The following is a 144,179-nucleotide window of genomic DNA, read 5'->3' on the forward strand; positions in this document are numbered from 1 at the left end:
TGGGTTTGGTTGTAGCAGTTACTTTGGGAAGTAGGAAAAAGGTGATAATGGAAACAAGCAGGGTGGGGAGAGAGAGAGGGAAGGATTGGCTGTGACCTGTGAATGCAGGCGTTTATAGGAAAGGAAATTGGAGAGAAAGCCCTGTGGACTTTCTGCTGTTGCCGGTGTTAACTGTCTCAACAGAGCATTCTGTTCTGTGATTCTGAAATCACAGTCATTGAGCATTGCCGGGGTCTTTGTCCTCATCGGCTCCAGTTAGAGGGGAGACACCGAGTCGGTGAGGAGGGGAAGACTCTGAAATCTGTGACATTCCCTTGTAAAGCCAATGCTGAGTGTCATTGAATTCCTGTCTTGGTGGCTTTTATTCAGAATTATGTTTCATATTCTGGAAGAGAATTGTTTCTTTATTGGAAGATGAGAAATTGTATTTTCGATATGGCATAGGGTATTTAAAACTTACAATAAAATCCTTGTAGTCTCCGAAGATGCGGGCATCAGGAAGTTTTGCCTCTGACGCGAATCTCCCCAGCTTTTGCCATGCTCTCCGACTGCATCTCAGAGAGAGTAGGACTCTCAGACGAGAGCTCTCGAGCTGATGTTTATAACTCTTGGATGGTTTTTGGTTTAATTTTCTCAAACATATTCATGGCTAAATACAGTTATGCTTAGCTTTGTGTATTATACATTGTAAAATTATATGACACTTAATGTGCAATAAAAAATTTCCATTTTGGTTGCATTCAATTAACTACCCATTCCAACCTCCAATAAACCTTGGGAACATATCCGAAGGGAGCGGGAATCAACTCCCCATCGAAATGTGGTCTAGGATGAGTTAACTGTGTTTGGTTTTCTTAACGCAGAACGTGCTGAAAGTGCAGCTTTTGTACAAGTGATTCAGTTAGAGAGCTCAATAATACCAGGCATTGATGTTTCCGTTAAAACTCTCTTTTCAACTCTTTAAGGCTCCAGTAGAATTAATTTTAAGAAGAAGTGTATTTGTTTACTAGCTCCTCATAGGTTAGCTATGGCGAGCTGAAGGACAAGGGTAAAGCTTTGTTAGTTCTTCCAGCTAAGGGGGTAGCTAAAAGGCACCTTGGTGCCATTGAGTAAAAGGGAAGAATTGCGTTAGAAAACAACAGACTAAATTCGTGAGAGGAGATGCAGAAGAAATAAGGTGAGGTGAGACCTTTACTAAGGAACATCAGCAGTGGCAGCTGGCTGGTGCCCAGGTGCGCTGCACCCTCTACACTGGACTCTGGTTTGTACTGCCTGCCAGAGGGTGTTCGCCATTCCTAGACACTGGCACTACAGCAACAGCAAGCTGGACAGGGACTGAGCGGGCTATGGAGACAACCTGTGGCCTGTCTGAGCCATGGACCAAGAGACATCAAGACAGTACAGACAAACACAGAAGTGAGGTAAGGAAATCTGAAGCTGATCCCTCCGTGGTGGCAGTGGAAATGTCACCATTGCGTCATTGCTTGGGTGAACAACAGGCCAGGTGGAGAAAAGCAAGGCTGAAATGGGGACTGTCTCACTAAGGGGAGGGGTGCCCTGCTGAGCTTGCAACTGTCTCACTGATAAAAGGATGCACCCCTAAACCTGACACTGTCTTATGGGGAGGAATGCTGAGCTGCCTGGACGAGGCTCAGCTCAGCTAAGCTGTATAAAGACTCCCTCCAGCCTACTTGTGGGCTCCAGGTTTCCGACTTTGCTGAGATGTCACCCATGGTGAGGAGGGCTTTGGCGATGCAGCTGTCTTTGAGCCACTTCTTCTCCTTTAATAAACCCCAATAAAGCTCACTGGTTCGCCAAGTTGGGCTCCAGCGACACGCTCACCTATTGTCAGGTTCCTGCTGGGGTATGTAGACGTTTCTTCATGCCTCTCCACGAACAGTGCCCACACACCATGATGAGCACACACAAATATTCTTGATAAAAGATTGCAAACTAAATCCAAGAAAACATTGAAATGATTCTACTTCATGCCTGAGTTTGTTTCACTTGGGGATGCAAAGAAAGTTGTACACTCACAAATCAACAAATGTAACACAGTTTATGAATAAGCCAAAGGACACGATTATCTCAAAAGATGCAGAAAAGGCCTAACAAAGTCCAACATCTCGTCATAATAAAGCCCAGAGAAAACTAAAATAAAGGTAATTTGCTTCAATATAATAAAGCGTATTTATGACAAGCCAATATCAACTATTATGTAAAATGAGAGAAAACAGAGCATCCTTTCTAAAATCAGGAATGGAACAAGATGCACAGTCTCTCTACTTGAAGTGCTTACAGTCCTAGCTAGAGCTATAAGCAAGAGAAAGAAAGAAAGTGGATACAGATGGGAAAGGAAGAAGTCCTATCTGTAGACAACACAGGCCTCTATTTAAAAGACCCAAAAGACCACACCACACAACTCTTGCATTTAATAAGCACTTTAGCAAAGTAGCACACAACAAAATCATAAAAAACCCAGTACCTTTTCTATATACCATGACAAAATTGTTGAGTAAGAAATTGTGAAAAAAGAATCCTCTTCACAATAGCTTGAAAAATTAACTATGAATACTCTTTATAGAAATGAATGCCCTCTATGATAAAAACTGAAGACGATGGAAAGACCTTTCATAAACATAAACTGATAGAATTAATATCCCCAAAATGGGTTACATTACTGGAAATTGTCTACTAATTCAATGCAATCATCACTAAAAGTCCAATGATTTTTTTATAGAAGTAATAAAAACCATCAGAAAATTCATATGGAAACACAAAACACTGCAAATAGACAGCACAAAGCCTAAGCAGAAACAGCAATGCTTCTGAAAATATCTGCTGTCAAATTATACCACATCTCATAGCAGCATTAACTTCAGGGCACTGGCACAAACCCAGAACAATGGACTAGAATAGAAGACCCAGAGCAAACTCAAGCCGCTACAGACCCCTGCTTGGTAAAAGTCCCAAATGCATGTTTTGGGTTAAGTTCAGCCTTTTTAGCAAATGGTGCTGGGAAAAGTAGATGCCCGTATGTAGAAGAATAAAGCTATACCTGTGTCTCCCCCTTTTCACAAAAATCAGTTCAAACTTGGCCAAAGAATTTAAAACCAGAATCTCTATAATTGACAGAGGAAACTATTTTAGCAAACAGCTGTAAGAAAGGACTTTTTAAAAAATAATGTCAGAAATCCAGGTAATTATCCTGAGAATTGATGTATAAAATTTCATGAAACTAAAATGCTTGTGCACAGCAAAAGAAATCATCAGTAGAGTGAAGTGACAGCCTGCAAGACAGGAGAAAAATCTTTGTGAATTACACGTTTAATAGGGCATGATATTGTAAAGAACTCCAAGGGTTGCCCACCTCCAATAAACAACTCAGTGAAGTCATGGACTAATGAGTATACCCGACAATTATCAAAGAAATAAATACAACCAGCCAGTGAGTATTTGAGAAATAGCTTCAAAATCCTTAGCCATCAAGGGAAATAAATGCAAATTAGAACGGCTGTGACATGGAATGGTATCCCAGCACTCGGGGGGCAGAGGCAGACAGTTCTCTGAGTTCGAGGCCAGCCTGCTCTAGAGCTAGTTCCACGACAGTCAAGGTTACACAGAGAAACTCTGTCTAGAAAAACAATAAAAAAAAGAAAAGAAACAAACAAACAAACCAACCTGCCCTTCGATTTCATCTCAACCCAGTCAGAGCGGTCGTCAAGCAGATAGACGAGATGGAAGGGTGGCATCTGTAAGACAGTTTGGAGGGAAATACCTGGGCTCGCTGTTGAGCTGTTGTGTTCCTGTTTGCACTTCATTGCTGCCTTTCTGTCCAACATTGGCCAGTTCATGGATTTATCAGGAAAACCTCCTGCCTTGCAGCTCCCCTATGCGAGCTACCCTAGCAGCCTGCTCTACACGCTCTGTGAAGGGTAGCCCAAAGCATGCTCTCAGGCCTGTGGTGAAGGAGTGCATGCACCCATAGGGCGTGGTCACAAACATGAGGGCTTTTACAGTGGCTCTGATCCTGTGGAACATAGGTGGCTATAGAATCCCTGTTTGGAAACCCTACTTGCTCCAGCTGCAATCAAAGTGCCTCATCCTCAAAGGGCTGCCTGTGAGGTACAAAACAGAGCGAAGCATTATGGGACAGAACTTCACCACTGCATCTCCACTGAAGTGGCTGGCCAGCTGCTGTTTTACCTTAGGGAGTGACCTCATTTAGCAAGAGTCAATGGCCACCAAAGCATTCATTTTGGCTTTAAGACTTAGAATCCAACCAGACAGGGAAGCTTTACTACCAAGGAAAGTGCTTTGGGGGAGAGTGGATTTATGATCTGTGACTGGTGGCTTGATTACTCTCTGTATTGAAACCAAGGCAGCGAAATGCATTGCCAAAATGACGACAAACCCAAATTATGAACACAGAGGATACACAACCCTAAAAAGAGCCAGCATTCGGACAGCATACAGCTGCCCTGAAAGAGACACGTAACAGAACTGCTAAAGATTAGGGAAGTGTGTCTGTCACAAGGTTTGTACATTCTGACGACCAGGATAGGATGAGTCTTCTGTCACCTACCTGTGGGGGTCTCATTAAAAGGGGAGTGAAATGCAGATTGTGATGTTGATGTTCATAAGCCGTGATCCAAGGTGATTCCAAACAGCTGTCACTGAAGCATGAGATGTCGAATTTGGCCCGAGGATGCTCATGAAATCACACACAGTCACGTGGCCAGCTGGGGTTGACAGGAAGATCATATCTAGGGTGATAATTCTGACAGACTGTATTTCAATTAGTGACCTAACAGAAGATATCAAAATGACTTTTTACAGAGAAAATAATGGTGAGAAAATAAATTTCTGTTCATGCCTGAATACAATGCATTGTAATCAATGCAACGGCCACCTTGAACATATATGGCATCAGAGACAGGTGGCGGGTCTGGTCATCAGCAACAAAGACACTTTATTTGAAAATTTTAATTTGACAGGACCAGAAATATTTTACAGATGGAAGAATATTTTACAGTTATAAGGCTAAGTTAGCTGAATTTTTTCTTGGCTAGAGGTTTGGGGAAATAGCCAGATGTAAGAGAAGGACTTGTCTGTCATCTCTGTAGCACAGCTCAGCTGTCCCCGTGAAACAACGAGCACACAGTTTCCAGCAGTCCTGTGTCTGTCCTGTAGCTTAGGCTGTTACATCATCACCCCTACCTGGTGAGGTAACCTCACACCTCTGTCTGCACTGCCCTCTTGGTCACAGTTGATCTCTGGCTGTCACCCAGTCTTTCCCAGTGTGAACTGTGGTGGTGTTGTGTTTGTTGTCCGTGCCATTGGCTTCTGATACTTGCACAAACACGTGCACAGGAATGGACAGATAACACCATCGGACCAGGTCGTATGCTACCTTTTCAAGTGTTTATTTCTGCTTCCTCTTAGTTTTTATCTAATACAGGGGATTGGACCATCTTTCCAGAAACAAACAAACAAACAAACAAATCTGCTTTTATATTTCTTACCTCAACAAGTTACCCTACCAATAACAATGGATAACACAGGGCATTTGTGAAGGTATTGGCTTCTCATTATAATTGTGTATTTTTATCTGGTAGGCATTTGTGAATTTATTACATTTGGTGTTTAGAAATACAAAAATTAAAAAGAAGACAAAAACCAAACTAAAGAACTACTCGTGAAGATGTGAGGTAAGTGGAACACTTGATTCTCCAGTGAGAATGTCAGTCTGATACAATGGAAACAATTACCCAGGTCACCCAAGAAACTCAAAATAATCACATAGCAATTCAACCGCACCACTTCTGGTGTGTACCCGAAGGACCCTGAGACGGCGTTCTGCTGAGATCTGCACATCCATGCTTATTCCTACACTGCTCATACAGTCAAGCTACAGAACAGACCTAGAAGTCCACTAGAAGGTAAGACAAGACAGCACGGTACACAAACACTTGCGATGTTCCTCTGCTGTAAAGAATAATGCAATTATGGCACGTGCAGGAAAATGGTCGGAGAGCATGGTGTTAAGTGAAATAAGCCAGACTCCGAAAGACATGTCATGTTTTCTCTAACATACAAAGCACAGGTGTGTGTGTGTGTGTGTGTGTGTGTGTGTGTGTGTGCGTGTTAGCATGACTATAGATAGAGGGTATGAAGGGGAAGGAAGGTCTGAAAGTAGAAGCAATAGAATGGGATAAATATGCTATGAGAGCAGAAGGAGGGGCTGTTGGGAAGAAGGAGGAAAGAAGAGGAGCAGGAGAGGGCAATGATGATAAAAATAAAAGCAAATATGATGACATGTACACAAAAGACAGCAGGAAAATGAGTGTCCTGGGAGACGCAACACTCAGATCTATTCAGGCCAGAAAGGGAACCCAGAGCACATCAAAGTCACCAAAGTCCAACTTGGTGGTTTAGTGAAGTTTTTTTATTTTTTTTATTTTTTCTGGGGTTACTAAATGGAGTCTGGGCTGGGATATACTAACAGGAGTATGGTTAGAAGGTAACTTCTAGGAGCAGGGATGGCTTACAAGCAGCTGCTCCCTCCAAAAGCCCTCCCCAGTACCCACGGTAGCTCACAAAAGCTGCAGCCCTGGAGCTGTACACCCTGCAAGCAGATGGAGAGTTCCGGGCAAGCTCCTCTGGGCAGCCTGGCTGGCAGTCTCCCTCCCGGCAGTTGTCTGCTCTGTTTATAAATCTGCTGAGAGGGTTACAAGAAGGGTTCCTCTTCCCAGACAGGCATGTTTGTTTTCAGCTTCCCTGTCCTCTTGAAGGGAATGTTTCTATTTGTAGGAAAGCGTTCTACAAGGGAAGGATGAGAGTCAGACGGCATCAACAGAAAACCAAAAATAAAACAGAAAACACAAATCCAACCCTCAGGACTACCATGAGTGTGGACATGATAACTCTGTTAGTGGAAAAACAAGGGAAGGTGCTGGGGTGATGGCCCAAGGTAAAGGCACCAAGCTTGACAACCTGAACTGTCAAGTTCAAGTGCAGACACATGTAAGTGTGTGCACCTGAGTACATTAGTGCACGCACACACACAAACACATGCTTGCACATGCGCACACATACATAATTTCTGTACAAGTCAAGGGAAGAGTACTAATTGGCAATAGGAGACCCAGTGTAGCGGTCTTGCTTCTGATTATAAAGACTGTTGAGCTCTAAATTATTCGTTTATGGAATTCTATAGGTTCTCAGGTTTCTGAATGGTTTGAATTAATGTATCTTTGTCATGAATTCCAAACATCTCTGCAAAAATATTCTTAAATTTAAATCTGGGAATGCATGATTAAGGTCTCAGAGTTGCATTTATTAAAAGGGTCCTGGGGTTTTTATGCAAAGAGATATTTTGTCAGTGTCCAGCTTTGCAATGATTTGATTAGCACACACATACACACATATACCTCAAAGGGTCACTCCTGTGTTCTTTTAGAAAATAAATAAGTCAGGTTCTTGATCGATAGAAGACCCTTGGGAAGTCCTTCTGTATACGTATTGTTTTTATTGGTTAATAAAGAAGCTGCTTTCAGCCAATAGCTTAACAGAATATAGCCAGGCTGGAAGATATCTATCTATCTATCTATCTATCTATCTATCTATCTATCTATCTATCTATCTATCTATCTAGAGTCAGGGAGAAGCCACATAGCTGCCACAGGAGACAGACGCCTCCACTGGAACCCGCCAAAACTTAGCCAGTAGGCCACGACCTTGTGGTGATGCACAGATTAATGGAGATGGGTTAGTTTAGGATATAAGAGCTAGCTAGAAATACGCTTAAGCTATTGGCCAAACAGTATAGAAAATAATTAGTTTCTGTGTGATTATTTTGGTTCTGGGCAGCTGGGAAACAGACCCTCTACCCCATCACAGTTTATCTTGATATCATTCCCTTGACAACAGCCGTTCTCTCAGGAAGACTCCAAGCTCTGACACTCCCTTTGTTTCTCAGGAAAGTAACCCAGTGCCTGACATATGGCAGATACTTGGTAGCCACTTACTCCAAAGAGCTTCCTAGCCTGGGCTGTAATTTATAACTACCTGTAGGATACATTTACCAAGATATTCTCTCTCTGCATCCTGGCATTTCTGTGTGAAGAGGCTAGGTGAGGGTATCAGCTGCTCTGTCCTCTTGTTCTTCCTTTATCATCTTGAGACAGGATCTGATACTGAACTTGGAGCTTGCTGGGGTTTTTATTATTATTTATTTATTTATTTGGCTAGGCTGGCTAGCCAAGCAAGCCGAGGTGATTAGAGACTCATACAGCCACACTTGGCTTTTGTATAGGTGCTGGGCAGCCAAATTCAGGTCCACAAGCTTGTGTATGGAGCAAGTGCTCGTACATACTGAGCCATCTTTCCAGTCTCTTATTTGTTAATTAAAAAATTAAACACACCCACATATAAATTTTGTATAGTTAAATGTTACTATTTTAAGTAGATTGTTTGAGTTTAATAAATGATCACATGTAACTACCAAGCAAATAAATAGTTCCATCACTTCCCAAATTTTATCAAGCCCTTTGCCATTTCTGTCCTTTTCCATTTCCATTTTAATCTGTTGATTAATATTTAGTTGTTTTAATATTTTGACTAATATTAACAAAACTGCCAATGATATTGACAAATAACTTATACCAGCTGGTTTTGTGTGTATTCCACGAAATGTAATGGTTAGATCATTAGGGCAGACATACAGGGAAGCTTCAAATTATTTTGTATAGTGGTTTCAACCTTTTACTTTCTTGTCTGCAATGCCTGAGTTCCTGTTACTCTGTATCTTCAGTAACACAGGATTACCAGTTGTTTTTTTCTCCAATGGCTAGATGGTGGTATTTCACTCTCATTTTAAAATGAACATGTCTGGATTTCTGGATCTCAGTCATCTCTATCTTACTAGCTGCCACTGTAGGAATTTGTGGTTAAAAAATGTAATGATTACACCATACTACAAAAAGTGAGGAATTAAAATAACAAACTATTAATCGAGCCGCTTTCATCCTCTCAGTGGTAAGGGCTATCTTGCTCTTTGCGGTGATTCTGGTATCTAGCATGTGTCTGGTGAATAATGTGCACATTTACTATTATCTGTTGTTATGCAGTAAACTATCCTGAATTATCCATCCACAGTGGGCAGGTGGTCCTGAATTATACAAGGAAGCACAGTCAGTAAGCTGTGGAAACCAAGCCAAGAAGCAACATTTCTCCACCCGACCTTTGTCGAGCTCAGTTCCTGTCCTCTCTTACCCCAATGATAAGATGGTGATCTTGACGCATAAGCCAAATCAACCCTCAAATCTTAGGCTGGTTAGTTGTCAACTTGTCACAAGGTAGAGTCATCTAGGAGGAAGGAACCTCAACTGAGAAAATGTCTCCATCAGATTGGCCTGCGGGCAAGTCCGTAAGGCGTTTTTCTTGATGAAAGATTAACGTGGGAAGGCTCAGCCTACTGTGATTGGTGCCATCCCTGATAGGTGGTCCTGGGTTGTATGAAAGAGTCAGCTGACCAAGCCAGTAAGCAGCATTCCTCCACAGCTTCAGCTTCAGCTGCTGTCTCCAGGTTCCTATCCTGCTTTGGCTTCCCTCAAAGATGGACTGTGATCCGGAAATGTGAGCCAAACCAGCGGTTTCCTCCCTAAGTGACTAAGTCAAGGTGTTTCTAGCAGCAACAGAAAACTAACTGGAACACAGAGCTAAATGAACACAAATCTGGCAGTTAAGCCATGTGAACCCTGGTAGTTCTCAGAATCTGCAAAGCTGGTGAGAGTGTCTGCTGTTCAAAGGCTGCAGTGTCTTTGGAAATAAGAAGATACATAGATCGCAACACAGAGAAGCATAGGAATGCTTTTTCAGGGTGGAATTCTTAGAAGTCCAGCCATATTTTAGAAATACATATATCATAAATAATCTAGTGCGAATATCTCTGAAAAAGCAACATTAAACCGAGTAGGTCAGCTTTCTATAATTTTTCAAAAAGCAGTTGGAAAACCCGCAAAGTTGATGAGGTATTTTCTTGGATGTCTCAATCAGAAACCAATTTTTTCCACGGGAGGTGGCAGAAAAATGGGTTTCATACATGCTTCTGGAATGCAAGAATGAAGGAGGAGTGGAGGCTCAAAGTCCTCCTCAAGAATGCAGGAATCAAGTCAGCACAAACAGAGAGCGGCAAGAATTAGGCACGGGCTGTAACTAGCAGGCCTTGCTGGTAATCCTGAGGTAGAAACAAAAGTGGATTTTTCTCCCTCTTCAATTAAGAGGCCCTCCTGATAGAGATGAGATGGTTATGCGTCCCTTCCTCTCTCCACTTGGGCAAAGTGCCCTGTGTAGTTAGAAGGACTGAAGGGACAATTAAAAAGGGGTCAGGGCAAATTCTGCCTTGGTCACTATGCATGCTCACCTTCCAGTCTTCTTCAGATTTGAGCTGTGGGAGCATAGGGCTTCCATTGCTGGGTGGGGAATCGGAGGAGACTCTTAAAACAGTCCATTGTTACTGTGTTTGGTCTAGACCGGATCAACAACAGTTCAGGAAGGAGTGTCTGGTCTATTCTGAGATCGTGACTGGTGATCAACAGGAGGGAATGGATGGTTCAAGTATCTGGCTATGCTAATGGAAAGGTGTCAGGGGCAAAGGAAGAGTCATGCTCCTCATTCCGAAAGCTATTACTTGCGTTGCAGTCTCCCCTCTGTATGGAGTAGGGGGCCGTGGAGGAAACACAGAAGCCAGGTGCAGGAGGGCTCATTTGGCCTCCAGGACCAGTCCCTTCTGTACTTCTTCAGCCCAGGTTAGGCCCCAAGGCACATTTGGCTGAAGTAGAACTTGCCCAAAATTGCATCTTAGCCAGCTCCTTTCTTCCCGGAGCATCTTTTAGAAGATATTGAAGATTCTGACACCCATGCTTTTGGTAGCACCAAGAAGGGGGTGATGCTTTCATCTCAGATAAACCCGGGTAACTGAAGATGCTTTCAGGACGTGGAGTCCGCCGACGTGTGAGCAGATGCAGGACACAAGGGGGTGGGGGTGTCGGAAAGCCAGACTCCGGCTCCAGCGCTAGCCCAGGCTCAAGGTACGCTGCGGGGCGGTACTTCCTGACCCCGGAAGGGAAAGTTGTTTTGGGGAAGGGGAGCAAAAAGAAGAGGTACAGTGAGTAAAACTAAAACTCGGAAGTTGTTGGCTCTCTTTCTGGCCTTCGGTCCCTGTCCTCCTCTGGTCCTTTTTAGAGCACGGTTCCCTCCAGAGTCCCACGCTGTTCAAACTGCCGCTAGGAAGGGACCGCAGGAACCCCGGTTCCCCCCGACCCTCCCGGGAACCGGGTCTCCAGGAAAACCCGGAGCGGAGCATCCCTGGCCGGGACACGCCCTCCGCGTGCGGCTGTGTGCGCATGCCCAGTGCGCGGCAGCCGCGAGTAGGAAGCGGAGCGCCGCGGAGGGGGAGGTGGGAGGGGACGGTCCTCCGTAGCGAAGGCGCGGGACGCGGCACGGGTTCCCGTGGCTTCCTCCGGGCGTTCGGGACCGTGGAGCCCTTGCGAGGCGCGAGCGAGCCTGGGGCCAGCAACGAGCGCGGAGCAGCCGGGCGGCCGGGCGGAGCGGGCTCCGAGCCCCGGGCTCCGCGGCTCGGGACCGGGCTCCGGCGGCGGCAGCGGCGGGGGCGGCGATGTTCCACTGCATTCCCCTGTGGCGGTGCAACCGTCATGTGGAGGCCATCGACAAGCGCCACTGCTCGCTGGTCTACGTCCCCGAGGAGATTTACCGCTATGCCCGCAGCCTGGAGGAGCTGCTGTTGGACGCCAACCAGCTCCGGGAGCTCCCCGAGGTGAGTGCCCGCCTCACCTGGCGCGGCGGCCCGGTCTGCCGCCGACTGCTTGGCTCCAGCAGAGCCTGGCCAGCGGGGAACCACGACTGCCGTCAGCCGCCCCCATCCCTCCTTGCTTCCCGAACCCCATCCGCCAATAAAAGTTCTTTTTCATTTATACCGAAAGACTTGGTATTTAACAAGTAGTTACTTGGCGAGTGGAGAGAGGTTCTGGTCCATTAAAGTAGCTTTGGGAACTAACGCCTGTTAGGTGGAAGCCAGGTAGCTCACACTGTTCCCACCTGGGGGCGACCATGCGCCCCATCACGCCCCAGGGCCGGTCGGCTGGCCGCCAGTTCCCTGGCCAGTGGCCCGGAGCGCCTCTCTTTGGGCTAAAACAGGTCCCAGAGGACATTTGGGACCTGGCAGCGCGCAAGTAAGCCTCCGTATCTTGGCATCTGTAAGGAATGTGCTCCTGGCCTTATCTTTGTGGGCTGTGCCCTGGAGAGACGGCGCTTCGTCGGCTCCCCTGGCCCCATGGCGGCATTGGGGTGCTGGGCAGGAGAGCTGGTGCTGGTGGCCAGGTGCCCGCCGCTGGGGCACTGCGTGCGTGGACCTGTTGCGTGGTTGGAACTGCCTTGAATGTGGCAGTGGCTCCCGCTGCGAGTCAGCCCTGGTGCCGCCTCTCTGTCCCTGAGCCTCCGAGGAGCTTGTTTGGGTCTGTCCTAACACTCACTGATGCCGTACCTATTCAGAGTTGTTTACGAAAAATTAATCATTTGCCGGACCAAACTTGTCCTGTGACAGATGCTGATTGTGCTTTTAGGAGGGTCGGGGCAGGGGTAGACGCTGAACTTTCAACCCTTGAATTTGCCTCAGGACTTTAGCTTTAACCGTTAAAGGGGAAGGCATCCCAAATCCAGGTGTATGTAGGAAGTAAGCCTGTGGCAATCCAAAGGTTCAGGAAATGGGAGACTGCTGGGGGGCGGGGAGAGAGCCTAAAGGCCGGAGCCTCGTAAAGCAAATACCTTGTTTGTCCTTTGGTAACGCTGAAGCCCTGTCATTTTCAAAGACGTTCTGGTCAGATGTTCTTGTTTGTTGGAACACGGGCTGATAACGATCTCCAGCCCTGACAGAGTTTAGAAAATCTGAACTATGTTTTTCTCAACATCTCAAGTGATGCTCCTCTTGAATTAAGTTTCCTTGGTTCCCGCGGCCGCCTGTGTGTAATCCCAAAGATTCCCCTCACCAGGAACAGGGCACCCACCCACCCCCAGTTTAATTCAGTAGGAAAACCATCCAGTTCCCTCAGGCATGTCTGATTTTGCAGGCATTTTCAAACACATGATCTAGTTTTTAGCCTCACTATGTTCTACTTAAGTGGTAAGCTCAGTGCTTTAAGTTGTATAATTTTCGAAACATAGCAAAAGTGACTTTAAAGCTTTTCAAGGGATTTGAAATGCAGTTATTAGAAGACTTAGTAGAAAGCTCTTGACGATCAACGTCGCTGTAGAATTTGTGTTTTATTGTGGAATTGGAAGCTGTCTTTGCATTGGCCCTTCATTGCCTTCCGCAGTTTGTGAGATTTCCTGTAGTGCTGCAGAATTTTGCTTGGCGTAGGAGACTGAGAGTTTTGGACGGCTCAGGTATTGGTCAACGACAACGCAAGTCTGATGGCATTCTGTAAATAGAGTGAACAAACATTTCAAAACTGAAGGATGGCCTTCCTTATTGGGAAGTATTGCTCTCACAGCCTGTAAAGATCGTGGTCCTGTAAAGTGGATTTCTCTCTGTCTTATTTCACTGTGACAGTGGGATTGTACGTGACTGTTTGTTTCATTCAGCTTTTCCTTGGGCTGGCCGCTGTTGGTGTTTGAGATCGTATAACTCATTACTGTTGCTCACTGCTCCCCCCAAATTCCTGTCTCCCCACCACCGTATCACCACTCTTGATGGACAGCTTCAAAGGTCCTTAGTGTGGTGGCCATGCCAGCTGTATGTTTTATTGCCTGTAATCTGGGAGCACAGCCAAACGGGGGGCCTGCCCCTCTACCTGGGCAGTAGGCTTTGGGATAATGATAGACACCTAGTCTCCACGGAAAAGCCTGCAACCTCTCATTTGCCCCCACATTTTCATTTACAAATTGAGACGGGGATTGCAGTGATTTTTCTCAGGGTTCTGCACTGGATTAGACACAGTCTCTGGCTCCCCTCACTTACCGAACTGCCAGACAACTGCAGTCACCCTGAACAGGCAGCCTGAGTCTGGCTCATTCTGTTTCTCAAGTCCATCAAACCTTGAGCTATTCAGTCCCGCCTTTTTGAGTCATGTGATTTAAACTTGGCCTTGTTAAACATTTATTGAAGCGCCATTACTTACTAGTTATTAAGAATGTAGAGATTAAAGAAGCTATGATCCTTCCGAGCTGATCACAGCCCTGTGGAGAGGCTGATGACTCAAATACAGAGGTGACGGGGCCGGAGAGCGCAGCGCACTCGTCAGCCCACTCACCAGCCACAGACATGTTGTCACTCACCTACTCGACCTCAGAAGTGGGTCAGCTTCGCGGTGGCTTCTCGACAGTGCAGGCCAAGGGTCAGCACCCTCATCTTGAGCTTGGCTTTGGTTGGGTGACAGTGGTTCCGTCTGTCTGCGGCTTCTGCGTCACCTGTCCCTGCAAGCTAGATTCTTTTGGTGTCTGCACTAAGACAGTCTCTCTCTTGCCCTCTTGAAGTGCCTGCATGCTTTCGTTCTCTCCTGTAAGCACGGAACCTTACCCTTGTGCCCAGTAGGTCTTGCTCAATAAACAGTTACTTTTCTAGAATTTTCTGTTGTCTCCTCTTTGCCTTTTGCTAGTCTTTGGTTGATTGCCCGATGAAAGTGTTTCCAACACCCATCCTCCTCCCATCATCCCTTCACATCCTCACTTGTCTTCTAGAGCAGTTAACACGACCTAAGCATAAACCTTACATGCCTTATGTGTTCCTTGTGTGTCTACCCAGCTGAATCGTTACCTCCATGAGGGCAGGGTTGTTCACTGCTGAGCCTAGGACACATGTGGTACGCTGTGGGCCCTCAAGTGCTTGTTCCATAGAAGACTCCTCATGTGTTGACTTCAGAAGTCTGCCATCATAATTCCCCTTCCTGTGGCTGCCTTGCTACTCTGTTGAGACGTCAGTCCGCACCTTTCTTTCAGAACCCCTTGTCCTTCCTTGGAAGGCTTTGTCTTCCATCTCTCTTGTGCCGTCTTTGACGTCTTTGAAACAATCCTTACACACTATGGACACTTGCCATGATTATGAGATCATTTTCAGCACTTGTTGCTTGCTCAGGCAAGGGGCTGTCTCCCCACTTAGAGCAAGTTAGCCATGTTTCAGTTAAGTCTTCTCTTTGGAAGTGCTGTTTCTCCTTGCAGTTCCATTTCTGAGGGATGGGGTAGCCATTCTTCCTGTTTCCAAGGTCTATATATTTAATGGATTGATTCCCCGCTCTGTCTTGTCATCATGGTTTGTTGTTTTCTCTTAAAATGCCATCTTTTCTCTCAGTTTCTTGTACCCACCTCCTTGGTTTCACCTGGATCCATATAGCTTTTTGGTTATCTTTTACCAACACTCTTTGGGTTGTGTCATGAAGGGGCAGTGGGGCCCACATGCTGGATTTAGAGCATTCAAGACAGAGCGCTGTGTCTTGGATACTTTTCTTTAGCCTGATTTTCTTCATGTGTTAGAGCACTGTTTGCTTTACAGTGTAGTCTGAGGATATAGAAGATCCATGCAAATGCAAGCTATTTCTGAATACTGTGGCAAGAACTTACTGTGTTTCTAACTGAAGTTTTAAGAACCATTCCCCCTCCCTGGAGTTTGTTAAACCCAAATTAAAGTTTTGATATTATTTTCAGCAATTAAAAAATCACACATCCTGTAATGTTTAGATGACTTTATAAATGAGTGATTATTGCCTATCCTTCTAAGCGCTCCTTTCATTGTTTATAGCTAATGGGCGGAGAGTAGATGTGGCCTTGGGAGAGGCAGGTGTTGCCGCAGTTGGACAGGCAGAGCGTCTGCTGTGCTTCCTCAGAGAGAAATGACAGGAGCTGAAAGGGTAACAGCCTCCGTGGGGTAATTGCTCAGAATTAAAACCCAAGTCCTTGCACCTGGTTAATATTATTTATTACATTGTCAGTAGCCGGGTAGCATCTACAACATTATGCAATTGCTCTATGATGCCAAGTTACCGTTGAGGTCTCCTTTCTTGTCTTTATTGGATTTTTAGATTGTTTTACTTAGTAGTTTATGTAAGAGCTAAGGATAGGGATGACACACCTATATGCTTAATTGGGTGTATAATAAAAATAACTCAATTATTCCATAAAAGACCAATTTCACGTTTAAGGAATGTGAATGTTTACAGGAAAGAGGCTGGAAAGGGATTGTTCCTGCTGATGCACACATTTATCAAGTAGAGAAACAGTTCATTTCTCAGACATCCTGCTATTACTTTACAGTTTAGCACTTAATTGCTTTCTGATTGTTTTCTGTGTTGGTTCACACCTTCCCCATAGATTTCCTCATTCCCTACACTTAGAAGTTGTAATTTTCTCAGGTTGGATAGTATCTGTGACATAATTATTATAGCTACTCCTTACTAAGTTCCAAATTTTGTAGTAGGGTCTTTCCAGAAATCATTTTTCTTACGCCGTATAACAAACCATTGTAGTCATTATAACTTCAGTTTTCCAAATGCAGAAAAAGGCTTAAGAAAATGAAGAGGCATGGGAACATTTGGATCTCCCCCACCCTACATCACCTACCTGGCGGGCCGGGGCCTGGGGCGAGTCAAAGCCTCTGTAGGAGGCTTTTTCAGCTTTGAGGAGTTTCATATTTTGGGGGACAGGGAGGAATTGAGAGAGGCTTTAGAGGAGGCCATTCAGAATAGGCTAAACGGAGGGAAGAAATGCATTGTGCACCGTTCCAGGTGTGGCAACTGAGGGGGCCGCCTGAGTGGTGGAATCACACCACAGTCGAGTTGAGCTCTGCCCTGGGCATCTTAGGTACTGTGAGTTGAGCTATTGTCTTAGGAAGGTGATTTCTGGGGGTAGAGGATTTCTGGGAGATGAGTCAGTAACCCTTGCATGGTGCAGCTGGAGGACTTTTGGCATCCTTGCAGGAAGACTGGGGACAAGGCCCTGAGACCGTTCCTCCTGGGAGTTGTTAGTCTGCTGTACCACCTTTGTGTCAAGCTCACCCACCTGGAGTTTGGCTTTCTTTTGTTGATGTGGGATGCCTGCATTCACTAAAACACTGTGAGTTTTGTATGTAGGCTCTGCCTTGGGAGGAAAATGGCCAGCCAGATGTGTTGTGGGTAGGAAGAATTTGTTACCTTTTTCTATTTTCAGGTAAATGTGGCCACCGTGTTTATAAAAGTGTACCCATAGTGACCCTGGTAACCCCATGGGCTTTATTTTTCTGGGAAACACGAATACATCTCTCTCTGTATAGATCTGAGTACATCTATATAAGTGCCCTGAACTTTTAACAGACTTGAAATTCAGGGGTTAAAACGCTGCTGTCTTTATAGAATGCCAGCAGTATCAGTAGTGACAGTCGCAAGCACGGGAGGGAGGGCTGCAGTGTCTGATGGGCAGCTGGGGAGTGTTCAGGAGGTCAAGGGCAAGTTTGACAGCTGTAAGTTTCCATTCCAAGTGCAGGGCTAGAAGTCACGCTTGTCTTCTGCCCCGAGAGCTGCGTGAAGGGTGAAAATCATGGGTCAGGCCTTGGTAAGTGCACAGGAGGATCTTCTGGATGGCCATTAACTTTCTCTTAGGTGTAATTAGTGGACAGGAACGGTAATTTATGTTGCATGTTCTAGTATGCGCGGGCGCGCGCGCGCGTGTGTGTGTGTGTGTGTGTGTGTGTGTGTGTGTGTGTGTGAGAGAGAGAGAGAGAGAGAGAGAGAGAGAGAGAGAGAGAGAGAAGTTTCAAATACCTTGGAGTCCTTGGAGGGTGTTTGCCCTGATCATTATTGTTGGAGAGTTTACTTATGAAAGGTAAAACTTCTAGAATCCAGAGACTTGACTCACTCAGGGGTGGGGTGGTATTTTTTGTTTCTAGGAACCTCAAGGAATGAATCTGCCTCATTTGGGTGGGAGGAGGTGTTATTTCTAATTATGGAGTTGTCTAGCTGATTTCTTGATGATTTGACTAGATGGGACCTCTGTGGCCCCTTCTTGCCGCAGTTCGTGCCTGCTTCTTTGGAAAACATCATTAAGAGGAGTAGTCAACTTGGGCTGGAGGGTAAGGGCTCTAGCTTAGATGGGGAGTTGTGAGGGCCAGATGTGGCTTCCAGACCATTCAGGATGTGACGTGAGTTCAAGCTGATCGGCTTGTTTCGAAAATGCTGGCTCCACATCTCTGTCTTCATGTTGTTGCTATGGCTGAGTGTGGGCTGTGATGTCAACTTGTTTTGTTTTTCTGATGAGATTGATTTGAGTTCGATGCTTGAATTTAAAAAAAAAAAAGAACCCATTTTTCTTGTCGTGATATCATCCATTAGCAGGTTTATCTTTCTTTAAACTATTTTTGAAGAATGATTGAAGAATGAATAACGATTGCTAAGTTTTAGAGTCCAGGGTGGTGTTGCAGTGCGCACAGGAATCACAGACCGATGGATGCAGACTCGGCACCATGCCTGTTGACTCACTGCTTCGTCATTTCCTCATGGTGCAAACCCTCCCTTTTCTTGTATGTGTACGGGAGTTTGCTTGTGTGTGTATCTGTGTACCTGTGTATGCCAGAGTTATAGATGGTTGTGAACCAGCATTTGGGCACTGGAAATCAAACCCAGGTCCCTTGGAAGAGCAACAAGTGCTTTTAACCACTGAGCCACCCCTCTAGCTCCAAACATTCACTCTTAAAAGAACATATTCTTAACCTTGCCACAGCAGTAATGCCAGTACTTGGGAAGCTGGGCTAGGAGGTTTGGGAGTTTAAGGCTAGCCTGGGCTAGGTAGGAAGGCAGTGTATTAAAAACAAAAGCAGCAAAAAGAAAAAAAAGAGAAAGAAGAAAGGAAATAAAGGATTCTTAGGAGGGATTCTTTCTTCTTCTTCATACATGGCCACGTGTTATCATTTAAACAAAAAGAGGACTCCTCCATCACGAATGATTGCTGGGTCCTTGTTCTGGTTTCCCGCTGTATCTTGGACATTTTCCATATCAATGTGTGTTATAGGTTAACATCGATGTAGCTTTCAATTGGGCTTTACATAATCATTTTAAAAAATTGTTCTCCTACTGTTAGGTATTTGAGTTGCTTCTAATTACTTTCATTGATGAACTATGCTGGTTTAAATGGCTGGTACAGATTATATTGTATGCTTGGGCAGATATGTCTTGAGAAGGAATTTGAAGAATAATCGTTGGATGAAGCAGAGTGTACTTGCAGTTTCTCTCCCAGGCTGGAGATTCTCTTCCAGAGGAGCCCTTGGGTAGGCTCCAGTCAGGTTGGTCAGAGGTTTATGCCAGGTCTCTGGGAGAAAGCTTTTAATGCTAGCCTTCAAGGAGCCAACCGTCTGTTCTCAGGCAAAGAAGTTTAGCATTCTGGAGCTCCTTATGGAGTTCAGTGTCCCATGGTGCTGAAGGCCAAGCATTGCTGTGAGCCTCTGGAAGAGCTCATTGCTCTGGCTTTCTCCGCATCTGAGCTCAGAGGGCCTGACAGTGGACCCGGCACTGCAGACAGCTATCTTTTGCAAGATGACACAATACTGTGTTAGGAGAAAAGATGGCCTGAGTTGACATGGTTCTGTTCCCAGAGCGAGGTGACAGTTGTGTGGAGGATGTCTAGCAGCACAAATCTTGGGCATCCCCTTGGTGCAATGACCGCGAGTCAGTACCCCAGCATCCTCTCTCCACTGTGGCCCCGTGCAGGCCTGAACCCGTGGCTTGAAGAGAAAGTATGCATGGCAGCTGGGGAACTGTTGGAGCTGTGAGACTTGACTCAAACAGCTAAATCTGTACTGAGCCTGTGCCTCGGTTTGATCATCTTTGGAAAGAAAGGAGTGGAGTCCCCACCCCGTAGAGTCGTTTGAAGATTAACTGTGCTAACACCTATACACTATGGGTAAAGGTAGCTGGCAGATAGGAAAAGACAATGCGATTTTACCCTTATCGATGTTGATTGTTTAGTGTTAGAAGCCCAGGCCTTCATTGTTCCCATCTCTGAATCCTTTCTCAGTACTTGGTCAGAGTGATCTGAGACACAGATATAGAGTGGCGTCTCCAGCGTGGCCTCCCTGCACCTGCAGGGTAAGTTTGGCAACATTCTTGTCATCTGCTTTCTCCTGCCCTTTTTGCAACTTGCACCTGTGCTGCACAATAGCCAACTGCCCTGAGTCACTAACACTGTCTCATGCTGTGAGGCTTCCTGTCAGCCACTGAATCTTAGCTGCTCTGCCTGGATCCCCTGTCTCTCCGATCCTGCGGGACAGAGATCAGGAGGAACCTTTTCCTTCTCCTCTGTGGTCTGCGGAGTCCACCCATACTGCTCTTGACTGTCAACAGCCCTGTTTTCCTTTAAAGCAAATGATGGAAGCCCCTCCCCCCCGTGTTTGCTTCTACTTTTCATTAAAGCGGCTAGCATAGAGAAGACATCAGCTAGATACTTGAAAATGTTCTTGAGGAAATTTGTGGCCCTTTTGGGGGGAGTGAATGAAGTTAATGGGTTTGGAGGTCGGAGAGATCGCTCAGCGGATGTGGTGCTTAGCACCCAAGCCTGGCAGTTTGTCTCCTAGTGAGCCTCTACTAGGAGGGTTTTGATGATACCTGTAAATGTGAGACTGAAGATTATACTAAGAATCTTGACTGTCAGCGGTTCCTGCCGTATGTGTGGACCATGATGATGGAGGAAAGACAGCACTGACCTAGGAGAGAACTCTTGGTCCTTGTCCTCGCCCAGTTCTCTACGTGAATGGTGGAGGATGTTGACGATGTGCGGTTTCCTTTTGTGTTCTGACTTTCTCAGTTGCCAATTCAGAAGTTGCTATTCCAGGAAGACCTTTCAGAGAGCAGTGCCATAGGTGTGCACTTGCTTCAGGGGGCACTTGGTGAGGTGAGTGGAACCCCAAATCTAGGCTTAATTATTGTAGCCAAGCATTTGATAATCAGGCAAAACTTTTCCAGATGAGCATCTTTCTGTGGTCATTGTTGATTCCCAGAGTCAATTAAGAAAGAAAGACCAGCAGATTTCCTCTGGTTAGCGTGCATACCTTCACACACATAGGCGCCTGCGTATCTCTCCCCAGCCCACACACACTGACTGCTTTGTGTCTGTCGCTTTTTTTTTTTTCTCAGCCTTTAAAGCTACAAGGAGCTGGGGGATTTGGCTAAGACTTCTTGTGTCTTTAGTAAGTTAGCTCAAGTCAGAGGTGGTGGTCCTCCCTGAGGTTGGCTTGATACCAAGAGAATAGATTTGGGGACTCCGGTTCAGGAAGAGATCATTAGGAATGTCAGTGGATCAGGGTCTGCCCAAGGTGGTTTTTCAGGCCGTAGTTCTGTGCTCTTCAGGAATAAGTACCAGCTCTGACAGGATGTTGGTGCCGGGCGTCAGAGGCATCCTGGCTCAGGAGCGGGGGGGCTGGGTTAGGGCTTCCCTGCTTCCTCACAGGGCTCTGGACCTTTCCTTATTCCCTCTGGGTATTCACTGAGTGCTGGCCCTGCTCAGGCTTTGTTCTTTCCAGCAGGGTAGATAGAATCTGTGTCTCTGGAACCGCAGGTAAGCCAGATAAGCAAGTACAGATCTTTGATTTTTTAAAAGCTATCATTTTATTTTATTTTATGGGGGGGGATGGGAAATGAATGGGATAGAGATGTATGATGTGAAAGACACAAAGAATAAATAAAAAGAAAGTTAAAAAACCCAAAAAGCTGCAAAGCAGAAATGCCGCAGAGAGTACGTCTGTGGAGGTTCCTGTTTCTCACAAGGCCCCTTCAGGAAAGTGACTCTTGTCCTAACGCATGGCAGGCAGCCACTACTCCAGCACAGCAGACGATGAGCTTGGTGCTCTAAAGTCTTGGCATGGGACGGGTAGCAGTGGGAAATTAAGGTGACAGTGTTTGCTTGTCATCGCTTGGTGTCTGGCATGTGGTAGGCGTGAGATCTCACTGATCTCACAGAGGATACGTGAACTCAGCTGTGTAGGAAGTGCTGAGTATCTTGAGTCCTGGTGGGGGTTTTAAAGAGACCTAGCGGTGGGGGAAGGCCGGTGATGAGAATCACACAAACACTGATGTGTTCTGGGGACGGTGCCTCAGTCTGTTCTGAATTCTCCCTGTGTGTGACACAGTCCATGCTTGCAAAGCCCACGTCCTCATTTCACATCAAGTAGCTTTTTCCTACAGACAGGACACGGGGACACAGAGATCCCAAACAACTTGCCACCCAACTGTTAGGTAGCAGAGCTGGCACTTGAAGACATAGGCTCTTCACCACTGGATCTTCCTGCCTCGAGGTCAAACCCATTGAAAGCCCCTGCTGAGCCTGGAGTCCCCATCTGTCCTGTAAAGGGCAGCAAAGAGACTCACAATGTTTGGCCGCTGTTGCGTCATTAAGAGAAAGAGCGCCGAGCTGAGAGATCGCCTTCAGAATCAGGTCACCAAGCATTAACGAGCTCATTCATGCATAATCTCTTGAAGGTTAGTGGCATCCATTCTTTGGTCTGGAAGTCTCACCTCAGGAGATAGCTAGCAATCGAATCCTCACCGTTTTTTTCAGAGAAAGCCCATTTGTTAGGGAATCGTACGCTGCTTTGTCAGCCGGCTCCCTGTTTGCAAAGCGTGGCATCAAGACATTGGCTTGAGACAGTCTTCGTTCTTGACCATGCCTGCCAGTACTGTAAAGTGGGTCCTACTGTACCTTCTGGGAATGCACACACCCCCATACTGCTGCCGCTGGGTGCTATTAATGAATAAAAACGAGCGTTTGGTAGTAGCTTTCATGGCCCTTGCTGTGACAGAAATCCCTGGGAGACAGGGATTTGCTTGAGGAGCAAAGGTTTGGTGGGCTCATGGCTTCAGGGTTTCACCCTCCTGGAGCAGGGATGGCAGGGTAGAGTTGATTCTTGAGAGACTGAGCCTTGTGAAGACTAGGAAGCCGAGAAAACTGGAACCATGGACAAGGGTAGTGGCCCGTTGTTCCCAACCAGCCTCCATCTGTAAAAGATCTCCTTCTTTCAAAAACTTAACATTGGAGATGCAGCTAGTGTTCCAAACACAGCCCATAGGGATGTTCCAGATTCAAATAAAGCCACCCAGCCTAGCTAATAGCATGTTACATTCACATGTCTGTTTTCCATAACTTTGCTCTAACATGGCAAGGTTGGGGACTGTGGCGAGTTATGTGTGCCCAGTGTTTTCGATAACTGTTGTGATTCACTAAAAGCTTATTAGACCCTGGGCTTCCAACTTGACTTTCCTTTCACCCTTCTTTAGTAGCTTGTGCTTAAAAAAAAAGGAAGAAAAGAAAATAGAAAAGAAAATCCATGGAAAGATTTTTTTTGAATGTAAATATGGCAGAGGATATGGCTTGTGATCTGCATTTCATCGAGTCGGCTAAGAACGTTAGGCATCCTGACGTGTCATTTCACTGTTCAGGCTTATGTCTAAGGTTGAGGGCAGGCAGCACGTAACCCGTGGTTTCAGTTCTCTGGCCCTTTCACACACTAGCGTGCAGTCCTGCAGACAGGAGTTCATTCGGAGTCCTCTAAACCACAAGTAGCAGAAATTCTCCTGCTGAAGCGCCTCTGGTTAAAGAGGCGTTTGGTGACCTCACACATCCAGGAACCTGAAGGTAATGGTGCTAGGTTAGTAGGTCACTTGCCTCCTACGCAGAAAGGGAAGGCATGGGTAGTCAGTGGCCTGTGGTAGCCATCAGAGAGGCTGGGGTTAACAGTGCCTGGCTCCCCTTTTGGTGAGAAGTAGATAGTGGGGAGTAGGCATCAGGAGGGTAGAAGTGCCGTGTCCGCAGTGGGTGAGGTGTGTGGAAGGCAGGTAGCACAGCCTGCTGAGCCTGCTGGCTCCTTGCATATACCTGCCTTTCCCACCATGGGGTAGCAGGTAGCTGTTGTGTCTCCTTAACCCTCTGTCTTTTGCCAAAACACAGAGACCATATGTGTTTTCGTTTTCTAAGAAGCATCTTTAGCACTAATGATTTCTTTTTTCAGATGGTGCAAACCAAAAAAGAATGACTGTCTACATAGATATTTCCCCTAGGTTTTATTGCCATATGCCTGGGGAATTCTGCAAGAGAACAAAAATTAAATAAGTAGGGTATTACAAAAGTTGAAGTCCCATACACTCAGCTTATGACTTGTGGACTTTCCCTGATTGCCTGTGCTGTCGCTTCTGCTTGGGATGCCCTCCTGTGCCCGTGGCACCTCCTCTGCAGAGCCCCTCAGGCCACACCCCAGGCACGTCTCTGTGCTTCCCCAGCCACTCAAGGTTCACGTCTCTGGTTATGTGGGAGGGTGGGACTCATCTGTGCCTCTGTTTGTTTTCTACCTGTCTGTCATCAGGTCTGGATTTATGTGAGCCTGTCCCAGGCATTGGGAAATTCAGTGCCTGAATCACAGGACACAAAAGAAAACAAATAAACCTATTGTACTGAAAAATGCGTTTTATTTTTTTGTGGAGTAGTTCAGACATGTAAACTCCTTGACCACCCATAATGGGATTCCTGCCTTCTTAAGTCTCCTGTGTCTCCTACAGAGTTTAATGATTGCCTGGGTTTGGTTTCCCTTCTATTGCTGTGATAAAGGCCGTGACTCTAAAAGCAACACGAAGAGGATAGGGTCTCTGTGACCTCAAATGTTACCTAGAGCAGGAAGGAACTCACGAATCTGGAGGTAGGAATTGAAGCAGAAGCCATGAGGGAAGTGCTGCTTACTGGCTTGTTTCCCATGACCACCTCAGTGTGCTTTCTTAAATAACCCAGGATCATCTGTCCAGGGGATGGTACCACCCACAGTGGGCTGGGCCCTCCCACGTCATTCATTTAGTGAAGAAAATGTCCTGCAGATTTGCCTACAGGTCAATCTGATGGAGGTATTTTCCCAGTTGAGGTCTTCTTTTCAGAAAACTCTAGGTGCCAAGTTGACAAATAAATAAATAAATATAGATCAATTAACAAGTACAGGGGCCAGTGTGTCCTTGTTTCTCCAGCCTGTGTCTGCGTACTGTAGGCTTTATGCAGCGCTGGCCCAAGGTAGCCGCAGCAAGAGTTAGCTGTGTTAGCTGTGACGGAGAGCAGGGCCACTGCTGAGTCCGCAGATCCTGCTGGTCAGCAGCAGCACCTAAGATAACACGTCAAGATAATGTCATTCTGTTGACAGAAGGACATTTCCGCCCCTCCTTGCCTCTTAGCAGGGGTGTTAATGAGGAGTAAAATGGCCAAAAGGCAGGAAGTGTTTCTGAAGCCGCGCGGGGCCTTTGCTGTCCACATCCCAGATAACCCTCCCCCTCTGGAAACAGTTATAGTTTTTGAAATACCAATAACAGCCATGTGTTAACTGCTGTCTCTGGCCGCACCTACTCAGGATTTGGTCCTTAGGTGGGGAAGTCCTTTTGTTAAAGCCGACACTGAGGGCTTTGCAGAGGGCATAGTCGAGAAAAGACTTCACCAAGGTTAAGACCCAGTCTGCCAGCCACCAGAGATGAGGCCTGTTCATGTGAAGATGTGGGAGCAGTTGTTTCCCAGTGTCTCTGGCTTAGCATTGGAATCTGGCAGCTAGGTAGATCGGTCTCAGCAGACACTCTGGGAGTCCTGGGCAGCTCGAGCACAGGCAGGGGACACCACAGAACCAAGAGTGAAGTTAAGGAGATGCTGGCCTAGATGCACTTGAAGCCGTGGGTGAATGAGTGTCTAGAAAAATATAAACTTAGAAACCACATCCTAATGGCAACTTGTGGACAGATTGGAGGGGAACAAGGATAGAGATGGATAATGTATGGAAGTCAAGCAGGGCCAGAGTCTGGTGATTTGGAACATGGAGCCAGGGAGACCCTGTGATAGCTGGCTGCTTCCCAGGCTCAGCACGTGAGAAAAGGGGCAGGATGAGTGTGGCAGGTAAAGATGAAGCCACTTGGCTCCCGGTGCAGGTGCAGCAGCCTGCCACAGGCCACAGGTGAATGAGGTGGGGATTGAACATGGGAGGGGCTTCTGGGAGCCGAAGGTCAGGGTAGGGTATTGTTGGATATCTGGGTTGTTTTCCTGCTGCCGGCCTCTGCTGCTTGTTTTCTTGAAGCGCTCAGCAATCCAAGCTTGATAGAGAAAGGTAGATGTGGATCCCAGGTCCACCTATGTAAAGAGCGATGGCGGGGTGGGAGGGGATGAGACCTTGTAGGAGTCTGATAGGAAGGTGCATGGGGTGCTGTAGGCTGGGCGGGGAAGAAAGGAGTCCCCGGGAGAAGGAAATCAGTCAGAGCGAAAGTGGAACATGTCACAGGGTGAGCCAGACCTGAACTGTCGAAGACTTGGGAAAGGGTGGGAAGCTCTGGGTGAGGCCAGCTTGTGACTCATGGCTGGATGGCAAGGAGCAGACAGAGGGGCGTGGTGGCCATTGCCCTTCAGAAAGCCCAGGAGTGGTTGTGCTTGCTCTGTGGGTGGGTCAGCTCCACCAGGAGCCGCAAAATCAATGACTTATGGAAGGGCCAGGTGGGCAAATTATAGTTTTCAAAAAGCTAACTGTAGACAGACCTGTGGCGAACCCAGAAGCCTCACCCACAAGGGACAGCTCCACCTGCCCCACCCAGCACGGCCAGGTGCACTGTGAAGCTGTCACTGCTTCGCTCCACACTCCCCCACCCTGCCCCTCCTCCTTGGAAATAATTTTTTATGCTCAAGTGCCCTGACTTTTAAGCACTCAGCAACCGCCAGTTTCTCAAGAATTTGGAAAAGCCCCCGGGGGCTGTAGAGTCCAGGGTCGAGCTGGGTTTTAGGAGAAGGAGGTGAAGTGGGTGGTGCCCGTGAGTCAGGTGCAGGAGTCTTGGAACATCTTGCCATTTTTGGTCATCTCATCCGACTTTGAAGATAAGGTAGTTAAAAGCTAATTAGTTTTCAGTAGGAACTAATAGGCCTCGATTGTAATCTGAGGCCTGCGGCTCAAGGGAGCTGTAGACTGGATGTGGAGCCATTTTGCTCCTGATGTCTCCTAAGCTTTCTTTTTCCCCCCTTCATGTTGAGTGCCTCTTTTTGGCTCTCTAGTTTATTTTTAAAGATTGATGTGATTTTTACATTATGTCTATGTGTGTAAGCTTATGTTTGTGTGTGCAGTTGCCCACGGAGGCCAGAGGTGTCAGTTCCCATGAGCTGGAGTTACAGGTGGCTGTGAGCGGCAGACTGGTGTGTCTCCCCAGCCCTGCAGTTTCTTGGTTCATACTTCCTCCCCTTGCTTGTCCCCAGCCTTTTCTTCCTTTATCATAGTTTCTTCTTCATTTGTGATCTGTCTGATTTCTCTGTAGAGTTCAGTTCAAGATAGTTGGCTAAACTGTAGTCAGTTTTTCCCCTATAATGATTCAGTACAGTTTTGTGTTCTATTTCCTTAACGTGTTTGAACTCAGTGAATTAACAGAGGTGTGTCTACATAGTGGGAAACTCTGAATCGTTAGCTGGAAGGTCCTTACACATCCAGGTAGATGCTTTGCCCCTCAATTTAACCACTTTGTGAACTTACTCATGTTTCTAAACAGTGTTGGAACTCTTCAGGAATCATTCTCAGGCTGTGTCTGCACGCCATTGGCCATTTTCCTTTGCTGGTCCTGGCCTTTGCAAATAAATACGTTTGATGGTTGGCTCAGAAAACCGAGTCTAGAGACTCAGACTGTGGAGCAGCTGGGAAATTTAGTTCTGTGCTCACATGAGATGCGACCATGAAGTCATGACAGGCTGACTCACTGGTGAGCCCAAATTCAGGGCAGACAGGGAGGGACACGGATGCTTGACTATCATGGCCCGCTTGGTGGCGTGGCTGCTGGTTTCCTCCGTTTTCAACATGACTTGACTTTTCGCAAACTTGCTTTCCAGTGTGGTGTGTTTATTAAGTGACGAAGAGTTAAAATTTCCCATTACCAAAGACAGTTTAGTAAGGTGTTTTTGTTGTTGTTGGAGATAAATATGCAATTCTTGCTTGGGAATTCTGAAATGATTGTGCAGTTGCGTTGCTGTCCTCCAGAGGAGAAATCTTGGGGAAATGGGTTCCCCTAAGGGGTTTTAACCAGCGATGTGTGTGGGTCCGTGGCATGGTGTGTTGAACACTTAAACTGGGCCCACCGCCAGACCTCTTGTATTCTTAACAGCTGAGTTGCTGGTCTCTGCTGGTCAGGATAGGACCAACACAACCTCTTAGACCGAGTGCTTTCTCAGGAGCGCTGGAGAGTTCTTAAAGAAATGGATTCTTAGGTCCCAGGTCCCATGAATCTGATCCATTTCTTCTTGGACCATGGTGGTTCTTGGTGGTACCAGGAACTTGTAGCTCTGGTAAGAGCCCCAGAGGCTATTGGGGATGGTCTGGGGCCACACTATGTGAAGCACTGCTGTATTACCTTTGGTATTATATGCATGTAGATTCGTGTTCTTTTTCTCCTCTCTAAAGGCCATGTGGTCTTGCGGAGTTACTTAGCACTGTTGAACCTCCAGTTTTTAAATGCTTTAAGTGAGAGTGATAGATTCATCACAGACGTTGTGAGGAATGCAGCGGATATAAACAAAGCCCCCAGTTCCGTTTCACACAATATATGACGCTAATTATGATCAGAAGGAAAGGATTCCCATTGGAATCGCTGGTGCATGTGTCGGAGGGAGTGTAGAACCCTGGGTAAGAACCCCTCCTGCACTGCTGCAGTTCTGCTGTGGGAGGCGCATGGTTCTCTTTAACGCAGGTGGTCAAAAGGGTCACGTCTGCAGGTCATCAATCTGTCAGGCTCCCTTTCTTAGTTTCCTGTGTGAGACTTAGTGTTCTTTCTTCTTTCACATACTGTGTTCCTCTACCTACGTGTGTGCGCGCGCGCACACACACACACACACACACACACACACACACACACACACGCTGAGCATGTTCTAAGGAACTATAGTAGTAGCAGAGGAATTGAAATCTGGTGGCTCTTGTTTATAGTCCTGGTTTACAAGGCCCGGGAACGCTTTCTGGACAGTGAGCCTGACCTCTCCTTGTGCCAGCTTTAGGGAGATGAAGGCGGCAGTCAGTGAACAAATATTCCTCTGAAACTTCTTGCTTTGGGCAGTATGATCTTGATCTTACTAGAAGACAGTCAGGGTGCATTTTAGAAGTATTTTATTTGTATTTGCTTTCAATGCTAGCAGTGAAAGCTAATACTTGGCTTTTGCCCACAGTGTTGTGAAAACAGAATGGATGCTTCCTGTGCCTGAGATTTATGCAGGGTTCGCTGGTCCAAGCATGGCTTAGCTGGGCTCAGGCACGCTGCTGCTTTTAGTTTTCATCTTCCCTTTGCAATATTTGATGTGGAATACTACTTTCTCTTCCTGCTGATCATTTGAAGTTTGCTTTTTGTAATGGGATTTCTTTTGGTGTGTCTGAGGTAATTCCAGCATCAGAAGCATTGATGAGAAGAGCTTTACTTTTCAGTGCCCTTGACAGTGGGCACTTACTAGTCTCCACATGTGAATGACGGTGAACACGGTATCAGAGGGTACATCGTTCCTTATTTCATAGTTCTTGACTTGGTTATACTATTCAGGGGAAGTTAGTCTTAAAACGCATAACAGATAGTGAGTGCGTTCTGGACTTATTGTAGGTCTGAACTTAATTTGTTCATTGTTGTGTGAGAGGGCCTGCTTTTGGTCCCGTCCACCCGGCTAGCTTAGCTCTGAAATAACCATACAGAAACTGCATTTATTCAAATACTGCCTGGCCTATTATCTTCAGCCCCTTATTGGCTAACTCTCACATATTAGTGGTTTACCGGCATGAGTCTAACCAGCGTCCGTCTTGGGCAGGAGAACCATGGCATCTGCCACACTGTCCTTCTTCCCAGCATTCTGTTCTGTCTACTCCACCTATCTAAGTTTTGCTCTGTCAAAAGGCCAAGGCAGTTTCTTTATTCAACCAATGAAAGCAACACAAATACAGAAGGACCTCCTACTCCAGTTCAATACCTGGCACAATCTCTAGTATGTTTTCCCTGGATTTTATGCAGAAGAAACACCTGAAGAAGAAAAATGACTTAGCCTGGTAATGCTAGGTGCCCAGTAACTTCAGAAACCAGCAGGCACCTTTTCGGGGAGCCAGAACCCAAGCAACTGTTGGAGGTCACAGCTTTATCACAGTATGGATGTGTGAGTGACATGCTGAGATTTTATACGTTTCCTAGGAAAGTTTGTGCGTTAGTGTTCTGCTGCTGTAACTGATACTTCAGATAAGAGAAAAGGTTCATTTCAGTTCACAGTTTCAGAGGTGCAGTCTGTAGCTAGTTGATCCTGTAGTCTTTGGGCCTGTAGGAAGCAAGGAGTGTGACAGAACTCATGTCTCTCCTCATGATGAGGAGAAAAAGAGGAAGAGCAGGAGCTAGACTCTTCTGTTTTCCACAAGGACGCGTCCCCAGTGAGCATAAGACCCCCCCCCCCCCCCCACGGTATTGCCATGTTGAAGCCTTTGCAAAGTATAGTACTAGGTAAACTGAAGTGCCTTTTGAAGGCTCAGCAAGAGAGCTGGGGGTGGGGCGGGGTGGGGGAAGGGCAAGGACAAAGTGGAAAGCTGTTCTCTGCTGTTCTGTGGCATTCTTCCCTTACTTCTTGTGGCTGCTTTTATATATGCCAAACCGTCTGAATTCCTCTAAAAATCTCACTCCATCTCCTTGAAAAGACCTCTGAACATTCATTAAAGACTGAGAAAATAGCCAGAGTTTTAATTAGGGCGTTAGCTGCTAAGCAACACTCAAGGGGGTTGGTGTTTTCAAAGGAGGGCGTTTGCTTTTGTTTGTTTGCTCCAATTATGGAAATTATTTCAATGTTAATTTTAGAAACCTTGAAAAATTCAGAAATACTTTTAAAAAGGAAGGAAAAAAAAGAGTCACCTTTAACCTCTTCTTCCAAGAGTCCAGCCCCTAAGAGACTGGCTGGAGCCTGGCCTGCTTACCCAGTCACCAGCCGCAGGAGCCTGGAGGTGTCACTCCCCCAGCACCACACCTGCCACCTGGCACTCACCCCGTGCCACACCTGCCTGCCTGGCACACTGCAAGTCTTTTCCTTCATTGGACTCTGTGCGCCTGGCAGAGCCTGAGCGTGTGTTTCCACAGAGGTGTTCGTGATGTTGGTATGCAAAACAGATTTAGGAGTTTAAGCTAGATTCTGTACGCTTTTGACTTGACGAAAGACAATCCGTGCAGTCAGCACTTTCATTTTCTCCCTATAGGTGCTAGAAGGAGAATTTGATGTTTTTGCTGAGTGACGTGTGACGTGCGGACAGAGACAGGTGTGTGTGTCCAGTGGCAGACACCCCTTCCACTTCTTTAGAGCCTGGGACGGACCCTCGTTCGTTGTTGTGTATCTTCTCATGGATGATCTGTATACACTCACGTGGGCATCCATTTGATCTTTTTTAAAACCCGCCTTGGCACGGTAGGGCTGCGGTGGCCGTGTGAATAGGCGCAGCCCTCCTGAAGGCATCCCAGCACCCAGTCCCAGCCCTGGCATCCTGCTTTAAAGACCGCGAATGCACTAAGATACACAGTGGAAGGTTTTTGCCAGCTCATTTTCTGGCAACAAACACCCAGAGAAAAGGAAATACAGCGAGTGCCTGCCTGTGAAATTGTTGGATAAATTGTGGTGTGGCTGTGGTGCAATCTTTCCAAAGAGGAGGTAGCGATCTCAAGATTGCAGAATCCCGTCTCCACAAACCATGAAGAGTATGTGTGGCTGTGTATGTGTGCCTTAACGGACAATGATAAGCACGAAGGAAGCTATGGAAGGGAGGGGCTAGGTGAAAACGCTTTCACAACTAAACTTTTTCATCTTTTTTAATGTGCTCTTGACATCTTTCCCAGAATAGATAGATGTCAAGGTCATTGAAGTGATTGCCAAATCTATTTCCTTTCGCTTTTCGGAAATGGCAGCGGGTAGTTAAATCCCCACTTGATACATCTCATACACACTTTATCCTTTGGCGCGTGAGTCACAGGAGGCAGAGAAGACAGGCAGCAAAGGCTCTGGGGCAAGGAGTTTATCTTGACTTGAAGCTTCCAGGAGGGCGGTGAGCCCATCAGAAGCCCGGAGTGACACCGTTGGGAATGGCACACAGCAAAGACTGCTCTGATGGGGGCCGAGCCACATGGGGAGCCATCAGAGCAGAGCTTGGGGCACAGCTCTGTGGGGTCAGAGACAAGAAAGCTTTGCCAGAGAAGGCAGTGAGGGCCAGGTAACTGGAGTGTCTCACTGGGAAGCAGTGAGCGGTGCAAGGGGGAAGGCATTTTGGGGAGAGGCTTTCTATGTCTTTTCCATTTTGCGTCTGAACATCCCCTTTGTTACACATCTCACCGTATCATATTCCATATCCGTGCTCCTAGCAAGTAGGACTGTGAAGGAGAAAAGGACTGTGGTCGTTCAGGACGCCAGGGGAAGCGCTTGAGAAGCACAGTGTTTCATTGCCTCTTTCCATCCTGAGTGCCTGCTGTAAACCTCTGGGAGTTAAACTGCTGTCAGCAGAACCCTCACTTATTTATTTGCTTCTAGATTGTGGAGGAACTTTGGACATACGTAAAGGAATGGGACACTTCTGTTCTGCAGACCCAAGAGGTGAAAATCCAGGTGGAGAGGAAAGGGGTTGAAGCAGGGCCGGCATGTGTTTGAAGCCATGAGTACGCCACCATCCCCAGCTCCCGAACCTTCCATCCTTTCCACTAGAGATTTTCCTAGTTCTCTTCTTTTGTTAGGCTGTGCTCCTGGAGAGGTGTCCTATCTTGCCAAGTCCTATCTTTGGCGCCATCTGACAAACAAAGTGAGATCTATCAGCCAGGGGCACTATCCCCCGTTAAACAGTGCTTTGATGAATGCAGCCTTAGAAGGTACGCGTTGTGGAAGTGCCATCAGGGCATGGGATGCCCATTGTCATCCGGAAATCCGCTGCTGCGATTACCTTAGGAAACCCTCATAATGGTCCAGCTCTTTAACTTTCTTGTCTTTTCCTAGTTCAGAGCCTTGGCGAGAGGAACGTAGCAATGGAGGGGATTTGCAGAGGCCCCGAGGGGAGGTAGAGAGACAGCAAAGACTCACATGCCCGGGAGAGCAAGGAACATGCTTTTTACACTTGACTCTGCTCCTCAGACAAGTGGGCAGCTTGAAGCCAGAGAAAGGCTTCCACACCGGGAGTGGAGGAACGCGGGAGAAGTACGGTGCACTTTATCCTGCCAGAGTTGATGGACTCATCCCAGGATGATCGCTTTAGTGTTCTGAAAGCCAGGAAAGCTGTTGGCATCCCCACTGTCTTCACAAGCCAGGACTGGGAACAGTGAAAGCATGTGTTGCTAATGGTTGCTGGGGAGCGCAAGCTTCCAGGGCTCAGATTGTTGCTGGGCAGGAGGCCAGTTCCTGGTAGGCTCATGGGCTGTAAAGTGGTTGGTTCACATTTTAGCTCTGGTTCACTCAGGGTTACCAGACAAATGGCTATCTCATCTGTCATTGGCAAAGTATTGAAATCTCATTGACTAAAACCAAATTCTCGTCTGTTTTTCCCTACCTTGTCCCCATAGAACATGATCCTTCAGAGCGTGAGGAAGAACAGCTGTACATTGAACCCGCTCTCCCTGCTCCCTGATTTCTGGCAGACTTTTAACCAGCATTCTTATGTTTTTGGAGATGTTGGTCTATTCCATGCTTGAGGAAGACTGGGTTCAGTTAGGTGCAAGTCTTTCCATGTGCCAGGAAAGGCCAGAAGAACAAAGACCGCCATGAGACTGCCCTGATTCTTTGAGAGCAGCCGTCATCAATACCCATGTTTCTGTTACAACCTGACACAGTCTAGAGTCACCAATACCCATACTACCATTGTCAACTTGCCACAGCCTGGAATTACATAGGTCAGAGTGGCCTGTGGGAATCTGTGGGGGAATTGTTTTGATAACTAATTAATGCAAGGGGGCGGCAGCACCATCCCTAGGCAGGTAGTCCTGGGCTCTAAAAAGCCAGCTAAACTTGAGCCGGGTAGTAGGGTTTCTCCATGGTTTCTGCTGTATGTCTTTGATTATGGCTGAAATTCTTGTCTTGATTCTCTCAGTGATGGATTGTTACTGAGAGTTAACAGAGTAAATGGAACAGATCCATCCCTCACTAGGTTGCTTTTGGTTGGGGTATTTCCATAGCAACAGGAAAGAGACAGGACAGTTCTATTCTACTTGGTTGCTGTGACAGAACACTGACTGTATGTCTGTTACATTTATTATGTTTATTTTATGCTATGTCTATCACGGAAGGAAGATGGCAGGATGTCAAGACTGTGTCACGTTGACAGTCAAGGCTAACCAGGACAATACACAAGTGGCCAGCGCTTGGCTGTATTTCCAAAGCATAAACCTTTTGCAAAATGGATTGCTTAAGTGTGTCCAAAATGTCGGTGAGCTCAGCCAGTGCGTTTGTAGATGACAGTGTCAAAAGGTTGGACACCCATCTTTTCAGTACTCCCCATCCTTCTTGTGACTCCAGGGTAGTACTGAGTCTGGTCTGCTTGTGTTTGAGGTATCTGAGGTGTCTATTGTAGTCCTTCACCCTGGTCTTTATGTCATTCCCACTGTCTTCCTCTGCGAGGCTTTTTTTTTTTAAGTTTAAAAGTAAGTTTCTATCATCTTGGGAAAATTAGATGGAAATCAGTTATATTTCTACATTTAAGAAGTCTCTGTATCACTCAGTGGTGATATATACCCGTAATTTTAGCATTCTGGAGCCGAAGCAGGAGGATTGGAAGTGTTATATTTCTTCTCTTTTCCACTAGTCCTCAAGCAAGCGTCCATGACTTTTGCTTTCTGACTTGATGATTGTGCCTTTCACGTTCTTTTTACACACCAGCGGCTGTGCCTTACACTGTGTTGTGCTTGACTTTTGTCATATGATACCGGATAATCTAGAGATTTCCTGGTTGCTTCTTGTAAATGCCATATTTATACACGAGTCAATTATAGGTCAAAGTGCATATCACCTAGTGTTCCTGTAAATTACATTGGCAAATTTTGAATGTGAGGCAGAAAATATGCCTAGACATTGAACTTGGAGAGCCCTAAGGTCTTTCTGGGTCCGTTGTGTATCTGAGTCTCCGGGTCTTTCAGAGAAAACTCTACCAAGTTGTCATCAGGCCTACTTCCTGCATAGCCCCCACGGTGTTCCCTAAGGACCCTGCCGGGTTTTAATTCAGCGTGTGGGGGAGTATATGTCTTCTCTTTCTAGTGCTGTACCACAGCAGGTCTAATGCTGACTGTGGCAGGTCTTCAACTACGCCGAGCCGTGGCTGGGCTGCACTTACTGCGTCATGGGCCATGACCGAGCTCATCACTAGGCTTGTAGTTCAATCACTCTGTACCCTGTGTCCATCTGTTCCTCATTGTTGCCTTTAGCCACATGTGGGGAATTGCATGGCACTGTCCTTTAAGGGTTCCCAAAATTTGCTACCTCATAAGAGTTAATGGAGTGTGTAAGAGATCAGTTCCCAACGTCCTAATAGGTGGGCTCAAGCAACCGTATGCCTAACGTAATTGTCCCACGATGTCAAGACTTGTGGATTTGACTCTCATTCTTCTGGCACAAAGCTGCTCCTTTTGCCATTTTTCTGACCAGGGAATGGGAATACATGTGAGCCAACTGTCCGGAACTGAAACTTCAAATGCAGTTAAGACATTGATCAGATAGCATCATTCTCCTTCCTTGGACAGCAGGGTGCGGGGTACCCATTGCCATGTGGAAGTATGGTAGGTGTTCTCAGGTACACTGCGGCCTGTTTAGTTCATTCTTTATGTCAGCTGGGGGTTTGTCTACCTGTTGAAGAAGCAGAGAGCTAAAGAAATTTCCTTTGTTTTGCCCAGATAATTGGGTAAGGCTTCAGAAAAATGGTATTTGGAATGATTAAGATGTTGGTTGCTGGAGAAAGGTATTGGGAACAATAAAGTCATAACTGATGACAGTTGGTTCATTAGCATAGGAACATAGGGTGCTGGGTCTTGTGGGCGTGGGAACTGAAGTTAGAAAAAGCCACCAGGGCAGAGTCAGAGAGAACATTGGACTTACAGCAGAAGCTGGGTGAGGTGTGGCTCTGGCACTTGCATCTGCCAATTGGTGTGTAGTAACTGGATGCTTACAGCGTGCTATATTGGTGGTATAAGAGCCAGCCCTCTATAAGCTCTTACAGCCCACCAACGTTAATGATGTTTACTAGCACATGCCTGGGTTCTGTGAGTTCCCACCTTGTCCTGTGATGATGGGCAAGCTTGGGGAAGACATGTTTCTGTTGTGTTAGGGGCAGGAGGACTTACTTCAGCAGGCCTACCTGAAGGTGTAATCACACTTCATTGGATTCCTGAGCATATCGAAATGCATTCTGGACCAGGAGCAGGGCCTAGTGGGGAGGTAGAGGCCTTTAACTCAAAAACTAAGGAAAAAAATCCAGTGCATAATTTACTTTACCAGTGTTTTTCCTTTTTATAACTAGAATCACAGTCTGTTGGTGACGTATGGGTGTGTGTGTAGATCCAGCTGCGCCTCTTTGCCATCTCAGGTGCCCAGGGTTGCTGGCAGGTCTTCAGACAGAAGAGTCCTGTCTCGGGGAGCACCCCTCTGGGCCAGCCTAGCCAGAATGGTGAAGATCTCTGAAGGCATGTGGCTTTTCTCTAGTGCATGCTCCTAGCTCCCGTACTGTCTCTGCTCCTTTTGTGTCTCCCTTAGGGTCGCCATTCACTTAGTCTCGCGGGCCTTGTTCTGAGCTTTGCTGATACCTCTCCAGCTTTTTCGTCTATATTTTAGCTCACCTATGGTTTGTTTTTGTTGGTTTGATTAATATAAAGTATACTTTGGATTTACTTGCTGTGTTTGACTAGAAGCCTGAGTACCCGATGGATGATGGATCCACAGGATTTATATTTGAAGTCTACCCTTTGAGACCATGTAACATTTGATTCTAGCAGTCTGTTGATTTCCCTGTAGAGCATCTTTTTGTGTGTGATTCTTTTCTACTTTTGCAAATGAAAGGAACCCTTAAAAATGTGTCAAGATGATTGCTGTTTAGAACTTAGTTGCATCTTGAGAGTATATTCCAGGGCTAGCTAGATGGATGGATCAGAGTGTCTGACATTTGAGAAGATGTTGTAACTTGGCTACAAAGAAGCATCTGGTTTCATAATACCCACAAGCAGTTATTATTGCTAACATATTATACATTTCTCATATGCAGCTACCAGTATTCACTCATATATAATGACTACCACAGAAGAGAGACACCGTCATTGTTCGTTTTCACCGATGAAGAAACTGGGTGTTAAGGAGACTAAGCTGTTTGCCTGAGCTGCTCGCACAGCCAGCCAGTTAATTAGGGGATCCTAGCGACTTTGGACTCCCTAGTGCACTTTACCCTGCCATTGATAGTGGATGGGTGTGGCATTTGAATGTGGTTCTGCATCTCCCAGCCATTCTTCTGTGTAACTTGGCCTTGGCAGGTACCTTCTCTGTACTGCAGTTACTTCTTTTGTAAGTCAAGGTCGTGGCCTGGATCAGGCAGTTCTTAGGTTAAATGCAGTTGTGTGTGTAGAAACCTTCCCTGGTATCTGGCACATGAGGACTATTTCTCGTGGTAGCGCAAACTTTTAATGCCAGCACTCGGGAAGCAGAGGCAAGTGGATTTCTGTGAGTTCGAGGGACAGCCTGGTCTACTGAGCAAGTTCCAGGACAGCCAGGGCAACACAAAGAAAAGTATTATTTCTCATTATTTTAGAACTGCTTTTTGTGAAAAACAAACAAACAAACAAATAAATAAAGCAGTGTTGTAAGGTTTTGAAATTAGGGTTTCAGAAGCACCCTGTCAATGATGCTCTAACTCCTGCACATGATAAAGTCTTGCTTAAAAGAAGTCTGGGCATGCTCGGCTCACACTCTCTGGCTCTGGAAGGTATTTCCCACAGATTTCAAGAGACAAAGGAGTGAGGAAGTGAGGACCATGTCTCCCTTTTACTCCAAATGGTCCTGATGATGGATCTAGCGAGCCAGGACATAGTAGCCTTTTTCCCTTATTTTGTACAAATTTGGGTAAAGAAATTTGACTGTCAGCTGGGAGTAAGGCACTGGGAAATTGGAGCAGAGATGTCATGGACACCACTGAACAGCTCAGAAAATTGCCCAGAGCCCTTTGGAGGGCTACTCACATCCGGCTGGACACCCGGGAGCTCTTTCATGATTCCTGGAGGCTCGAATGCCAAAGATAATCTCCCACACTTCACACTGGAATGAAGTTTGGGAGTATCTTATGGTACCATTCCTTTTACACATACGTGTGTTCATATGTGTGTAGGTGCACAATGTGAGTGTGAGTGCACTCGTGTGCAGAGGCCAGAGGCTGATGTCTTTCTCTACTGACCGCCTTACACATTCAGGTGAGTCTCTCACTTGAAGCTACAGCTTGCCGGTTTTGCTAGTCTGGATAGCTAGCTTTCCCCGAGGATCCCGCATGTCTTGTCTCTGAGTGCTGGGATGGAGATACACACACACACACACACACACACACACACACACACACACACACACACAAATATATATATGGACTGTTGGAGATGCAGACTTAATTTTTCCACTTGCACGGCAGGTGGTAGGTACCACTCCCCAAAGTCTCTGTTCTCTTTCTCAGGAATTCTCTCTCTCTCTCTCCCTCTCTCTCTCTCTCTCTCTCTCTCTCTCTCTCTCTCTCTCTCTCTCTCTCTCTCTCTCCTTCCCTCCCCCCCTTTTTTTGAGACAAGGTTTCATGAATTCTCTTTTTGATTTCATGTCACAGAGATTTCTGACTCTGAGAACTTTTGAGGTGATGTGCTGAATTTGGCCCTTACTAACTAATGTTTTGAGCAGCTAGCTGGCCAGCAAACGCAAGGACACAGCCAGAAGCCAGCTTCAAGAGCTTAGTGACAGAGAAGCACTGTAGCCCTCATTTAGGGAAGTAGAGTAGCTCCCTGTGTGGCCTCAGGCCGCCATCCGTCATATTTGTATGGTTTTGTATTGGACAATGGCAAGAGTGTTTTGCCTCTTACCCAGGTTGCTAGTAAATAGTAAAAACTACAGCTCACAGATTGTTAAAAAGAGCATCTTTTAACTGGACGGTTCCAGAGGCTGTCTCTGCTCTTTATGCCGAGAGCAGACTTAGGGTTTGAGATTTAATCAGACGAAAGTGCAGATGGAGGAGCTGAGCAGACGCTTGCATTCCAGGGGTTGCTCTTGTGCCTCAGACAGTGGGGCCATTTAAACGGTTCTCACTTAGGCCTGTGTCTGGCTCTTCATCTGGATTAATGTTAGAATCTGATATTTAGTTCAGTTTGTGACGCTAAACTGTAGTGGTCAGTATGAGATCTGTTTGGGTTTTGCATTGTTGAGTTGCTAGGGGATACCCCAAGCTTTTCCATGCGGCTGTTTACTTAATGTTTCCATCGACCAGTGGGAGTGGCATGGATTTAGGCAGTGTGAGAAATTTAAATATACAAGCATTTGTTTTGAAAGATATAAGGCTGCCCCTTCAGGAGCTACAGGAACTTCGGAATATAAGCCCGTGTGGATAGAGAGGAACCCTTATATTAAAATGACAGAATTTAAATCTCAAATTATAATTATAAAAACATATTATAGCTTGTGTGCGTTCCGACTAATGTTAGGAAATGTTCAAGAAGTTCATCCTACTTCCATTATAAAATTTTATAGTGATTATTATTTCATAATTATACTTCTAAGTGTCTAGAATCTAGTTAGAGTCTAGGAGTCCGAATGCGTGGCATGGCATGGTTAATCCAATTCATATGGTTTGTTAGGGAATCCCCTGAGGTCCTGTGGGACTCTGGGGGTGTGTCTCTCTGTTGACTAGCTTAGTTTTCAGTGTTTGCTGCCTTGTGTTGCATGAAGACACCCCTTCTCTGCTTTGGAAAAGTACTGTGGCAAGGTCTTGGAGCAGGCTCTCTAAAATAAGTGCAGTGACATCCTGGCCACCAGTGCGAAGCTTGAGGGCCTTCCTGGTTTAGGAGTTGAATCCGTGGTTTCAATGTGTTGTATTAAGTGGTGAATCATGCTGCTTATTCCTTTCCCCTTCAGGATTTTTTGATAATGGTTTAAAATTTGTTTTTTTTTCTACATTATTATTGCGAATATAAATACTTTTCCATGTAATTATTCATTAAAAGTGTGAATTAAATTTTGCCTTGAAACTAACTAGCTTTTAACCTGTGAGCTGAGCTTAAGTTCAGGGCACTGTGTTATTTACAGAGTCTTCCGGTTCTTACTTGTTTTCTAGAAAAGTCAAACCTAGTTTGGGATGGTATCAATTTGTTGGTTCAAAAGATGAAAAAGCCCTTAGCAGTTAAGTGGTGGAGCGAGGGAAACCCTGTATATACAGGGTGAGAAGTCACTGTGTTGTCTTTGTGAGTTCTCTCTTTGCTGGGCCCTTATGCCATAGCCACAGTGTCTCAAGGCTGATGTTTTACTGAGAAAGTTGGCAAGAACCTTCCTCATGCAGCATCTCTGCATTCATTGCTACTGCATGCCTTGTGGGAACCTGTCCTCATATGGTTAATGTCATGGTTGACTATAAAATAGTATGCTTTTGTCCCCCATGTTGAAGTATAACAGATGTACTTTATTATAATTGGAGAAACTTAATATCTTTTCTTTAAAAACGCTTTTTTTTCCCAAAAAAAGCTTTTATTAAATTTGTGTGTGTTCATGCGTATGTGTGAGCCACAATGTGTGTTTGTTAAGAACAGTTTGTGGGAGTTGGTTCCCTCTTTTCATCTGTGGTTCCTGGGGATCAAACACAAATAACCATCTTTTGTGCCTAGTGCCTTTACCCACTGAACCATCATGCTAACCCTTGTTCTTTCTTCACAGGATGTTCCTCATTTATTCTGATATTTCTCACTTCCTCCCCTATTATTCAGCTGCTCCCCCACCTGCTTTGTCATCCTCTAGATTTCCTTAGGAGCCAGGCTTTCTTAGTTTGCACATCTCTTCAAGCTGTTTTACTTTCTTCATTGCTGTGCTCCGATATGGAACAAAAGCAGCTTCATGTAGAACCTGTTTATTACTGCTCAGACCCCCTCACTGGAGGGAAAGTGCTGATGGCGGGAACTGGAGGCAGCTGGTCCCATGGTATCCCTAGCTGGGAAACAGAAAGTGATGACTCCCTGTGCTTAACACACTCTCTCATTTTCATTTGGTCTGAGACCCCAGACACAGAATACCACCCAATATTTAGAGCAGGTCTGCTTCTCCACCTCTCCTTACCAAACTTCACAGATCCTCGCCTTTCCCCTTTCTTTTTCCCTTCCTCTTACCGTGGACCTGCATCAGGCAAGTGAGCACACCCGTGCCACAGCTTGATTACTGCCTTAAATTTTATTTTGCCAAACAAATTAGTTCATTACTTTTAAATTCAGCCTCAAAATGAAACCTCAACAGTTCAGCCCCAAAATGAGACTGTACCTAAACATCTGTGTATGAGTGTCAGTCAGTTTAGTAAGCTTGGTTAAATATATCTGACTTTTGTATTTTCCCTCCCTTATCTTATGCTGGCCTTGAACTGATATGCAGCTGAGTATGACCTTGAACTTATGATCTTCTGATCTGCCTACTGCCCTCCAAGTGTTGGGGAAGATGGGCTTGTGCCATCACACCCAATTTTATGGGGTTTTAAATATTTAACCCAGAGCTTCCTGCATTATAGGTAAACACTCTGGGAAGCCACATCTCTAGCTCCTTAGATTCCATTTTTCCATAATATACTATATTCCAAGTTTTTCTAGATAGTCCCGTTGTTTAAAATGTGAAGAAAAAAGTAGGCTATTGATATACTTCTGTAATCCCATTTCAGAGCTACAAAGTAAGACTCCGTTTCAAAAAAGCTAAACAGACAAAAAAAGCAAAGCAAAACAAAAGAGAGAAACTGAAGGAAAAAGCAGCATTCTGTAGCATCACCTCTTTGTTTTTCTATGATACAAAGCATCAGCACAGAGGTTGAATGGCCCACAGTCATTTGACTTAACTTTTCTCTCAACAGGTTTATCTTTTTGTTCTCCTCTTGTATTTCTACTATATCTTTCAGCAAAACAAGGTTTATAATATGTATATATGTACACACACATACATAATTTTACTTGGCTTCCTGATTTTGTAATGATTATATTATATTATATTATATTATATTATATTATATTATATTATATTATATGTATTTTCCAGATGTGTGGGTTTCATCACTTTTATCTGGGTTTACTCCTTCCCCTGATGCTAATGCTTTGGTTGATAGAAGTATTTGCTTAGGTGGAAGTGTTACTCCAGCTCCTGGCATCCATATACTTGAAGAGTCTGGAATGTTTGGGTGAAGGCTTTACCCCAGCCCCTGACATTCATATATCCAGAGTCTGAAATGTTTGGGTGAAGGCTTTACCCCAGCTCCTGACATTCATATATCCAGTGTCTGAAATGTTTGGGTGGAAGTTCCATCCCAAGCCTCCTCCCCTCAGAGTTGCCTCAGTCCAGACTCTGCCAAACGATGACCCCTCCCCAGAGATGCTCAAGACCACTCCCACAGGGTATTTAAACTGTCCCCGGAGACAAACTTCCAGTCTTCCTTTCCCATCTCCTCTCTGGGTTGCTGGAAAGCTACCTGGCAGCGTTAATGTATCCATTAAACTGGGCTTTTTCTAATTCGGTTCGATTTGCTCTGATAGGGATTATTGTCAGCGGCGTAGCTTATTGGGGTGCAGAAACTTTTTAGATTTTAGTTGCTCTTTTCTGGACCGTCATGCTCTGCTTAGCCCCTGTCACTCCTGTCACCTCTGGGCATCAGCAGTCTTGATCTCTCCATGTCAATAGCTATTTCAGGTTCCCAGTAAAGCAATCCTGTTCCTGATGTCTTAAGAGTTTCTCCTGTCCAAGTGACTGTAAATGCTGCTACCGCTGTCCTCCTCTCCGATGAGGCACAGAGAAGAGAGCATTCCTGGCTTCATGATTTTCAGCGTGGTTTATCCCTGAGCTTTTCAACAAAGGTGGGGGAACCTTTGGCATTTTTGTCTTTATTAAACACATTAATGGTGAAACAGTGATGGGGCATGGAAGTGCCATGTGAATATTTCAATATGCCAGCAAATATCAAAAAATTGGAGAGCTATTTTGAACAAAATAAATGCAGCCCTTTTGTTACAAATGCCCGAGTGCACACCTGCTAGCACTTGGCAGGGAACAGACTTGTTGGGTTAAAATTGGCTCATCTGAGATTTTTAGGGCCATGGGAAGAAATGAGCGAGCGGTTGTTTCTTTGTTGCACAAAGGCTTCCTGTGCAGCTAAAACACAAGCCTATTAAATATTATATTTTAGAGCAGTAATCTGTCCTCTGAACAAATAAATTGGCAAGTAAAATATTTTCCCAATTATAGAGGAAATAGTTTTTGTAATGGATGGAGCTTTTTGTCTCATTTCATATTTATTAACTATATTAACTCTTTCCTTTTCTAGAGCATTTGGATATGAGAGCATTTGGATATGAGTTTTATGTTTTGTGAGTCGGTATTCCAAATTCTTTTTTGTTATAAAAAAGTTGATAGTTATAAGTCTGTGGAATACAAAATAATGCTATGATTTTTAATGTGGTATAGCACAATTAAACAATATAGTTGTATCCATCTCAAATGTGGTGATTTTGTTTGTGCTTTAACAAATAAAGCTTGCATGAAGATCAGAGTACAGAGTTATCCATAGAGGCCAGGCAGTGGTGGCATGCACCTTTAATCTCAGCACTTGGGAGACAGAGGCATATGGATATTTCTGCGAGTTCAATGCCACCCTGGACTACACAAGATTGAATCAATCTAGAAGATAAACAGGGCCAAATGGTGGTGACTCACACCTTTAATCCCAGCGCTAGGGAAGCGGAGACGTGAAGTGGCTGGACAGAGAGAGGAATATAAGGTGGGAAGAGACAGGAGCTCAGGATTCAGTCTGAAGTTTCAAAAAAAGGTCATTCAGTCTGAGGATCTGTAGGAATTAATTAACCCCTCTATCTGACCCTGGGTTTTTATTAAGACCAGTTAGAATTTGTGCTATACTCAAACATTTAACATTTAGAATGTGCTGAGAACATTGGAAAGTTACTCTTAGTTATTTCAAAATATATGATACACAATTGTATTTACCATGCTGTGCAGTAAGAGAGGGTGGGGGATACTGTGTGAGAGTTTGTGTGTCTGTGCGTGCGTACAGATGCTGAGGGTACTCACTGACCAGCTCTGTCACTCTCTGCATGTTCTTTTGCACCCGAGCCTGGAATTTTCTTGGCTAGACTGGAAGGCAGCAACCACACCAATCCTCCTGTCTCTGCCCTCCTCAGAACTGCGGCTGTATTTGTGCACAGGATGTTTGGCTTAGTGTGTGGTTGCACGAATCCAGAATCTAGAGCAAGCACTGTTACCTGCTAGGCCATCTTTCCAGTCCCCAGTAGTTCTTGGTCTTCAGCATTTACTAAATCCCCCTTCAAACTCAGATCCTGGGTGTGAGATGCAGTTATTTAATTCTCTGCTTAGCTCCCCTGGGTCTTTTGCTGTTTTATAAATATTTTTCCCTCTTGTCTATTATAAACTTTTTTGTTATTATGAAACCTTTTATTCAGCTACTTTCTCTTCTAATTTCTGTTAGAAAAGTTAACACTCTATGATTAACTGCAGAATTTTGTAACAAGCATTATCCAGTTTTAATACATGTTCTCTTGTAGTGGGTCTGAACTTTGCACCAGTTATTTTGTGGATGACTACTAGGTTAGCAATATTTCCGATGACTCCTTTTAACACATTTCCTGTTACCTTTCCATTTATTAGCAGAGACTATTTTCTGGCCTCCTGGATTGGGTCCTTATTTTCATCACACACATGCACACACAGACACAGAGAGTCCCCCGCCCCCAGGAGTGTTTGGGAATGAAAATGACCAAGATAGAAGAGGCTTCATCCTCCTTCCCCAGGGCCTCTCCCACCATTTAGCCTGCCAGCCTCTCTTCTGTCGGTTAGTGCCGTCTCTTCTGAAGCTCCTCTGCTCTTCCCAAGGCCTTTATCCTCTTCCTTCAAGACACAGTGGGACTCTTGGGGCTAGACCTTAGAATCCCTCATCTTTTATTGGTCAAGTTAAATCAGAATCTCCTTCTCATGGTCCCCTTTCTATTTTCATAGCCCATGTGCTTATGACGTGCACACATTTGTATATATGCACACGTACTAAGTATGAGTCAACCTGTGAGGGAAAGCTTGCGTTTGTCCTTCTGAGTCCAGCTTACTTCACTTAGCATGCTGACCTCCACTTTCATCAGCTTGCCTGCAGACGTTTTTCTTTGTAGTGGAATAAAGTTTCGTGTGTGTGTGTGTGTGTATCACATTTTCATTATCCGCTGATCTATTGAAGGATATCTAGATTGGTTTCATTTTTCCTCACTAGCATGAATACTGCAGCAGTAAACAAAGGTGTGCGCCTGTCTCCAGGACACGTTGACTTATAGTAAAACCAAGAATAGTATAGCTGGGTCACGGAATAGTTCTAATTTTCAGTTTTTGAGGACCCTCCAACAGTGATTTTCATATTTGCTATGACATTTGCATTCCTGCCATCGGTTACTAAGTGGCTTTATTTCCCCACATTCTCACCAGCGTTTCTTGTCGTTTGATTTCCTGATGATAGCTGTTCTTCCTGGGGTAATCATCCCAGTTTTTCCCTTTTGTTTTGATATAGGGTCTCTTGTAGCATAGACTGTCTTGACTCTCTATGTAGCCAAGGATGACCTTGAACTTCCGATTTTCCAGCATTCACCACCCAATTGCTGGGAGTACAGGTCTGTGGCTGGTTTATGTGGATTGTAGATTGTAGCCCAGGAGAACCCGGAGGGATTCGAGCCTGCTAGAGAAGCACCAACTCTACAGACTGAGTCATATCCTCATCCCTGCAGCTCTAGTTTTCTTATCCCTGATGGCTAGGCGTGGTGGGAGGTTTATGAACATTTGTTGGCCTTATGGATGTCTTATCTTAGAAGTATTTCTTTCTTTGAGAATTTCACAGTATATTTTGGACATATTTACACTATCTCCCCTCCACCTGACCCTGAGCTTTTTATTTGGCAACCTATGGCTTCTAGGAGGAGCATAATCCTCTGTGTTGGGTAACTCCAATTAAGCACTTTTATATGAATATATATAATATACATAAGCGTATAAAATAAAATAACTAGGTTTCCCTGTGACTTTTGCAAACAATCCTTGCAGTTATCCCTTCTCCAGCCGCCTCTCTACTAAGTATGTCTTAGTTGAGATCTCCATTCTTGTTAGTCTATTTATTGAGTGGTTGACCTTTTGATGTTTATATTTGTGCTTCGTTATGTATCCTGTAGGTTAATTCTCTGTCTGCTGTGTAGTTACAAGGCCCTACAAGAAGGCTGTGTCTTCCACTTTGGTGGTGTTTCCCTTTGTTTGTACGGAAGCCTTTTAGTTTGATGGATTCTGTTTGTCAGCTCTTGGGATCATTTGCTGTTCTGTTTGGATCCTTCCAGAAAAACTTTGTCTATGACTTTTGAGTGTAGTGTTTTACCTAGGTTTCCCTCTGCCAGTTTTAAAGTTCCTGGTCTTATATTAAGGTCTTTGATCCATTTCTTGATATATGTGTGTGTGTATATGTGTGCGTGTGCAGGATGGGAGAGATGGACTTAGTATCATTTTTCAATATGAAAATCCAGCTTTCCCACCATCCCTGTTGAAGATGCTAGCTTTCCCTAATACGTGTTTGGCACCGCTGTCAAACTTTAGATGTCTGGCTGTAGCTGTATGGGCTTATTTCTCCATTCTCTATTCTGTTCCATGTCTTAGTGCCAAAACATATGGCTTTTATTCTGATAACTCTTTTGTTCTGATAACTCTAGTATAATTTGTTATCAGGTGTGTGATACCTACAGCATTACCCTTTCTTTCTTGGGGTAATGTATGCTTTCATATAAATTTTAGGACCTTTTTGCCTTAATTCTGGAAGAATATCTTTGGAATTTTGTTCAGGATTATGTTGAATCTGCAGATCACTTTTTTGGGAGTTCTCTGTTTTCTGTTTTGTTTTCTTCAGTGTCTGAAAGTTTTCATTGTATAGTATGGACTTCTGCCTGTCCTCATTGTAGAGTATAGGACCTCTACCTGTCCCCATTGTAGAGTATGGGACTTCTGCTTGTCCTCATTGTAGAATATACGATTTCTGTCTGTCCCCATTGTAGAGTATGGGACTTCTGCTTGTCCTCATTGTAGAATATACGATTTCTGCCTGTCCCCATTGTAGAGTATGGGACTTCTGCTTGTCCTCATTGTAGAATATACGATTTCTGCCTGTCCCCATTGTAGAGTATGGGACTTCTGCTTGTCCTCATTGTAGAATATATGATTTCTGCCTGTCCCCATTATAGAATATGGAACTTATGCTTGTCCTCATTGTAGAATATACGATTTCTGCCTGTCCCCATTGTAGAGTATGGGACTTCTGCTTGCCCTCATTGTAGAATATATGATTTCTGCCTGTCCCCATTGTAGAGTATGGGACTTCTGCTTGTCCTCATTGTAGAATATATGATTTCTGCCTGTCCCCATTGTAGAGTATGGGATTTCTGCTTGTCCTCATTGTAGAATATACGATTTCTGCCTGTCCCCATTGTAGAGTATAGGTCTTTTACCTTCTTTGATAGACTTAGTTTTGTTTTCTTTCAAAGCTAAGATTTTTTCCTCCCAATTTCTTCCTCTTCAAATTCATTATCAGTATATAGAAAGGTGACTGGTTTTGTGTGTGGTTTGAATCCTGGCACTTTCCTGAAGGTGTCCAAGAGTTTTCTGGTGGAGGTATTTAGGTTTTTCCATGTCATCTACGAGTCGCGATGCTTTCACCCTGACCCATCCCTTTTGTTTCTTCTCTCTTTGATCCTAGTCTTCCAACACTGTGTTGAATAGAGTGGTGAGAGAGGACACCTTTGTCTTGTTTCTGATTTTGTAGGAAATGCTTTTGGTTTGCAGTATCTGTAGAGGTAGTTGATCAAAAGGTAGGCCACACTGATGAGGACAGGGGTAGGGATTTGATTTAAGTAATATAAAATACAAAAAGATGAAAGATTCAGTCAAGGTTAGAATGCCTCCAGAATAGAAATGGGTGTCATTGTAGCCCAGCCACGTTTTTTTCCCCCAAGGTTCGTGGCATTCTCGACACTGTTGTTCCATATGGGAATCCATAATAGTGGTTCTTCTCTACTTTATGGAGGAGTTTTAACAACTTGGGTACAACTAATAGATGGCTGGCCATATAGTAACATGAAAGGATGCAGCCCCTTTGGAAGTGAGGTTTCCTTGCCCTTTCTCAAATGCAGGGAAGAAGGATTAGTAATACCAAAAGGGCAAAGACCTTGTCGGGTGGAGAACGGGGCGAAGTTGGACGTTCTGTTTTGTTGAAGGAAAGGCTCCGTGTCTGCTAAGAACAATAGTGGCTGTGAGAAGCCTGGTGCCACGCGACAGCCCGGGCAGTTGGGGTTTCTCTGAGTATAACTGCACAGAATGTGCTCTAAGTGGGTCAGTGAGCTCTAATCAAACATGTAGATTTGAAGAATAGTGTCGCTGTGTGTTCTGTCACATGACTGCTCAGTGCTCAGGCACCCTGCCAGAAGAGCTACACAAATTGTTCTCCGTGTGCCCTGGCTGATCTCAAAAACAAGGCTTATGAATTCTTTTCTCTGACTATGTAAGGAAGCTGAAAATTTATGATGTAATATGATTTGAGTGATATCTCCTCAATTGTATAAGAAAAGTAGGTCATTTAGAACATTTGAACACCTGCTTAGATCCATCAGGCTAATGTGGGAAAGGACTGAGGAGTTACTGGGATTATGTTGAGATCATAGCACACTATTTTTCCAGCTAGTGTGTACCTTCCCGTGTTAACTAAAGCAGTATTTGGGACAGGCCGTATATGAGGATATGGTCAACCTATGGCCTCCATTAGACGTGGAGATCTGTAGGCTCTCATTTTTGCTGTTACTGCAGACCTGAGTACCCAATTTACTTGATTTCTTGTATGTTACATTCGGGCGGGCCCTGGATGCGTGGAATTGGTGATAGCTTTTATACTTCTGCTATTACGCCTTCCTTAGAAAACAAAGTAAGCTTTTCATGCTTGAGTAAACACATTGATGTATTATGAAACTGTCAGACTCTTTGAACAATTGGCATCGGCTCAGTTATTCAAATATGTGACTCTTTTCAATGGCTTTTGTGCTTGCTGATGCTTTGGTACAACTAGTAAAAGAGATTTGCCATCCCTTAAAATAAATCTCCACTGATTGTTAAAGAAATCTCAAGGATTAGCGCCCATTGAGCATCTTGTTCATTATCAAATACGTCCAATTAGTAGAATCATTTGTCTAGATTCATAGTGCATTTACATTATTTTTTTTTTAATCTTAAAAACAATTCAGGCAATACTCGTGTCACCTGACCTGTGATCTGTCTCCATCCCTTGATGTTTTCACTGTCCTCTCTTGCCTGTGTTAGTATGGCTTTTTACAGAGAACTTGGTGGGATTTTTTTTTTAAGAATTTTGTTTGCATGGTAACCCTTTTAAACTTCAGTTGTGTTTTTAATAATCATTTTTGTTATTTGCATAATACTGAATTATATAACACCTGTCTGGCCTGTTTACTTATTCACAACATGCTTTCTAGTTTTTATTTTAACATCATAATGTGGAGATGTATTTGTGCACTATGCTTGTTTTGGCTCTTTTTAGTAATAGTCTGAGGAGTGGTGCCCAGAGTATATATTGAAAAGTTTTGTCTTTTGTGTGTTGCTTACTCGCTTTTCAAAAGGCACTGCATCTTTGGATCATTATATAAATACCATTTTTATATAATGTTAATTTATTAAACAAATAAAAGGAGAAGACAATTACTAAGTATCAGCATCCTATAATCAATGTTCGGAGCTTCCTGTCACCCTGGTACAGATGCTCTCAGTCATTTCACCATTCGGATCAGCTGGGAACAGGAGCCTCTTGCCTTCCCTGGGCTTGTGAGAACCCCAACTCCAATGTTTCTATAGGTAATGTGCTTCCATGTCACCAGCAGCATGTTTGATTTTCAGCTGGACTATGTTCCACGTCGTAGTTCTCTAGAGATGTCTACTAGTGGAAGTTGAAGACTTAACACTTTTAGTTTCTTGCCTTTCTAATATTGCCATGCTGATTTTATCCATGTAGATGGTATAGTATTCATTTATATTATGATTTTCTCTTCTTCACTCCATCCCCGTTTGCTTGTTTTGTCGTCTCCACGTGGAGAGTTGCAGATGTCTTCTTTGTGCCACATCAGACAATCCCTGAGATGAGTTTTTTTTTTGTTTTGTTTTGTTTTGTTTTTTGTTTTTCAAAATTCCATCTGGGAGCCTATGTATTTGGTTTCTATGTAGTTTGATTATTCTCAGGGATTGTGGTTCAGGAGCATATGGGACTCTCCCTGGGAATTTGTTTGTTTTTCTGAAATTTGTTGATTTGCTATCCTGAGTGTTATATTGTTCTTTTAAATTTACATCCACATTTTGATAGTTTTCTGGGGAAAGTGTGGGAAAAGCAAATTTTTCATATTTGGGTGGGAAATGATTTCTTGTCTTTCAGGCAGCATGCCATTGACTCTTCATTCAGGTTTGTGTCAGGTCCAGTGCCATTCTGAATTCAAACTCCTTGTTGTTGCCCCTGTATGTCACTCCTCTTTGGAAATTTAAAAATTCCAACTGGTTCTGTATTTACTATAGAACCATTCGTTCATTTAGTTCAGTGTTCCTTACTTAGAGTTTTTATTTTCATTCTTAGTTATTTTTGCATTGTTATGATCAGAATAACTGACAGAAACAAGGGAGGAAAGATTGATTTTGGCTTATGGCTTTAGTCCATCATCGTGGGGTAGAGAGATGCATTTCTGGCATGTGAGCCCAAGGAGGGACCTATTCACATCATGATGGGCCAGTATTCAGAGGGAGTGAGGTGAAGCCTGGTTCTGGGCTGTAACCACCAAGTGATGGTGATACACCTTTGCCAGCTACTAAGGGATGGTGATACACCTTTGCCAGCTACTAAGGGATGGTGATACACCTTTGCCAGCTACCAAGTGATGGTGATACACCTTTGCCAGCTACTAAGGGATGGTGATACACCTTTGCCAGTAAGGCTGCAACTGCCACCAACTGTAGCTTCCTTAAGTCCCTGCCTCACAGCACCACCAGCTGGGAAATGAGTGTTTCAAACATGAGGCTGTGGGATACAGTTCTGATCTAACTGTAACGTGTTTGTGTTGTTCTGACGCTGTGGGATACAGTTCTGATCTAACTGTAATGTGTTTGTGTTGTTCTGACGCTGTGCCCTTGGGAACCAGAAAGCCATGTTCTGTAGTTTTCTGTTTTTTTTTTTTTGGCATGGATTATTAATTACTTGTGGAGTTGTTTAGTTTCTGTCTCTGTCTCTGTCTCTGTCTCTCTCTGGTTTTGTTTTCCCATGTCTGAGTTATTCCAAGCTTCTTCTGAGGAAATTTACTAATTTTATTTACCTCTCTTAGAATCTTTTGTGGAGGCTACATTATTTTTACATTTCCAAGTGTTTTTTAAATTCAAATTTTCTTGATTTGATAACATAAAGCTTCAGCTACCCCCCCCCCCCCGAGTCCTATACTTTTTAACTGATGAAGTTTTCTTTGGTTCCCTGTATTGTTTCTTTGTGGTGTGTTTATGCAAGTGTGTGTGTGTGTGTGTGTGTGTGTGTACACCCACCTGGATTCTTACATATTGTAGGCTTTTTTTCTTAGGTATCTAGAGAATCTAGACTCCGTTTAAATTAGAGATCCAGGTCCTGGCAGTGTGGGTGAGCTGAGCCTGTGCAGACACTGTGTGTTGGGGGTGGGGCGTCATGCCAGCTGTTCTCTAGGATGATTGGTGTCACTTGGTCTGTGCCCATGCCTAGAGTCCTGGTTGCCCCCAGACAGGAGGGTGAGCTCTTTCCGGTAAAGCCCCCATGCTGCCAGTTAACCTATTGCCTGCTGTGAAGGGCAGGAAAGAGAAGACACGGATTTATCTGTTTCTTAAAAATGAATTTTCAATCAGTTTTCCTTACATTAGAGGCACTTGACCTAATTTCTTTATGGCTACTTAACAGCACAGCTCTTGTTTTCACTCCCTCTCTCTCTCTCTCCCTCCCTCTCTCCTTCTCTCCCTCCCTCCCTCCCTCCCTCCCTCCCTCCCTCCCTCCCTCCCTCCCTCCCTCTCTCCTCTCCCTCCCTCTCTCCTTCTCTCCTTCCCTCTCTCCTTCCCTCCCTCCCTCCCTCTTTCCTTCTCTCCCTCCCTCCCTCCCTCCTCTCCCTCCTTCCCTCCCTCCCTCCCTCCCTCCCTCCCTCTCTCTTCTCCCTCCCTCCCTCTCTCCTTCCCTCCCTCCCTCCCTCTTTCCTTCTCTCCCTCCCTCCCTCCCTCCTCTCCCTCCCTCCCTCCCTCCCTCTCTCCTTCCCTCCCTCCGTCCGTCCCTCCCTCCCTCTCTCTCTCCTCCCTTCCTCTTTCCCTCTCCCCTCTTACTTTATGATTATTTGTCCTGCTTTTTGGCTTTAAGAGTTTTGTTGTATAACTGTCTAGTTTACCTCTTGCTTTGTATGTTCTGAATCTTCATAGGCTTATTGCATATTTTTATATTTGTGTTGATCTCTGTATATATTTTAGTATGTTGTTAAAGGGTATAGAAGATTTACATATTCATTGTGTTGCAGCCGTGGGGAACCAGTATGGACTTTTGATTCCTAGTCAAAATATTTTCCTACTTGCTGCACACAATGTGAGATATTACATCTATGATCAATGGAATTATTTTGTTATGCTTTATATAAACAGTAGTTTTAATTAAAATTATTCTAAAATATATTATTCTTAGATTTATACACGTCTATATAATATCATAATTTTAATATTTTGATAAATATAAGATGTGACAGTCTATTCTCATGAAGTTGCTCATTCATTTTTTAAACATTTTTATTTTTAAATACTTGTAGATGGACAGAAATTTGCAAGAATTAGATGTCTCTAGAGGTACTTTGTACACAGTATGCCAATGGTGTCTTCATAGGATCAGTTTACTGCTCAAATTAAGTTAACATTGGTACAGTCTTCATTAGTTCTAAAAGACAAACCGAAATGTTCTATTAGCTCAAAGAGCCATGCAAATGTATATGAAACTTATGTTACACCATTTTCTCTTTCAGCAATTTTTCCAGCTAGTCAAATTACGGAAGCTTGGACTCAGTGATAATGAAATTCAGCGGCTTCCTCCAGAAATAGCAAACTTCATGCAGCTGGTGGAACTCGATGTGTCTCGAAATGGTAAGAAGACATCCGACTTGGAATGTCCTCTTGTCTTTTTTGATGCTGGGGACATGATTGATAAAAGTGAGTGTATAAAGGTTATTGGAGATGCTTTTTCTGGTTATGGAAGAGCTGTGTGCATTTTTTGTGTGGAAAATAATGAGATTTAAAGTTTATGTTTTTGAGACATCTCATGATGAGGGGAGGTGTGGCTGCGTTCCTGCCACCCAGCTCCCAGCCACTGACTAGCTTTACCCGAAATAACAACACACAAACTATTCTTTTAAACACTGCCTGGCCCATTTGCTCTAGCTTTTTACTGGCTAATTCTTAGATCTTGATTTCCCATTTCTATTTATGTGTGTAGCACCCCGAGGTGCGCTTACCGGAAAGATTCTAGCCTATGTCCATCCTGGGTTGGAGCTTCATTGCCTCTGTCTGAGGCGTCTTACCTCACCTCCTCTTCCTCCCAGCATTCTGTTCTGTTTATTCCACCCACCTATGTTCTAACCTATCAGGGCCAAGCAGTTTCTTTATTAATTAACCAATGACCTTCCTCCATCAATCTCACTTTGTAGTTCAGGCTGCTCTTGAATTTGCAAACCTCCAGCTTCACCGTCTCCAGATACTAGGATCCCGGGCCCATCTCACTATACTTGGCTTTAAATAGTTTGGTTAACTTCAAATATTTGCCGACACTATTTTTGTAGCTTCTAAAAAGTGGCTTCAGTCTTCACCTCTCTTGGCTGGAGACCGCCGTGACTTAACTTGCTCAGTTTGGTTGGGTTTGGTTTGGTCACTTTGTAACTCTGTCTGGCCGGGTACGCACCGTGTGGCCCTGCTGGCCTTGTCGATGTAGCAGTACTCTTGCCTCTGCTTCCCAAGTTCTAGGACTGGGGGTGACCATGACCAGCACTCACCCATGTTCCTGAGCCTGACGTGGAGAGCTGGTGGTGAATGCTTGTTTGGACACTGGTGTAGAGAAGCCATGCCCCAGGGAAAGGTTAATTCTCCTGACTGCAGCTGAGTGCACTCCCCGCCAGCCTGCTGACTACAGTGAGCTGCCTTCTGTCATCTTAATTAGGCTTCTGATGCTTCTGTCCTCTTGCTTTTAGGTGACTTATTTGTGAGTTTATCTTGAATTTCTGCCCTTACTAGTCTATCTTTTCCCTTATTAAACACTGAACGAGGGAGATGCAACACAAATAGAGCCCTGTCGGAGCCGCCGAGCACCACCGCAGCTTTTATTGAAAGTGCTGAAGTGGCAGCTCCTGGAGACAGGATTCAGTCTTCCAAGGACCCTTATAGTTCCCCAGGCTAGGCCCCGACGCGGTCGGAATTATTTATATAGAGGGTAACTGCTCCATTTCTCTTTTATTACACACCTCTTTTGGTTTTTTTTTTTTTTTTTGAAAAATGTAAAATGTTGTTCAGTTTCCTGTCTCCCACAGACACTGCAGGCCCGGGCACCATGTCTGTAAGTGGATCTTTGTCACAGTGGTGAAGCAAATGATCCCACCCTCCTTTCTCGCACCCCCTCGATCCCATTGTTGGGAGTTGTCTTTTGGAGGAGCCGGGCTTCATTGATGCAGTGTCTTTTGTTATTCATGAAAGTCAGTTCTTACTTTGAAGGGACTGGGTGGGTGGGTGTTGTAGACAGAACAAAAGGTGGCTCAGGTAAAATGGATTTCACAGAGGCTGGGAGCAGAGCTGACATTCCAATAGCTGCAGTAGATTTGGGGTTCATTGCCTCTGGCTCACTGCTGCTTTAGTCCTCACCCCGGAGGAGGGTTTCTCCTAGCTTACCTTTTTATGTCACCCGTCACATAGAAGCTACAAAATGGCTGCCCTGGGAGAGGCAGGGCAAAGGTTCGTTCTCTCTCTCTCTCTCTCTCTCTCTCTCTCTCTCTCTCTCTCTCTCTCTCTCTCTCAAAACACATTGGAGTTAGGACTGGACCTGGCCTGGCTGGAAGTGCTCCTAGGAAGCTGCCTGTAAGACCGTGCTGTGACATACATGATGGAAATGACATGTCATAGCAGTAACTTGAGTTATTAAAAAAACCAAAAAAGTTATAAAGCTGCCTACTAATTCTGCAGAGAAGCAGAGACCATGTGAAATGAAACCTCAATCACAAAGTCTGAGGAAATAAAAAGCAATTTTGAAATTGGAATTAGAAAGGAGAAATTAAATAGGGGCCCAGAAGTACTTGATGAAAGAGGAGCAGTGGTTAGTTTTGTGTCCCCTGTGATGGGGATCCCTGGGGTTTGGTAGTGACTGTTGCTTCCTGGCTCACCAGTTCTCAGGACAGCAGAGAGCTTCATGCCTCTTCCATGCGTTCATTTTTAACCTTCAGCATGTTAACAAACGAAGCTAAGCATGTCTGAAGTCTGTGTCAGGGTGTAGCGTTTCCTGTCCCGAGGATGCTCACTTTGAACTTTTGTAATATCTCATTGCCAGCTTTGCCCTCTGTCAGTGTTGGGACCTTGTGAAGGACCCAGCAGTTTTTTCATGTTTTCTGAGACTGTTTGAGAAGTGCCAAGGGCTTTAAACTGTCCTGGAAGAGCCCTGCCTTCATAAGTAACCTGCTAGAGAAGGTGGTATATTGGAGGGAGTGAGGGGAGACAGGCACATGGGATGGGGGTACGAACCACCATACAAGCATGGAGAATGCAGTATGGAGCACGGGTGGGTTCAGGGATTTAAGGTTATACAAGCCTGCCAGAGTGACACATCAAAACAAGGTCCCTGCTTTTATAACCCACAGGAACAGGGTCTCAGGTCACTTCCAGATGGGCAGATCTCCGTGTGCTTCCTTTTCCTTCTATTTACTATTAATTTTTGGCAGATAGAACCACATCAATACAAATTTCCATGGCAACTGAGTATATAAATAAAAGTCACAAAACCTCCCGCCCAAGAGGCAGTGTGAGAGCCTGCTCTGTACACTTGAAGCATTGTGAGGTCTGGGGCCGTTGTCTGAGGCCTGTCTAGTCTCTGCTTCTCTGTTGCACTAATTGGAGCTGCCTGCTGCAGACAGAAGCTGATTGTGTGAGTTCCCTGCCCAGCCTTTGGCTTGTACAAGAGCCCAAACCAGGGCTGGCTGCTTCTTGATCAGGCTTTCAATGGCTTCTTCAGTTCCTGTGTTTCTAAAAATCAGTGCTTTGACCATGGAGTAGGAAGGCGAGGTATTGATACAGCCACTGGATTACTCCGTGTTGAACCTGAGCATGCAGTGGTTACCTGAAAGGTTTATTAAATTGAACATTCTGAGGTGGTGGGTCTGGAGTTGACCTTGAGGTTGGGCCTTGGTTTCCAGGGGCTGCGAATCCTGCCAGTCCATGAGACAGTAGCAGATCTTCTCTACTCGGACTTGCTACAGACATCCTTCAGAAGTTCCATGTGATTATGAGCCTAACTTCTCTCTGCCACAGACAACCCTGCATCTCTGAGTGTAACATGGGAATATCCAGAATGTTCCCTACTCAGGACAGTATGCTAGAGCTGACTTAAGCTCACATTTATTTGGATTCTCTTTCCTTGCTTACATGAAAGATAAGAGAGTTTTGTGTTTCTCTCCAAGGAAGTCTAAAGATTTTTCACAGGACTGTTTCCTGGGCCAGGGAGAACTGTCTGTGCCTCCAAACCTTTTGTGCCTTTGTTTTCTGATATTTCAGGCACAAAGTCAAGGGAGATATGGGCTTGTAGTGAAGAGTGAGCTCACGAGGCAAGGGCAGTGCTTGTGGGTATTCTAGGGGCGAGGGCTTGCTTGTTTGTTTGGGTGGGGGTGTGGAATCGAGGCTGCTCCAGAATTACTTGCTAGGGACCTTGGGCCAGAGTCCTATGTTTGTCATCAGTATCGGATCAGCTTTGGATTGGCTGTTAGCTCTGCTGGGCTGTGTTCTGCGAAGGGGTGGAATGAGGCCCTACTTCTTGTGTGATACAAGTGAGCACCAAGTTTCATGTTAAACATGCAGGGACCAAAATATATCGAGAGAAAAAGATACTCCATGTCTTCCTTGAATGTAGATTAAAGGATGGCTGGAATAGAGTACATGGGGTTGATATCTGGATGTGGCGTTAAAATCATATATAAAGGGCTGGAGAGATGGCTCAGCGGTTAAGAGCTTTGCCTGCTCTTCCAAAGATCCTGAGTTCAATTCCCAGCAACCACATGGTGGCTCACAACCATCTGTAATGAGGTGCCCTCTTCTGGCCTTCTGGCATACACACAGACAGAATATTGTATACATAATAAATAAACAAATATTAAAAAAATCATATATAAAACTGGACAGACGTCCAGTTCAAGTATGACACATTTTCTGCAGTGCAGTGCCTTTAGCTCGATGCTGGAACTCTGTCTGTTTCTCGTGTCCACCTTTTCGTAGCTGTCCTAGGGAAATGGCCTCTCATATAAGAAAAGATATTGACCCATAACATGAACTGCTACCCAAGGACCCATGGCAGACTTTCCTAATGCATCATGTTTTCAGCCCCAGTGTTAGTAGACTGAGTTTTATAGTTGATAGTGTAATTTAGTTAAATCCTTGAACCATGTCATTCCCCTTTTAGTTTAGTTTTCCCTGAAGTATAAGGCCTAGACCACTGGCACTAGTAGAGGTCATTGTTGGTGTGTAACACTTAATATTGAATCATGGTGAGAACACGATCCATTTTCCAATTTTATCCATGTGTTGCTGTGTATGAGACCTTCTAACACTACATACAGTATGCATTTCTGATGTTGAAAGTAGCTTTGTATTAGTGTTTACAAATCAGTAACACTTTGCTGTTTTGGAAAATAAATATTGAGATTAAAAGGGCAATTTAAAAGAGTAATAAAGAATATAGGAGTATTACAGTTATGAAGATGGGGTGGGGATGGCTGGGTGGAGGGGTGCTGGTTAGTGTTAGCACACTGAGCCAAAGTAGCCTGAGGCTTATTTTGCTCATAAGAGAAATCCTGACTTGTGACTGACTGCCTAGCAAACAGGAGCCACCAGGAACTTAGGTATAGGGTCTTTCCAGTGTATGTGCCATGGATGTCCCGCTGGCACTGAGCTTTGACTTAGTTTAATGCATAGAGTGGTTCTTCTGTCCAAGCCGGGGACGCTGAACAATGTCCGTGGTCCGCAGCGTTGGCTTCTTTAGTATAGGCTTGAAACCTGCTGAAGTGGCTGTGTTTGCTTCTGAGTCTGCCTTGAGGAGAGGCCTTTCTGGCAGCACAAATCTAGAGTATCTGTATGTCCTCCTCCTCAGCTGCACGGTTCTTGCACTTGGTTTCTTTGTGATTAACTACATTCATCCTCATCAGAAAAGCTGCATGAGTCTGCTTTTACCCATGGATTCTTCAGACACGCCGTAATGAAGTTCTCGTTTCTCTGGCTGCCTGCCTTGGGCCCTGGATGAATACTCTGCTTAGCACATTGCACAGTGGCTGGACCTGGAGAGTTTCCTCGTCCCTGTCATCATTAACCACGAAAGACATCAGAAAAGGAAGCACAGCGCTGGACTCACTTGGCTGGTGCAGGGCAGCTAAATGGCTCTCAGCATAGAGCTTGTCCCTTGCTTTTCAAGTATTTCAGCTTCTTCACTTGACCCCTTTCTGCCTAGCTTGTACCTTCTCAGGAGTTAATACAGAAAAAATAGGGTTGCCTTGGACTCGCTAAACGCAAAGTACCATATACTTCGTTATATTCTGTTACTGTGAAGAGACACCAGAACCAAGGCAACTTATAAAAGAAAGCATTTAACTGGGGGCTTGCTTAGTTTCAGAGGGTGAGTCTGTGACATCTTGGTGGGGGGCAGGAAGGCATGGTGCTGGAGTAGTAGCTGAGAGCTTGCATCTCGATCCACAGGCAGCAGGTTGGGCCTGCTATGGGTTTTGAAGCCTCAAAGCCCATTCTCAGTGGCACACCTCCTCCAGCAAGGCGACACCTCCATCCTTCTTAAATAGTCCACCAACTGAGAACCAAACATTCAAGTATCAGTCTGTGGGGGCCATTCTTATTCAAACCACCATAGTACTTAATTTCAGTTTATAGTGATCATTTTTAAGTGAAGGCAGAAAGGAATTGGGCTTCTGTGATTAGAAAATGATATTCCAGGGTTAGAGAGATGGCTTAGAGGTTAAACCACAAGTCCCTTTTGATGAACATATTTATATTCTTTTCTTATGTTTCTTGCCATTCCTCAGTCTTTTTTGCCCTATCTAGAAGGATCTCCCTCGGGTCCCTAACTTGCCCATGCTATACCTGAACATAGGGATAGAACACCTCTCCTAAGGTGGTTCCTGTCCCATTATCAGCAAAATTGTACTGAAAATAGTATATTTACATAGCATTCTCTTTTTCTTTTTTAAATTAGCAAGTCTATAATAACTGAAAACAACACCTCTGAGTATATATATATTAGGACAAATTCTTTATTTAATTACAGGTTCTTTAAAGACTTTTTCCATTTTTCAGTGGCATTTTATTTCCCCATGAGTGTTCCTCAGCCTTTACATACTAAGTTGTTGCTCTTACTCATTGACTCCCCTCCCCCCAAAATAAGGGTAGGTTCATATCCAGCAGGCTGTTGCAGAAAGCAAAACTAACCACAATGCCTTCTCTTGGAATTAAACCACATTGGGTGGAGGGATTCTGATACCATTCAGGGGATTGTTGTGAGTGTCGGCACGACTGCTCACAGCCCTGAGAGTAGCTGGGGCCGGTGCCCACACTGCTTGCTTCACTTTGATTTTGAGGTCATCCAGTTTGTCATGTCCGTCTGGCTTGAGGCAAGCGGCACTGAGCCGTGGGGCAGTTGAATGCTGGATGGTCTAAGCCACATTCCCTCACAATTGCACAGCATATCACCTAGAAAAGACAGCTCTGGGAAAGGGACAAAGGACTGAGAAGCATTCCTAAGAACTGACTTGGTGGGTATGTGTAGCGATGGTTTGATTTTTAGTTACTGGTGTGAGTCCTCGATAAGCTTTTGGTCCAGTTAACATATTGCTCAAAGCCAGTAATGAAAGTGATGACAGATTCCTTCTGAAAAACAAAGCAGCCATACACCATGGTGCATCAAAAACTCCTTTTAGTTAGCTGTAGTTCTTGTTTTTGTGTGTGTGTGCAGGTTGTGTGTGTGTGTGTGTGTGTGTGTGTGTGTGTGAGAGAGAGAGAGAGAGAGAGAGAGAGGTTGATGGCGGCTCTCTCTCAGTTGTGCTCCACCTTGTTCCTGAGGTAGGTCTCTCTCTGATCTCTGTGTGTGTGTGTGTGTGTGTGTGTGTGTGTGTGTGTGTGCAGGTTGTGTGTGTGCATCCACCTTGTTCCTGAGGTAGGTCTCTCACTGATCTGGTGCTCACTAATTCAGCTATACTAAGTGGATAGTGAACCCCAGAGATTTTCTTGGCTCTGCTTCCCCGGCACTAGGACTGTAGAAGGGTGCATTTCCGCACCTGGCTTTCCTTTTGTAGCCTATGTGCTGGGATTGGAATGCACAGCTTCATGCTTGTGTGACAAGGACTTTTCTGATGGGTTCATCACTTCACCTCTTTAATTATTTTTTTCCCTGTTGAAGATTTACTAAGTGTAAGGTTTTACGTTAAGGTCATCTGTCACTTAAAGAGGAAAATCCACAGGTACTACAGATAAAAAACTACATCTAAATGACTGCTGTACTACCCACTGACAATTTTAATATAAATATAGGCATGGGAATAGTATGAAATAAGAGATAGACACAGATAATTGATTTCTGTGTGACGAGGAACCGTGCTATGCTAAGTAACAAGCTCTCAATAGTCAGTGTAGACTATTACTTAAAAAGGCTTGGTGTTTCAACAAAACAGGGCCATTTTATTACCGGTGAATTTACAGTGTAGTGTGAGAAGGATAGTAAGGGTGAGGGCTTCTGCTGCTCCTGTCTCCTTAGTCTTCAAGATCCTTATGTTTGGCTGAAAGGAGCTGGGCAAAGGCTGATGGCTAGAACAGAGAGAGGACAGCATGGCCACTGGTTAAGCACAAGATCATCCGCAAGCCTGGTATTTAACAGATGTGGACGAACCCCAGTAAGAGCAGGGGAGAGGGCAGTGGGTGTGGATCAACTCCTGCAGTCATGGAACACTGAGAAGTCCGTCATCTGCTCCCTCAGGAAACTGAATTTCAGGAAAAGCAGTGACGAAATTCTTGTCTGATTGTGAGTTGGGGAGTGTAGTTGGCTTCATCAAGTGTTTTTCCTGTTTTCAGTGTTTATGTCACCTGGAAACATCCTCATGCACACACCTAGAAATGTTTGATTTGGCACACTGTGCTGCAGTCAGGCTAATTCGTAAACTTAATCACACCCAGTCCCATATCCATGATCCTGTGGTAATGTTACTGCCTTCCAGCAGTGAGCCCCGTGCCTGTAGGAAATGCCTCCCCAAACAGAACATGGATGTGTTCTTTCCCATACGTGCAGAAAGTACATACACCCAGGAACAGGTCAAGATCATTGGTGGCCACAGAATAGTCAGTAGACAGCATAAGACCTATGCTAATGTGTGTGATTTCAAACTTGAAATTTGAAACTTACTTTAAAATAGAGTTTAAAACTTGGAGTTTTACTTTGGGGACATCCTCAAAGCACTTGCTTAAGGGCCACCCAAGGCTGTTAAAGGATTTTGAGCCACATTGCTACTTGACAGATTGTTTTGACCTCGCCAAGTCCTAGTTAGCTTCATCTGTAGAGTGGAGACTTTAGCTGTTTAGATTAGTGGCATCACCGGGTGTGCAGGACTGAGCGGTCGAGCTGCAGTTAATCCTGCGCTCTTTCCTTTTGAACCTGAAAATCAGACTTAGGACCCAGGGTCAGAATGCAGGAGTAGGGTGAGGACCCAGCAGAGATGTGGCTGAAGGAGGTGTGGCCAATGAGCTGCACTGTCCCACGTCAGTCCTGTGATTTGTGGGAACCGTTGTCTCAGGATGGGTAAGGAAACAGGTTTGAAGATGTTGTGAGGTGCCTCAAATCAGTCGTTACTGGTGGAACTGAAATAAGGCGCCATGGGAGGGTGGCACTCATCACTGTATTTTGAGAATATTGAAGATAATAAAGCCAAGATTAATAGTTTGTTCCTTCTTTTTTTTTTAAAGAGAAGCAAGCTTGTCAGTATATTGATCAACTCCGAAAGCAGGAAGAGGTTATCCGGAGGTAGTCTAGTTTGTTCACATGTCTGTAACAGATTGCCTTAGACCGAGTAATTTACAAACAGCCGAAGTTTAATGTTAGTAATTCAAAAGCTGGGAAGTTCAGGACAAAAGTAGGTATGGTATCTGGTGGGGATGTGCTGCTGTCTGATTTGAGGATGGCATCTTGATGCTGTGTCCTTTGTTGGCAAGAGACCAGGGAACTGGCTGCAGCCTCTTTTATAAGGGAATGAACTCTGTTCTCAGCTTGTTTGCTTTCCTAAGGCTCTGCTATGTTCAGTCACATTGGCTATTGGGATGCTTCTGGGGACACCAATGGTAGATGACAGCTTGTTGTTTGTGACCATCTTCTGGCCAGTAATCGGCTGTCATCCAGTGAGGGAAGATGACATAATACTTCTGAGTTGATGTCGTGTCCTCTTGGCAAGACATGGCTGTATTTTTACGGGTAGAGATCCAAGAAGAGAAGTCAGAAGCGACACAGTTTGTGCCTTTAAAGGAAAAAACAGAGTGGTTAGACAGCAGTGATTGTCCCTTGGAAGCAGGTGTGGCTTTCCCCTTTGACTTGGTGCAGCTCTGGTTGCTGCTGACTGGCTCATCCCATGCTCTTTCTCAAGGGTGTGTCTGCTCACTGAGCACTTTTAGGGAAGTTGACATTTCCCATGTAGATACTGAGGAGGGTGGTCCCAGGTGGTCAGGATGATTTTGGTACTCAGAGTGGTCAGTTGGTTGCATGAAGTTTTTTGGGGTCTCTGAACTTGTTGACACAGTTCATCTCATCGGTGGCTTCTGTGCCAAGCTCTGCTCCGAGCAGACTGACTTTTCCTTGCTGAAGCTTTCTTTGTGACTCAGAGAAACAGTCCCACAGGATCCTTTCTTCTTGCCCTGAAAGGAACAAGAGAAGCCCAAGAAGGTCATGGCAGTGAAGTGTGAGGATTACCATTGATTTAGTTTCAGACTTTCGGGCTAGTAAGGAGAATAGCAATAGATGTAAAGAGCCAGTTCTGTGAACAGAAAGAGAACTGTGTCCATCGTCCTTGTTGACAGATGTCCTGGCATTGGCTGTGGACCAGTATAAGGTGGAGTCCCTGATAAGCGTTTTCTCCTTAGTCCCTTAAGTCATCTCCCTGGCGTCAGCTGGCATCTTCCCTCTGGAGATGCTGAAGTCAGGTGCTGCAGCTAAGCTCAGGTTAAAAGCCATCTTGAGTTGTGTGTGACTTAGGAGTAGAACTAGGTTCTAGCTCTAAATTTACAATTCTGTTTCCTCAGTATAAAAACTTACATCCTCTTACCCAGAAGTAATTATCACTGCTATTTTTGGTATTTTCCTTTTATTACTTGTTTCACAAAAATAGGCATCCTTCATCAGTAGATACTCCTATATTGTTTTTATGTACTTACTGTAGATGGGGAGCATTTCTGATGCTGTCATTGGTACTTAACAGAGATTAATCAGGGTTACGTCGACCATTTTTATCTTTCTGGAGGAAATGGGAACAGACCTGTAGCTTCAATGCGAGCAGGAAAGCTCTAGATGTCAAAGGTAAGGCTGGTATGGTGTGGCTGATACACAAGAGAGGGCACTTTCCAGAAGAGCATAAAATCAAAGCCAACCAGACCAGTGGGGAAAGGTGAGGGAGCAGCTTAGTCTACTGGTCTCAGGTCCCACCCTTGCTGAAACCCGTCAGGGAGCCACATTCACTCCACAAGCCTGAAGTCACAGAGGCACATGGGGCCCTGTGGCAGGAACAGACCTTCTAAAGGTCCTCTATTTGCATACCATGTATTGTTTGTAGAGTGCCTGTTTAAAGGGTGTGCACACTAGTCGTTGGTGTCTTGAAGTATTTGACTTTGTTTTCAACCTCCTTGTAATGTGTTAAGGACCACAGCTTCCAGTAGTCAAGCTGAGGAGTGCTGGGTGAAGAAGAACAGTCAAATCTGAGTTAATTAGTCAAACAGGCAAGTCAGCTTCCCAGGAGTGATGGCAGCTAGGCTCTGGGGAATAGGTAGTTGATGGCAACGAAGGAGTATTCCTATCTGTGCACATGAAACAGTGATTAGATCTGGGTTGGAAGGTTAGAGATAGTATAAATATTTGGGGAAAATGAACTCTATTATTGGAGTCAATGAAAGATTATACCAGAGAAGAAGATGGCAACAGGGTCTGAAAGGCTGAAGCCAGCGGGCATCTTCCTGAGAGCTGTTGGTAGCTATGAAGGCGGTGCAGCAGAGGAGGGTTGTGCATGTCTCCCTGGACCTAGCAGGAGACTCTAAATTGTTTAAGGGCAGCTTGGACGCAAGAGGGTAAGCATCTGTGGGGAATCCAAGTGGAGCAGCCCCAAGGGAAGTTAGTGGCCAATGACAGCTTATACCTGAGATAGCCTCCTACTTATCACCCTGAGAGATGGGGGACAGTGAAGGGTGAATCTTATTTGTTGGCATGTGAGGGTGAGCTGTCTTTGCCAGTGGAGATGTTCCACGGTCGCTAAATGTGAGGATCTGAGATTTAAACGACATTGTTGGGAAGAGATGAAGACTGAGAATCATCCATCTTTATTGAGGTCTTAAGCTTCAGTATGGATGAAACCACTCTGGGGAGGAACTGCAGGTGTCGGGAGAGCAGAAGAGTTCAAAGAACATTCCTGTCAAAGAGACAGAACAGGGAGGGAGGCCCTTGTGAGCTCTGTAGGATCTCAGTGGAGGACTGGTTAGCATTGCTGACTGGTACTATAGGAAGGGTCACACAGGAATGACAGAGCAGTTGTTCCCAGCAGGATGCAGTGGGGACATACAGCCAACACCTGCAGGTTAGGCTGTTGTCACGGACGACTCTGTCCTGTACAGCTTGTGGAAGGACAGAACCCTAGGTTGCTCCATCTTTAAAGGTCTGCTGAAAAGCAGCCCAGAAAGCAAACCAGGCAGGAAGAAGTAAAGAAATGGAAGCTCCGGGAGCAACCTGGCACCCCAGGCAGGGCTGAGGATAATGCGGGAAGGAATGATCAGAAAGTGCGCCCTGAGTTTTCTATTGTGTTTGGCACTTGGGAGGTCACCTGCGACAGCCAAAGGAAGCAGTTCCGACACAGAATGCTAGAGTAGTTTTTCACCGTTTTGAGAGATCAGAGGAAAACTTGCGGTACATTAGCAGTCTCCATTTCTTAGAGGAAACAGCAGTGATTACTGTTTGCTGTGCTGAGGGATGGGGGTGCTGATGGTGGGGTGTGTCTTAGACAGCTGCTGCTGATTTAGTTGAGGGAGGAATTTCCTAATATCCTGCCTGTATTCTGCATGTGTGAGTTGTGAATGCATGGCTGTTTCTGCAGCTCGGTGGGTCCAGGGGGAAAAGTGTGTGTAACCAGCCAGCCAGTGTTGTCTAAACCTTGGCTGTGGATGGGGCCCAGCTGAGCTATAGTCATTTTAGGCCTGCCATTCTGTGGTAGGGCTTGAGGGTCCCAGGCAGGTGTCCCTTTCCGAGCCTTTTCATTGCATTCATCATAGAATGCTTGCAGGTTTATTTCATCCAGGGAAGCAGTGTGGTTATTATAAAATGCCAATGGAGGAAGCTTCCTCCATTGTGGCCGAGGTTGTCTGTTGGGTATCCCACTCTGTTGGTTAATTTTATGTAGTATTTTTTCTGGAGACAGTAATTCTTCTGGTATTGCTCAAGCCGGGCTTGACTCTTCAAAAGGTTCCCTTCTCCAAGTCTTCCAAATAGCTGTGGCTACAGGTGCATGCGTGCACCACGCCTGGCTTTATTGGACTCATTTGCAACTCTCTTGACTGCTGAGATCCCGGTGGGCAAATCTGGCGCCTTCTCACCCTGCTGCCACATGGCCCAGCATAAACGGCAGCTCCCAGTCTGGACAGTGGAACTAACAGGCAAAGGGGATGTGGGTAATCTTCCGGCTTTGCCCTTTGTGCCATTGTCTTCATCCCTTCCACTGTATTACTAGGGAGAATTAGAGCATCGTGGGTGTTGGTTTTTCTTTTTTTAACTGTAGGCCTGCTTATTACATAGATGACATGGTGCCAGGAAATAAGGGGAGACCTATGGACTTTTGATACAGCCTATGCTAATGCATCATAGAAAGGGTTCATCTGCTCAGAAACTGGTAGGCAGGTGGTAGAGAACAGGTTTAAGCTGGATGATCACACATCTCTGATATTTAAAGTATATTCTAAGTCATTGTAAAGGGCGCTGTGATGTCTACAGTAAGCGCAGACTGGAGCTCCGCATGTCAGGCACTATGTAGTCCCAGTGTGGCAGAGGAAGAGTCCCGAGTGGACACCATGTTGTGTGTTCCCAGAGATGTGCAAACCGCCTTGGCAGCGTCGTGCTTGTAGGTTTGAAAGGGTAGACTGAGAAAAGCACCCCCAAGGGCAGTGACTCAGAAGTCCCCAGTATCCTCAGACCAGAGAGAACCCTGTTTCCAAGGGTGGTGATGGCAGCTAGAATTCTTTCTAGAAATTTAACTTTGGGTTGTGGTCTGTCTTCCTTCACTCGGAGCAGTTGTTTCTGCAGATGTGCCCTGAGACCACCTACGTAGAATCCTTGTTAAAATTCCATATTTCCATCTCAGCCAAGTCAGAATTTCTGACGCCAGATACCAAAGTTTGTATTTAAAATTTGTGAATGTTAAATTTAAACTGGGAGTCAGTCACCAGAACCTGGACAGTTCTTGATCGAGTCCAGATGCTAAGTAGGCCAAAAGGATGCTAAAGCTGACCTTTCTGGTTTTCATCTAAATATGCAGTAATTTACATATTTACATGGATAGATTAAGCATTCCTAATTTGAAAATCTGAAATTTGAAATACTCCAAAATCTGAAACATTGACTGCCCAAATGAATTTTGCCTATCAGGGTTTTCAACTGCTGTGCTGGCTAATTTTATGTTAACTCGCCATGTGCTGGAGTCCTTTGAGGACAGGGAACCTTGGCTGAGCAACTGCTTCCATCAGACTAGCCTGTGGGCAAACCCCTAGTACACCTTCGTGATTGGTAATTGAAGTGGGAGGGCCCAGTTCACTGTGGGCAGTACCACCCATGGGCAGGTAGTCCTGAGGACTGTAAAAAAAAAAAAAAAGCATGCTGTGCAAGCCCTGAGGATTAAGTCAGGAAAGCAGCACTCCGGCTTCTGCTTTATTTACTACCTCCATGTTCCTACCTTCCCTTCCCTTCAAGACTGAGATGACTTTCTTCATAAACTAAGACGACACGAGCCCTTCCTTTCCCCAGCTGCTTTTGGTCATAGTGTCTCATCACAGCAGCAGCAACCAACTCCCCTGGCAGTTTGTATATGCAAGTGTCCCCAAATGAAAAAATAAATTTCAAAATCTGAAATACTATTGGTTTCAGGCATTTCAGTTAAGTGATGGCCAGTTTATGCAGAATACTATTTTTTTTCCCAGTTCAGAAATCAAATGTCTATTACAGTGATTTGAATACCATTCAGCAAAAGCAAGCACCCCCCCCTCCCCCGCAGAAATTTGCATGGTGGTACCTTTGAGGATTGTCTTCTGGCCTGGAAGCTGACCCAGCCTGCAATAGTACAGCATCTCCAGGGTGTGATTTAGCTGACATTCACTACATAGTTTGTTCTGATTCTTAGTCTTGAATTTTTTTGTAAATTACAGAGAAAACATTAGTTTTACAAAGTTTATTTCATAATGTTCATCCAGTGCCGAGGGAGGGAGGAAGAGAGAGAGAGAGAGAGAGAGAGAGAGAGAGAGAGAGAGGTATGATGGATGCTTGAAGAGACAGTGCCAGTTTCAGTGGGTGCGTTCTGTTGTGTCTTTTGAGGAAGTTAAACACCCTTATGAATATCTTTTCATCTGTCAGTTGACAGCTTGCAATTTGAGAGATTTTTACAGTATTCCTTTGAGTAATGTAAACATGTTTTGAATTTCTTTTGAGTGCTTTTTTTGTACTCCATTTTCTTCCTTATCTTTTAAGGGTGACTTTAGGGGAAAAAAAGTCAGTTTTTATTGGAGGTAGAGAGCTTTTTAAAAAATAAGCCTTAGGGTTGGAAAGATAGCTCCATGGTGAAGAATGGGCTGCTCTTGTAGAGGACCTGAGCTCCATTCTCAGCGCCCGCGTTGGGCAGCTCACAATCACCTGCATGCAACTGCAGCTCCAAGGCATCTGATGCCTCTGAGGAAGAAGAGGTTGCATGAGATGCACACAGACACCCCCCCTGCTGACCCCTCCACTATCTTCTGTCTCTATCCACCATTCCTGGTCTCACCTCACCTCACCCCCTCCAGGACAGCTTTCTTGGCCACTTTGGTCTTACTTCCATCCCAGGCAGTCCAACAAAGCCTTCAGCAGAGATTTTTGGAGCGGAATCTGTCAGGGTAGGAGGAAATCCCTTTGCTGTGCAGTAAAACTGCATGGGAGTGAGCCACTGCGAGGTACTGTGCGAAAGTGCCCCGCTCCTCAGACAGTGTGATCTGAGTCTGGCTGTGTTCAAGTGAGGTAGGTTTGTTTTGTTTGCTTGCTTGTTTGAGGCTGTGCCCAGGCCTACAGTAGGCTGCCTTTTTGAATTCTTGGGTGACAGTGGCGCCAGAGATTCTGATATGCCAGGCCTGAGAACCACTAAAGGTAAATGCCCCAATATTTTTAAGAGGTGTCTATAAGACTCCCATTTATTTCCATATGCCCCAGTATTTTTAAGAGGTATCCGTAAGACCTACGCTCTCTCCCATTTCATCTCCTTTCTCCTTCCCTCCCTCTGTAGCGTCTTACTCTGTAGTTCGAGCTGTTCACCGGGTGTTTAGTCTGTGTCTGAAGACTGAAAACCCCTTGCTGCGATTATAGTACTCAGTGATTATAGTACTGCATCAGGGGCGTGCTTCGGAAAAGCCCAGTGAACTAGTTGAGAGTCAGTGTCCTGGCTGGCCTGGCTGGCCCCATGGCTGCTCTGCGCACGTATACAGAACTGTGTTCACGGTTGGCCCCACACTCTTACCTGCTCTGTATGTCTTATCCTAAGACTGACTCCTTGGGCTGTGATTGAGTCTCAGCTGACTGCACATAGTGGGGTGGCAGGTGAACACGGCTTTGGAGGCCGTGACCTACCTGGAAGGGCAAGAGAGCATGAAAACTGGCCACATGAGACTAGTCAGAGGAGTAGGCATTGCAGGGGTGTGCGTAGTGGGCACTGCAGGGGTATGGTCAGAGGAGGGAATGTTTTTGTGGTCTAAAGATGAAGCTGGGGTAGGGGTGTGCAGTTAGACTTTCTGGATCAAAATATATATTCATTAGAATTTTTAGAGAATTTGATATATAAGTATCAGTGACTATATTTAGCCATATTAAATCAGAATATTTTTCAAAAAGCTTTAACTTTGGATGATAAAAAGTAAAGATTCTGATGAATAAAACTTTCATTTTTGATATTCAGTGATACTTTCTTGAAGTATAAGTAACTCTTAATTAAAATTATATATGAATGCATATTTAAACATAACTGGTTTTGGAGAGAAGTAGAATGAATGCCAAGTGGCTGTATTTCTTTCCTTTCTGTTATTTTGTGTGAAACCTACTATTTAATATTGTCTTTATGAAACAAAACCTTGTACCTCCAGACATTTTTGAGCCTACTCTGTGGGAAAGAAAAAGCTCAGCTGTAACAATTATTTTGATAGTTGTTACTGGAATTCTTAGTTGGAACTCTTAGAGGCAGGATACTATGTATCCTAACTGGCTTTGAATTCACCATGTAGCCAGTGCTGATCTTGGGCTCTGAGTTCTGAGTTTCCTGCCCTAGTCTCTCCACTGCTGAGACTACAGAGGTGTGCCTCCACACCTAGCAAGGACTCTTAACACGACTTGTACAAGACGTAGGCAAAATAACATTTATGAAGGGTGCTTGTCTGTCTTGTCTTCCTTCCTGAGCCATGTGAGGCCCCAGCCTGTCCGTCAGCCTTCTTTACACTGAAATGGATGCCCGGGACTGGGGCTGGATGGACAAGGCTGGCTGCCTCCTGGGTGTCTGGAGTGCTTGGGATAATATGGGAAATGGAAACATTTGAAGCAATTCTGCTTTTAGTTTTCCTCTCTCCTTACCAGAAGAACAGCTGCAGCAGCAAAAGGGAGACTGGGAGACACACTCATATTTAGTCTTGTTTGACAATCCCGGATATTTTTAAACAGGATTGAGTCAGGCAGCCTGCAGCACAGCATTCAAACTGTCTTAATCAGCTAGCCTGTTTGGCACACAAGGACCTTGTTTTATTCTAGTAGTAAATAATACTAAATGAATCAATATGATGTACTGACTGTCCCCAGAGTCACAGCGCTCAGTGTGTCACCGCAGCCTGTCAGCGTCTCCTACACACGCTTGTTCTCTTCACTGCTGGCTGTTGGAGTCGTGCTTCAATTCTGTCTTTGGCCGAGGCTTAATTTATGGTTTCTGCACAATAAGGACCCATATTCGGTGCCAGCATGGCACCTTCCTCCTTCCTCTTGCATCGCCAAGTAGACACATTGGCCACTTTCTGCTCAGAAGTGGCTCATATCGTGGCAGCTCGCTTCCTTCAGATTGTGGGATATTACCATTCCCCTTGCCAGTGGCTGGGGGTTCTCATCCCAGGAGGCTGCTCCCCAGCCTACTCCCATGTTCCTCTTCTGTCTCTCTCACATAGGTAGGCTCTGAAGTCTGTATGTTCATGCTCTCTGCCCACACTGTGTGGCTGCATTCTTGTTGCCTTCTGAGAAAGGGCTTCCATCTGCTGCTCAGAGTTTTCAATTAAAAAAATCCAAACACTCTGGAGTGACTTTTCCCTGGACCTTGGTACCTTCTTCAAACAAAAGCCCCTTTCTCTCTTTCTAGTTGCCAGGCTTGTTGAAGGCATGGTCTGTTCCAGGTTCTTAGACTTGGAGATGCAGTCTGTGTAATGTTTTTGAACACAGATTTTATTTCTGTAGGCCACAAAGATATGTCTGTATCTCTGAACAAGAAAGGATTGGAGAACCAAGCTTAGGTCTAGAATTCCCTTCAAAAGTTCCTCTTCCCTAGGCTCTGTCTGTGCTGCACTGGAGATGGGTGCCAGTGCACCAGGATGGGAGGTGACCGAGGGGACTTGGAGTGAGGGGCTTGGTGGAGTGTGATAATGGGAGCCCGCCATGGCGGAGCCAAGCAGACAGTATGCTATTTCTTCTTCATGTCACCCATTGCTTTCCTTTTTGTGGCTTTTTGATGTGGACCAAGGAGCAATAGGAAGCAGAGGTGAGCAGGAAGGAGGTCCACAGGGAAAAGCAGAACGGAGCAGCAGCAGCAGCCAGGGACTCCCTCCTGCTGAAGACAACTTGACGCATAGTCTTGGGGACCGGATGACGCTGCAGGTAAAGCTCAGCAAAGCTTTGGAACCTGAGGTTTAGAGCATTGGAGACCAGTGAACTGGTGTGAAAGGCAAGACAGTCAGGGGTGCTCAGAGTCCGGAAAATGTAGCAGCACTCAGGGTCTGTGAGGAGAGGTGGCAGAAGTACAGTTTGCACTGAAGCGTGTGGCCTTAGGGAACTCCCTGCCCAAAGCTCGGCTCCACGAGATGCTCAAAGCCCTGGAGCAGGTGAGCTTGCCTTCACCATCGTCTGTCCAGCAAGTTGCTCTGTGTGAGTTGCTATCCCTCTTTGGGAAATCTGATACTAGAAACTCTTCGTGCCAATATGACTCCATATGTGGAAAATTCTACCCCTTACTCCATGGAACCAGCTTTAGGCAAAACATAGACTGGCTGAAAATACTGCCCAAAGTTACATTCAGATTATGTGCTCATGGGATTTATGCTAGCCTCATGAGCAGTGTAGCTGTGGTGTCTGTCTGTCTGTCTGTCTGTCTATCCATTTTGTTGGCATTCAGCATAGGGTGTCCATTTTGGTAAGAGACAGATTGAAGCCTGCCAGTGAGGATATTGTTTGAAATTAAACAGCAGTCCTTTCTTATTAACTCATTCAGCATTATGGTGCAAAAGCCTTACCATATTCTCCCCGTTTTTCTTGTTTGGCCCACCAGGGAATACTGGGTTGGAGACTAGAGTGTGGCCTCTGCTGTTTTACACTTTCCTCCTTTGTCCTCAATGTTTGCCTCCTCGGCCTTTGTGGTTTGGCTTCTCCTCACATTGCTTTTACAGATAACAGCTTATTCCTCGGAAGCAGATTATAGCTACGCCCTTCTTTCCTGTTAATGTTGCTGTGTGAACCATGCTCTGAGTGGTGCTGTTTGCTCTTGACTTCTGGCTATTCCTCAGTTCTTTTCTCATTTACCTGACGGACCCCCAGTTTTAAGGATTCTGCATTCTTAAAACGGGGCTCACTCATGCTTCCTCTGTCTCCCACACTCCTCCCCCGCCCCCATTTCTGCAGACAGTATTTGTGTTTCTCTGTGTCCGTTCCTCTGCTGTCTGTAATCCTTCAGTGTGTCTGGAGTGTCTCAAATGTGGCTCTGCAGGTCTCAGTGGGACCTTTGTGTCTTCCTTGCAGAGGCCCTGATCCAAAACTCTGCTTTTCCAGATGCCACTGGAGTGATCTTGGGTCATTTATTTGATGCTTCTGTGTCTCTGAATAGGTCTGCTCCTATCCATCTCAGGATTTGTTACATGGACTAAGAAGTGCCAGGGAGCAATTTGTTTATTCATTGAAATGTAATGTACCATGAAAGACAAAGTAGGCTGCCCACAGTCTTCCACAAAGGGAAGGGCTCTGAGCTCTGAAGCCAGAACTGACACCTGTGCTCAGGACAGTGCCATAGCCTGGCTTGACTCCATTCCTTGGCGTCCCTAAAATAGTGGTGGGTTGGCACCATGAACATCAAGAGAGGGTCTACTTTGATAATTCTGGGACATGGTGACCTATTTATTCCTTATAAGAACACATAAACTAAGCTTACACACTGCTTTTGGGCTGGAGTGGGATAGAATCTCTCAGCCTATGTTAAAAGTGGACGTCCCGAATGGAGGTTGATGTCCGATGAAATCACGTCTAAGCACCGCTATCTGTTGTGAAGGCTCTGTCTGTGTGAGCAGCCTCCAGCAAACAGTGCCACAATGGTGGTCTGCTTGCTTTGTGGACAGAGCTCAGCACTGATGTGAGTCTCCCTCCCAGCCACAGAAACTGTTTTTCTGGTAAACGGTGGATTTGGTATGGTCCTTGCAAGACAGCTATAACCCATTAGTCAAAAGCAGTTCAGACTCAGGGATGATGATAGCTTGCAGTGGATCGGAATTAAAGGTTGTCTTAACATTGTAGGGAAAAAAGGAATAAAAATAACAAAATCTGATACTTACAAAATGCCTGAGAGAGATTTTGGTTTTGTATTCTTGGCTGTAAGTGGACATGGCTAATATGAACTATAAAAAGTAAGGCTAAATCTTGTTTTGTTTTACTTTTATAGTGTTGAAAACTAGAAGTTTTGGGTGATGTAATTTAATGAATTGATGAAAATCTTAGTGCTAAGTATTAGTTTACTAAGAATATAATAATACTAAATGTCTCAAGTTTTATATGTAAATTCTGGGTCTTGCCCTATGGCAGTTACAAGGGCGCCTCTTTTCCCACACATCCAGACCTAAAGTAGTACAGGAAGAGACTGTTGTGGTCCGTCCAGGCTGACGTCCAGCCCTTCTCAGACTGAGGGAGGCCTGCATCCAACAGCTGCCTAGTTTACCTACACAGTAGTGCTAATCACGTGATAGATTTGTGTATTTTTATCTCTTCTCTCAGTTTTTAAATTAGAAGCCACAATTGTACAAAGTAATGGGTTTCATTCCTTTTCCGCACATGTACGTACTGCACGCTGGTTGTATCCACCTCCCTTTTCCTGTTCTCCTTTCCCCCTTCCACATCCTTAGTAGCCCACTTCTTACTCCCCGCCCTCCATCTTTGTGTTATTTTGAGGCAGAGTTCCATTATGTCTCCCCGATATCTTGGGCTTTACCATATATCTGAGGCTTGTGATCTTCCGCTGCAGACTCCCAGATGCTGGGGTTACAGGCCTGTCCACCATGTTTAGTCCTCACCCCATCACCTCCATATTCTTTCCCTATAAAATCCACGGAAGAGAGAACAGCTGTGGCCCTTATCTCCATGACACTGCCTTACTTCACTATGATTGTTAGTTCACCCTTTTCCTACAGATGGCATAATTCTACTCCTTACGACAGGCTGAAGCTATAGACGCAGGCTGCGTTTTCTGCATTGGTAGGCATGTAGACTGGTTATGTGATTGGGCTGTTAGAAAGAGCGCTGCTGTAAATATGGAAAGTAAATATGGAAACCCTGTGTACTGACTTTGACGCCTTTGGGTGTATACCCAAGCACTAGATAACTGGAGACTAGGGAGGTTCTATATTTAGCATTTTGAGGAACCACTCGACTGATTTTATAGTAACGGGGCTCAGTTACATCCCTGCCAACAGGGTCTTGGAGCCTCCAGCCCATCTTCACCAACAGTTTTTGCTTCGCCCTGATGGCGTGAGATGGAATTTTAAGTGCTGTTCTCATGTCATTTCCCCGATGTCAAGCACTGTATTTACTGGACGTTTACTTCATTGGAAAACTGTCTGGCCAGCTTTTTTTCCCACTTCTTAGTTGGATTATTTGTAGTTTTATTATTTAATGTTTTGATTTTGATTTCTTTATATATTCTGAATCTTTGTCTCCTACCCAATTAATAACTGGCAAATTTTTTATCTTGTGCTCGCCAGGTCTCTAGAGGAAGAGAACTAGCAGAGTGAGTGTGTGTTGTAAAGGGAGTTTATTGCTTGGCTTACAGGAGTTGAGTTGGGTAGTCCAGCGTTGGCCAGATGCACACTGGAGAGGCTGAGCACTTGGTGCTTGCTCAGTACACAAGGATGGGTACCTCAGCAGTTGTGATCCGGTGATGAAACCTGGAGGATTCTTGGAAAGCCTCTGGCCTTCAGTTTATGCTCGAAGGCTGAAGAAGCTGGGTTCTGATGGCAGTGAAGGATGCCAGCAGTAGCAGCAACAGGGTAGATGCATTCATAAGCAGGGAAAGAAGGCACGCAGGCAAAAGCATCATCGCTTTCCCTCAGACCGATTCATGTCTGGTGCCACCCACTCGGGGAAGATCTTCCAACATCTTGGCACTACCTTAGTGGTCTGTCCAGAGTGTGTCTTCTAGTTTATCTAGACCCAGCCATGCTGGTAATCAAGATGAGTCATCAGAAGTTCACCCCTTGTCAGCTCGATACCTCATTGTATCTGCTTATGTCATACTTAATTTACAAATGAAAAAATAGCGGCCATAATTCCCCCTAACATGATATAACTACCCTACACTTAACTAAAAATACTGTTATTAACAAAATAGGACAGAAACCCTCACGGCAATTAGAATTTCATTTCTGTAACTGGTCATTTGGCCTTGACTGGTATTTATACTACCTTTTCCTAATAACCATTCTGTATTTCCTTCACTCTCAGCAAGCAGCTCAGCATGTCTTGCTTGGTTCTTTATCTGGAGGGGTGACTCACACCTTCATTCCTATGGGTCATTTGTCATCTTGCCTGTTTTGAGTTGTAGTTTCCCACTGACCTTAATCACAGGATGCCGTGCCATCAAGAGATGCCATAATGGATCTTCTGCTCTGGATACACCTTTTTACACTGTGAAGAAACTGTCCAGTTTCCTCCCGATAGCCTGGGTGAATCATCCTATCCAACACTCTCATTTTTCAGCCTGTTGACTCAGAGGTATCAGAGCTGAAAGTGGCCAGGAAGCAGTCGCAGCTTCCACTTAAGCTGTGCCTCCCGCAGGAGCGTTTTCCCCTCTGAGAATCAGAGCATTTGGCCAGCAGAGCCTGAGGTCAAGCCAAACTTTTGCTAGTGGGTCACCAAGGGTGATGGTATGTCCTCATTTCTTCCCCTTAATTCCAGGACCCCAAAACCCTGGCTGGAGGAGAAACAATAGTGGGTACTGATGCAGCCTGCTGGAGAACCCTGCTGTAGGCCTCCAGCCTGTTGCTACCTAATGGGCATTGCAACTGTGTCTTTAAAAGGCCATCCCACCGCTTTGTCAAGCCACCATCTTGTTTCTTTGGCTGTGAAGTGAGTCCTTGCTCAGAAGCAATACTGTATGGGGTCCTGTGACTGTGCTAAGGCATTGTGTAAGTTAATGGGTCGTCATTTGGGCAGAATTGTGTGCAGGAAGGCAAACTCACATCCAGAAGTATGTGGTATCCTTCCAGTTAAAACAGGGCCCACCAGGTCCCTTGGCTCATCACCCCAGGAATGATGCTCACTGGGAACTTGGTACTGTTCTCTGTAACTGATATGTTTGGCATTCAGTAGCAGATCTACCTTTGTTTACATTGTTAAAGCCTTGTATGGCCTCCATCCCTGTCACCGTAGCCATTTCGTCCATGTGGCCATTGGGCAGTACAGGAATATCAGGGCAGAGGCTGGCTACTGTCCATAGACTGGGCCGTCCTATGTACTGCTCATTGCTTCCTCTGCTGAGGTAATCTGTTCAGAATTTGCACGGGGAACAAATATCTCCATGTCCCTTGCATAGTTGGAGAGATTTATCCACATACTTCTCTCTTAGCTGTCTCTCTCACCAGTTTTCTAACGCTGTGTCTTTGCAATTTCCCACCACCCGGCTACATGGCCACAGCTCACAAATCTCTATTTGTGTGTACATTGTTTCTCCTTCTAAGCAAAACATACAGTCCTGTGCACTGTGCCAAGATTTGCCCATCATGAAGAATTCCCTTCAGAGTCGTCCCAGAAAAGGGTTCCAATGCTGCGGCTGTCCACTTGCTCACTGTGGCGGCCATCAAAGGTGCCCAGTACCATCTCTGTCTGCCCCCAACCCCTCGGTTACTGTTGGGTCTGCTGGGTCGTAGATCCCAAGCAGCAGGAGAGCCCGCGCAGCAGTGCGGACCCATTGAGGAGCTGCCTTCTGTTCTGGGCCACACTAAATCCCATGGTGTTTGGGCCATCGTAACACAGCAGAGGGAGGGCGTGCTGCCTCCAGAATCCAGGGAACCCCACTCAGCAGTGGAAAGGGATAGGAACAACCACTTTTTCTTCCCCTGGAAATGCCACTGAGGCGGAAGGCCCTTGGACTTTGGTTGGATTTGGTTTCCATCTGCGGATGCACATTCTTTTTTTTCTCTTTTTTTGTATTTATTTATTTATTTAAGGTTTCTGTCTCTTCCCCGCCACCACCTCCCATTTCCCTCCCCCTCCCCCAATCAACTCCCCCTCCTTCGTCAGCTCAAAGAGCAATCAGGGTTCCCTGCCCTCTGGGAAGTCCAAGGACCACCCACCTCCTTCCAGGTCTAGTAAGGTGAGCATCCAAACTGCCCAGGCTCCCCCAAAGCCAGTACGTGCAGTAGGATCAAAAACCCATTGCCATTGTTCTTGAGTTCTCAGTAGTCCTCATTGTCCGCTATGTTCAGCGAGTCCGGTTTTATCCCAGGCTTTTTCAGACCCAGGCCAGCTGGCCTTGGTGGGTTCCTTACTCATATTTGGATGCACATTCTTTACTTATAGGTTCAGAGTGGTTGTTCCCTCCTGCTCACTTGACCCAGTCAGCTTAATGTCATCAACATGGTTAGACTGTTTGGATGCCATGTGGAAAAGGCAAATGATCAAATCCCCGTGAACTGAGTTGTGGCACAGGGCTGGAGAACTAATAATACCTGTGAGGTAGAAGAGTGAGAGAATTGTTTCTCCTGGTCCTTAAGGACAGGTCTTGAGATAAAAGCATTTGTGAGGTCAATATCTGCTCAGGCGAGGATGGCGCTGTGACATCTGCTGCAACAGCTGCCATTGGAGTCACAGCTCGACAGTTTGAGATCCTCCTGTCACCTGCCTGGGAACCGCAACCCTTTCAGGGGCTCCCAGAGTCAGTTCTGTTGTGAGCCACCGTCTAATAGGCTCTGACAGGTCTGGTTATTTCCTTTCCCCCAGTTATAAAAGGGAAGGATGGGAGTGACAGATGGAAGAATAGTAAACCTCCCCACTATTGCAGCGGGGCCCTTCCTCAAAGGGACATGGCCTCCCTTCATTCAAGGGGTTCTGATCTATAAACTAGCTGAAGTCTAGAAATTGGTCGAGGTGCCTTGAATGCCTGTTGCTATGATTCGAGACAGCCGTTCATTTAGCATACAATTTTCCTGCGTATATAGCTAAAGCAGGAGCTTAGGCCTAATGTCTGTTTCACTTCAGGAAGCGTCATGGTTGATTACCCAGTGCCAAAGGTCTTCACGAATCAGACCATTATGAACATTGCTCTGCCCACGTTGTCCCTTGTGACGAGTGAGCTCACCTTGCCTCTGGCGGTTCGGTACCGCCTCTTGACCCTTGCTGCTCTGGGATTCAGTTTGACCCATTGGATTTAAGTTGTCCCCTTGTACAGCCGCGGCCAGCACTGTAAGGTGTGGCTTACAGAGAGAAGCAGTGACAGCTCCTCGGTGTGCTGGTTCCCCTCTCACAGCCTGTCTGTTGCAGTGCGAGTGAAGAGCTTGTCCTCTCTGCCCCCATTGTGGAGGCTTAGGTTTTACACAGCAAATCCTCTCCAGTGTCTTTATCTAAACCAAGCCAAGGCATATCAGACCGCTCCAACTATTTCACACTAGACCGTCTTCTGATTCACATCTCAGCCTACCAGCCAAATCAACTGTTGGCACCTTTCCAATTATGTCAGCTAAAAAATTAAACCCAGGGCCTGTGCTCACTGAGCCCATACATTTTTCCAACCTGGGCCAGTTCACCTTTCCTTAGGCAGGCTGGTGGTCCCCTGTTGCTGGGAGGTCACCATATTAATGCCAAACTTAGTGCAGACACCTGATCGGCATAGCGCATCACAGCCCTAAACTCCTGCACTCATGTGATTCTCCTGTTTCAGCCTCCTGAGTAGTTGGGACTACAGACATGTGCACTACACCCGGAGGCACGCACATCTTTCATGTGCTTCCTTAAAGAACATGTTTTCTGCAGACATGTAGGAGAATAGTTCCAACAAGCCGGGGCCACACTGAATGAGGTCACAGCGTCTGGATTCTCTCTGTGGTTGTATTCAGTCCTAAACATGAAAACGCTAACACTGCTGCTGATCTCTCTTTGCTCCTCTAGATATTCCCGAAATTCCAGAAAGCATCTCCTTCTGTAAAGCCCTGCAGGTAGCCGACTTCAGTGGAAACCCCCTCACCAGGTAACCTTCCGATTGACGTACCTAGTTACAGTGCTCGGGGTAGCATGTCTGACAGCCTGGGGAAGGAATACAGCCTGGGGATTGACTCTTAGTGTGTTGATATATGCAGTGGAAGAGGGCTCATTGGTATCGATGGGATTGTTAGGACCGAGGACAAGGAGTTCATGAGGACTGGTAAAGCAGGAGTTAAAGAACACATTTTTGAGTAGCATGAAGACGTGTAGCTTAAAAAAATTCTCAGTTGGGTAGACAAGATGGCTCAACAGGTAAAGGCACTTGGCAGCAAATCTGATGGTGAGGAGAACTAACTCCTGTGGGTTGTCTTGCTGTGATGGTGAGAATTCAGTTCCTGAAACCCACGTAGTAGAAGAGAACTAACTCCTGTGGGTTGTCTTGCTGTCCTCTGGCCTCCCATATGCACATGTCACACGTATGTGCACTGTGGTGTGTGCACGCACGTGTGTGTGTCGCTAAATAAATGTAAAAAATAAAATAAAAATCAGTTCCCAATTCATCTCCTGACTTGTAGGATTAGATTGGGGCCAGAGAGATTCCCGTGTGTTGTTTACCCAGGAAGTCGATTCCCTTTTCTGGACCTTGGGGCTGCACAGTTACTAGGCACGCGATCTTCTTCTGAGTTATACACCCAGCCAGAGAAGTCTTACTTTTTACACTGCAGTAATGAAACATTTATAACATCAGCTTTCTGTTCAAAAACACATACTCACACACACACAAAAACCTTCCCTCCCCCCAAGACAGGGTTCCTCTGTGTAACAGTTCTGACTGTCGTGAAACTCGCTTTTGTGACGATGCTCACTACAGACTCACAGAGATCTGTCTGCCACTGGCTTCCAAGTGCTGGGACGAAAGGTGTCTGTCACCACCCAGCTACAAAAACCTTCCTGACACCATTATTTCCTTACTCCTGCAGTAGCTGTGGGGTTTCCTTAGGGTTCTCATTCTGAGTGTGGCCCCTTGTCCATTTTACTACTTAGTGCAGCTCTGCCTTTCCTGGGGTTTCACAGAACACTGCCTGCGCCTGGCTGAGGGCCACTGTCGTGACCTTCCTTGGGGCCCACCTGAGTTGGGAGTCCAGGGGAAATGAATTGGTACCCATACGGCAACGCAGAGACGACTCTTGGGTGTGTGCGCTAAAGGTTTCTCTGGGCCAGTGAGTCCTTTTGTAGGATTTTTCAAGGCACTGCACATAGCTGTTGCCTTTGAAATTGAGCTGGATTTATCTTATTCATGTTAAAATTGAGACTCCCTGAGTATGGAACAATTCCCTATTTAGTTTTGTTTCACCCATATCTCATTTCCCAGAATTAGATATTTTCATGGTGTTTCTGGTTTCTTTCTTTTGGATTTCAGTGACTGATACTTTTATCAATTATGACTGAAAAATAACAATCTCTTATGCTGCATAAATCTAATACCTTTTTTTAACTCGTTACTGTCCCCAAGCTGGATCCTGTTTCCTAGTAACCTTCACACAGTTATTTCTTCTCAGAACCTCTCTTGTTTCCTGTCCCCTGACGTGCGTGCTCCCCCAGGGCTTTGAGGGCCTCCTCAGCTACAGTGTGCTTCCACAGCCTCTACCCTGATTGCCCTCGGCTGCCCTGTCAGTCTCTGAGTACTCATGAACACTTCAGTTCCTTTCCCAGCCCCCTTCCCCGACAGTTCTGATCTTTCCCCTGCCTTCAACCTGGGAGAGCACCCTGCTTTCTCCCTGATGCCCCTCTGGTCTTCCACAGCACCCTCTCTGCACTGTGTTCCCGTAGCACTTGACATTTACAGGTAAGCTGTCCTTCTAATAAAGACTCCCCCACAGACATGAGGAAGTGACTTGCATTTCTCTCTTATTATCGTGTCTCCAGCCCAGCTGTAATCCTCGAAGGAAGTGCTCAGCGGGCATTCACTGAACTACACAGCTAGCGGAGCTTTAAGGCAGCTTATATGGCTTGGAAAGCTGGGATGCTCTAGCTGCTGCAACTGAGACCTAGCCACTCAGTCAGTTAAATCGCCTCTGCTTTTCTCCTTTTCTCCTCCTCATTCCTGTTAACATTGTCTCCGCAATCATCTGAAGGCGCTCTCAGCTAGAGAACACTCAGGTTATGTGAGACTTTCACTCCCGTTTTTTATCCTGGCCTCCTCTGTGACAGGATCCTTAGAGAAAAGGATCATTTCAGTTTGGCAGGTGTCCTGACGTTAAGAATTAAGATGTTATCTGTGAGCTGAAGGGGACTCGGTAATTGCTTAGCTTGGCACACTTAGCTTATGGCTGGGGAGGGAACCTCAGCTAGATGCGCAGACTTCTAGACCCTGCAGCTACTGTGAAGAGCGGTAGAAGCTCCTCACCCGGTTTCTGCCCCTCATCCCGCTGCATGCACTTGTACCCTCATCCTGCTGCATGCACTTGTACCCTCATCCCGCTGCATGCACTTTACCCTCATCCTGCTGCATGCACTTGTACCCTCATCCTGCTGCATGCACTTGTACCCTCATCCCGCTGCATGCACTTGTACCCTCATCCCGCTGCATGCACTTGTACCCTCATCCCGCTGCATGCACTTGTACCCTCATCCCGCTGCATGCACTTTACCCTCATCCCGCTGCATGCACTTGTACCCTCATCCCGCTGCATGCACTTTACCCTCATCCCGCTGCATGCACTTTACCCTCATCCCGCTGCATGCACTTGTACCCTCATCCCGCTGCATGCACTTGTACGTGCCACCCTTACCTAAACCCGCAGCTGGCAGAAGGGCAGAGCAGCTAGCTAAAGCATTTCACTTGCTTTAGGAACATTTTTGGTATTTTTAAGATTATAAAGATTATCAAGATTATATATGCCAGACAAAACTCCAGACAGGCCTTATAAGTTTTGTCTTTTGAAATATAAGTAACAATCTTCAGCAATTGATTCCCAATAATGTAATAAAACATTCCTGTTGATGCTCTGTTCTTGGTACCTGGATTTTGAGTTTTGAATTATGAAATTAACTTATATTACATGTCAAACATTAATACAGGATTTCTTTTTTGCTTTTCTTTTCTTTTTTTTTTTTTTTTAAAAATACATACCTAGCAAAAGAAAAGACAAGTATAGTGATCAAGAGCTCACTGCTAAAGTCAGAGTTCTGCTCATGCTGGGAGAGAGAGAGAGAGAGAGAAAGAGAGATCATTTTAGATGTGTTAAAATTCTTTCATCTTGAGTCATGATTTTCCTTCTAAATATGGGTACCTAGGAATATTGAAACTAGAATTTCTTTCTTTCTTTCTTTTCTTTTTTTTCTTTTTTGAGACCAGGTTTCTCTGTAGCTTTGGAGCCTGCCCTGAAACTAGCTCTTGCAGACCAGGCTGGCCTTGAAAACTCAAAGAGATCCCCCTGCCTCCGTTCTTTGTAAATTTTAAATGATGATTTTGTGTCAACTCCTTACCATTTTGTGGAGTTTGAGACATTAAAGTGCTTTTGTATGGACTGCGTAGTGAAAGATGAAGTTATTTTAAATGAGTGACATCTTGAATTAAAAAGAAGACAGCAGAGCAGCTGGCTGCAGCCCATCAGTGTAGAGTGATCCTTTGCTCTGGCCATTCTGAGCTGCAGCGGTCCTGCGGCTTAAAACCCCACGGGCTAGCTAAATTTTTTTCTGCAATTTCTCTAATCAGGGCAGTGTTTTCATTCTCAGCAGGATTTCTTGTTTTGTTTTGTTCCTTGGGATTTTAACTCTTTTTTTGTTTACGATGTGGTCAATGAGGCTGTGGTCAGTGCAGCCTTGGCTGGCCTGGAACTTACAGAGACCTACCTACCTCTGCCTGCGAGCCCTGGGATTAAAGGTGTGTGCCGTCACACCCCCAGATCCTCGGAGGTTGGGCTCCAGTGTCAGCAGCAGCATCTTTCTTTCTCCTAGAACGCCCCGCACACCTCAGCACCTTCTCTAGGAGGCCGTGCACATCTGCACATCCCTCTCTCAGTATCTGCAGGGCCTGTGCTTCCCTCTGTAGACAGAGCCGTCTGCTTCTGCTTACAGCTGTAGTATATATAGGAAGCCAAGGCGGGTATTCCATAATAAATAGCAGGAGGCTATTGCAGCCACCAACCGTGTGGAAGAAGTCTGTCTTTACACTCAGCGTGCACTGCCTTTCTCTTTTGAATTAACGTTGTTGTTGTCGTCGTTGTTGTAGGTTGCCAGAGAGCTTTCCTGAGCTACAGAACCTAACGTGTCTTTCTGTAAATGACATCTCACTGCAGACTCTGCCAGAGAATATCGGGAAGTAAGTTATTGCGGACGTCTGTGGGTGCTGGGGATGAGAGGGAGCTTGTCAGCCGCACCCTCTGCCTTTACAGCTGTGGGACGCAGTACCATTTGCCACTCCTTCCATATCCCGTCAGGAAAGGTGAAAGTCAGCCTTCCATTTGTGTGTGCCCCTCTGTATACACAGCGGCTTGTGTGAGGAGGCCAGAGGACAGTGGAGGTTAGGCGTCCTCCCTCTCTGTCACTCTCTAGTCTATTCCTTTGAGACAGGGTTTCTCAGGGAGCCTAGAGTTGAGCTGGTGCCCAGCAATCCCGAGAGGTTTCCATCTTCGCCTCTGTCTGCACTGGGGTTACAGGTATACACTTGGCCACACCCAGCTTTTTACATTCTGGAATTCAGATTCTTAATCATGTTGAGCATGTGTGTCTACACTTACCCACCAAGCCATTCTCCAGTGCCCAGCTGTTCCTAAATCTTAATGGTTATAAACTGTACTGTTGTTTTTTATTTGTAAGAAATCTAGTTTGTTTGAAGTTTTGTTTTTAAAGTGTGTGTGTGTGTGTGTGTGTGTGTGTGTGTGTGTGTATGCCATGTGCTTGTGAATGTTCCTGGAGGCAAAAGAGGGTATCAGGCTCCCTGGAACTGCTTGATATGGATGCCGGGAATTGAATTCTGGACTCCATTTGCTTGGAATTTAGGCCAACACTGGACAAGTGATACCTCATGAAACTAAGAAGTTCCTGTACAGCAAAGGAAACAATCAGATGAATGAAAATGAAGCTCACGGAGCAGAGAGAAACTTTGCCAGCTATACAGCTGATAGATCAATATCCACAATATACAAAGAACTCAGAAAGCAAAGAGTCAAGAAAATGACCCAGTTAAACAATGGGCTATGGCTCTGAACAGAGCGTTCCTAAGAGAAGAAATAAGAATAACTAAGAAATACCTTGTTCAAACTCCTTTAATAAAAAGCAGCCAGAAGGGTGGGGTAGGAGGAAAGGTGGAGGGAGTGGGAACTGGGATTGGTAGGTAAAATGCAGAAAGATAATGTCTTTTCTTTTTTAAAAATAAAAAAAAAAAGCCAGTCAGGGAAGATGGCAGTTTTATCAACAGAACCTTAACAAAGACCTTTCCATAATTAGAGGGAAATGTAGAAGCTGGTGTGGTGACCTAGCAAATGCACCTGCCTTTGCAGGGTGGCCTTCTTATCTTATAGCCGGAAGCTGAGGCAATGTCTAGCCTGTTGTTTTCACCAAATGTGAAGCAAAATGTTTGGAATGATTAAGTATTGCCTGTGTTGTATGTGCATAAAGATAATTAAGTATTATCAGCCTAGTACTATTTGGAGCAGAGAAGGGTGGTGGTGTAGCAGCATACATTGTAGGGTTTCTTATTTTTAATAAAAAAAAATTAAAGCTGGGCATGGTGGCGCACACCTTTAGTCCCAGAGGCAGAGAAACTGTATGAGCTCCAGGCCAGCTTGATCCACATAGTCTCAGGACATCCAGGACTACAAAGTAAGACCTGTCTTAACCGTGTGTATGTGTGTCTGTGTGTGTGCTATATAATCATATGCATGTGCAAATATATAACCATATATGTATGTATAGTTTTCTTTTATGTCCCATAACATTTTATGTGTGTTTTTAATATGAGCAATATATTGGTATATAACACATTATATTTAAAATAATAAATGCAAGGACTGTAAAGGTCTATTGTAGGTGTGTGGAGAGCACCCTTTTGTTAGATGATTGTTAGGGTGTTATCTAAGCTCTACAGCAGCGCTTCTCAAACTTTGCTTTTCTGGGCTTCAGTGGGTTCTGTTGAAGTCTTCCCAGATGGCTCTGGGAAGTGAGAACCAGTGCTTGAGTGATCTCTGCGGATCTTTGTGTCCATTAGCTCTACTTTTGAAAAGTTGGCCACACACACGTTTCTAGTTAAACTTGGGCCCTGCAGTTTCAGACCTTTGTTAACATGTGTATCTGCAGGCATGCAGTGTGCAGATTTTACTGTACTGCAGATCCATGTATAAACCAAGCAGAAAACCCCAAAGCCTTTCAGACAGATGGATTTTCAAGTCTGTCCGGTACCCTCTCTTTCTAAACCGGCTGAAGTCTATCTTCATGTAAAGGTTAAAAGCCTTTCTCTTTGCCACACCTTCCATAATGGCGGACCGAGGTGAAGTAGATCCCAGTCCTGAAGATTCCCTGACCTGCCACTTCTCCCCATACTGTAATCGCTTCAATTCTGTGTCCGTGGGTGTTCAACTGTGTGCCTGTAATCAGTGCACGCACTGCATCAGGACTCCAGTTACCGCAGGCATCTTGGGTAGCACTCCTGTTTCCCTGCTGGGTGGACACCACAACCGAGCACACCGAATACACTCCTCAGTACACCGAGACCTCGGAGGTCCTGGATGAGGAGTCCTGGAATCTCCACAGAACCGTGTTAGCCTGTCCCTGTGCAGTGCTCTGGGCTCAGCTGCTGTCAAAAGTGGTTCTGAAGAAGAAACTATGGAAAGCACAGCTTCTGTTGCCATAAAACTTTGTAATGAAGAATAATAAGTATTGTCTATTAATACCTCTTCATTTTTCTGATATAAGGAGTTGTGAGGGAGAAAAGCGGTTATTTTTAGGGAAAGCTATCTACCAGAAGAATGGGAAGCTTGTCTCGCTTTGATAACAGTTCCGACATTTCTCACATTTACTTCTCTGCCTTTGTTGCCAGGAAGCTTAAAGCTGCTTCCGGCCTGCAGTGAAAGGCAGCAGGGAACAGACTTGTGTGCAGAGAGGGAAGTCGGGAGCAGGGTGAGGTGTTGCTGGCAGCTGCAGCGAGGCAGGTGCTCCCCAAGTGCTTGTGCTGCCACCGCAGCACCCTTGCTCCCAAGGCGGGCAGCAGCCACCCTGCGTGCAGTCAGCATCTTCTGTGCTGTGCGTGGTGGATTAGCTGGAGAGTCTGAGTCTTCCCCTGCAGATACGGCCGTCTTTAAACTGCACGGTTCTCACAGTTGGCACATTTTGTTTCTTCCTCCTTCCCCAGGTCTTAGTGTCTTAGGTCCCGAGTCTTTCTGTGCGTCTGCACTTTGCCCCTGCTAGGATGGTTGTCAGAAAGGTACGAGGTAGTAAGTGTCTTTGCATAGTTAGAGCAGTTGAGACCTTGCCTCCTGCTGGGGGGAAGTACACCAGTGCAGCGCTCTTGCAGCAGTGTGGGCAGTTTCTCTCCCGGAGCTGAACTTAGCTCCCACAGAGCCCAGCTGTTCTAGCCATATTAAAGGTATGTCCATTCAAAAATTGGTTGGTGAGTTCATAGCAGCATTCTTCATAATACCCCCAAAGTAGAAACCATTCAAACTTGGATCCATGAGAGAGTGGTCAGCAAAATGTACATCAATCAATAAACGGCTATGAAAGAAACGAAGTACTGCTACATGCTGCAACATGAATGAACCCTGAAAAGATGTTTAGTTAAAACAATAAAAAAGCCAGACCCCGGAGGTCACATGCCGTTTGACTCTGTTTATACAGAGTAGCAAGTACAGTCAAGTCTATAAGAAAAGAAGCAGTAGTTGCTAGAGGCTGAAGGGCAGAACAAGTTTGAAGAATGTGGATAGAATTTTAATGAATTCTTCTAGTTATATGTACTCAGAATTAAAAACATGTTCATACAAGAATGACTTTGATTCTTTTGGAAAGGATAAACATTTTCTGGAACTAGTGATAATATTTGTATAGCTTGTGAATAAAATGTGCTAAAAACATAGGATTTATACACTTCAGTAAGAGGATGTAATGACTGATGCATTGCTCTGAGGTCACTAGTCCAATTCCTTACCCCTGGCGAGCAAGTAATTACATGTGTCCAGTCTTTACAGTGCTCGGGTGATGCAGAGTGGAGGTGAGGGTCGGAGGAGACTGAGACCCCGGGGAACTAGCAGGGCATGCTAAAGACTTGGGAAGCCTGCGGCCCAGCATTGGGCGGTATGCTATTTTGTCTTGACCTTGTGTAACTTTTCCATGAAACAGACATGTTACTTGAAATGCTATAAAAAAGAAGTCAGCGTAAGCGTGTTCCCTGCTCCTTTAATTAAAATTTCTCCTTGAAGCGTAGCGTGCCTAGAATAGCAGAATTGTCTGTGATGAGCTAGTGTAGTTCCCAGCACAGCCATGGGTCATTGAAGAGTTCTTATCAGTAAACATGTAATTATGATAATTTGGTGGTAGAAACAGAATGAGTTGGCAGGCCTTAGTTAGGTTCCCTGGCAGACGGAGCTAGAACGTGTGGATCTGGTTTTGTCTGTGCTGTCCTTGGAGCCAGTGACCTTGATATCGGTGAACTTGAACTAAGCAAGCCTTGAGGCCTTGGCTGACAAAGCCTGGTGCTAGGCTGCTTAGCTGTGTTGTGACAGTAGAGAAAAACCTTAGAGAAAACTGTTACCATATTAAATATTCTTTTTTGAAGCCTGGAAATTGCTGTAAAAATGTTGTTTCAAAAGCAAATATATATATATTTAAGTTAGAGGCCTGGAGGCATAGGTTATTGGTAGAGTACTTTCACCAGCAAAAGTATATTTTTTTCACTCAACTGTAAATGCTTGTAGGTTATTTTTTTATGATTTTGCAGTATATTGTCATTTGTTTGATATAAGTATCTTTTATTCTGTTTTCTAGATGATTTGGTAATGAAAATGAGGGGGAGAACCAAAATGGTTTAAAAAGAGTATTATTTAAAACAGTTATAAAAAATGTGAATTTCTCAAAATAGTCACTCATTCAGTCACTTGAAATAGAATCCTAAAAATGCAGTCGGCCCCCATTCTGACTTAGAGAGAGTAACTTCTGCCCTGCTGTTCTGAACTGTCTGAAACAGGAGCGGTTGCAGGAGGCAAGGCTTCCTGTTAGCTTTCTCACCCGCCACTGCTTGAGGGCTGGCGCAGTGCTAGTGGCAGGAGGTAATTGTGCCTAGAGGACAGTGAGGCCTTCCCAGCAGTACTGCAGAGAAAGTAACTTGCCAGGACTGAAAGTTGAAAGATGAGCTGTTTGTTAAAATAGAATGATTTTAAAAATTAAGGTTTGTGTAGGTAGTGAGATACTGTTTTAAAAACTAAGTCTGTACAAGGTAGAAAAGGAGACAGAGCCTAGTGAGGAAAACAGTGCAGTGTGGCGGCCTACGGTCGATGCCAGGCTTCTACCCCAAATTGTATGGCAGAGCTGGAAGGTGGCTCGTTGGCTAAGAGCACCTTTTTCTCTCGCAGAGTCCCCAGGTCCAGTTGTTAGCACCCACATGGTGGTTCACGAGCATCTTTAACTCCAGTTCCAGGGAATCTGGTGCCCTCTTCTAATCTCCATGGGCGTCAGGCAGGCACGCACTACACACCACAGACATACAGGCCGATCGACTGGGAGATGAAGACAAGGCTCAGTGGTAGTGCTGCTACTGTCCTAGGACCCAGCCCTGCCCGGAACCCCAGCTCCAGGAGCTCTGATGGCGCCACCTGCCTCTGCAGCCATGCAGACACACGGAACATAAATTCAGGCAGGCACAGACATACATGTAATTTTTTAAGGAATCTTTTTAAAAAGACTGGAGTCATACCTTCTTGTCCTTGATAAAGGAAAATTCTGTTAAAATGTCTTCAGTGGTACCTTGGGCCAGGGACATCAACACAGCTTCTAGCTGTTATAGGACCATGGACTTCTAGAAGATCCCTGGGCTTCATTCAGCAGGCCTGAGGCAGTGTACCATGGATACCAAACGGTTCTTCAGGTGCAGCGTGGACCATAGAGGTCTTTTGAGGGGATCCAATCCAGAAAATGATCTGTTTTTCCATCTTGGACACTGTGTTGTTGCTCAGAACCAGGGAAATGGGGCAGCTGGGCAGTATGTGTGTGTGTGTGGGGGGGGGGTCGGGGCTCTGTGGGGGGGGGACTGTGACCGAGTGCAGGGTCCAGGCTGCAGCACCCCTCCCCTTTGGCCCTGTTCGACAGCATGTTCTAACCTCGACCGCAGGCTTCTCTCTTACGTCTCTAGTTCCACCTCCACCGCTCACTCACCACTCCATTTCTCAGTCTTTCCCACCTCTGCACTGACTCATCCTTCGTCGCAGTGGCAGTAGAAGTTGGTGTCACGTACGTGCATGCATACATATATAAACACACACACACACACACACACACACACACACACACACACACACACACACACACACCACACAAATATTCATTGCAATGAGACATTGGTCTGGTTCAGGGTTTCTGGATGCACTGGACCATTGCTGAGAGTTGTCTCTGATATTCTGCTGTTGTCAGAGTCATGGTGGGCCTGCAGCTCTGCTCCTGCAGGACTGGCTCCTTCACATGCTACAGCAGCTCATGGGTGGGATAGATGTTGGGGTGGACCCACTCAAAGCATGGGATCCGAGTTAGTCAGCTGTTGGTGGGGCCAGCCCGGCTTCTGCCGCCACTGCTGTCAGTGGACCCCTATGGCTTTTTTGAGCATCTTTAGCCTTATTTTCCTCCTCCTTTCATCTCCCCCCCCCACTTAAATGACAATTTTTCCTACTCATCCCAGCTTCACAGCACCTGTGTCCTACTGAGCATTCTAGAGCTGCCTCTCTCCCCACCCCATGGTCCCATCTATTTTCACTCTTGTACACTCCCATCTGAAGATGAGGAGAAGGAGCCACAAGTAAGAAAGAACATACAGTGTTTGTCTTTCTGGGCTACCTTGCTGTCTGTTTTCTTGTTCCATCCATCACCTGAAAATTTCAAGTTTATTAACAACTGAATACAATCCCATGTGTCATATTTTTAACAGCACACAGTAGTAAAATTCGCAGTGCTTTTTGGTTTGGTTAAGGAGGTGAGATGACTGTGTGCCTTGGAGATCAAGAAATGGTTTTCATGTATTGCTGGGAAACTTCCAGCAAAAGTGAGCTCCTGAGATACCTGATAGCGTGACCAGGTTGGACTGTGGCGTTGCTTCTTCCTGATGCAGGGTGCCTTAGACTTCTGAGTGCCATCATAATGTTGCCCACAGATGGTCAGGACTGACTTGGTGTGAAGAGGTGTGATAGGAACTCTGGACAGCCCCTCCTCTCTCCAGGCTCCTCCCTACTGTGTTTCAGGTGGAGGTGCTCAGATCCAAACCTCAGAAACATGGTACAACACAGACTCAACTTTTGTATAAAGCAGCTTTTCGAGATGCATTTGATGAGCCTGTAGAGGACCCAGTGGTTAAGAGTGTGTATTGTTCTTGCAGAAGACCTGAGTTTTGTTCTCAGCACTCATCGTTAAGGTGGTTCACAATTGACAGATACAGCTCCCGCTCCGGGGCCTGCACTCGTCTGTGCCCTCTGTACACACATCAGTCACATAATTTAAAAAATCTTAAAATGCATTTGATGGTGCCCAGTAAGTGAAATTTTCTGACGCAAAGGACTTTCCTCCTATCAGTAGCCGTCCTTAGTTTGTCAAAATAGATACGGAGGTAACGGTGCTGGGTGGGTAAGAAGACCACTCCACCAGTGATTCTAAAAAGATGTAAATGTGATGTACACGGGTTTGCCACCTTTCTAATAAACCCGTGCAGTGACGTGAACACATCTCTGAAATCAAATCTCCGCTTTTCCCTCTCCAGGTGTGACTGTCAGCACTGCACATGTTAGTTCTGGATAGCTATTCCCCTCCACCACCACCACCATGGCAGTACTTCCATGTGAACCCTTGACAGAAAGAAACTAGAACTTCCGTTGCCAGGCCATTGCCAGTCAGGTTCATTCCATTAGGAAAACATTGGGCATAAGTCCATGAGTGATTATTTAGAGCAAGGATTTTGGTTTTCTTAAATCAAATTATGATTGTTTGACGTCTTTCTTTGCTTTGGTTTTTGAGGGGAACTCTATTCGGTTTTCAAATTTTTATTTTTATGTGTATGGGTTTATGTGTGCACTATGTGTATACAGTGCCTGTGAATGCCAAAGAGAATAGATCCCCTGGAACTGGAATTGCATGGTGCTGTGAACTGAACCCAGGACCTCTGGAAGAGAAGCCAGTGCTCTGAACTGCTGAGCCATCTCTCCAATCCCTTATTTAGCTTATAATTGGATATGATATAGAGTGTATACTGTGCTTAGCATAGTTGAAAATATTCTCAGTAAAGATGCATATCTGTACCAATAGGTGGAAGGACTGTTTACTCATATTTATGCCCTGTTTTGTTTTTTTAAGTCCACATGGTCCTAGTTTTGTTGTTGGAAAAACAGAAAGTAAAGGATTAAGGAAGATTAGTGCTGATGCTCAGAAATAAAATCCCTCCAAATCTAAATGCTGCTAAAGCAATATTAGCAAAACTGCTTGGGGTTGCATGGAGCCTCGGTACCTGTGAAGTGAAGGGTGGTGGCTGTTTGGAATCTGTGTCATGCAGTGCTGAGGTAGTCCAGGAGGTGGGGGCTTTTGTTAGTGAGGCACTGACTCTTATCTGAAAGTGACCCAGATAATCATTGCTAGCGAGAGCCTCTGCCTGCTCCACAGTGTCCTGAAAGGCAGGAGAATCTGCTGCAAGGATCTGTGCTAGGGCTTAGTAAGGGTAAGAGCAGCATCAATATAGCTACTGCATTAAGTCAGATGTATGGTCAGAGCGTCTCATCGTATTATTCCTGGCTCCTTAAAAGGGAGGTGGCCATGAGGTAGAGCACTGGGCTTTTGTTGAGACCCTCCCCCCAGGTTGATTTTCTTTTTTATTATGTTTATTATGGGATGGAACATGCCACAGTAAAGGTAAGAAAACCATTTGCAGGAATCGGTTCTCTCTTTCCACCAGCAAATTCTGGGGCTTGAATTCAGAGTGTCAGGTTTGGTGGCAAGTGTTTTACCCATGAGCCATCTTGGCAGACCAGGCATTCTATTCAAAACAGGCATGGTATTTCACTGATAGCGGGAAGAAGTCCCCGCCCCTTGAGATTAAAGGCACTGCTGTTCTAGTAACAGCGCATTTTTAACATTCTGAAGCTGAGAGGCACATAGTTGGCACCTATCTTAGTTCAGGGAGTGGTCGTCTTCGGTGACTGGGAAGTTATTTCCCTGTCTCATGTGTAAGGTATTTGTAAGTCAAATACTATACTTTTATTAATGCCATTGTATTGAAATCTGGGACGTGAAGATTATTATGTTCATCAGTGGTGGTGGTGGATGGTGATTGTGGTCTATATTTCTATTCTGTGGAGTAACGGGAAAGGTTTTAATAAGATCAGCATGTGGGGGATGTGGATGGTGGAGGGGGAGTAGGAATATTGAAGGTGTTTTCTTAACACCATTTTCTTTTTTGAATTTCTAGTCTTTATAACCTGGCTTCACTGGAACTGAGAGAGAATCTTCTCACGTATCTTCCTGAGTGAGTCTCTGGGGAAAAGAAGAGGGCATTTTGTGCAGAGTGACTCGCAGAATAGTTTCCTGAGCAGTGCTTCCTACCACATCCAAATGAACCTTGCTTTTGGAAACTAGTCCGAGAAAGGAAGTGTGTTTCTCTGTGTGCTATGGCCTCTCTGAGCATTCTTGTTGTTGGTTATTTCAACAGCTCTCTCACCCAGCTAAGGAGACTGGAAGAACTTGATTTAGGAAACAATGAAATCTATAATTTGGTAAGTGTGTATCTGAGAGATTTGATGTTTCTCTGCCCTTATGATCTCAAGTGATTTTTGAGTTCAGTAGGGATGTCTTTCTTCAGGTACAACTAGGAAACCTGGGAAATGAGTTTCTGTTCACAATGGTGGAGAAATATGGTTTGAGGGAGTCAGGACTAGCGGTCTGACCATGAGGCGCCGTGTTTGCTTTCTAGGGAGGAGGTTGGGGCAGTTTTAGGGACAGAGTCTTGACATGAGACAAATAGCAGCCAAGCCTGCTGTGGTACCCTTTTCCCATTTGATAATTCTTTCTCTCATGATGGAAGATGGAGGTCTGGGGCCTTGTCACTACAATGTCACCTTTTGTTTCAGCCAGAATCAATTGGGGCGCTCCTACATCTGAAGGATCTCTGGTTGGATGGAAATCAACTGTCTGAATTACCTCAGGTAATTCATAGTGAGTCTCACAAAATGTGCCGCAACAGCAGTAAACTGTGTCTTCCCTGCTTCATGGGACTTCCCAGAAGACCCCAAAGATAAGAAAATGAAAGAATGAAATTTGTGTCCTGACCATAATGACACATGCATGGGCAGGCAGCCCATATATGGTGATTCTGTTGAACTTGTTCATAATAAATTTCATGGTCTAAGTTGATGAGGATGACTGACCAGGTCTCTTTCTCAAGAGGGCACAGATCTCATTACAGATGGTTTTGAGCTACCATGTGGTTGGTGGGAATTGATCTCAGGACCTCTGGAAGAACAGGCAATGTTTTAACCACTGAGCCATCTCATTGTTGAAAAAAAACACATCTGCAAAAAAGCCATGAGCTTTCACCATTGTACCGTGTCACAGGGAGACTGGAAACCCAGCCTGCCATCTTTATAGATGCCAAAGTCTGTACTTCATCTATTCTTCCTACCCAGTGTAGTTTACTCTGTGCCATTAGATCTGTGGATGATAAAGACCATAATTGAGACACTATATATCTCTGCTACTTTGCTGCTGTGCCCAAGTGCTTTAGGGTATTTTTTTTTCACTATGTTTTCCCCCCTGTGGTAGTTAATGTAAAATAATATTAAGAGCTCCCCCTGTTCCCCATTGCACTCACGGTTTGAGCTGGGTGCCATGATGTTTAGTCTTTTCTCTGCTGTCATCAAATGAGACCCATGTTCTAAATGAAATGGGCCACTTCATTCTTCAGAGTGGAGTCTAGCAGACAGGTCTCGTTTCAGATGAACCCCAGCACCACAGCCATGTCTTGTTCCCTCCTTTTCTCTGCCACGTAGTCTGAATCTTGAGAGTTCACAGGCCATGCCTTTCATGTTGTGGATGATCGCATTTTAAAATAGTTTGCGTGCTGCCTGCTTGATGGTGGCCCACGGCTGTGAGCTGTGGGTGGGAGCGACAGTGAGAGGCCAGGAACTCTGACACTAGACGGACGCACTCAACTAGACTTGTCGTTGTTCTGTGATAGCCCTGAGGTTAATCATGATGTCTCTTAATGACTAATGGAGCTGAGAAACTAATGAGACTCTACTTCTGAAATTTGGGCTGCCTTTGACTGATACTGAGATTTCACTGGGACGTGTGTGAGATCCTTGCCGGATGGGGAGAATACTGTGGAGGACCAGGAGTGTAATAAATACTGACCATGTGGTATTAAAAGGGGAGAGCACATGTCTGAGCAATGTGTATAAATGACTGTGTGACATGTGGCATTGTAGCCACAGAAATGGGATCACCATTGAATTACTCTTTAAGTGCTTATTTCAAAATCCCGTTTGCTTCTAGTATCAAGTTCTACTAAACCTCTCCTTTAGGCTCTATTTATCATAAAAAATAGTTTGTCATTTTCATTGGAAAGAGTGTAGATATGTGCTAAAGTAACATGCTTAGAACTGAGGCCTTAAATTATTTTATGTTATTTTTGTATTTTATGTGTGAGTGCTTTGCTGGCACATGTGTCTGTCCACCACACTTGTGTAGTGCTATCCGGAGACTTGAAGAGGGTGTGGGGTCCCTTGGGTCTGGCCTTACAGATGGTTATATGATTCCCATGTGGGTGCTGGGGGTTGAACCCAGGTCTTCTAGCAGAGTAGTCAGTGTTCCTAATCACCGAGCTATCTCTCCAGCCCCAGAAATGAGGAGTTTTTGGTTTGGTTTGGTTTTTTTTTTTTTTTGACACAGGGTTTATCTGTTTAACAATTCTGGCCATTCTGGAACTCACTCTGTAGACCAGGCTGGCCTTAAACTCACAGAGATCTGCTCTCCTCTGCCTCCCAAAGAACTGAGGATTTTTAAAGACAGTTTTTCATATATATGATGTATGATATTATATGATATATATCATATATATAATGTATTTTGATCATATCTATCCTCCACTCCCTTCCTCCGACTCCCCTCACTCTGTTCCATCTCCTCCCAACTTCATGTCATCTTTATTTTCCTTCTATTTTAGACCCACCAAGTCCAGTTAGTACTGCCCGTATACACACATGGGTATCGGCCCACCTACCATGGGCCGTGCCCTTAAAGAAAAAGAACTTTCCTTTCTCCTTCAGCCATCACTGAACTGCTCACTTGGGGAGGGGGTGAGGCTTTGTGAGCCCCTACTCAATCTGTGCTCCAGTTGTAACCTGCTTGATCGTGTGCAGATGCCCCTATGTGGTGTGAGGTCACGCGTGGAACGGTCACATCATGTCCAGCGTTCCACAGCATCCGTCCTGGTCTTCCAACTTTCGCGTTCTTTATGCTGCTGTTTCTGTGATGCAGACCTGGGTTTGATGGTGAAAATCTAGAGCAAATTCCTTTGTGCTGTGCTGTGCCAGATTCAAGCATGTGTTTCTCTTTCCGTGCCATGAACACAGGAAATAGGGAATCTGAAGAGCCTGCTCTGCTTAGATGTCTCTGAAAACAGGTTGGAAAGACTTCCTGAAGAAATCAGTGGCCTGACCTCGCTAACAGACTTAATCATTTCCCAGAACTTACTGGAAACAGTTCCCGATGGCATTGGTAAGTATTGAAACGTAGCTGACATAGGGTTCCACCTGCTGTCGCCTTGAGCGTTGCTCGTTGTTTAGGGCTGGGAATGGGACTTCCCGTTGCTTGTTTTTATAAGGAAGGCAAGGGATAGTTAATGCAGTTTCAGCTACGCCAGTCCATCCTGGTGATACCTGTGATATTGTTACTTTCAAGTGTTGATTCATGTCTACGTTATCTGAGCCCCATAATTATAAAAGTGACTTAGTCACGATTAGAGGACAAATGAGCAGTCCCTAGGACAGTTCATAACAGAATCCTAAACAGTCCATGAGACTGTAACTCAGACATCACTAGAACTTAGGTCTTTACTGGGCTCCATCCTCTTGATATGAGCGCACTGGGAAGGTGCTTTTAAAGGGGACGTGATAGAGCTGAGCCATCTGTAATGTGCTAGGGGAGATCTTTTAACCTTCCTGTTGGCAGAGGTCGCTTTAGCCACACAGAATCTGTGTTAATTACATCACTGCTTGGTCTTTTGCTTAAGCGTCTTCCTAGCTAGCTCTTATATCTTAAATTAACCCATTTATATTTTACAATGAAGCTCATGGCCTACCAGCAAGGTTCCAACTGGCAGCTCCATGGCTTCTTCCTGACTCTGCCTTCTTTCTTCCAGCATTCAGTTTAGTTTTCCCACCTAGCTCTACTCTGCCCTATCACAGGCCAAAGCAGTTTCTTTATTTATTAATAAAAAAAGCAGCACATGTACAGAAGGACCTCCCCACATCACCTCTTGCTTTTTCCTTTTTTCTCCTTCCTTTCTTCCCTCCCTCCCTCTTTCCCTCCCTCCCTCCTTCCCTTTTTTCTTCCCTCCCTCCCTCCTTCCTTCGTTCCTTTCTTTTACTTTTTTTTGACAAAGAGTTCCCCTATGTAGCCTTGGCTGTCCTGGAACTTGCTCTGTAGGCAAAACTGGGCTTAAACTCACAGAACTCCTCCTGCCTTTACCTCCCAATTTCTGGGATTAAAGGCCTGCACTGCCCAACCTTACCCGCTCCATTTCCTTTCTTAGAAAGGAGCTTAGACCAGGGTGAGAATTTAGTATAGAATGTGATGGAACAAGTGTTGTTATTTAAGCTGTGAAAAATGTTTTATCTTATCTTCTTTCTCATTATTCAAGGGCCTGAACTTGTTTTTATTTAAATAGGGGTTTTTGTAATGTTTTCCTTGTATGCATTGCTAATCCTGTAAGAGAGAGAAATGTCTGTTAATGTGCTTTTTTGGTTGTTCAGAAATTTTGAAAGCGGAACCAAATCAATGTATGTTTATTTGTTTTGCACAACTGTTTAAAATGTTAATTATTAGATATTTGCTAATAATTATTTTATATATAATGCACAGAGATAGAGAGTGGGGCGGGGCGGGGGAGAGGGAGAGAGGGAGAAAGAGTACACGCAGGGACTGGTAGCTCTATCATAGCAAGGGCCTGTAGGGATCCACTGGGGACTTAGTACCTTACTGATTATGATACACAGTGAGCGAAGGAATGGCCAGTCCTCCCTTGCCCCATGCCTCTGCCCAAGGCTGTAGAGTTCTTCCTTCACTTCTCTTTCCCCAGCTTCATGTTTCTCTCTGTGTGGAGGTGATCTTCTCATTTAATGTGATGGTGTCCTTGCTAGGATCTCACAATAACAGACATTGGTGATAATGAAGGGTGCCTTCACTGTTTATTTCCCTGACTTCAGCTGGAAGGAAGAATTCGAATGACTTAGGTTTACTTTTTGTCCCTGGGGACTTGGAGGTGGCCATTAGACTCATTCTTCTTTCTCCTTGCCCTGTGGGTGTCTGTCAAGACTTCCTGTTGAGAAGCTCTGGAGTTTCTACCTTTTTCTGCATGCACAGCTACTCCTGCGAGGGTCTTCACAGAGTCACTGCGTTCTCGCTGACAAGTCAGCTCTTCCAGCCTTGGGGCGGGGTCAGACGCGCTTCTCTCAAATCCTCTCTTACAAGTGCATCGGTAGCTGTTTGTCCTTCATGAAATTCTCTGGCTTTCACAGTCTTTTTAGTTAGCCCTTTCAAATAATTTGTTTCTAATTACTGACTTTCTGATGTGCTGAACAAATTGCTCTTTGCACTCAACCTTCAGTGATCTAAATGAGAGTGGTACAGTTTGAGTTTGAAAAGCTGGTTGAAGAGAAAATAAGTAATTATTTAAAACAAAAAAGAACAGCAGCTAGGCAAAAACAACCAAGTGGTGATTAGGCAAAGAATCACAACTAATGAGTTTAAATGACACTTTTGTAGGAAAACTAAAGAAACTGTCAATCTTGAAGCTCGATCAGAACAGACTCACACAGTTGCCTGAAGCAGTTGGGGATTGTGAAAATCTCACGGAATTGGTTCTTACAGAAAACCGTCTCCTGGTGAGTGCCTGGTGTGGGGATGAGTTCTCTGCCATAGGAAGGTGTGGCCTGAAGACCAGCTTGCTCCACACCCAGAGCCTTGCACTGCACTCCCACCTCAGCCTGCCTGTGACAGGCTATGTCCTGGGTGTGTTAGCGCACCCGAAGGAATGGGAAGGGTCTGGGGGGATGGATGCTTAGACTGCTGTGTTCTGAGATGGAGGATGGCATCTGAAAACTTTGAACAAGCCCACTGCCATCTCTACCCTAAAACCAAGGACTGAAGGCAGCTGCCCAGACTAGACTCGCTCTTTGACCAAGCTTCCTCTCGCCACCAGGGTCAGGAGTGCACGCACGAGGCTGGGTCAGCATGGTGGCAGCTGGTCTCTCCGTCTGCCCCCTCCTGCCCTTCCCTTTGTTTCCTAGGTCAGGCCCACTGTCTTCTCCTCTACTGTGGTCAGCATGGTGGCAGCTGGTCTCTCCTTCTGCCCCCTCCTGCCCTTCCCTTTGTTTCCTAGGTCAGGCCCACTGCCATTGCCTTCTCCTCTACTGTGGTCAGCATGGTGGCAGCTGGTCCCTCCTGTCTGCCCCCTCCTGCCCTTCCCTTTGTTTCCTAGGTCAGGCCCACTGTCCGTTGCCTTCTCTACTGTGGTTGTCTTGTACGTGCTTTGTTAAGAGGCGGCTGCTTGGCTCTCTCTCCGCTCTCTTCTTTACAGCCCACATTTCCTCCTTTCCCTCCTCTTTCTTCTCCTTGCTCATGTGTTACTAAGTGAAGTAGTATCCTCTGGGTACAGTGAGAGACAGCCTACGAAGAGCAAAGTCTTAGACGCGGTGGGTCCCTGCAGTGTCCTTCCGCAGATGGCCTTCCTCTGGCAGGCATACGGAAGTTCCCAGATCGTCCAGTCTTAGCGGAGCTTTAGGCTTACAAATAGAAGCCATACTGGTTACAACTCTAGTCCCCCTCAGATTCTGTGTGGTGTTGGAGAGCCACCGTCCACCTGTGGTTGTCTGGTGTGCTGGAAGGACACACATAAACCCTGAGGGTGCAGATACACACTTGTTGAGTGGAAGAATATTACTGCCTCATCTCCACCTTTGATTTAATTTCTTTCAAACATACTATCATATCAACAGAACTTAGAATATGTCATTGCATTTCCCCAGGTGACCATTAAAGGCATCTGATATTCATCTAACATTTTCTTTTGATACTCTTGTAAAAAAAAAATAAGTCCCTGTAAATAATTGCTTCTTCTGTTGACTTATGTTTTTAAAATTGTGATAAGTTAATAACAAATGTATTATTTTAATAGACTTTACCTAAGAGCATTGGAAAACTTAAGAAGTTGAGCAACTTGAATGCAGACAGAAATAAACTGGTGTCTTTACCAAAAGAGGTATGTGCTGCTAAAGAAATAACATGGTAATAATGGTTATACATAAGGGATCAAAAATGTTCATTAGTGGTGTTTTTTCATCTTTAAAAGACGTGTGGTGCATTTTGACATGAACCTGGCCAGAGGAGTGCATCCAAGGATGCCTGTCAGTTACATGACAGAGACTTGAGAAAGGTACATTGACAGGATTTTAAACAGAAAAGAGAGAGAGAGATTGATGTTTGGATAAAGAGAATGACTATGACAGAAGTAGATAATTGGGAACTTGACAGAGAATATGGATGATTTGGGGTTTAACTGCTGCATTTAACCATAAACCATTATCGTGCTTATAAAAGTGGACCATTAGGCAACCCTGTTTCTTGGAAGAGATTCAGGTCCTGTTAATGTCTAGGCTGGGAATCCTTTACAAAGGCAGGAGGCTGCCTTCTCCACCACTGCCCCCACCCCGCTCCACTCCCCGTCTCTCTTCCTCCTCTCCCACTGGTGAAAAGAGACAACCGCTTTCTGTTGTGGCGAGTGACTCGGCTTCTTCAGAGGCTTCTAGGTCTACCAGAGGAGGTGGAAATGCAGAGAGAACGCACAGTGAAGGGGAGCATGGGGGTGTCTAGTGTCCTTTTGGAAGACTTATTGTTCACTGTGTTCTGGGAACTGGGGGCACTGTACTGGAAAGAGTAAGACTGGTCTTGCCTTTTTGTTCTTAATATTCGTCACATAGCCAAAAGCTGAGTTTATAGTCCTTTCCTTTCCCTTTATCGCATAGCTGTTGCTGAAGACTTCCTGTTGGTTGGGTCCTCGTAGAAAAAGCCTCTTCCCTCCACATTGTCATTGGCCAACTTAGCTTTGTTCAAATTTCTCTGCTCTGACCCTTCGCCGTCTGTCTTGGAATAATTTCAAAGTTGGTATCTAACGATCTAGAACTTGAAGGTCACTTAACAGGGTGTGCGGGCTGCTTCTTTCCCTTCTCAGCTTGGTTCTCTGCTCACAGTGCCCAGTCTCTTCTGGGTAAGTTGAATAACCTCCCTGAGTGGAAGCAAGAGGAAACAGATTAAAAACATGGCACACTTATAATCAGACATACTCTTGATATGAGCCATCATATCTAAGCGAAACCATCTCCAACTGAATGACTCAAATCTACATCGCAGCCAAATTTGGGACAACTAAGATTCTGCTAATCAAAACATTTTGCTTCTAATCCGTAAGCAGTAAACCAAAACACAGCTGATACTGTGACACTGATTTTTCCGCTTGTGGAATAGCACTTGTGCATGGGGAATGGATTGGATGCAGAGTCAGTACAGGGAGATTTGTCGCTTTTTTCCTTAGTGCCCAGTGTGGCCTGTGGTGCCTCTGTGTGGCTCCACCCGCTCAGTCTTTGAAGTCGTGCTGGCCTCCTCAGTTCACAGCACAGAAACTGAGGGCAGCCAGTCTTTAGCTCTAAAATGGCGCTCCTAGTCTCTAATCCCTGTGACTGGACTGTAAACACAGGGCAACACAAGGGGCTCAGATTCAGCTCGGCCTTTTCATGTGTCCTGAAGATTGTACAGAACCTTGATTCGGTAAAGAAAGGTCAAGTGACCTTTGGTCTCGCATGCTAGAAAATCGGTATAGCAGAGGGGTATTTTGGGGCAAATGCCAAGGAGAGCACGTTGAAGTTTAATAACAACATTCTCCCGTCATCTCTGGATGGCTCTTGAATTCTTTTTTTTTCCAGGGAGACATTTTAGGGGAAAAAAATCTTACAAATTTATTATTATGAAACAGCAACTGTCATTTTAACAGTGAGCTGTCTTTGATATTTTTAAAAATTGAGTGTCCAGAAGTGTTTTGCTTATAGCCTACTGCAAAACTCTTCTTAGCTTTAAAGCGTTTGCGCTGTCACGTTCTCTGTTTTCTGGGAAACTGTGATTGATTTCCTGGCGTTAGAGTTGTGTAAGTGGATAAAACAGATACTTTTTTCTTCAGTGTCTTGATAAAGCAGAAACGTTTTGATTTTCAGGAGTGAGATATTTCTAGATTACCTTCAGCCCTAACCTTACACACCCAAATCCCAGGATAAAAAACTCATTAAGTATATGTCTCTGCCATGGATCTCAGTTTGGTACCTAGCAGAAAGAGTATGACTGCTTGTCTCATTGGGACTGATCAACTAAACCACAAAGTGTGTCCCCGTCACGTGTCAGTCACAGTGTGTACACTTAGTGTAGTCTGCCCTGGGAGGTCTGTGTGTGAACACCAGCTTTATCTCCTTGCTTGACACCACTTGATCAACTCTTACACTTTCTTGGGGTCTTTCCATTGAAAAATGTGTTACCTTTTTTTCTTGATCAATTAAGTTGTATATATGGCATCTCTAAGCTAAGACAGGAAGTTAGCAATTTTTATGTCCCAAGTCCATAGTTGTCTAATTGCTGTTGGTTGCTGCGTCTCCAGTTTTTCCAACACCGTGTCTCTGTCATTGTAGTCGATGGTATTGTATATCGTCAGTCTCACGGCACAGCTCCTTGCTCCAGCCGCATGAATTTCCGTCTACTTTCCCAAATGACTGAGGGGAAGGTGTTTGTCTGTTGGGGTCACAGTAGAGGATTCTGTTTGTGTTTTGTGGTGTCATTTGTAGTGAACATTTGGAAGTCAATGAATGTCTCTTGTTTTCTTAATTGTTAGCTGCTTGGAATTTTAGAAAAGTCAGGTAAACTTGTCATCTTGTAAGTATTGTTCTGACTACAGTTACATCTCTAACTCCCGTTTTGCTTCATTAGTGCATGAAGATTCAAACTGGCTGACTGCTCTGTGTTGTTCATCGTTGTAAACTATGGACATTTTCTCTATAAATAAATGTAATAACTGCATGGCGTGGACTCTATTGATAATGTGTTCCTCACATTTGTTCAGATTATTATTTCACAAAAGAATGCTTTTCTGTGACTTACACTGTAAGTTATTCAGACATTCTGAAAGGCATCTTTTGCTGCCTCATCTCCTTCCCTGCATTGTGCTGTCAGCATGATCCTAGCTTGTGGTGGCAAGGCTCATCCGGACACATCTGCGCCACTGGCATGCTTCTGAGCGCCCAGCCACTTGTGTGTTTTCTTTCACTCTGTTGCTTAAGTTTATGTACTTCCGGGAAAGGGGAGAAGTTAAGGGGATGAAAGTGTGGGAGTGTGGTTTGTAGATAGGCAGGGAGCCGGCGTGTGACCGTGGGGCTGATGAAAGAAGGCAATGCCTTCAGTAGTCCCCAGCCAAATGCTTCCTTGAAACACCTTCTGGCTAAAAAAACTTGAGCATATGGCCAAGTTTAGAATACAGAGGAGATTTTTGCTTGTTATTTTTGTGTGTATTGGATCAAAATAAGAAAGGTACCCCAACTAATCACACCTGTTTGGTCAAATGGGATAAGGTAGAATTTGTAGAAATATATATATATAATTTAGGCACTGTGCAAATATTAATTCTCTGTAAATATTCTGATATTCAGAAATGTTTATGATGTTAGATTACTTATTTCACAGATAGCTTTTTGCCTTATACTTTAAATTTGTTTTGTTCTAAGTTGCCCTTGCATTTTAAAATTATTGATAATATAAATAAAATATAATATACAACCTATACATACTAGAATAAGATACAGGTGACCATGAGATCTGAAAACTGTGAATGCATTCCTAAATTTGAAACAAGAAATAATCAAGAAAGAGTTAACAGGGCTCAAGAGATGGTCCAGTCAATAAAGTGCCTGCCACACAAGTATGAGGACCTGAGTTCAGTCCCTGGAGATTCTTGTAAGAAAAACGATGCATGAAACCCCAGCCCTGGGAGACGGAGACTGTGGGTCCCTGAGGCTTCCTGGCCTGCTTGCTTAGCCTAACGAGGGAGATCCAGGCAAGCGAGAAGCTGTGTATCTACAAAATAGGAGATGGGACTTGAGAAAGGATGAAGGTTACCCCCCCCCCCCCCGAGCTCCAGATGCTCATTAGATTCACAGGAATGCAAGCACAAAACAGTTGATGATTGTGGTGGTTTTGTCTACCTGAAAGATTCCTTGTCTGAAAGGGGATAAAAACTATTTAGGTAGGAAGACATTCAATTTCAAATGAAAAAAAAAATCTTAACTATTATCAGAAAGTTCTTCATGTTGCTGAGCAAACGTGTCTGTCATGGTAAAGTAAACAAAACCAAAAACAAGTGGTACCCAGAATGGGAGAGCACTGGGAAAATTAGCTCCATTGGTTTTCACAGACGTGTGAAGACATTTTAATCTATCAGAATTTTAAGATTTTAAGTGAAACACCAAATGTTGACAAATACTGCAGACAAGTACCTATTTTTGTATAAGTATCAATCACTAGTGCTGTCATGGGAGAGACTGTTGATATTAAAGACTTAAAAACATACCTTTTGTTCTTCTGTTTCTAGAAATTACATTTGTGAGGTAAAGACAAATCAGTATCACCATGACCAGACTAGTGCTTGGGAGAAGCAAAGAAGTGTTGGCATTAACTAGCAACATCAACCTTGGATGTTTATTAAATCCTTTGTTATATAAACAGTGAGGGAAATATTGTGTGGCCAGTAAAATCCTTGAGAAATATTATGGCATTAGAACATGTTCTTATGTTCTATACGCTAAAAATCATAGTGTCTTGTTATATATGTGGTCTAATAATTTGAGGAATCCCCATACCATATCATTCTGAAAATGTTCATGAAGTGGGGAATATTTGTATAATACAGCACAGGCTCTGGAAAGGACTCTAAAATTATGTATATTTGTTCGGCTTATATTTCAGGCCAGATTTTGTTTTCTTGTAAGTTTTCCTTTTTGCTGGTAAAATGTGGGTTCTATTCTGCTACCAGTATTGACAGGGCAATACTGAGAAAGCAGTCTGCTAGTTGCAGGCAGCCGTTTGCAAAGTGGAATGCAAGCAGCATGGGTGGCCGCCGTAGGCTTCCTCACTGGATCATCAGTCTGGTTAGCACCTCCATGTCACTCTGTAAGAATCCACCCTTTTCTCAACCTGTGGGCTGCAACCCCATGGCTCTGTCGAACGGCCCTTCACAGGGGGTCGCCTAAGACAGTCAGAAAGTAAAGATATTTACATTATGATCCATAACAGTGGCAACATGATAGTTATGAAGTAGCAACGAAAATAATTTTATGGTTGGGGGTGGTCCTGGCAGCCTGAGGAGCTGTGTTAAAGGGTCACAGTGTTAGGAAGGTTAAGAACCACTGCTTCAAAGGTTTCCATGGTGATCTCCAGGCCCTTCCTAGGCCAACTCAATGGCAGACAGTTAAATATAGGATCATTTTGAATTAACATAGACACAAAAGGGCTAAACTTGGGTTTCCTGCAACATTCTTTAGTTTTTAGAGACTCTAAATCCAAACCCTTGTATTCTTGGAAGGTGTTATTAGTGGTTTAAGAGAGGTTTAAAATACCAGCTTCCTACATAACTGGTAATAGGTTATTTAAACAGTGACTCTGCTTCCCAGAACTGCTAAGTGATAGTAGACATTTGATCCTGTTGACCGCCAGGGAACCTTCAGATTCTGCCCGTGAAACCAAAAGTGAGATCAGAGTACAAACAAATGATTCGGTTAGCATGATAGTGGGCTCATGTCACCCCTTCACGGGTTTTTATATAAAAGGGTATTGGGATATACAGTCAGGCAGTTTGTAAGATGTCCAGGGGAGCACACTCGTGTTTGGCAGGTGCATGAGCGATGGAGGGAGGGTAGGTAAGAATGGAGCTCCTTTTGTATCCATGTACAAATAAGCAGTAATCTCATCTTATGGCCTTAAGGATTTTCAAGAGCCATTTTGTCCTGTTAGAATTCATGATTATGAAAGAAATTTAGATGACAGTTTATCATAATGACCAGAGGTCCAGCCAGTTTGAATTAATGGTAAGGATTTTAAAAACAGAAAGAAAAATGGTGTTTCTATAAGAAGTAATGATGAAAAAAATACAGTGAATAAACTAACTTTACTGGGACAGGAAACTTGAATTCTGAGACCTGAAAGGGGCAGCCTATTGGGGTGCTCTCTGTGTGATGTTTTATAATATTAATATTTCACATCTGTTTTGGTTGAACTTTGCAGTTAAATAAAGTAATTGGATATCCTAATATTTTTAGAAGAAGAAATAAAAGGATAATGCAAGAAATTAACTATGTAACAATTTTGTAAAGACATATCATGCTCCTAGGGTGCTACATGTATTTAGTATACATGTAAGAGAAACAGGGCAGGATATATATTCATACAGCCTTGAGGAGTCACAACTCTTGCTCCAGTGAGAGGCCTAGGGTATCCTTTCCTGTGTGTCCGGAGACATCAATGGGTCCCTTCATGAGCTTCTTCTGCTCCGGATGGCAAAGGCCAGAAGAATGCAGGGCTTTGTGGAGTCCTGGAGAAGGTCGTGTCTGAGACCAAGTTATTTTTTCCTTCCCTTTGGTTCAGCTTTTCCGACTCAATAATCCATGGCCAGTTTGTCCAGCAAAGTCTTGAATTAGTGTCTTGAAGACTACACTAGGAAGTTTAGCTACCCTGGAACAGACTTGGATGTGGACTCAGCTCTCAGTGTAATGTGATTGTTAACAGCAAACCATGACTGAGACATATGTATCTATCTACCAGTGTTTGCTGAGATGTTACTGGTTTTGCATTCCTCAAGGGAAAGTGATTTTTGCCAGATTATTTTATGAGCAACCAAAGCTATCAAAATCTATTTAGAGACAATTCATGTATAATCTTATCAGGTTCCTCCCTCCCGTTCTGAACCCTGGAATATTGAAAACACTGGAATTATAGGGCAGGTGTTGAACTGTGTGTATTGGTGTCAGCATTACCTCTGGCCTAGTATTTTGAAGTAGAATTGTTTAATTCCCTTATAACTAGATAATACTTCCTGGACCTTTGTAGTTTAGTTCGCATTTTACCAGTGCAGCTGCATTAGATATCAGCAATGAAAAGTAATATTTTTCAGAACAACAGTTTGAACTGTACTAAGCGTTTTCTTTATTCAATTTAGAATGTGTTCAACATTTTGTATAATTATATATGCTCATCAGTGAAATTTAAAATCATACGGCCTATTTTATGCATCTTTTTCATGCTGTTGGCAAAATATCCTGCCCCGCCCCTCCTCAAAATGGAGAAGAGAGCAGATGTTTTTCTTTCCCACTGTAGATTGGCGGGTGCTGCAATCTGACCGTGTTCTGCGTGCGGGACAACAGACTGACTCGAATACCTGCAGAGGTGTCACAGGCCATGGAGCTTCACGTCCTCGATGTGGCAGGGAACAGGTAAGAGGGCTTTGCTGGAGAGAAACTGATATGTAGCCCCACTCTTTGCGGTGTATCTCTTTGTGTGGCCTGGCCACATCTCAGGAGCAGTATACTGCTTAACTGAAGAACCGGAGGATTGAAGAATTCTTGATGGGGACCCAACTACTAGAGCTCAGCCTAAACTTAGGCTGCTTCAGAGCAGTGTGTTTCCTAGGTGATAATACATCTGAAAGACTAGACAGTGGACTGGAGACTTTGCCTCAGTTTCTCTAGCTGCTTTCATTAGTCACAGTGAGTCTTAAGAGATTCTTTGTCTGCAAAATCAGTTTGAATCAATTTGATTTTTTTTTCTGGGGCGGGGCAGAGTTTTAGGATGTTGAAGCTAGGCTTGGGCCATCCTCCTGCCCCAGCCTTGCAGGAAGGCTCAGGCCAGAGTCATGTACTACCAAACCTGGCAGAATTTGAAGCATGGGTCTTGCTATTCAGTTCCAGTCATTTTCAACCTCCTGAATTTGTAAATAAAGTTGTGCATGTAGGGGCACGCTTATCAGGAGAGGCTCCATAACGTCAGAAGATCCAAGGGACTCAGAATCCAAACTGCAGTTCAAAGCAAATGGTGTCCCTATGACATGGCCACACTGTTCTGCACATTCCCAGCTCCCCATTGTGCCGATTTTGTGGCTTAGGATGCAGCCCGCTTTTCAAGCATTCTGAGGTTGTTGCAACACTCCAGATGCCACATGCTCCTTCTACCTGGGCCTGCACGAGCTGGCCTTTCTAGTTGGGACTCCCTTCTCTGACTCTGCCCTTACACCTCATCACCCCCTTTTCTTTTCTCTTGGGGTTTCCCTTTGGATCTTCCTAAAGAGCTTCCCTCCCTCCCCCCACGCAGTGATACCTGTTGGCACGTATGCGTGTGTCTCTTTGGAGCTTGATGTCATCTTAAGGCGGGTTCTGCCTCAGTGTCACCAAATCCCTTTTCCCGTCACAGCATCTAGCACATGGCGGGTGTCTGGTAAATACTAGACTGAAGACACATGCTAATAGCTTTGCAGAATGAGCAGCATGGTGTTGCAAGACGTGTTATAATCGCTTTTGAATGTGATAGGGATAGATAAGCAGTAATGTGTTGGAGACGGCTGATTTTACTTGGTAAAAGCCTGCAGGGTAAAGAGTGCTGGGGACTGACTCCCTCGTACTGATTAGCTGATCGCCAGGTCAGGCACAAGGCAGCAGAGCAGGACTCTTCATTCTTTGCAGTGGACCCCAGACAGCTGGGCTAAATAAGCTGTAATTGGAGGAGAGCTATGGCCTCGGGATGCGTACCTTCTTAAAGGCTAATCCTCTGGGGGAAATCTTGGTAGATTGAGACCATTAAGAGGTGCCTGGAAACTCAGGATTGATTTGGACTGAATGTCAATTTCTGCTAGCTGCTCACTGGAGCCTTTGTAGCTGGGAAGTACTGTTCTTCCCAACTTCCTTTCTGTAGTTCAGGAAACTCAGGAACTCTGGACAGTCCCTGGTCCTGGCCACACTGGGAAGCATGACTTTACATTCCTAATTCTTGAGGGGAAATAAGAGCCTGGCTTCTAAAATTGTCTGCTATGAGTAGGGAATCATTCTAGTTCTCAGAAGAAAGGAAAGTTAAATTTTTATTACGCTTGGATTGGGGTGGAGACCTTCATTTAAGAGGTTGAGGTACATAGTCGTCATCTGAGTCAGTTCAATGTGCCATTTTGTCCTTCCATATATATAAATTCATAACTAAATTCTCAGCCTTTAAAAATGTTTAATCACTACTTGTTTTAAAATTTCAGAATTGAAACTAGTAATAATATTAGCGTGTCAGTGTTGAAACTTGCAGAAATGTCGACCATGGGAGTTGACGGACAGTGCAGTGTCTGGCTCCCCTCTCAGACATATAATAGCGACGCTTGCCAGCGGGACTGCCTGCCCCTGTGCAGGAACTTGCCTGAGTAGACCTGATAGGATGTACTACCGCAAGGGTGACTCTAGAATACCATGTGAGAACTAGGAAGCCCTCTGTGGCAGTGCCGGGAAGTGTCCTATATCATCAGCTTCTCTGGGACCCAGGACAGAATTTCTTAACTCTTAATAAAGTTTCTGCCTAGAAATACTCACCAGGAACACACAGTAGGGTACTTGGAGCTCTTGCTTCAGTGTCACTAGTACACTGGAAACAGTGCCTGTCATTAGGGCAATAGGTTAGACTTTTGAGTTTTGTGTTGTGTGTATTTATATTTATATTTTATTATATGTATAATAAAACCATTTAAATCTTTAAAACTGGAATATTAAGTCATCAAAATAAGATTTTTTTCTGCATTCAGATGATGATGCACCATACTGAGTGAAAAAACAAGTATTGAATGGTATTGCACTCAAGTTTGGTTTTCCTGTTTTTTAAAACAAAACCAGAACTGAACTACAGCAAACTATTGATAGTAGCTCCCTGTCAGTAGAGGATGGTGGAGACTTGCGAGTACATGGGCTTGCCATTTGAGAGATTTGCTAATTTTTTTTTCCAAATGCTCTTGTCTGATATTTTATACACTTCAGATATTTTTTTGAAAACTGTTAAAAGTAGGAAATCCTACTTGGAAGCAAGAGATGAGATGTTAAAGTACAACAGTCCTCAGCCATTGGTTAACACTGCCCAGTAGGCACGCTGAGTTCCTAGATGCCTTTGACAAAGCGTGGAAGGCCTCTCAAGGCTGGGTTGGTCACAGTTGGCTTTGCTTCCTTCCCAGACCATCAGGTAAAACAGTAAACACCGGCTTCTTGTTTCTTGGAGTGTGGAGCTGACTAGAGAGCATAGAGATGAGCGCAAGTGAGACCATGGCCTCTTGCGCTGATTCTGTGATTCACGGGCACAGAGAAGGCACCAAATTAAGTTTCAAAGCGTACTTGCTCCTCTGGGAAGCTCGAGTACATTGATTCCGTTTCCTGCCAGCTGGTTTTCCTGAACGACCAGAGAGTGGGTGTGGCTGCAAGTGAGGGGACCACAGCAAGCCCCAAGAGGCTGCATGGTCTGGCCAGCAGAATGTGTGCAGAGCGTGTAGACTGTGTAGGCACAGGCACACTGCAGGTAACATCTCTGTGTCCAGAACCCCCGGGGACAGGCTGGGGTATGGTGTAGACTTAGTCAGCAGCACCCGCGTTGGAGCTGGCTGGCACTTGGGCATTCACAGTGTTTCAGACAGCTCGTTACTATGAGTTGCAGTACCATTACAAGGTCTGCTGTTGTAGAAGCTAGTCATTTATTTCAGCTTTTATCACCCACTTGGCATCCTTGGAAGCTGTTATTTGTTGGTGATATTTTTAGCCTCTCGTTTGCCTTTGCCAGTGCTCACTGGGAAGCTGGTGACGGCTCCGAGGCATGGGGAAGCAGATAGTCTGTTTCGTGCCAGTTCTCAAGTCTTGATTTTTTTTTTTTTTACCTCTTTGTGCGGTTGTGAACAAGACCAGCAGAGTTGCTGACTGTAACTTTCTTGAGCAACACTTGGAATTTTTAACATTTTAGAGGCTATTAGCTTAAGTCAGATTTTAAAAAGAATCAGTAAATATGCAAAACTTTTCATTCATATAATATAAAACTGTTTGCATACATGATGCTTGTGCTGTCTGTTCATGTCATTGCTGCTGAGAGTCAAACCCAGGACCTTGTACATGCTAGATAAGTGCTCTACCACTGAGCTGTGTCCTCCTTCCTATAGTGTATATTCATGTATGCATGTGTGTATGCATGTGTGTACGTATGTATGTATGCACATATCTCTATCACAGTGACTACCCTCCCCACATACACAAAATTTTAAACCTCCTGAGTTTGAATGTGCATCAACAGATTGGATATATATAGAGAAAGGACGGTAGGGTAGCACAGGGGATTTCACTTGCTGCCTTGCTTGAGGAACAGACAGAGCTTAGCCAGGAGAGGTGGAGAGGATGGCTACTTTCCCCAGATTCCTCAAATGTTCTTGTGTTGGTGTGAGCTCTTCATGGCAGGGAGATGAACATAACCTTCATTAGTGAAATATTGCCTTGTTCCTGTTGAGATAGAGGCCGCACCGAAAGCAACTTGGGGAAGAAAGTGTTTATTTTATCTCATACTTTCAAGTACCACCCTAGCACTGGGGGAAGCTGAGGCAGGAACCTGGAGGCAGGAACTGAGGCAGAAGCCATGGAGGAGGACTACTTATTCTTGCTACCCCATCTCACTTAGTTTGCTTTCTTATACATCCTAAGACCACCTGCCCAGGAGTGGCATCACCCACAATGATTTGGGTCCTTCCACACTAATCATTAATCAAGAAAATGCCCTGCAGACTTGCCTGCTTGGCAGTTTGGATGGAGGTCATTTCTTAATTGAGGTTCCTCTTCTCAGATAACTATAGCTTGTATTAAGTTGACTGAAAAACAAAACAAACAAAACCAAAACCAACCAGGACAATTGACCCCTTGTCAGCTTGACACACAAACACATTACTTCAACTGTAAAGGTTTCTTCCTTATTCAAAACCATAATTCATAATAATATCACAATATAAAACACAAACAACTTTAAAAGCCCCACAGTCTTTAAAAACTCAAGTGCTATAGAAGTTCAGTCTCTTTAAAATATTCCAAATCTCAACTGTGGGCTCCTGTAAAATTAAAAAAAAAAAAGCTCCACACTTTTTTTACTCCAAGAGGGAAACAAGAAACAGCAGAGCAGTCACATCAAATAGAAATAAAGCCAGGTTCAGAAACGTGCTCCGTGTCTGACGTCTGGGTCCAGAGGGAACTTCGTTTCTGCAGCTCTGTCATTTCCAGCAAACACAGCTTCTCTCATACGCTCAGGCCAAGTTCACCCCACAGCTGCTGCTGCCCTTAGAGGTTCGGTCCTAGCATCTCCAGTTGCTGCACCGTCAACGGTGGCCTCTGACTTCTCTTCAGGGAATCTGATTCTGCCACATGGTACACTCAGCTTTTCTCCATGACCTCGTCAATCCTGGGTGCTCCACTGTAACTGGAGCTATAGCTGTAGCTATACCTTCACCAATGGCCTCTGCTGGCCTCTGAAAGTGCCAGGCCTCAGCTCTTCTCCATGACCCCCCTATAGGTTCAAAGCTAGTACCACCCGCGAGACTCTTAGTACCAAGTTTAGCTGCCAGTGTGACACGCAGCCTTGGCCCCCTCTGGACCATGGGAAAATACTCCCAGAAGTTTTTACCTCAGTGAATGCTGGCCTTTTAATCAGTGTCTTCTGGCTAGTTTTATGTCAACTTGACACAAGCCAGAGTCATTCTGGAAGAAGGAACTGCAACCGAGGAGATGTCTCCATTAGATTGTTCTGTGAGAATGCCTGTAAAGTATTTCCATAATGATTGATGTGGGAGGGCCCAGGTCACTGGACAGTGCCACCCCTGGGGTGATAGTCCTGGGTGTAAAAGGAAGCAGGTTGAGCAAGCCAGTGAGCAGCACTCGTCCATCCTGCGTCAGCTCCTGCCTCCAGGCTTCTGCCTTGAGCTCCTATCCTGACTTCCTGGATGTTGAACTGTGATGTGGAAGTGTAGTCAAAATAAGCCCCTTCCCCCCCAAGTTGCTTTTGGCTCTGGTATTTTATCACAGCAGTAGAACCCAGACTAGGACGACAGTTAATTTCTCAGCTCCAGCTCACCAGTATCGATTGTTCCAGTAACACAGCGGTTTCACCTCAGTGGCACCGGTCATTTGTTAGTCATATCCAATTCTTCATCCCAAGCTGATCAGAACCACCTGTTCTTAATTCCCAATTCCCACCAAATGCTACAGGTAGTCTCTTTCCTCTCTGGAGCTCCCCAGGCCAGACCTCTGTTGTCTGCACTGTTTCAACATCGCTCTCTTCCAACCTTCACAGAACTATTCAGTATCACTCCCAGCCCAAAGTTCCAAACACTCCCACAGTCCTCCCCAAAACAACATGCTCATGCCTGTCACAGCAGCGAGCCATTATCCTGGCACCAGTTTCCATGTTAGTTATGTTCTTGTTGCTGTGATAGACACCTTCACCAAAAACAAGTTGGGGAGGAAAGGAATTATTTCAATTTACACTGTCAGATATCAAGTCCGCCACTTGTGGCTACTTTCATGAAGGACATTTTGATGGTCGTGATCTACCAAATCTTGGTGCAAACAAAAAGAGACACCAAATATCCAGGTCTCACATTTCATCTTTTAAAGTGTTCTTATGGGGGCTGGAGAGATGGCTCAGAGGTTAAGAGAATTGCCTGCTCTTCCAAAGGTCCTGAGTTCAATTCCCAGCAACCACATGGTAGCTCACAGCCATCTGTAATGGGGTCTGGTGCCCTCTTCTGGCCTGCAGGCATACACGCAGACAGAATATTGTATACATAATAAATAAATAATTTAAAAAAGTGTTCTTATGTGGAGTCTCTCATCTGGACTTAAACAATCTGATGTGACTGTTAATTATCACCCGAGTCGGAGAACTGAGAGTAACTGGGAACTGAAAGGTCAGAGTTGAAAGGGATCACTGAAAGGGTGTCCCCAGAGATAGCAAGCGCAGCAGGGCCAGAATGAGTCTTCATCTTTCCTTGCCTCTGTCCTTCCTGCTGCCCTTGAGGACCACTGCAGCCCTGTGCAGCCATAAGAACTGTGCATGTGTCCTTTAGTGATGCTGTTTATTTTCCTCAAATGAAAGCTTAGCACCAGGCCTTCAGAGGTAGGTGTTCTTTACTTACCTCTGTTCTGGAGGGCCTACGGAGAGAAGTGTAGCAGTAAGGAGACGGGGGCACCTCACTCGTGACCCTAGGCACCAATCTATGATCATAGTGTCTTTGTACCCTCTGGACTGCATCTAAGGGCTCTCGTTTTCTTCCCGTTAGTATTGGCAGGAGTCAGTTCTCCGACATTTCAGGCTATAACATCCCTTGTTGCATGGCAGGTTGCGTCATCTACCCTTGTCGCTGACCACCCTGAAGTTAAAGGCCCTGTGGCTCTCTGATAATCAATCGCAGCCTCTCCTCACGTTCCAGACGGACACAGACCGCACCACAGGGGAGAAGATCTTAACGTGCGTCCTTCTTCCTCAGCTGCCTTCTGAACCCATCTGCCAAGGTGATTTTCTCTTTTGGACTGCTAGCTGGAGCCAGTATCTGCCCACAGGGCCTCCTTTTCCCAAGCATGCTTATGTTTTGTTCGGTTTGCCTTACTAAAGGTGCTTGTTGGGTTACTCTGGAAGTGATCTCTATAGGAAAAGATCACTCGGCGTCTGTTTATCGTGACTGAAATTCCAAAAGCAAGCCTTTGGTTTAGAATTACACAGCTAGGATAAAGTTTAATGCTCATCAGCTTGTTACAATCCAGACTGATGGCGGAGGATTCTCAGTTAACAACATTGCTACAGTATCTTTAAATCCAGACTGATGGTGGAGGATTCCCAGTTAACACCATTGCTACAGTATCTTTAAATCCAGACTGATGGTGGAGGATTCCCAGTTAACACCATTGCTACAGTATCTTTAAATCCAGACTGATGGTGGAGGATTCCCAGTTAACAACATTGCTACAGTATCTTTAAATCCAGACTGATGGTGGAGGATTCCCAGTTAACAACATTGCTACAGTATCTTTAAATCCAGACTGATGGTGGAGGATTCCCAGTTAACAACATTGCTACAGTATCTTTAAATCCAGACTGATGGTGGAGGATTCCCAGTTAACACCATTGCTACAGTATCTTTAAATCCAGACTGATGGTGGAGGATTCCCAGTTAACACCATTGTTATAGTATCTTTAAATCCAGACTGATGGTGGAGGATTCCCAGTTAACACCATTGCTACAGTATATTTAAACCAGTGAATTGTTTATTTTGAGTCATTGTATCTTAGTTTTGTAAATTTTGTGATTTAAGAATATTCACACATGGGCTGGAGAGATGGTTCAGTGGTTAAGAGCACTGGCTGCTCTTCCAGAGGTCCTGAGTTCAATTCCCAGCAACCACATGGTGGCTCACAACCATCTGTAATGAGATCTGGCGCCCTCTTCTGGCATGCGGGCATACATGGAGGCAGAATGTTGTATACATAATAAATAAATAAAACCTTTTAAAAAAATAAAAAAAAAAGAATATTCACACACATATCAAAATGATGGTATGAATCCATTGCTGAGAGAGATGGGTTTGGTAGGAATACTAGAATCCCTTGAGCTGGAACACTCCAAAGTGATCTTGCTGGCCTCAGGAAAGTGTAACAAAGTGTCATGAAAGAGGAGAGTACCAGCCTCCCTCAGCTGCAGCCATACCATGGTCAAAAACAAAGCAAAAAACTGCACTTCCTTTGTGAAAAGAGCCACAAAGCACCGTTAGTGTGTTTTAACCTTCTGTGATGAAACGTTCAGCACCCCAGTTCTGCACATCCCTCAGAGGGTCCCAGTGGAGTTCCCTTATAGGGGACCAGTTCTGCACATCCCTCAGAGGGTCCCAGTGGAGTTCCCCTATAGGGGACCAGTTCTGCACATCCCTCAGAGGGTCCCAGTGGAGTTCCCTTATAGGGGACCAGTTCTGCCCAGGCCTTTTTGCTTCTTGTTTCATATTTTAACCAAAAGCGAGGGTTGGAGGTTGCAACAGTGGTCTGTTTTCCTTATTTTTGGCACTGTGGGCCTCCATGTGGATTCTGACCAGAGAGCCACTAAATTATAGTGTATCCATTCCGAATCCCATAGCCAGCATTCCCTGCTGATGTTGTCTTTGTCACTGCAGAGAGCCTGTCTCGCTGTGGTGCCCTGGAAAGCCTGGTGAGTGACGTCCCCGAGGATGCCTGGAATGACCGCACAGTACACAGAGTTAGTGCAATCCGGTTTTTGGAAGATGAGAAGGATGAAGACGAAAGCGAAACGGTATGGGGGTGGACATTCATCCAAGCTGGGCAGTGGCACCTAATGTGGGTTTTCTTTCTCTTTTTAAATGATTTATTCATTTATTATGTATATAGTGTTCTATCTGCATGTATACCTGCAGGCCAGAAGAGGGTGTCAGATCTCATTACAGATGGTTGTGAGTCGCTGTGTGGTTGCTGGGAGTTGAACTTAGGACCTCTGGAAGAGCCAGTGCTCTTAACCACTGAGCCATCTCTCCAGCCCTGGTGTCTTCATTTCTTTGTGATAGTTTCCCTTTTTGTCCCCATATTTTTCTCTAAAATTGGCACTTGCTTTTTTTCACTTGTGTGAATGAAATCCTTTCCTATCTTCAGTACTGCTCACGACTGAGCTGCGTTAATTCTGTTCACATGTCATTGTGTGACTCAATACGAGACATCTCTCTTCTGGCATATTGGACCACCTTGGCCCTTATGTAGAGTGTTGTGATCTCGGCTGAACTATCTTGGCAAGTTTCCATTTAGAAATCAGAAATACATTTGAAGCTCAGCTCTCCCGTTCATATTTGAACATGTCTCTCAGATACACTGTGTCTTGGCTCTGAACTTGATACTGAGGCTGGTTCTTTTCTGAAAGATTTTTCATTTTCAGTCACGTGTGTGCATGTGTGTCTCTGAGTATGCACGCTGCCCAGGGAGGCTGGAAGAGGCTGTCGGGTGCCCAGGTACTGGCTGTAGTCACATGCAGTCATGATCCACCCAGCATGGGTGCCGGGAACCGAGCCTGGGGCCTCTGGAGGAGCAGTGGTGGCTCCTCGCCCCTGCACCGTTTCTCCAGCCCCCACATGAGCTCCTTAAACTCCAGCAGTTGGGCTTTCACAAGCAGTCAGAGAGAAGGTGTTTGCAACCCCTCCCCCAGTTCAGCTGTCACCAGAGGGTCTCAGTAGGGAGAAAAGTGGGAACAAGGCACAGTGAAGGAACTTCAAAGTGTTTCTTTAATGCTTCCCACCGGTCCCTAGCGCAATTATTTCAGTGGTTGTTTCACTACCTCGGTAATGCTCTTTGTTAGGCTAATGTGCTTGAGATAGGTCTTTGGGAGATGGAAGCGCTGCTTTGTGAGATAATGAGCTTCCAGATATTAATTGAGGGGGAGATGCTCTGCCTGCTCAGCCCTGTCACTTACTCTCAGCGCTGTGGTCTTTCTTAGAAGAGCGTGTTCTTTTATCAGGGCAGCGAATGGCACAGCAGTCCCACCAGTAAAGCCTTCTTCTTCGCTTTCTCTTCTTCAGCCCCTGAGCCTCGAGGGGTAAAGGAAACCAGAGCCACTCTGAGTAACAGAAGAGCATTCTAGTAAATTTAATTTAGGATATTTATTTGGTTTTCTTCTTTATTCTATAATTATATCTTAAAATTTCCATCAACACGTAGAAACTTATTTCATACTAATATTTTTAAATGTATTCCTTTATTCTAAAAGTAATGTGTTCCATCATGACTGCGATATTCCTTCACTGTTCTGTGAGCTCTGGGTGGGCAGCCCATGAGAGTTGGGAAGAAAGTTGCTTCCCTGGGTCGCGGGTTTCTGAAGCTGTAAACTATGTATTGGAATGCTAATGCTCTGACACAGTAGTGGATAAAACCAGACACTTGGGCCTCTGTTTGCTTGCAGAGAACTCTTCAGAGGCGAGCCACGCCACACCCAGGGGAGTTAAAGAACATGAAGAAGACGGTGGAAAATTTACGGAACGACATGAATGCTGCTAAAGGACTGGATTCCAACAAAAACGAGGTCAACCACGCCGTTGACCGAGTGACGACATCGGTGTAGCATCCGCCCCTGAGTTCTACCTGCTGTGTCTTCCCTGCTGTGCGCCCGTGGAGCCTCCTGCCATCCTTGTGTCTACCATCCCCCGCCAGGATGCCGCTCTCGCACAAAGTGCCTTACGCATCCCTCAGTCACTCATCGCACCCACTGTTTCTCAATCCCAGTTGTTCATAATAAGTAGAATACACTACTGTCATCTCTGACCTTCGTTTTTGTCTTATGTCGGGGCTAGAGCAGGAAGGGGAATTACGGCCCTCTTCCCTCCATTGAGTGCTGGACATTTTGAACCTAAGTTCTTATGGACCGACTGATGAGAGGAAGCTTTATGTATGGGAGAAAAAGATACTTTTTTAACCTTTCTTGGCAGCTCAGATGGTGTAAATTTTAAAATTTTGTATAGGTATTTCGTAACAAAAATGATGTATTTCTTTGTTATTTTATCTTGAAGACGGTACATATTTTCATATTTGTGGAGAAAAGCAAATTAGGCCTAAAGTATTCGTTTCTATCTGTACCATCCACTTCGTGCCTTACTGTATCCTGTCCTGTCACACCAGTTGTAAACAGTGGCATCCTTGAGCAGCAAGATGGGGATATGAGTGTGGTCATCTTAAAGCAGTATTGCAGTTTGAGTAGTAATGTACCAGATGGATTTATTTTTTAACCAAAAAGATGAATTTATCAGTGATTTGTAAGTTTCATCCGGTGATTTCTTCGAAAAGATGAGCCAAAGGATTAGACTGCTGCTGATACGTCACTTCATATGCTCGCCCTCGTCCTCAGTTCTGCGTGCAGCACCAGACTGTGCCTGCACCAAAGGTGTGTGCCATTTGTGTAACGATGTACAGCAGAAAAGCGCAGAAGAAAAAAAAAGCCTGGTTCAGAAATTCAGTGGATCAATAACTTATGTACTGCAGAAGAATGACTTTTATTGGAGAAAGCTTTAAAAGTTGTATATCCAGATAAAAGACCACAATAAAGCAAAATAACCTATACCCCAATAGAAACGTTGCTATCTTTATACAAGTGCACTTTGATTTGTAAATAGTTTTAATCAAAGCATAACAAAACACTGCTTCAAGATTTCCTTCTAAATCTGCTAAGTTAAGGGGTCTGTTTTTAATGTGTTTCTGTTGCTTCCTTTATGTATGCTGTGACGAAAGAGACATACAAAGTGCCAGGCGCCGTGTGGTATGGGCGAAATCATGGGGTTTTGGGGAGGAAGGGGGTTCCCTGTGAAATAAACTCATCATGGACATTGGCCATATAGCTTTTTAAAAATTATTACTTTGTGTGTTCAAAATGGTAGCAGGTAATTGAGTTCTTGGGTAGAGTATTTCTGTCTGCTGAGTGTCTAGGTTTTAGCCAATTTTGAGAAGCTTCTGGTGAGATTTCATTCATGAGTCATTTTTCCACACAAGGCAGAGCCCAGAACTCCTTCAGTGTGGGTTCATCATTGTGAGCTGTGGCATCTGGCCAGTTGGACTCCTTGGAAACCCGCTCTCAGCCAGGCAAATGCAATTCCTTCTCTTGTGTCCATCAGCTTAGTACCTGCCGCCACTGTGCTGTGCCCGTGTGCCCATGCATTCCTCACACCCTGGAGGAAGAGTGCATGGTGTTGAATGGTTCTCAGCTTTGCCTACTAATCGGTAGGGACCCATTTCTTTTCTCCATTTTAAGAGTTTGACATACTCTGATTTTAAAACTTTAAAACTGATAGTTGTAATCAAGGACCGAATCTATATAAATAGAGAATTTTTACTTTGAGAGAGTCATCTTGACTCTGAAAACCAAACCAAACTTTCCCGGTATATTTTGTTCGTGGTTTTCATAGAAAAGCCGCTACTTATCCACTCCGTTTTATCCTGGCTTTAGTGAATGGGGTGGAGGTAGGGCCACACAGAGATCAGGGGAGGAGAGAGAATTGCCATAGGAAATGCTTTGTGCCTAATTATTTGCTTCCTTCGCCCCGTTTCCTTTATGCCGTGTCCACCCAGCTGGTTTGTTCTGGTTTGAGTTTGGGGCTTGAGAGGTTTTGTTTCATCTTGACCTTTTATGTTGGCTGATTCTGTGGCACTCTCAACCTTCAGGGGGATGGAGCCAAACCTCCGCTCTACAGTGCAGTCAGTACCAACTCAACAGCCCCAGCCTGGGGATACCCAGGCTTTCTAGGAAGGGGAAAGCTTCCTGCCCAGTAGCCAAGCTCCTGACCTTTCGCCGGGGTGTCAGGGGCAGGGTGTGAGAGTGGGCAGCACCAGTCACCAGTCGTCACCTTCCCTTTAGGAAGGGGTGGAATTCCGTCTTCCACTCTGAGGGTAATAGGTAAAGGAAGGAAAAGATAATGTTTATAGGAACATACTAACCTACGTTCCTTCCACGATCTTTCATTTCCTCCCTTTTTATCAACTGAGTTATATCTCGTGGTTAAAGCGATAAAACAACAAAGCCCACAACCTTAGAGGAGATAAAGTCAAGGAGAGATAGTCACTGATGACTCAAGTGGTGACCAGCAGGAGACTGCCCAACCATTACCAACATGGTGGTTTTCTCGCAGATTCTAAAGAAATATTGATAACCCGCCAGCTCTGAGAATACTAACGGTTATCTGTGAGCGCAGGAACACCAGCCGTTCCGCCCAGCGGCCCTTGTGCCATCCTCTGGGAGAGTGCCATACCCATGAAGACAAATGAATGGATGGACGAAGGTCGGGGAAACCATGTCTGTCAGGAAGTGACTCTGAAAAGCCAGTCCTGTCCCTGTGAAACTGCCCTCCTTGTGCCATGGGCACCCAGCTTTTCAAAGAACCAATTAAAACAATGTTTTAAAATAGCCCTCAGCTTTTGGTGGTGGGAAATTGAAGACACCCCGAAGTAGAGTTCTCTGAGGGATCTTGCCATGTCTGTCACTCACCTTCACCAAGTATCAACACAACATCAAAAGGCCTGCCGTTTGAAAAGGTCTTAAAATTATGTTTTACTATATATGCAAGAAAAAGACGACCATGCGGGTGCTTAAAAGAAAGGAAGGACGGGAAGGAAAAGAAGGACCTGAATGAACTCTCTTTGAAATACCATTTTGGAGTTAATTTTGAGTCAAGATGCCAATGAAATCATGGGTTTGAATCCCAGCCATGCCACGTGGATTTGATTAAGCGACTTCGCCTCTAATAGCTTTGAGGGGGACTAAGTGGAATCGAGGGAGCACACGCTGTCAGGAAATTGGTGGTTGCTGTTATTACAGGCCTTGCTGCTGTGACAGTGATGTCACTAGCTCCGCCATCCATCCCAGCTAGCACTATGTGAGCAGGCAGGCGGCATCCTCAGGCGCACGCACTACTGGTCACCTTGCCTGCTGTCTCTCCTGTTGTTTTGGATATAGGCTGCCATGTCATATGAGGGGGACTTTTTGCTTTGTAGCTCAGCAAAAATTTGCTGGCTTCACGCTGGCAGTCCTCCTGCCTCCGCTCCCTGGTGCTAGGGTTGTAGACTTGCACTACGGTGACTAACTGATGGTAAGTGCATTTTAATTAGTTTAGTTCATGGTTAGACTCCCAGTGGTGGCTCTCAAACTTCCTCCTCTTAAAGCTGGGCAGTGGTGGCCCATGTCTCTGAATCCAGCACTCTTGAGGCAGAGGCAGGCAGGTCTGTGAGTTCACAGAGCAGGTTCCGGGACAGCCAAGGCTACACAGAGAAACCCTGCTGTCTGGAAAGTTTTTATGAAGAAACCATTAAATACCTGATCAGGGCAGTGGGGGGGGGGGGGTAGGCGGGGAGGGCGACTCACAAAAATTGTTTGCATTTTGCCTTGACCTCACTTTTATATTTTAAGTCAGTGGGACTCATTATTAACTCTAGCCCTGGCCTTTTTTTTTTTTATGATCTCCCTTTTGATGAACTATGTTCTGTCTCTTAAAGGAACTTCTAGACTGGGCCGGGTCAGGCGGGGAAGTAGCTTTAAAATGCTCATCACAGAGAAAACCCCCTGGAAAGGATGGATGCTCACGCTCGCTCGTGCAGCCTGCGCTGGGAGGGTGGAGTTGCATCGCTGGGCGTTTCAAAAGCAGAGGCAGCTGGCTGGAAAGGGAGACCAACAAGAAGAACCTGCTGGGGAGCCTGCTAAGCTGCGGCTGCAGGGAGGTTTTTGGTTCTCGCCCATTGCCCAGAAGGACCGTAATTTTAAACCATGAGAGCAGGCTGACAGTCACCATGACTAGAATCCGCTGGGGTTGATTTCTTTTTCCTTTCCTTTCTTTTGAGGCGTCAACATTTAACTTCTAAAATGATGGCTGCTGCTGGTTAGGTAGGAGATACATGGCCACCGCCTCCAGGTGCCTCCCCACCAAGCTAACTGAACACACTGTGCTTTCCTAAATGACCCTGTGGAGGAGATCACAGTTTCTCTCGGCAAAGCCGTGAATTAAGATTCAAGCCATTTCATAAATAAGCCCAACATCAAGCTGGAAATCAAAGTCGGAATTTAAATTTGCTCCTCGGCTGACTCGCATCTGCCATAGCAATTTTGTTTTCGTTTCCTGCCCTCTTCCAGCCACAGCTGTGAACCTGCAGTTACATTTAGAGGCGTATTTATAGTGGTGAGGAGGCTTCTGTCTGAATGTACTCGGGTAATGCGGGCCTAAATTACGGACAGACATTGGCATGGAACTGCATGCGATTTTTGCAGAACCGGGCGTCGTTATATCTGATCGTGATAGGTCCCGCCCACCTCTCGCACGCTCCACACCATGGTGTCCTATTTAAGTGCTGCAAAATCCCTACGGGGGCTGATACTCAGCCGTCCCCAGTGCTGCGAATCGTAAGGAACTTGGGAGATAACACCTGGTTAGTGCATGATCCGAACAAATGGATGTTTCCACCTTAGTTGGAGAGGCGGCTTAGGAACCCGCTCTCAGAATTAGCATGTCCCAGATAGTAGCAGGCAGCTCTGGAGTGGGCCAATCATTTAGAAATGGATATATATATATATATATGTTAATCATCACTACTTTTAATCTTAGAGAAAAGTCAGGTACTAGGAGAGCTACACAATTCATCTTGACCTTCCTGCAGTTAGAGGATGAGAATTGGTACTGAGGGTTTCTTACTTGAAGTCTGCCTCTGCAAATGCTTGATGTGGAAGATGTGCTAACGGTATTGCTCTTGTGTAGAGACTTTCTTATTGAAGCAGGAGCAAGATAAAAAGCTTGCGGGACTACTCATCTTTCACTTTCTCTGAGACCGGCTCTTCTGCCTGTTGGTAGGAAGAGAAAGCTTCATGCAATCTCCACAAGTCAAGAGACCAGACTGTCATCGGGTGTGGTAGGGGAGACACCCTGGATCCGATAGTGCATGATCCAGAGAAAAGAAATGTCTCTCTAGACGGCTGCTGGAGTCTAATGTCTTTTACTAGAGTCGTCAAGGACTGACTCAAGTAAAATAGTTGGGGGAAAGCTGCCTGAGTGGGCTACCCTGAACATCTGAGAAAATATTTACCGCAAGTGGGCTCTTCGGTCCCCTGTGCATCCTGTCTGGTGCTCCCACGTGGGGCTGCTGTTTGCTGCCCTTCCTCCAGCTGGAGGCGTGAGTGCTTGTTTGTTTAAACCTAACTCAGCACTGCGTGGAAAAACAAAACAACAGGCTTACTTGTCCAGGCATTGAAAGTTCTTCCTGAATTTTTGTCCTGCCCGTTGGCCCAGAGGCATAATGGGTGCGGTGAGTTTCGGTAATAGTTTGTGAAGTTTCGAGACCAGGCTGTGGGCTGGGTCTGCTGAGTTATGGTTGCCTATGAATTTAATCATTTTGGAGCATCTGAGGGTCGGGAGCATTGCCACAGACGCTGTGGGAGGGCCCGCTCCACCTTTCTGCTGACGGATGGCCGCACATGCACACAGGAAGGCCTTTGCAGAGGCCTGACAGCGAGCTAATCCCCATCCGTGTTCCTCCTTGAAAGGGGTGCAGTGTAGAAAAGGCAGCGGTTGAGGTGTCCACCGCCCTACACTGTCTACCGTCCTCCCTTTGACAACTGTGAGCAGGTAGACGTCCTGAAACTGTCACCTGTGGTAACTGCACACTGGCAGAATCACCTGCCACCTGTTGGGCTCTCAAGCCCAGCAGACCAGGCCCTGGATAGTTGAAGCAATGGTACCGAGAGTGAAGTCTGGTGGGCTTCTTTGCTCAGTCCTCAGCTACCCGTAGTAGTGACTGTCTGTTTGGGACGAGCTGGTGCAACGTGAATGGCAAGAAAGATTAGGGCTCCGGTTGTCCTCTTCGCCCATACTACTTGCTCTCATCAGGAAGCTCAGTGTGACCGAGCCCCTCTTGCCCACTTGGATGCCCTGGCATCTTCGACGGTGTGTTCTTAAAGGTATAAGGTAAAATAAGCAAATCTTTTTCTCCTCAAAGTGGAGCCTGTGTTAGAATCACCTGCTAGGATGTTGAAGCCAGTAACTGTGGAGCCCTGTTCATAATCTCTGATTCAGTCAGTGAGGCTGGAGCCCCAAATGTGTCCTGGCAAATGCCCAGGTGCTGCAGCAGATCTGGGGGCCACACCGAGAGAACCACCGCTCAGGCGCCAGGAAACTTGATGTGACCGTGGCAGGCCTTCTTTTCTTTCCCCGGACTTCCATTTCCATTAGCTCATTTGTGACCAGGCTCCCACTCCCCCAAAACCATGCTTTGTAGAGAACGGCATGAAAATGGGTTTGCGCAGACTTGCTGCTCAGTGGGTTTTGCTCTCCCTTCCCACTCGCTGACCCTTAGGCTCTCCTTGACATGTGCTCACTGATGGCGCTGGATGAAGTGCTAGCAGAAACAGGAACTGTACTTACCTGTGGGTGAGCGCCCAAAGGGAAGGCTGGAAGTGTTGATGGCCAGATATGGTGAGAATAGATCAACATTTCCTGACTTGCCCAGTGGCACAAAAGCCTCCTGAGTGTGGGCTGCCAATAGGCAAGAACCTGGTCTTACTCATTCGTGAGCTAGTGTCTGGCATTTAGTTCCAAAACCTCCGAGTTTGCAGTCAGTCCTTATGTCTGGACTATTAAGGAACATTCTACACCCCACCTTGACATCTCAGATTTGCAAACGCAGCTGTGACGCCCCCAGGATTCCTAAGCTCACCTGGTATCCTCCATGCAACAAGACAAACTGTCTCCGGGAACCTGGAGCCAAGCTAGATTTTCAACAGCTTCAAGTTTTCTTTGCTCTCCCAAGGTTATTGTCCCCTTTGTCCTCCCAAGTAAATATCTGATATATAAATAACTATCAACACACATGAATACTCAAGTAGAAACTTGTCATATTGAAAGTTCCAGTCCATGTATGCACCCCTCAGACTTGTTCTTATGATTGGTTCCTGTCTAAATGATGTCCTTTGCTGTTCCACAGCTTCATCTGAAAATAGCATTAAAGCTTTTTTCAATAACATCTCCATTAACAAAGTCCAAGGGCCCTTAATTACAAATCACTGTGACTTGTGATCCTTAAAAACAAATCGTTTCGTGTTTGTGAACAGAAATTTTCTTTGAATGTGGTTATGTTGGTTTGGTCTCTATTTCTGTATTAGAGACCATGACAAAAAACAAGTTGGGGAGGAAAAGATTTGTTTATATTACCTCAATACCTTTCTTTACCTTGGACTTTCTAAGTCCAAGAACTCGGGGCAGGAACTGAGGCATAGGCCATGAAGGCATGCTGCTTATGTGTGTACTCCCCATTGTGTGCTCGGCTTTTCTTTTTTTCTATTACCCAGGACCACCTGCCCAGGGGTGGCACTACCCACAGTGCACTGGGCACTCCCACGTCAATCATTAAGAAAATGCCCACAGGCATTCTCACAGATTGATCCGATGAAAGCTTTTTCTGAACCGAGGTTACAACCTCTTCCTCTTCTGTGATGAGCGGAGTTGGTGTCAATTTGTCCATTTTAAAAAGATGTTATTCTGTGTATGAGTATTTTGCCTGCATGTTTGTGTTTGTACCACATGAGTAGCTGGTGCCTGGGGAATTCAGAAGAGGGTGCCAGATCCTCTAGGATTGGAGGGGGCCATTGTGTGGGTGCTGAAAATTACATCCAGGTCCTCTGCAAGAGCAACAAGTTCTCTTAATCACTGAGCCATCCCTCCGGCTCTTTAAGCCCATTTAAAAAAAAAAATGTACAGAGACCAGATGCCTCTCAAATAGGATACATTTACCATATTACCTTTATTAAACGTTTGGGGGTTCCCTATAGTCAATCGGCACCAACCACTACATTTTTGCCCTACAGGTCCAAGGATGCTCTTGCCACCAGCTTTCACAGCCAAATGCTGCTTTGCCAAGTGGGCTGACTGCAGAGAGCCCGAGACTTAGCCCCTTCTCACATCATAGCCTGGGATGGCCGCCTTTTCTGTGTGATGTTCTGGGACCAGCCCTTGTTAGACTGCTCAGGGGCTAGCGGGTGTTCTTGGCACCCCACCTTGGTCCTATTACTGCTATTGATTGACCTGGCTGAGCAATTTCATCACATAACTTACAGGGCCGATAGTTGAAACTGTTGTATTATCTATGAAGAAGTGATTTAAAAATGGTCAAGACAGCACCTTGAGGTGCCATGTTCCTGCATAGCTGCAGGTTATCGACCCAACTAGAGAGCAGTGAGAGATGTAGAAAGAACAGATAAATGGACAGAGAAGCCGAGATCTGACTCCTTGGGTGAAGAAGCCATGGATGTGGGATTCCTTCTGTATGGGTGTTGCTTTTATTGGTTGATGAATAAAGCTGCTTGGGCCAGTGGTTTAGCAGAGTAAAACCAGGCAGGAAATCTGTACAGAGACATAGGGAGAAAGTAGGTGAAGTCAAGGAGATGTCCTGTAGCCGCCCAAAAAGCAAGAGATAACAAACTATGAGCCTTGTGGCAAAATATAGAATAATAGAAATGGGTTAATTTAAGATATAAGAGCTAGCTAGGACTACGCATGAGCCATTGGCCAAACACTGTTGTAATTAATAGAGTTGTTGTGTGATTATTTGGGTCTGGGCAGCTGGGAACGAAAGATCAGTCTCTGTTTACAAGCCAAAGCACCCCAGAAGCTCGAGGTGTTTATTATACACACTTAACAGGAAGGTCGGGGTTGTTACATACAGCTGAACAAGGAGGTGGAATTATTACATACAGATAAGCCAGGTGGCAGGGTTATTTGTATTATACACAGACGAACAAGGCTCACCTTTATATTTATGTGTTTTATAAACAGTTGAACAAAGAGAGGTTCAGCTAATCTCAATAGGAGCGGTCTCTGTAAGGGAGCAGTATTAGGATGGGAACATCTGAGGGAGCAAGCTATGGTGGACATTTTTCTGCACACATTGTCATCGTTTGCTCTTGAACTCAAAGAAGGCTTTGCCAGCCCCCTGAGCCTCACCTGGGGAAGGCTTTGCCACTCCTGTAGATTTCGGACATTGGAGACCTTCACATGGCCATGCTCATGTCAGTAACACACATTCAGAGTAAAGTTTAGTCAGGTGGTGGTGGCGCACACCTTTAATCCCAGCACTAGGGAGGCAGAGGCAGGTGGAGCTCTGTGGGTTCGAGACCAGCCTGGTCTACAGACAAGGCTGTTACACAGACAAACGTGTCTCCAAAAAAAAAAAAAGGCTTTATTTTTATTTTAGAGAGGGAATCCTGGCTTTTCTGAGTGAAACATTAGTGTCCAGTCCCCTCTGTGCACCCCTACATTTGCTTGTTCTGACATATTTCCCTAGACATTATCCCTCTCTCTTTCAGCCATATTTCTTCCCTTAGACCTGTCAATCTGTGATTCGTTTTGTCCATATCTTTCAGCTGCTTCTAAAAATATCTTCTAATTCCATCCCACAAATCAAAACTTTTTAAGTCCCTCCATAGCTGTCTCTCTCTCTTCTGTGAAGGCTGATGTGAAGATTGCTGTTTCCATCCCCCATTCTTCATTTCCAAACACACCACTGTTCATTTCTGTGGGGACTCTGCCTCCCAGAAACCTCACTTGAAAAATCCTCTGGCTAGGTCATCAGATTTCTATGTGGCTTCATCCAGGGGACAGAGACTCCAATTCACTTGACCTTTCTGCTGCCTAGACTCTGCAAACATATTTTTGAACTTGGGGGTCACAATTGGTGCCTCAAGTCAAGTCTGGCCACTCATTCTCAATAATCTAAGGCACCCCATTAAAAGTGGGAATCAGAGAACGGAAGTTAGTTCAGTGTGGCCCACATTGGAAAGAAGGACAAAGAGATACAATTAACTTGCCAAAATTTATTTTTTTTAGGTCCTGCTATAAAATTACAGTTTAAACAGTGATCAAGGATATTCACATCTAAGTGGTCTATAGACCCGTTAATTCAGGACATGGGAGAAAACTCAAAGCATGTCATCTTGTAAGCATCTGAGACAGAGCCAGGACTGTCTCTAAGGTTATGATGTTTTCTTTCTGTACTGCGTTTACTATGTCAATGCAAAACAAAAACAAAAACACAGCTCTCAAAAGGAATAAGAGGTTTTTCTTGAGCCATTCTGAGGGGCCATGGCCTGGGAACACAGATTAGATTATCCCAAATCCATATTCCAACATGGAAGCAGTTTCATGAGGCTTTATAGTTTTATTGAACAGAGAAAGTTATAAATCAAGGCGAGTTTAAAATCCATTTGATGGTGTATCAGAGGGTGTTACATGAAGATGGGGGAAGCTTTTCTATAGGCCTGAGATACCATATGATGACACTCTTGGATGTGGGGTTGGTCGAAACTGGTGCTCTGCTAAGCCAATCAAATCCAAAGGTTTCTCTCTGTTAGTTTTGGGATGTTCTTCCTGACACAGAGATGGACAAGGAAGGGCTGTTCCCGGATAAAGCTTGCCTACAAGAAGGTGATTAGCAATGTTCCAGTCTCTCCACAATGCTGCAGTTCTAATCAGCCCGTCAGTCTCTGCAGACACAGCTTCTTTCCAGGAGTTCTTCACGGTTAGATGTGAGTCTCTCAGTCCATCTGGCATCCAAGGGAGTCATATCATGAATGTGTCAAGTAAGGATGACAGCTCTCCTTCATCAAGTGGCCACTGTTCTGTGGCAGGCAGGCCTGCTCTCGGCTGCAGTGCTAATATTAGCTCAGTCGATACTTTCTCTCATAATCCTCTGTGCTTGGAGATATCAGATGCATTCGAACGGCTAGGAAGGTGAGTCATAACTGGGACCGTTGACTCACTGGCGGGTGCTGCCCTGTGATTGAAGTCAAGACTGTTGAATTTGCTACTATGCCACATTCAGGGCAGTCCCAGCCCCAGGATTTACAAAACCCCTTCAGGATGGATAAAACTAGGGGTCGATAAATGTAGAGAAGCAGAAAGGGAGAGAAAGAGAGGGAGAGATAGACAGACAAATCGACAAACAGAAAGACATAGGGAGGAGGAAAGAGTAAAAGCTAATTCCAGATTAATCCTTTTTGGTTCTTTCCAATAAAATGTATACCCCTGGCTGCGTACTATAGCAGTGCATAAAAAAGGAAGTAAATTGAATTAGGTCCAGAGGAGATGGACCTTCTATGGAGCTTCCTACCAGCCTACAGCTAGAGTCTGGTTCTATTCGTAAGAAGTTGTGTTGGATGAACCTTGTTTTCTTGTGGGGGTGGGAGGCAGGAAGGGAAAGATGAGATCCTTGTGTTGATGGAGTGAAGAAAGGTGGAAGGTGGGTGGGAATTGAGATTGTAAATAGGGAAATGCAGACACATCACACCAGAAGAGGAGATAAATTACTGCGTATGGCAGGCGTAGGGAGAAAAACTAGTCTGAGAGGGAACTATAGTTTCATAATGAATGCTGCGCTTTAGAAAGAAATATACATATGAGATAAGGCTCCTGTTTGTTTTAATCTCTATTAGAAATCGGCTGGGCAAGCCTCGCCAAAATGGAGCTTTCAGTGAGGATTCCCACTTTCTTTGCCACTTTACAATCTGTTTGGACTAGGTTTCCCCTTGCCGTGTCACATGGCAGGCTAATCTCTGGAGAGTTCTGCTTGCTTCCCGTGCTTCCCTGACTGACAGCCTTTCAGACAGACTATAATCAGCCTGAGAAGCTGGGAATTTTCCAGGACTGCCTGAGAGAAACTTAACTCTTAACTCTCTGGAGCTTCTACATCTGTTCTGAGGTTTAAATAAGCACAGAGGTGCCGGGTTTTCTTCTACATCCTTACAATGCTTCTTACTCAGCTTTGACTACCTGAAAATGTTTTCCTTGTCATCTTTGACTGTAAATAGGGAAATGTTTTCATGACTGTTGTGTAAAAACCTATTCTAGAAACTAGCTTACCTACGGTTTGCTGTGGAGGTAAATTGAGTCCCTGAAAATAGGCTCTCAGCTGGAGATTCACCTCCAGGACTTTTTCTGGGGAACGCTCACAGAGTTAATTGTGAGGCAATCCCAACAGGGGAATTGTTGGCCAACCCAACAGGGAGCAGGAGATCAGTAGCCAGCACTTCCATGTGGGCTTCCGCTGGAGAGGAGGTGTATAATTTGGACAGGGAAGTACGCTGGGGTGGAGGTAGTTTTGAGAGGCACTGAGGCTGACTAACTGCTCACTTTTTTTTTCTGAAAGGGGGATATGTACTGCATACGCCAACATCCACTACAGCCAGTTAGCTTACATCAGTGACCTTAAACACGTGTGATTGCTTTCAGTGCCTTTAAAATGATCCTATAATTCAGCAGTTTCCATCTACTATTTTATTAATAGTTATTCCTTCTCATGGGAAGAGCTTGGGAATCATTGAGTTAGTAAATTAAATTTTACTCAATTCTAAATGCCTTAAAGATGTCCTGTGAAGTATTCTGAGGAGATGGCTTAGGTAATAAAGTTCTTACTGTGCAAACGTGTGGACCCATGTTTGGATCCCCAGCGCTCATGAAAGTCAGTCACTGTGAAGTCCGTCTGTAATCTAAGGGTGGAAGGATGGGGTAGAGACAGGGAGATCCCAGAGATCACTGGTTAGCCAGACTAGCTGGATTAGTGAGGCTCAGTGAGAGACCATGTCTCAAAAAATAAAGCGGTGCATGGTTGAGGAAGACACCTGGCATTGACCTTTAAACTTTGGCCTCTACTTGTGTTCACATACATGTAAACATACATACATAGATACATACATAGATACATATGAACAGCACCACACACACACACACACACACACACTGTGTTGTGGTCCTGAAATACGTAGTTTATGTTTCTTCCTTCTTTGGTTTTTGTAGCTTCATTTCCAGTTCAGGGCAAGCCGTTGCCTTTGCAGACTGACTCACTTATGATGCTGTTTTGTTATGGGCAGTTTTAGTTATCAAAGGGCGTCAGAGGTAGCGTCAGTTTTCCCCTTTTCAGAGACTTTAAGAATAGATTTACATCTTTACTTACTCCATGTTTCCTTGATTTCCAGTATTTCCTCTTTCATCGTCACCCCTTTTATTTTCAGAAGCCTTTTGATATGTATTCAGCGTTGTACTTGAGCTGTGCCTGGACAAGTAAGCAAATAATCCTTCCCAGCCTGTTGGAAAAATGCAAAAGGGCATGACTCTTGATTTTTTTTAAAAATATATATGGTTATATTCTTTGTGCATATAGAAATGTTACATAAAATTGAGATTCACCTTTTGTGCCAAAACTGAAATCAACCCTTCCAAATCTTCTCAAAAAAAAAAAAAAGCTGGCTAGATGAATATAGCTGAACTATTTTCATTTCATGGGAAAAGTTATCTGATAAAGAGAAATAGCCATTCTCCTCACCGCAATCATGTGAGCCACAGGGTTGTTTACGAGTGCTCATATTTATGCAAGGCATTCTGCTGACTATTTCTCCCATAAAACAGATTCTAATCTTTTTTCTAGTCTGTAACAGCCTGTTGTATGAGGAATTTACTACATTGTACTGCTTTGCTCCAGGAAATGCTATGCTCTCAAGTTAAAATCTGGAATGAAAACCATGGTGAGATATTTTGAAGCAGGACAGCAATGACCGCTGCAACTGAGAAAATACTCCGTCCAAAGGGCATAAGCATAGAGGGAAAAGTCATAGGACACGCTAGACTGGCAAAATAAAATAGAACAGGATCGGCAAGATGCTCAGGGAGTGAAGGGACTGCTGCCCAGGCCGAGCCTGAGCTTGATTCGTAGGATCCACATGGTGGGAGAAACTGAATCCTGGAAGATGTCCTCTGACCAACACACACATGTTAGGAATATTTTCTAACGCAAGTTCTCGGCCGACACAAAATTTCTAATCAAGCCAAATTAAAAAATATCCAGGTTTAATGGGAGTTCTTCACTCTCAGGTGGCAACCACTGGGAGGAAGGAAAAGAGACCACGTGTTCCTCTTTTGGGAGTTCACTTAAATACTCTTGGGAGTGGTCTTGACCCCTCCCCCCCAAGGGAGGGGTCAGGACCTGGCCTGTTGGGATTTGGAGTCCAGACCAATACAAACTCTCAGGCCTGGAAGCTGGGATAGATGCAAGGGGCTGGGGTCTACGCTCCCAACTTAACAACACACACTATGGCATAAGTGCGCCTGCGCGTGCGCACACACACACACACACACACACACACACACAGAGAGTAATAAATATTTAAAATAATACCCAGAAAGTAAAGTGCTCCATAAGTAGAGTCTTTGTATGATTTACTCTCCTGGAAAACATATTCAATAATTTGAATTTATTTCATCTGGAAAACTTAAGTTTATATGACTTTCAGTGTTTGTACATATTTGTGTAACATCTGAATTGGGTTTTGTTTTTGATATTCTGTGGGATTTTGTAATTTTCTCTTTTGGGGGTTTTATTTTTTTTTATTTTATTATATGTATATATATTTTTTTTACTGTGCTAATTCCCTGACTAGTAAGTAGTTTTAGAAGTTGCATTGGCTCAGGAACAGGCTGTGGAACCACAGAAGGCCCGAAGAAAGGGAAGAGAAGGAAGGACAGAACCAAGAAATGAGATGGGGAAATCACTGATTACTGGCATGCTGGACTCCAGGAGAGACGCAGTAGTACTGAGGCCACAGCTGTCTGCCAGGCAAGGTGGCCCGACAAATAGAAAGGCTGTGACTTGGGTTCAAAGCCAGCACGCTGGAGCATGTCAGTCACCCACCAGCATTTACAGTGCCGCTGCTGGGTGCTGGCAACCCTGATGGTGGTCATGAGGCCTGCCTAGTGCTCTTGGCAATGCATGTCAAGGCTCTCGACCTCATCTGTTCATTTCTGTTAGACTGGGCTCATTGCATAGGGTTGCTAGAGTATTTGAAATAATCCGGTATATATCACATAACACACTTAGAGATACTTTCAGTTTTATTAATCTTTTAGACAGATAAATTTGGCATGTTGCCATGGTAGCTCTAAATATCCCACTTTTTTTCCCAATTGATTGTTCTTTAAAATGTAAAGAAAAGCTATTTCCTTGGGGTTTGTTGTTTCTTATTTAATGAGGAGATACCCCCAGTATAGTCTGCTCCCAGATAATCAAGATTTTCTCTGCGTCTCAGCCAGTATCTAAATATACTTTCGTGTGTGAATTCTGTTCAGTTAGCATCACTGTGACACACGGCATGGTCCCTGCCAGAAGCAGTGTTCTCCACGGTCCCTGCCTGCATGCATCCCACCACTCATACCCACTGTCTTCACTCTCAGCTCTGTGCCTCCGTTCCTGCAGCCTGGTTCACGTCCTCAAGACCTCCCATGCCGACCCATCCTCAGACCACGCTGATCCGAGCTATGTGGCTGCCATACACAGATCAAAAGCTTGGGAACCCTTCTAGGTCATGTTTTATATTTGTGTTCCTTTGATTTTGGAGGATGAGGCTGTGGGAATGGAGAGTGGTTGGCACCCATGACCACTGTAAGGTCTGGAGTTACTCTGAGCCACCCATGTGTGGCTCCACATAGTAAACACCCAGCAATGAACTCTGACCTGTACCTCTCCACACTATAGAAGACAGTTTATATTTCAAAAATGCTCATTAGAGGTTTTTTCTGTATATGTATCAGCTCTTAAAGAGCTCATTCCAATTTCATTTCATTCTTTCACTGAGCAGAGTTTAGAAGAATATTATTTTTCTCATCTTATGAAACTTTTAATGGATATTTCCACATCTGCCTACCTGTATGAATTCTACCATAATTCATAATATTTAAGATATTACTATGGCAACAGTCATCATATTTGCATATATATGAAACAAAAGCCATTTGAGAATGGGGATCCTCAGCAGAAGCCACAAACAAGAGTGAGACACCAAGGAGCGGCTCTTCGATAAAAAGGACATGAAAAAAAGCCACCCACCCACTCACAAACACAAAGCAGCCAAAGCCTCCCACACTGGCAGAGATTGGAGAAAGGCGGTTTCCCCAAGAACTGCAACCAGAAGTAGTCATATGAATTTGTGGTCTAGAGTCATACTACGGGTAGTTTAAATAGTATCTCGAGTAACACATTTACGTAAGGACTTTTCACGTTGACAGTGCTGCTGGATTCCGAGAGGAAGGAGTTGAGCATCAGCTCTGGAAGAACACAGCTTCAGTCTGGGCTCAGTGGCCATGAGATGAACCCTGGCTTCAGAGATGTCAGGTGAACCTACATGTGTGTCGCGGGACATGAGGTGCGGTGGTGATGAATTCCAGCTAGAATTATAGCCAGGTGGCAAGGGACTGATTTCCCCAGTCTCTTCTGCAGTGGGGATGTGTCTGGTGACTTCAGGGGTAGAGAGTCTGAAGCCTCAGTTTTAGCTTCTGTCTTTCCCCTACCTGGGAATTGATACTATCGTACTGATTTCCCTGGACCCAGTGTGGAAGATCTGTGCTCAAGATGTCCGAGCTCACTCTTCAACCAGGATCTGAGATAGCTTGAGATGTCTTTTGCCCTGAGATACAATGCTTACAAGGTCTGTTGGGTAATCAGTTGGGCAGTAATCCTCCCACCCCTTGGCTATGATGAGGTCTCTGTTGAAAGGGGAGCACGTACACCTAGTAGGGAAATGACTGGTATGGCTGGATTTCTATGAACCTTTGTGTACATAACAACGAGAAGTTTAGAGTTGACCCCCAAGAGTCTGTGGTAGACCCCTACCTCACCCCATCCACAGACTGAGAGAACGATGTGACAGATAGAAACCGCCAATAGTCTTAAAGCATTGTATTTTGGGTCTCCATGTCTTAGCCCTTTGGCCTGCATTCTAATTAACATAGTCTTCGTTATGGATTAACTCCACGAGAAGTTTTCCAGCTGGCTCAGCTAGCACCTGTATTCTTACCCACACTAGCTGCAGCCTCCATTCGGCATCCCTGCTTCCACTTTCAAATCTCACGTGTCCTCCTCTAACCGGTCGATCAGGTCAATCCCCAAAATAAGTCTCTCCTTTCTCTTCTTTGAGATGTTCTGCGTTTGCTCGTTGCAGAAGTTGAGGTCTGATCTCCCCGGGAGACACTGGAGACCCTTCTCCAGTTGCCCCAGCGTGCTTCTGCAGCTTGTGATGCACTCTGTGCCTGGAATGGCTTTTCCGATATAGCTCCTCCGGTGCACATCACCTGTTCCCACGGGCTGTTTCCAGGTCCTCTCTGAGCAGCCCTGTTCACCTCATCTACGGAATGAACCAGCTGAGGGCATTGAGTGTGTAACTGGCTTCCTTCCTCCAGGACCCAGCACACAGCAACCTCTCTCTAAATGTATGAATGATTCTTGCCCTTTTGCCATTAATGCTTAGATCTAGGGAATGCATAGATTTATGAACTCAGAGCAGATTAGACCACTTTATTTAAGAATTAGAGAGCAGGACCATAGACGAAGCACACATGACACAAGGCTTATTTATCATTTATTATTCATCTTCATATTCCACCATGATGAGACCCTCCCCTTCTACTTCTCACATCAACAATGAAAGCCCTTTTGTTCGTGTGAACTTGCTTCTTCCTTGACATGGACCACGCTTTTCTTTGAACCGTTGTTGCGCAAGCCAGTTCCTGCTTGGAGAATCTCCTTATCATTTCTTCTTTTACACAGTTTGAGTAGGAAGACCCAGTGGCCTTGCTGTTTACTTGCCAGGACAGGGTGTTAAGAAGAACTTGTGTCTAAAATACTAAAGTCTTAAGAGCAACTATAGATTTGTGACTAGTTAGATGACATCTGTATGCCACACCACATGGAAGGCATAAGATGTAGGCAGTCCGTAGTGGCAAGGTTTTTATGGAAAGAACTACAGTGTACTGCATGTCTCCCATGCCCACCAGGGAAGGGAGACGCTAGGGCTGCCTGGTCTTCAGACATTGCAGGAGAGCTCTCAGGAGGGTCCCAGTATGTACTGCTCAGAGGTATAGCTCAGCGTGAACTGAAGGCTGGCAGATCCGGGCAAGCCATCCAGTTACTGAGAATCCTTTGGAAACACAGAAGGTTCTCTGGTGAAGACCAAACTCCTGGAAATAGTTTGTCTAGATTTCATGTTCCCCCTAGAGAAGTCTCGTGATTTCAATGTTTTAAGCCCAAATGTCACAGGTGACCAGATCTCTCTTCAGCATCAGCTTCAGTGGAGAGCCTAGAAGGAGCCGAGTGGAAGAAAACTGTCAACCTGGACTATTTCAGCAAAGGCTTGTTGGCTCCGCGGGTGACAATGATGTCAGTGAGGTGGCGTCACCTTCATTTCACCACAAGGAATTTGCAAAATGGCTCCATTGTAACGCAGTCTGTGTGGAATGAAGGCTCCCGTTGCTATGGAATTAGAGATTAGTGCTTAGCAGTAGGGACCGAGGTCTTGATTTTAGATGAGATCCTTAATGGGCACGAGTCAGAAGGGAACAGCTTGTGAAAGGGCTACTAATTTGTACCTCTAGTGGGGCCACCACCAACCCTGTCCTGCGAGAATAAATGTAGCAGGAAGCTGCGTCTCCTCTCTCTCTACTGGTTGCTGCTAGGCCAGCCAGCTTTTTTTCTTTTTTTTTTATTTTAAGAATTTTTTTAATATTTATTTTATTTTTTAAATTTTTTCCCCGCCTTGACACAGAGTTTCTCTGTGTAGTCCTGGCACTAGATCTGTAGACCAGGTTGTCCTCGAACTCAGAGATTCACCTGCCTCTATCTACTGGTGCTGGGACTAAAGGCGTGCACCACCACCACTATTTTTCCCAGACACACTCATCCCTGGATTTCTTTTTACATCGATGGTGTAAGGCACAGAGAAAGTTTTCATGTCTGCTTTCTAAAGCATGACAGTAGTAAGAAGCTCAGCTTCTGTGTTTACCCTTTGCTGCCACTAAGACAGAAGAGCTCCGTCCAGGCTTCTGAATTTCTGCGTGCACCCTAGCTGAAGACATCCCTTCTCTGTCCACGCATGGGACCACACGCCAGACAGCCTTGATTGTCAGTTCCTTCTTTCTCCTTCACATTTTACCTCGCATCCATGTACTGTGAGTTTTGCCTGTTTTTAAACTTTATAGAACTATTGTCTGTGTTGTGTCTTATCTTTTTCTTTCACACATCTGAGATTTTTTATTTATTTATTTATTCATTCATTCATTTATTTATTTACATACCAATCCCTTTTCTCCTCCCACTGGCTCCTCAGAGAGGATAAGGAAGTCAGCTAAGTCTGTCCCATCACCTCCTTGAGGCAGGACCAAATCCCACCTCCCATGCCTAGGCTGAGCAGGGGAGCTCTCTGTTTTGAAAATGTTGTCTTTCTGTTTGTGGCCTGTGATCTTACAGTCTTTGATAAATGAAGTATAAAGAATATTCTAGAAAATGTAATAATCCTCCATGGCTTGCATTAAGAGGTCTCACCTACTTTGACATAATAAACAGATGCTCCTAGATTCTCTTCTAAATTATCCATAGTACTTCACTCCTCAATCCATGTGGAGTGTGTGTGTGTGTGTGTGTGATTCGCCCAAAACTGTCTCCTGAATAGGCCACACTAGTGCCAATGTTCAGGACAGGAAGCACAACATCCAGCAGGGCCCAGTGGCTTTCTCCTTAATGGAGTACACCAGCATACCGACCAAGCACTTCCAGGGTCCTAGGGGCTCACTGGTGTCCTGTAATTTACCATGTAGACCAGGATAGCCTTAGACTTACAACAATCATCTTACATCTGTCTCCCATGTGATGGAATTTTCAGACGTGTCACCAGGCTCAGCTCTCCAGAGGCAGGACATAACACTGGATGAGAAATTACTAAATATATAATGCAGCTTCTAGGAGAAGGCAAGGGAAATGTCTCATTGCAGGGTACGTGGTGTGAGGGAAGCTTCTGAGCAGACACCTGTGGTTCAGTAATTCTCCTCCCAGGCCAGACAGGGTTCAATTAGATGTTTTTATCAAAAGGTATTGTTGCCTCTCCACAGTCCTTACAGAAGGAAACCAAGAGCCTCCTCATAAGAGCCTCAGCACATTGGAGGGGAAAGTGTTCCCTTAAGCCTCTCTGCTCTCATATTGTGTGTGTGTGTGTGTGTGTGTGTGTGTAATGTGTGTGTGTGTGTGTGTGTGTGTGACGAGGAGGGATGAATTTTCATTAATTTCTGTATTAAGTACTGCATACCATCACCTAATCCATTTTCTTCCCTGATCTTCATTGCCAGCTCAGGCATTTTACCGGTTTCAACATACATGTAAATTTGGCGTTTGATCTCGCCCTGACATCCTACCGCGTCTCACTACCACACAGTCCTACTTATCATAAGCCTCGCTGTTTAGAAGGAAGTCTGGCTGTTTGGGCGGAGAGTCCTGTCTGTCTTCGAGGGCGCCTTTGATCTGCCAACTTGTCTAGGCTGCAGACATGGTGCTGCAAACCTTAATCTAGGCGCTACTGTGAAAGAATTTTGCATATGTAAGAAGAGCCCCTGATGGGCTGACTAGAAGGAAGAGGATTATTGTGGACAACGTGGGTGAGCCTGGTTGGAGCTGTTGGAAGGCATCAAAGGAAGGCCAGGTTTTCCCAGGAGAGAAGACAGGCAGCTTTCCTCTGTCCCCACAAAGTCCCACTGAGCTTCTGAATTGAAGTCCTTACAGCCCTGTGATGGTGAAGAGCTGCTTTGACGCTGTGTTCTGAGGCCTTCCTCTCACATCATATATAAATATATGCATTCTTTGGTTTTGCTTTGGCTTAACTTTGACTAACACACTATTTTCCTTCCATATGAATTACGAAGTCAGCTTGATTTACTGTACAAAACAGATAGTTGGGTTCTGACTGACAGTACATTGAATCTATATGCTAGTTTGGGTGACTTTGCTATCGTCATTAAACCTAATCTCCCAACCAATGTTTTCCACTTAACTAGATCTTCTTAATAGTTTACGAAATTACTATTTTATCCAAAAAGTTAATGGCTATTACAGATGCCAATTAAAAACCACAATTAAATGAAACATAGACATGAAAACTCTCGAGCTTATGGGGCTGTCATAAACATGGATGTAATTACTACCCAGGTGATGGAGCAGACACCCCCCAGACTTTCTAAGTACCCTCTCTGTACACAGCCCTTCCTTGTCTGACTGAAACCCTCATTGTAATATGAATGGTGCACCCAAGATCCTTTCCTCCTCTAAGATAATCCTTCTGAATTCCCCTTCCAAGATCTCCAGGGCTTTGTTTTTTTCCTTGTATCTCTAATTTAATATATCAGATTAAAAAAAAAATGTTCTAAATAGGGTGGTTAGTATGACTTAACTCAACATTACCAGAAGCCTTAACAGAATTCTAGTTGTAATTTCTTATAAATTGCTACCTTGTAAGATGGATACATTTTTATACATGGATCTTAATCTAGTCCCCTTGCTAAATTCACTAACTTAAACTTTTTAGGTATACTTTTTTTGTTTTCATATAGGTCTTCATAACATTGATACACCAGAAAGATTTCATTCTTTCCAGTCTTCATGCTGTATTATTTCCTTTTTCTTTTCTCCCTTTCTTTTATTTTTTTGCCTGGCCCTGACAAGTATCTTAATGTAATGAATAGAAAAGCTTGAATGTGTATCTATCTTTGTCTGACTCCAGACTTTAAAAGGAATTCCTTAAATGTTTCACCAATAAGCAAGGCAGTTTCATAGTTTTTTTTTTTTTTTAGATTAATTTCATCAGATCAGTGAGTTTCTTTCTGTTCTAATTTTGGTAAGACACATGAGAAAATCTGTAATGGCGATTGTATTTTATTGGCACTTCTTCTGCATCTATTGAAACGATCTTGCCGTTTCTGAATCTATTATTATTGGAAGGTCACAGTACCAGTAGTGTATGTTACATTCACTTGTGATGTTGAGCCTGTTGTGCCCTCTGAATGAATTCAGTTTGACCACAATGAATCGTTATTATTTTACTTCTCTTAATTCATATTACTGATGATTTGCTTAAAGTTTTTGTTCTCATGTTCATAGGTGACCTGGAGGTTAACTTTCTTACAATATTCATGTCTGGGCATTCCATTGATAAACAGCTATAAAATGAATAGGGGCATATTTCCTGTTCTCTTTTTGAAGTGACCTAAGTATGATATTATCTTTTCCTTAAATACACAGGAGAGCTTGCTTCTAAGCTCTCTGGGTCTTGCTTTTCTTTGTGGGAAGACCGTAAATACTGATTTAGTTTATAGGAAGAGCGTACATCATTAAGACATTCCTAGTGTGGGAATGTCTAAGGTGGATGACCTGACCTAGCCGGCTACTGTTGCCTTCTGGCCCCTGCCCATTACCAACTTCAGGTGAAATACACAGAGGCTGAGCGACCCCCAGTGGCCTCTGAAAGGCACCTCTCCAGGGGACTGAGACTGTCAGTGCTAGCCTGGAGGAGGTAGAGGCATAGCCTCTATCTACCACCACATTGTAGAAAGCCTGCCATCTCCCCCACTGGGCTGAGGACTTTGATAAGAGGAAGAGACAAGTAGCAGTTGTGGAGAGATGGTTGGTAGATGAAAGGATTAGGGGATAGGGGATCCAGAGAGCCCGAGAAGGTGCGTGGTGGTCCTGGGACTCACTGCGGTGCCACATTCTGACACTCAGTTGCTAGATGAGGGGACATCCCAGGAAAGGGGCAATTGCATGGCTGTGTGGCACATGCCTGAGCAGGGGCTGGGTCTTGGTATTTTAATGCCAATACAACTTCTTTACTATGTATCAGCTCTGCCCACAATATATAGTTGTAGACAGACTGATACTTTCTTTCAATATTTTTAAGACAGGCTGTCAAACTTGGGTTTCTTTATCTTATAAGCAATTAATTATTAATTTAGTTTTTAAAAGACTTTTCCTACTTGGGTATTTTGCTGGTTGATGGTCATGTGTCTCTCAGCTTCCTGCCTGGGCTTTGTGACCTGAGTATTGAAATCTATGGTCCATAGTAGAGCATTCTCACGTGTTCTGTCTTCAGTGTTCACCCTCCCCGTACTCTCAATTATTTTCTTCTGGGTTGTTTACTACATCCTCTCACTTTTTTTCATATTTATTCATGAATTCAGTTTTCCATGATGTCATCTGGGTGAGACTATAAAGCTTTGAATTCTACCTCATTGGTTCCCTCTTTGGCCATACCTAACCCATTGCTTAACCTATAGAAAATTTCAATTTCATTTCTAGAAACTCTGTTTGGTCTCTCTCTCTCTCTCTCTCTCTCTCTCTCTCTCTCTCTCTCTCTCTCTCTCTCTCGTGTGTGTGGGTTTTTTTTTTTAAGATAAGGTTTCTCTGTACCTTTGGTGACTGTTCTGGAACTAGCTCTTGTAGAGCAGGTTGGCCTCGAACTCACAGAGATCCGCCAGCCTCTGCCTCCCGAGTGCTGGGATTAAAGGCGTGCGCCACCACCCAGCTTTGGAAAAGTCTATTTCTCTGAAATACAAAGTATTCCTTTCTCACACCTGGACCAACACGCTGCACACATTTTCATTAAGTCTGGGTCTACTGTGCTAACCCAGTCACCCAGCATTGGTAGGAACTCATGCGGATTTGTTAATCACAGAAAAAGTGCCCCGAAAGGACACAGGAGCACCCCAACTTACAGGCCTGTTTCCACCAAATTTTATCTAAAACACTTTTTAAAAAAATCATCATTGGTCTGGAGAGATGGCTCAGCACTTAAGAGCACTAACTGTTCTTCCAGATGACCTGAGTTCAATTCCCAGCAACCACATGGTGGCTCACAACCATCTGTAATGAGATCTGGCGCCCTCTGGCCTGCAGGCATACATGGAGGTAGACTTTCTAAACATAATAAATAAATAAAATCTTTTTTTAAAAAAATAAAAAACCATCATCAGTATCATATAAAAGCCCATTTTTGTTTAAAATCCTGAAGACACTCGAGTGTCAGATTATTTTAATGTGTTACATTTTTATTGTCTTGTCCTGTGTGGTAGTTTGAATGAGACACCCTCCTCCCCTAATAAATCTTGAGCGTTTGAATACTTGGCTTCTAATTGTTGTTTGTTTGAGGAGGGCTAGGGGATGTGGCCTTGATGGAGGAGGTACATCACTGGGGGTGGATTCTGAGCTATCAAAAGACGTATCCCAGTCTCAATGTGCTCTTGTTCCTGAAGCCACCCCTTTGCTTCACTATGGTTGACTCTAGCCTTCTGGAACCATAATCCCTATTAAATACTTTCTTTTGTAAGTTGTCTTGGTCAGGGTGTTTTATAACAGTAATAAAAGCATAACTAACATATCCTGTTTACCGTAGTCATTACTAAAGTTGCTCTCCTAGAATCTCGAGTGACTTCCTGTCTCTGGGGAAAGAGGGAAATCTTTCCATAGCAACTGGGGAGAGGCAGCGCCTCGCATTTCTTTGTCTTGTGCCTAGTTTTGCTGCTATATCCTAAAATCTGTACTCTAAGTTTGCTCATTTTTCTCTTGATAATTTTTTTTATTATTGCTGTTTTGTTATGTTTTCCATATTTATTGATATTGCTTAATAAACATGATTTTAACCTGTATGTAGTACAAGAAAAGCACTCTCTTCCATGTTCCTCTTCTCTCTCCTTCCTATTATCTCGTCCAAGCATAGGAGTCATGTTCCTCTGCCTGGTCTCTCCAGCTGGTTAGAACTGAGGTAGGCTCTGTTGGTTACTTGATCATCATTGTGACTGGAACACTCGGCAGAAGCAGTCCACGAGAGGGAGGGTTTGCTCTGATTTATGCTTTCAGAGGCATCAGTCCATCCTGGTGTAGGGTGTTTCAGAGGAGTGGACCTCACATCTTGGCTGCCAGGAAGCAAAGGGAATGTTACAGGAAGGAGCCAGATACAGCATCAAGGACTCAGGCCACACTGATCTACTTCCTCCATTGAGGCTCCGCTCCCTATCTCTCACCACCTTCCAATAATGCCATCATCTTTTGAGCCCACCAATCCATTCTCTGTATCAGGCATAGCTCTCAAGACCTAATTGTCTCCTGAAGCGTCATTATGGACATGTCTATAGTGTGCTTCATGGATCTCTTAGCTTGGTTGTCAGGAGTAACCATTACAACTTATAATCAACGATGAAACTAAAGCGTTCTTGGATCTGTTGAGCTGAATCTTTTGGAATGACTGAGGTCCTTCCAGAAGGCGTTGGCCATTGCTGTCTTCCTCTGGAGAGCTGAGAGGCAGAAGCCTGACTCCCTTCAGAAACGTTCCTTTTGGAGTTCCTATAGATCCCCTCAGTGAATTGTATTTCCAAATCCCAGTGCAAGT

The 144,179-nt window shown here is 44.9% G+C and overlaps 1 protein-coding gene across 2 annotated transcripts; it reads left to right on the forward strand.

The window, feature by feature from the left end:
- The first annotated feature begins 1,320 nt into the window (after positions 1–1,320).
- Positions 1,321–118,689, forward strand: Lrrc1 (leucine rich repeat containing 1). Of its 2 annotated transcripts, none has more exons than XM_075965181.1 (14): positions 1,321–1,421; positions 53,376–53,493; positions 79,751–79,829; positions 84,018–84,107; positions 93,426–93,482; positions 93,666–93,729; positions 94,084–94,158; positions 96,586–96,730; positions 98,999–99,117; positions 100,410–100,493; positions 107,687–107,802; positions 114,734–114,906; positions 116,554–116,690; positions 118,338–118,689. In XM_075965181.1, the coding sequence occupies exons 1-14, from the start codon at positions 1,347–1,349 to the stop codon at positions 118,494–118,496; spliced, it is 1,491 nt and encodes a 496-aa protein (XP_075821296.1). In that variant the 5' UTR covers positions 1,321–1,346; the 3' UTR covers positions 118,497–118,689. The 2 variants fall into 2 exon arrangements, with proteins under 2 accessions (XP_075821296.1, XP_075821297.1); XM_075965182.1 differs by lacking the exon at positions 1,321–1,421 and adding an exon at positions 11,487–11,839.
- Positions 118,690–144,179: the final 25,490 nt, after the last annotated feature.

The sequence above is a fragment of the Microtus pennsylvanicus genome, chromosome 3, assembly GCF_037038515.1.
Source record: "Microtus pennsylvanicus isolate mMicPen1 chromosome 3, mMicPen1.hap1, whole genome shotgun sequence".
Classification (NCBI taxonomy): domain Eukaryota; kingdom Metazoa; phylum Chordata; class Mammalia; order Rodentia; family Cricetidae; genus Microtus; species Microtus pennsylvanicus.

Bases quoted from the DNA above. Each gene is read 5' to 3' on its own strand.
- Lrrc1 (XM_075965182.1), top strand. From the start codon at position 11,681: ATGTTCCACTGCATTCCCCTGTGGCGGTGCAACCGTCATGTGGAGGCC. The intron at 11,840-53,375 runs GTGAGTGCCCGC...TTTCTCTTTCAG, and splicing joins AGCTCCGGGAGCTCCCCGAG to CAATTTTTCCAGCTAGTCAA. The intron at 79,830-84,017 runs GTAACCTTCCGA...TCGTTGTTGTAG, and splicing joins AGTGGAAACCCCCTCACCAG to GTTGCCAGAGAGCTTTCCTG.